This window comes from Aotus nancymaae, unplaced genomic scaffold, assembly GCF_030222135.1.
Source record: "Aotus nancymaae isolate 86718 unplaced genomic scaffold, 86718_ANA_hifiasm-v0.15.2.pri h1tg000020l, whole genome shotgun sequence".
In the NCBI taxonomy this organism is placed as follows: domain Eukaryota; kingdom Metazoa; phylum Chordata; class Mammalia; order Primates; family Aotidae; genus Aotus; species Aotus nancymaae.
Genome location: NW_026988432.1, coordinates 45761010 through 45879217, shown reverse-complemented (window position 1 = coordinate 45879217; position 118208 = coordinate 45761010). Strand labels below are relative to the sequence as shown.

Genomic DNA, 118208 nt, shown 5'->3' with positions numbered 1-118208 from the left:
CTCTGAAAGCCTAAAACTCTAAAATTGCTATCTTCTGGTTGTTTTGACTGTGCTGTGTAATAGAGGATATTGTTAAGCTTACTGACTATATGACAATTGCTGTGAGCTTCCATTTTTAGCTTCTACAAAATAAAAGTTGTAAGAATCTACTTTAGAAATACGTAAGAAAACATATTATGGATATTTTTAACTTGTATTTTAAATTCTAGGCGCAATATGAACATTAATAATTGAATGTAGGATTAGTAATGATTTTGGAATTTCCTGTTTTGTTATAAATGGTACTTGTCCATCATGAGTATATTAATCTAAGTCCTAATAAAAACCAATGCATTTTTATAGTTTAATGAAGAATCTTTACCAATCACAACATAAATATGACTTAAGGATAAATTAAATTGCTTATATTTTTCCCACATAAATTATGATATAAAATAGTTTGTTGAGACTTTTTAAAATATGAGCTTCAGTTCAGATATAGTTAGAAGTGGATACTTTTCTATTGTAAAATTAATTTTAAATCATTATGATATATCATAAAGCATGAAGAGTTTTCTGAACTGTCTTTATCTTAATACCATATCCCTCAAATTTCAAAGTCAGTTGGAAGTCACTGCTAAAAGGGTAATGACCCAAAATGGAATTTTCCCTTGTTATATTCTTAGTTTGAAGGGTAAGAGCAGCGATAACAAAAGATCAAAAATGGGAAGTGATTTTAGACTAAAGAACAAAACTTTAGGAATTCAGGTGAATTGCAACATTTTCAGGAGAAAGCAAACAAGATAATTAAGAAGAGTACTCTTATTCTGTACCCATGAGAAGTCTCTGGCCTGGAACAGCTAACTAATCATAGGAGGTGGGACCTGACCTCTGGCTCAGAAGCCAGGCTGCCTTGCGCAACGCAGCACCAACAGGTGTTAGTCTAGCAAACCTACTCATCTTGGTGGCTTACCTGGACAGTGACATGGTAAGTGTAGGTTTCCTCAAATACTCCTACAAAACACGACCAGGACAACTGTATGATGTTTGAGACAAATTTATGAGAAAAAGTAGAGTAATTTATGAAAAAAAGTTTGGAGTAAAAACAAGTAAAAGATTTGTTTAAATGGACCTTGTGGCACAAAAATGAATTCTGCCATGAGACATGAACTCAGAAGCATGTTTAAAATATTATTTAGGATAAATAGCCACAGTGTGACTAGAGGCTCTGCAGCACTAGTGAGAAAGCCATGACTCGTTGGTCATTTCGAAAGACTGCTGGGGCTTTGAGGATAATAGAAAGTTTAAGTCAAGAGTCAATTACAAATATTGCATTGCTGTCCACTACAAAAGCCATCCTCAAATCTCCATGTGCCTCCTTCTCTCCTATCTACCCATGGCAAGCACCTAATTAGCACTCGGTGCTATTTTCCCATGGGAATGCTCCTCCACACAGCAATGAGAACCTTAACTCTAGACCAAAATGACCCTTGGCCTCCAAGGAAGGAGACATTTGCCCTCCCCCCTATTATCCGGTGGATGTCCTCATGTCCTCACTTCTCATCCTAGAATTCATATCTCCCCAGAATGATTGACAGGAGGACTATCCCTTTCTCTCAGGAGAAAGCTCACTGCCATCCACAGAAGTGTGACCTTTCACTATAACCTTGGCAAGTATCATTCAAAAGTCAAACATTTGTACATTTCTCAAATTCAGCATTATCCAGTCTAAATAACACTATTACAACAGTTCAATCTGGATAGGGCGTGCCAAGCTCAGAAAGATTCTTTTCCAGTCTCTCCATGTTAATTAATGAGTCAAGATCTGTTACAATGGACTTACTCTTCCTCCACTAAAATCTTCAGACTCCTTTACAAATACCCTCTTCTTCAACCAGTCCTTTTAAGGAGGGAGGAGCAATCCTCCAGTAACTTTGCACTGGCTGGAAGGAATGGTAGTTTCCACACAAAAGACAAAACCCTATTGTGTGAGCGATAACTTCTTATAGCAACTAAGCTACTAAAGCTATATTATAAAACCCTGATACAGGGTGAATTTTTGTCCACCTCATCTCAGAATCATCACATAATTCTTCACTTTGATTTCCTCTAGAGTGAAAAATCTCCCAATAGGGAGAGACTGCAGTTTCTCCTGCCTGTTCACATGTCTCCAGGAGCTCATTGTATGCATCTGTCTGTTCAAAGGGCATTGCTCAAGAGTGAAGCTTACAGGTATGAGTGGGCTGACTTTCAGGCTTCATGTGTCATTGATCCCAGCGTCATTCCCTGATTCACTGCCCCATCAGTCTTCTTTTTTCCCAGAAGTTCAGGATGAGCATTCCTCAACATCAGCCTGGAAAAATGGTGTATTCCCTAGCTTAGATGTCTATTAACCAGCTCAGGAGCAGAGAGGCAGCTTTTGCCACCAGCTGCCCATGGGCTAGCAAATTATTTAATTCAACAGTTATTTATTATTTTAATAGTTCATAATTACATATGAATTAATGCTATTTACCTCCAGATTTTTTCATCTTGATTAGTCTTTTCAACCTGCCCAGTTTGCCAAGCCTTTTTGTCGCTAGATGAGGGGTAGCTTTCTACCAATTAGCTATTTAGTGTTCACTGAGCAGGCTCAATCCCACAACAATAACCAGTTCTTTTCCTGCATTACTTTCAAGGTTCATACCTGCATCTGCCCTTCAGTGTTTAAGCTGCACCCCTCCTTAACTGATAAGCACTAGTTTTGACTTGCGCAAATCTATGATGGGTTATACAAGATTTCTGTTTCTCTAAATAACTCAAATACAGAGTTCCTGCCTGAACATTTAAAAAGTGAGGAACTAGCAATATTCCTGGTAGGGGAATAGGTATGTATCAAAAAGATTATTTTGCACCCCCTCCTAGTAAGATTGCAGTGCTCTTGACAAGTTCGTAAAATTGGTTATTTCTCCCTACTTCCAAGTTCTGTTTAGACAATGGCCAGGGAGAGCCCTGAACTTACTATAATCCTTCACTTTTCAAATGAGACTCTCTGACAAAAATTGTCCTGCAATGTCCCTGAAGTAATAATTTTTTGTAAGTCTCAGAATACATATATTGGAGAAAAGACATCTGCCAGAAGAACTTCTTTATTTCCTGTTCAAGACAATATTAAGTAGTGATCAGATTACTATCTAGACCCTCTAATAATGATTTGTCTGCTCAATTGATGTACCGTCCCAAAGATCTAAGCAGAAATTAGAGACCTGCGTCTCCCCCAACTCCTCATATCCTAGGATGGGTGGAAGAAGTTACAAACAGACAGGCACTGTGAATATGATCATGACATTTTTTCCTTGTTATGATGAACTGCCTTCCTGTGATATTCCCAAGATGATTGACACCAACTTTGGCCGGTCTTAATGCCTCCTTTCTCTACACTGAGAGTTGGGCTTTTACTCTTTAGAGAGAGAGATTGGAAAGTGATTAGCACTCACATGCTCTCAAGACATAAGATAAAGAATATCTTATTTTCTACCACATTGCTTATTACAACATATAAATTATTCTTACAGTAAGGTGGTCTGAGCCTTGCTCTGCCAGGATCTCCCAGTGACAGTTTTCCAGACTCATCAATTCACAAAAGTGAGCAGGTATTACGGCCATTGGCCAGAAATAGGCCAGATTTTTTCCCCCAAGATTGTCTAAGGGCTTTTAGCCTATTCCTCCCTTGGACTCCTTGTTTAAATTTTGAACAAATGAGGAAAATGATCTTTAATTCACAATAAATATCTGTATTGGCTATGATCAAGTCAAAAAAATGAAATTATTTCAGCAGCAACATAATACTATTAAAATGGTGAGATTTGTTCCAAAAATCACAAGGACCCAAATTGGCCCAATCTAGGAACTCTAACCCCTCCTGCTTAGAGACTAACTGAAGTTGTGGATTGTTTGTTGACTTGTTTGATGTAGTCACCTTGGGGTAGGTCTATGTATTTTTCAAATCTCTGGCCTCTTAATCTTGTAAAACTGGGTAATTTTGAAAATTATTTTTCCTTCTCCATTTCATCCAATTATGGTGATTCATACACCTATTCTCAGCCAGTTGGCCAAAGAATAGTATTCCTGACCTTTCTTCCTTTCTTGAGTTATAATTTATATACAGTAAAATTCATAGGCCATAAATGTACAGTTCAATGAGTTTTGACAAACATATATTCCTATGTTACCATCATTCAAATTAAAATATAGTACATTTCTTTCACCTCAGTTCGTACTCACTCTCACCTTGGGGTAACCGGTGTTCTGCTTCCTATCACTAAAGAATAGTTTTGGCTTCTCTAGAATTTCACATAAATGGAATCATACATTGCATTAGTTATTTATTGCTGTTTCCGTTTTAATCTGCTAGACAACACTTGTGCATTACTCCAAAATTTAGTGGCTTAGAGAAACGACTTATCTCACAGTTTCTGTGGAATCCAGGCATGACTTAGCTAACCATATCTGGCTCAAAGGCTGTCATACAGGCTGCAATTAATGTGGCTAGCTGGGGCTGCACTCAACTCAAGGCTGGATCTGTTTCTAAGCTCACTATTGCGGCAGTTGGAAGACCTCCAGTTCTTGATGATCATTGACCAGAGACATCAGTTGCTTATCACAAGGGCCTCTCGAGGGGATCAAACAACATGGATACCTGGCTTCCCTCAGAACATTCGAGAATAATAGAGTTCCGTAAATGGAAGTCACAGTCTTTTTGTAACTCAGAATCAAAAGTGACACCTTATCACCTCTGCTGAATTCTATTGGTAGAAGTAAGTCACCAGGAACAGTCCATAGTCAAGGGAAGGGCATTACACAGTGTGTGACAACCAGGAGGCAGAGATCATTGGACATAATCTTCAAGGCTAACTGCCACATGGTATCGATGCTTTTGTGGCTGGTTTCTTTCATTCAACGTATTTTAAATTCATACAATATGTTTGAAAATATCAGTAAGATATCAGTTTTCATTTATTTTGTATTTATATCTACTTATAGAGTCACCTGGTCATAGGGTAGATACATACTCAACTTTATTAGAAACTACCAGACCAATTGCTTACTTCTTCCTTAGTAATATATGTGAATTTCAGTTGTTGTACATACTTGCCAACACATTTTTGTCAGTCTCATAGTTTTAGCCATTGTGGGTATCTCATTGTGGTTTAAATTTGCATTTTCCTGATGATATCTTTCATTGTGTTTTGAATTTTCTCTCTTGGCTCTTGATGTTGAGTAATTTTTTCTATGCTTATTTGCCATTCGTAAGTACAATTGGGTTGTTTTTCTTTATTGTTTTGTAACAATAATATTTGTTAAATGTTAATGAAAATTTATTTATTATGCATAATATACATATTATTTAAATGTTCATTAAAAGAAATTTCAGTCTGGCCAACATGGTGAAACCCCATCTCTATTAAAAATACAAAAAATTAGCAGGGCATGGTGGTGGGTGCCTATAATCCCAGCTACTTTGAAGGCTGAGGCAGGAGAATCGCACATTGGGGGCGGGCAGTGGAGGTTACAGTGAGCCCATTGCACTCCAAGCTGGGCAATAAGAGCAAAATTCCATCTCAACAAAAAATAAAATAAAATACAATCAAATAAAATATAATAAAGAAATTTAAATTTTGTGCATTTTGAATGGAATTATCTTTTATTTGTTAAAAACATAACTTGAATTCTTCATTCTATTCCTCCTTTTCATAAGAGCTGTGAAAGTCTTTATTTCACAGACTGAATTTATAGGTAAAAAGAGGGTGGTAAAATTATCTTCTCTAGAGCATTCATATCTAAACTTTTAAACCAAAGTATTCTTTAAAGTTTTTTTGTGGATGCCAAGGTAAAATTTATTGTCATAAAAGACAAAGGGCCAGCTCTGCAAATGACTCAAAGGTGTGGGAAGTTTCAGCTGCACCTGGGCCAGAACTGACTAAGGTCTGTTACCTCCACAAATGAAGCTACACATTTCGGAGCACTATAATCAAGAGGAATAGTTTTGAACTCTGGCTGTATGTTGGTGTCTCTTGGGGAGCTTTTAATAAACACCAGCCACCAGGCCCCATCTCAGAATCCACCTCAAATCAATTACATCAGAATCTTTGGGGATGGGGGTTCTATATTGTATGTTTTATGTTATTCAAAAGCTTCTCTGGATACTCTAATATGCAGGTCAGGGAGGCAATTCTTGCTCTAGATAAATGATTCTCAAAATGTGCTTGCATAACCATTAGCATGTGCTCCACTGGAAACTTGAAGGTTCTTTACCCCTCTGAAATATGATGACAGAGATATAAAACCAATGAATGATAAAACCTATTTTGGAAGAATTCAAGTCTCTGGGTTTTTGTAAGAAGGAGGTTCTTAAATAACCCTTCTAAAAAAATGTTTTCTTTCAATTTAGAAGTAACATCTCCATTCACTATTTCTTAGCCTTTTTTGTAACACGTAATCTGTCTAATCTGTGTAACAAGAAAGGCATAGATCTACTTTTGCATATTTCATGAGGTCCTTTCATAGTGGGCATGACAAAATGTACTGTATTTCTACCCCTTGTATTGCTTGGATTGTTATTATCTGTACTCCATTATTCTTATTTGCAACATCTCTCCCTTGATTCACGCAAGTGTCAGTAGAAACCTACATTAAGAAAGTATTTCTCCCACATACCCATTTATGTCCAGATGTTTCTTATCTTTGGTGAAATGTTTACGGCTAGCAAGTGTTTAGTGGTTCTCTTTCCCACGTGAAGGCAAAGAGTATTTATTCTAACTCCTGGATCTTAGTGTTTTATATGGCTTCCAGATAGACTATACTTGCCATTAAGATTTTCCCCAGCTTGCAATAGACAAAGCTCTCACAATTTACTTTGACATCCACAGTCATTGGCAAGAAAAAAAATCCCCACATTATGTTGATATTCTTTTCTTACTTGGATAGCCAAAATGATCGTGTAAGGCTTGAGTAAACATGGCACAAAGATAAGTGTTTCGACTGTCTTCATACTAAATGGGGCAACACAGTACCTTATTAGTCAAGGGTTTATGCCAGTCTTGAAATCAAACCCTACTTCTCTTTGAAATAGTTATATTCATCTCTGTTTAGAGGTTATGGGGGTTTTGTTTTTGTTTTGTTTTGTCCTAATCTATTTCTTTAGCTCACATTTCGCTTACTTTTTTGTCTTTCTATCCCACACTCCCAACTGGAACATTAACGATGTTCTCAGGCCACATGTAATTAGCAATGATGACTATATAATGCCTGAAACCACAATTTCCTAACACACCTCTTTTAGGAAGACCAAGCAGCCCTGGCAACTGAACTAGTTTAAATAATCTGAGAAATGCGTATTTTAGAAAGGTTTCCAGAGAAAGATTTACTGAGATGTGAACTTTGGTTGGAGACTTGAATGATAGAAGAGATTGATGATCTGGAGTAAAAGCATTCTAGCCTGAAAGAGCTGCAAGTGAAAAAGCCCTGTCCAAATAGCTGGGTGTGTTCAGATAACATAGAGAAGCCTACAGGTGCTGGAGCAGAGTGAGGGAAGGAGGGGTACCAGAACAGGAAGTCATTAAAAAAAAAAAAAGATAAAAAACAACTCAATGGCCTAGTTAAAGAGGTTAGGTTTTGTTTTCATCTCATCTGTTCTTAAGAAGCCACTAAAGGATTTTGAGGGTGGCATGATCTGATTTATACATTTTACAAAATCACTCTGGTTGTTGCAAGAAAACAGGTTGTAGAGGGAAACAAATGGCAGATGAAGTAGAACTTGAATTTGTAATAAAATGTGAAGTTATACCTCACAGCACTGGCTTATAGATTGGAGATGGATTGTGAGAAAAAGAGAAGACAAAAGAGTGCCTACCAAGGGTTGTGAATAGAATGAATAAATGGGGAATGTTGGGGGAGAAATGATTTGGGCTAAGAATCAAGGGGTTTTATTTGAACATGTGAAATTTAAGATGCCTATTATAGATTCCACTTGGGATGTATTATTTAAAACTTTGGGAGTAGAAGAGAAAAGTTAGGGAGTGAATGCAGATAGGGGCCTTGGGTACTCCAACTCCTAGAGTTGGGAGGAAAAGAGAAACCAGCTTCCCCAGACTAAGAAGGAGCAGCAAATGATTGAGGAGGAGCATCCTGTGAATGTGCTGTCCCATAAGCCAGAGGATGGTTGGTCAACAAGAAGGAAGTAATTAACTCTGGCACAGTGTTTTGAGAAGTCAAGTGAGATTAGGGCTAAACACTGACCATTCGATTTGACATGAATAAAGTCATTGGTGGTAATAAGTAATTAAATTTTACTGGAGTGGTGATGAGGAAAACATGATTGCGGAGAGCCAAAGATAGACTAGGTAAAAGAATGAGGAAACGAGACCAAGGCAGATGTTTCTCAGATCCTTGCTCCCTCACACCTGTCACATCTTGGTTCTCCTGAAAGCAGAACCTGAAACACAGATGTGAGTGATGCTAGTCTATTGGGAGATAAACCCAAAGGCAGAGGCAAATAATGGGAAAATATAAAAATCAATAAAAGGTGTGTTATTGAAGTGATTTATGCAATGGGTACAATCCTGCTGGTTATACCCTCTAAGATATGATGTAGAATGCACCTGAGAGTTGTATTCTGAAATAAAAATGTATTACTAAGTAACAGTAAGCTGCCACAAACTTACGGGTTTAAAACAGCACATATTTATTGTTCACAGTTTTTGTGTATCAGAAGTCTAGGCATGGCAGAGCTAGGTCTCCTGCTTGAGAATATCACTAGTCATTGGCTGCGGTGTGTTTTCATCAAAAGGCTCAACTGGGGAAGGATTCACTTTCAAGCTCAGTCATATTCTTGGTAGATTTCCTCATGCTGTAAAACCAAGGGCCTACTTTTTGCTGGCTGTTGGCTGGAGGCTACTGTTAAGGCCTACAGGCCACCTGGAGTTTCTAGAGGATTTTGCCACATGAACTTCCTTAACATGGCTGTTACTTCCAAGCTGGCAAGGAAAACTTCTTTCTCCAGTCTTCTAAAATAGAGTCTTATAAAACATAGTCACAGGAATGACATCCCATTACCTTTGCCATATTCTATTGATTAGAAGCAACTCATAAGTTCTACTCATATTTCAGAGAAAGAAAATTACACAAAAGCATGGATACTAAAAAACAGGAACCCTCTGAGGGGTCTTCTCAACAAATGGGCACCTAGGACATATAGTCATTGACTCCTCTTCCCTGTTGTTTGAGAGTGGGCCCTGAGGAACCATAACTCTTCTGACTTCCTGGTCCGTACCCACACACAGACTGAGAGACACTTCACAGGTGCTGTGGGTGGGTATTGGCAGCATAAAAGGAACCATCAACCTTACCTATGCCATAACCTGGTGAAGAGGGGTTGTGGTGTGCAACACAAAAGGCATTTGCTACAGTGTCATTAAGGGGACTGGAGAACATGAAAGTACAGCTGAAGGACAACTTAGTCAAGAAGTTTGACTCACAGGAAGAAAGCAATTGCATAGTGGTTAAGAATTCAGACTCAGGAGCCAAACTTCCTAGTTCAAATATTGATTCTGTCACATCAGAGTACTATCACTCTGAGCTAGTTATCTAACCCTCTGTGCCTCAGTCCATAAAATAGTAAGAAAAAGAATGCCTAATTCTAGTAAGAATAAAAATAATGTGAAATTTTACAAAAGGATATGGCACATAATAATTACTATGTACATGATAGCTATTATTTTTATTAGGCATTTCTGTTATCAACAAGAATCATCCTGAAAAAAGTGAATAACTAACAATGTAGGAGACCGAAGTTTCATTTCATGAACAGAGCTCTTAAGGAGGTAAAAGTTTGTAGGAACCCATGTGGTAAGAGTGGCTGCCTAAAATAGGAACAAAGAAAGTTCATCCAATAAGGATGTAAGTCAGTGTATATGGTACAGATATTAGCAGTCTGGTATTGGTGGTGGAAAGTTAAGGGAGTTTTCTTCTGCTCCTATTTTGTATCTGAAATCAGGAGTGAAGTGAGGAAGGCAGGTTAGAGATTTGAAAAAAGGGTAGGTGTAAAATAGAAAACTGACTAGGTCAGTGTTTTGAATTATTGACTCTAATCCACTATAAGAAATATTTCCAATGTTGTGAACTGTTGTGCAATTCATATATACAATATGGAATAAATTTTTTTTGTGTACGATACTTATTATTTTTTGTGTACAATACTTACTATTCATATTCATACAAATATTTTTTGTGTACAATACTTATTACTCATATGTCTAATATACTCTGACAATTTCTGTTCTTGTCTTCTAATTCATTAATAATGCATGTTGTCACCTCTGAAATTAATCTTATGCCCCTCCACTGGGTTGTGTCTCATTGTTTGCAAAATCCCTGAACTTAGGTTAACAGGGCACAATGGCGAGTCAGGACTGAGAGTTCCAGGGCCCCATGTTCCAGGGCTCAAGTAAAAATCACGAAGTAGGTAGAAAATGGTGTTTATTGAGTAATGGGGTCTTGCCAAGTGATTACAAAGGAAGGGAAAGGGGGAAAGGAATTGGGAGTTATGGGACAATGGATGAAAGCAACGAATAAGTAAATTTAAGCTGAGAAAGGAAGAAAATGAGATCAATGAGTCTATGAGGTGGTAGAGCTTTCTGGTTTTACTAAATATGTGGAATAGGAGTGCTAGAGTAAGGGAACTAGAAAGCTAACAGGAAGTTTTTAGAAATTATGATGCTTGAAATTTAAATTTGGGATGTGGTACAGTTAGAGGTTGTTGGAAAATCAAAAATACAGCCATGAGAATAGATAAATGAAGGAAAATGGTACAAAAAAGTCTTTGGAGTTGAACTATCAGAGGATTTGGATGGTTAGATTTTGAAGAAAGAGCAGATTGATGAGTTAAATAAAAAATAGTGTGCTACATGCTGAAATATTTAATAAATGAGGAGGAGTGTCTAAATGTCTATTAATTTCTAGACACCAGTAGGTTCCTGCAAGAAGGATGATGGTGTTGTGGTCTAGCAGCACTCACACCAAAGAATATGAGACTTTATTTTGGAGAGAAGCGAGGAGGAATGGTCCTCATTGCCAGCGACAATGATGAGGGAGAAAGACATCTAGCCATCCCAGGAGTGTGGGAGAAAAAAATTGGCCACCACCTGATAGGTCTCTAGGAAAAGGAATACTCAGAGGGTGGCCTGAGGGATTTTTCACTCAAGAGTAAGAGTAACAAGGTGAAGAATTTGATCAGAAAAGAGATTAAGGGTCTAGGGTGATTTTTTGGGGTTCAGACTATAAATTTCAGAAGGCAGAAGGAAGTGTATGAGGGCAGAGAAATGGACAAAAGATTAGATCATAAATCTCAGCATAGTTGTGGCTTATTAATGTCATTCCAAGGCATCTGTTTTTTTTTTTTTTGAGATGGAATCTCCCTCTATTAGCCAGGCTGGAGCGCAGTGGCACAATCTTGGCTCACTGCAACCTCTGCCTCTTGGGTTCAAGCAGTTCTCCTGCCTTAGCCTCCTATCTGGGACTACAGCCATATCTCACCACGCCTGGCTGGTTTTTTGTGTTTTTAGTAGAGATGGGGTTTCACCATATAGACCTGGTTGCTCTCGAACTCCTGGCCTGGTAATCCACCCGCCTTCAACTCCCAAAGTGCTGGGACTACTTACATCAGCCACCGTGCCCAGCCCAAGGTATCCGTTTCTTAATAGCACCTTATTTCATTCTAAAAAGTGTTCTACCTTGGAAGATAAATTGTATAATCACTCTACCTGAAAGAAGAAGAATTTCAGAGACAATGGATAACCTGAGTTTAGATTTTTGGTGGTACAAGTCATGACATGAGTAATCTTGAAAAGCTCTTAGGAAGTGTGAGGGTAATGTGTTCTAATCCCAGCCCTTTTCCTGGGCTTGGTCTCTTGGGCAGCTGTGAAGTGATGATGGGAGATATGTGCTCCCTTATCCTGGTCTTTGCTCGTTGACTTTAACATAATAAAAGAAAGTAGATAAGCATTTTGTGTATTTAATCAATGTTTATGCCCTGCCTACTTTTGAAAAAGAAGTTTTAGAAAATTTAAAAATATAAAGTAGAGAAAAATGATAAGATATCAGTAAGGCAACTGAGATACATTAATTGCCACCATTGAGTCTTGAATTTTACTTATAATTTCTTGGCTATTCAGGCAAAGTAACATACTGTTAGTTTTAGAGTAACATCACCTTCATTGTTCAATAAAAGAAAATATAAAAGTCCACCTGTAGTGTTAAACTTTATCTTAGCATTGTATTAGCATGCTAAGAGGACAACTAGGTGAAACATAATGAATCTAGTTTTCCAGTCTGCTTTTTCAAAAGCTTTAGAACGTTAATTAAATGTGCTGTTGCAAGATGACACATACTTTAATGCAGAGGGCACAAATGCAGAATCCTTAATCCCTTTCTCTTAAAGAAAATGTTTGGAAATGTTAACGTTTTAATCAAAACAAAATGATTAAAACTGAAAGTATTGCCCCTTTTTTTTTTCTTTTCTGCTTAAACCGAAAATGTACTGTCAGGGTTTAAATTATTAATGTTATTCTTGGAAGAAATAGCATATCTAATTATAATTGTAGAAAATGAAGCTGTATCTGCAAGTTAAATCCTGCTCTGGTCTCCAGGAAAGCATCCAAATTATTTCATTTTCCTAGACCTTATTGTTTACAGCCTTGTGAGACTATGAATCAATCAACCATATAGAGGGTTTCGGGATTATTTTTGTTATATAGAAGTATTTTTATAATGATATTTATCCTCATAAGATTTCTATATGTTAGGCAACAAAGAGGAGTTTGAATTAACTGATGATTGTATAAAATTTTTGTGTGAGGTAAGAATTGCATTAACATGACTGAAAATGACTGGTATTCAGGATTTTGTTTTTTTTATTTTTGCAAAGAAACTTTAATCAGCATAATGAGGACAACTAACATAGGAGAATGTCTGTATTGCCCTCCTTGTAAGATAATATCTATTGTTTCTGCTCCCTATTTCACTGCACACCTATAAAATCTGTAAACTTCTGATATCCTTCCAATATATTCTCTCACACCCCCAAGGTAGCCAAATTTGCCTTCTGTTGCCTTTCAGAAGCTTTGCTATGACATAGGGATATTAACTGTGCTTTCCTGCTAGAAACATGTTACTCACTCTGTTTTTCTGTTAGTTTTCTTACTAGAAGACATCTGGTAACTGCATTGTGTTTTTAAAACTTTTGGGTTTAGATGTGTGTTTCTTTGAGATATCACACCACACTGAGATTGACCTTCAAACTGGAGGAAGTAGGACTTTGAACTCCACTGAACCTGAATCAGCTCTTCTGATAAGAAATTTCTACAGAAAGGGAGAGTTATAGTGGGAAAAAAAAACAAAACAAAACACTGTATTGTCTTTAAAATGCAAATTTCATCTGTTGCAGTATTAATAGTATGGTAAAGATGGTTACTAATGACTAGAAGTATGGCCTGAGGTTCCGTTCCTAAGTACCCACTTGTGTTAATCCTATAATTCAGATTCAAATGAAATAGGCTGAGTCCCATTCCCTGTGTAAAGGGAAAAGAGTGCCCCTGGATTGTCTAGGTATTCTAGTTTTCTGCCTACATCCCCACTGATCTCTTCCTTCCTCTTGATTAGCTCGATTTTATGTTACATATTCCTAGAGACTTCCACCCTGTCCCACACTATGTCACCCTAGCTGTGAAACAGAGCCTCCATTTCTTATTTTCCACACATATGCCATGCACATAAGGCATCTCAGTGAGTAGCAAACTTATTGAAGTTTGAGGAGGTGGAAATGAAAGATTTTCCTCTGAAAACTCAGGAAATTTGGTGGCATCACACCTCAGCAAAGGACTTAGGTTAGCCCTAAAGTCTCCACCAAACCTACCCTAAGAAAACTTAAGAAGCCTCAAAAGGACTCAATTTATTTATTTAATAAGTAACTTAAACTGCCTGCCAGAACAATAGTCGACAAGAAATGAGTTGGATAGACCGGGCGCGGTGGCTCAAGCCTGTAATCCCAGCACTTTGGGAGGCTGAGGCGGGTGAATCACGAGGTCAAGAGATCGAGACCATCCTGGTCAACATGGTGAAACCCCGTCTCTACTAAAAATACAAAAATTAGCTGGGCATGATGGCGCGCGCCTGTAATCCCAGCTACTCAGGAGGCTGAGGCAGGAGAATTGCCTGAACCCAGGAGGCGGATGTTGCGGTGAGCCGAGATCACGCCATTGCACTCCAGCCTGGGTAACAAGAGCCAAACTCCGTCTCAAAAAAAAAAGAAAAAAGAAAAAAAAGAAATGAGTTTGATCTTGTTTATTATAATAAGGTACAATTCCCAATGTCCAGAACCAGCCTGTTTAAAATTTTAAAATGAGCAAGCTTTTAACAGCTTTCTTTCCTGGATGTTAAGAGAAACTCAGAGTATACCTGTCTCCCCACAGGAGGACACTTGCTGTTAATTCCAAAAAAATTCTGTAGTAATCTAAATGTGAAGGGACTGCTCTTGCTAAAAAAGATCACACACACACACACACACACTTGTGTGCACACTTCATATTTGTAAGACAGTTCATTACAGATTTCTTGTGGCATATTCTGTGAAAATTTTATATCCTTTCTGGGACTATGTATTTTTGAGAGCAGAGGCTATAACTTACATATACTAGACACCAAATAAATTTTAACACCTAACATTTACATAGAACTATGTTCTAGCACTTTTTTAAGCAGATGAAAAAAACTGAAGACTAGGGAGGTTCAGGTTACACAGATGGTTTGTGGTAGAGCCCAGTAATGAACCTTGCCTGTTGGCCCCAAGGAATCCAAAGTTCAGGCTCTATTGCAGACTGCTGTGTTACGTTGCATAGAGAATGTGATTCATTGTGCAAAAATGAACTTTGATTGTGTCTACTACAGGAGAAATAGGGAGCAGTTTAGCTTGTCAAAAAGTGAACACATTTGGCCAGGCATGGTGGCTCACGCCTGTAATCCCAACACTTCCAGCACTTTGGAAGGCTGAGGTGGGCAGATCACCTGAGGTCAGGAGTTCAAGACCAGCCTGGCTAACATAGTGAAATACTGTCTCTACTAAAAATATAAAAATTAGCTGGGTGTGGTGGTGTGCACCTGTAATCTCAGCTACCCAGGAAGCTGAGGCAGGAGAATCACTGGAACCCCAGGGGACAGAGGCTACAGTGAGCCAAGATTGCACCACTGCACTCCAGCCTGGGGGACAGCAAGACTCCATCTCAAAAAAAAAAAAAAAAAAAAAAAAAAAAAACCAACACATTTAATTGGTTTAAAGTTGCATTCATTATGCGAACTTTGCTTGAAATATTTCATTTGGCATTTCTAGTAAACTAATACTGATTCTTATTCTTAGTCTAGACGGTGCATAACAGATTACTGATGACAAATCCTAAGTGTGTAAAAGTAAAATTTTAAGACCAGAAGCACATGACTGTACTCAATTATGATAATGTGAGATGATACAGTTTTTTTTTTTGATTTAATAATTTACTGTGAATATAATATGTTGAGTTTACTTTACTTCACTTACTAAAGCTAAGATGAAAACTCTTTTCTTCACAGGTCTGTAAACTCCCTAAATCCTAAAGCCTATGAGTTTTTCTTGCTCTATATTTCATTTATATGAATTTTCCCTCAATTTTATAAATAATAAATGTTCATGGTAAAATGAAAACATGGAAACACACATGAAAAAATATTTCCTTCACCAAGGATGTATCACTCAATATCTTAGTGTATTACAGAGTCTCATATTTATTTAAATGTGAGATTATAATAATTTGGAAACCTATCCTAGTTTTAAAATACTACTCTGTCTTTTCTCATTTAATTAAAGTGTTCAGAATAAAATGATTGAGTGATATTCCATTATCATATCACAATAGTGACAGCTGCTGGTTATTGCTATACTGATGAACCAATCAGTAAGCTAAAATCTTTATGTGAACTATATAATTTATTCCTAATTTGCCTTTATTTTGTATGCTAGAAATTTGAGGCCTCTATGATTTCCCAAGGTTACACAGCAAGCACAAAGCTGAGATTTGGACCCACATCTTTCTGACTACAAAGTCTGTGTGTGATCATTGTTTCCATTGTCCTCAATTATGGTACACTGTATCACAGTAATGTGTTGTACATCATTTAATTACTTCCCTGTAATAGAACATTTAGTTTATTTTCACTTATTCATATATTTAATACCACTGAGACCAACATCCTTGAATGTGAGTAGAATCTTTATACTGTTCTCTTACTCTGTAGAATCTTTATACTATTCTCCTACTTCTTTTGGATAAATCCCTTTTACCTGATTTCACTGGTAAGTTTGCATCGCATCTTGTGTATATTGACACCCTCTGCTCCTTTCACCTCTGGCTTTCTGAGATTCTCATTCCCTATGAGTTTCTGTCATGTCCTTGGTGCCTGGGATTTTTTCAGTTGGCCCCCTTCCCAGGGGAACACTCCTTAAGCTAAAAAATCTTGGCTCTACCCTCATCCCCCATCCCTGATTTATAGGGCCCTCTGAAACTCCTGGTCACCACAGTCAGTGAGCGTTACCTGTTTCCCCACCCAGCATAGCTCCCACACAACAGCACAGGGAGGCCAAATAGCTGCTGCCTTCTGGACAGTCACCTGTTCCACCTGCTGTTGACTTTTCTATTTCTATTTCTCTCTGGAGATTTGGTAATTATGATTTTTAAAAATTTATGCAACTTACTTTTCATACATCTTATTGACTAGCAGCATTTATGAGGCAAAATTTGTTAATTTTTTTTTTTTTTTTTTTTTTGAGACGGAGTCTCGCTCTTGTTACCCAGGCTGGAGTGCAATGGCGCGATCTCGGCTCACCGCAACCTCCGCCTCCTGGGTTCAGGCAATTCTCCTGCCTCAGCCTCCTGAGTAGCTGGGATTACAGGCACGCGCCACCGTGCCCAGCTAATTTTTTTGTATTAATAGAGACGGGGTTTCACAATGTTGACCAGGATGGTCTCGATCTCTCGACCTCGTGATCCACCCGCCTCGGCCTCCCAAAGTGCTGGGATTACAGGCTTGAGCCAAAATTTGTTAATTTTTATTAAATGTTTTCTATGTGGTTTGGTCCTGCATTCTACCTTAAGACTATTTCTCTAGTTCATATCAATGTAGAAAGTAGAAACCATGGGGAACAACGTACATTCTGAAATGCTTAATTTACAGACATTGTGGAATTTTACTAATCAATATATTTCAACTTTTTGGTACATTTCTAGCATTCTGCTTAATATGTTTTATTGAAAAGGCAAACTTAATACTTAAGTTTCATAAACCCCTAAATAATCAATAAACCCAGTTACTAAATTGGGAGGCCAAGGCAGGCATATCACTTGAGGTCAGGAGTTCAAGACCAGCCTGGCCAACATGGTGAAACCCTGTCTCTACTAAAAATACAAAAATTAGCCAGGTGTGCTGATAGGGGCCTGTAATCCCAGCTACTTGGGAAGCTGAGGCAGGAGAATCACTTGAACCTGGGAGATGGAGGTTGCAGTGAACTGAGATAGTGCCACTGCACTCCAGACTGGACGACAGAGTTGAGACTACAACTCAAAAAAAAAAAAAAAAAAATTAATGGCCAGAGTTGTATAGGCCTGCAATTGTGAACACCTTTCTTTGTCCTTAATGTCCTACATGAGAGAAAAGAAACACACACACAAACCTATAGATGAAAACTTTATAGCGATATGCTCTAGACACACAAATGTCTAAAGGTGGTATTTGTACTAGATCCTCAAAAAGTCTTATTTTTACAAAGAAAGAAAGAGATGATGAGTAAAGACGGTGTTAAAAAGAGAACTAATCATGAGCAAGGCACAGATAGAGAAATGTGGGATACAAGAAGACAGGGGAAATTAGTACAGAAGGTCCCCAACTCAAGATGATTTGATCTATGACGTTTCAACTTTGTGATGGTGTCAAAAAAAAATATGCATTCAGTATGTTCCTGCACTTATGAGATTACATCCCAATAAGCTTATTTTAAGCTGAAAATATGGTAAATGGAAAATGCTCTTTCGATTTATAATATTTTCAACTTACCATGGGTTTATCAGGATGAAACTCCATCATAAGTCAAGGAGCATCTGTATTTCAATCTGAATTTATGTTTAGAATTTACCCTTTAAAACCATAGAAAGCTCTTAGGCAGGAGAAGGGCGGGATCATATCTGTTCCTTGATGGCCCTTGAAAGGAAAGAAGAGGGAAGAAATTGGAAACACAAACACCATTGGAGCTGAGAGATACTGAAGGTTTAATCTGGGGTGCTGGTGGGGGTAATATTGGTTGGGGTGAAGTGAAGAGCGAGAACAGCTGACATAGGTTACACCTCAACCTCATAAACATTTGGGTTGGGAGTAGCAGAAGCAGAAGTTCACTTCCTAGTGTCCTGCAGTTCTTTTACGTGATCTGATGCTTTTGTATTTTTTAATATATATTATGCACTTACTATGTGCTAGACATTGTGTGATGGGTTTTACAGGCATTAGCCCACTCTTTACATCCACCATGTCTTGACTTGCATTCAGGTGTGTGGGTGGGGAGAGTAGCTGAATCATCTTGTACTTTCTCATAGAAGCATGGTCCTTCCAGTCCCTGTTTTAAAAGCCTGCATATGACTGTGCTGGGAAGGCATCAAATGACTACAGAACAAACAAAGTATTTAATGAATAAAATTGTGTTTACAATTCTCAAAAGTTTGGCAGTTTTTGGCAACAAACAGAGGATGCTATGCGAAGAAGAGAGGAATCAAGGATTCTGTTTCAAGCTTAAGTAAGCAGAAGTGTACCATTGTATAAGTAACTCAGGAGAACCTGATTTGATGTGGTAGCATGTGTTTGTCTTTTTGCATAATGAGTATAAAGTGCTAGGTTAGCAGGGGCTCACAGAAGAGCTGACATAAGAGCTGTAGGTTTATATGGGTATCAGATAACTTCTTGGGGCTTTGTGTATTTAAGGAGGTGGAAAATATGATGACTCTAGGCACAAAGAAGGGAAAGCATTTTATTCTCAGGATGGTACTGAAGGGGCTGATCAGAGCAAAGCCAGTTGTCAAGACTTTAATCTGGAGTCCAGGAATGGAGACGGAGACAAAAGGGAAGCCTGTAGTCAAAGTCAGAGGGATCCAAGATAAAAACAGTCTTCAGATGAGAATAAAGAAAAAGTAATGATTACCAGGAGCCCCCAAACACACTGCACGGAACAGAAGATCTCGTTGCTTTCTGTTTGCTGAAGAAGCATCCATTTCTCAGGAAACTCTTTAAGATTTTGCCTCCTTGAGAATTTTACCTGCCTTTTCAGTTAGGCATCAAGATTTATCACACTGACTTCTGGCCATGGATGAATAAGATGTAACTTCCTGAATACCACAAATGAGAGACCTGCAAGCTACTATGAGCCATGAAATTCCCAGAGGCCATCACAGGTGAAATGCTGGTTGGACTTCTGGGAAAGATGAGTAAGAGTATCATGGTAAGATGTCAGCAGTAAAGTAGAGTGGAGACTGAAGCTACAATTCCCAACTCAGGCATTCTCTTCTCGTAGAGCAATAGCAGTGGCTAAGGTACATTGATTGAGTGCTAACTCTATGCTAATTCTTCATGAATCAACTCTGACAAAGCCCTGTCACGTAGACTCCTCTACCCTCCTCAGTACAGGTCCTACAAGTAAGGAAACTAAACACAGAAAGATTAAATGATTCTCGAATCTCACAGCTAGTAAGAATAGAGCCGGGATTTGCATCAAGACACTCTTACTCGGAAGTCTTAGCACTTACGGTTACTATAATAACTGCCAAAGAGCCATGACCTCCCAGGCAAGTGACTGCTAATGTCCAGCAGGACAGCTAGCAGAGAAGCCAAGAAGATTGACAGGGAGAATCTAAAATACACATAATTTTCACTGAGTGTTAGAATTAGTGCCCATTTTAAGAAGCAGATGTTCTGCTTTTCACCCAATTGAACCTAATAGTTTCACAGTGTTTCAAACTAGGCAATCCCATACCAATGCCTCAGCAATCTCTGCACTATGTATTCTGAAAAACTGAACAAATAAGAACCAGTCATCAGGTAGTCATTATGAAGAGACATAGTCATCAGGTGATTATTATGAAGAGACTTATCTACAGTGAAAAGAAAAATCTTTTCATTATCTTCTTAATTGACCTTTTGTTAACATGAAATGGGTTATACATGTGACTTGTTTAAAATCATTTATTATTATCAGGAGTGCCTTTTAGGTGGACCACTCTGAATGACTCTCATGCTTCAAAACTATTTTTTATTCAGGTGACTTACAGTGGCCTTAGGAAAGAAGTTCTGTTATTATCCCCCATTTTAAAATAAGGAAAAGAGACAAAAAAAAAAAAAAAAAAAAAGCAGGCAACTTAACCAATACCCCATGGCACTGCGGTCTTTAGAATAGTCATACTATGTAAATATGGCAATAACAATGCAGCGAAATCTCTCCAAAACAAACTCTACATTTTAAAAAATGTATAACAGGAATCTAAAAAAGGGGACTTACTTCTCTAATTTAGAAAATGCAAAAATCCCTTAAACTCTTATTAGACCTATGTTTAACAAACTCACACTAAGTTTTAAAAACTGCTTAATTTACTTAATCATAACTAGTAATATATGAGAATTTTGTACATAGTTTATTAAAAATAACTTTGGGAAACAGTATTTTTGCCAATTTTGTATTTATCAATAATAAAACTACTGAAAAGATAATAAGCTGATTATCAAATAATTACCCAATGTTAATCTTGCAAATAATTGTTATAAGCCAATCTTGTGAATTCAAGACAGGCACATCATAGATAATCACAAACATTAGAAACACATTTAAAATGTCCATATGTTTAGTATACATAAAAAATTCCTTGACTAAAATAAGTCATGAAACCTGGACTGGAATTTTGTGGACTGTTAAGTTTCATTTTGTCTTACTGTCTTAAAATTTAAATAGTTTGGCCCATTTCTACATTTGTTAAAATTGTAATTTTAAAAGATTTTTTTTTTAAATAACTTTACAAACACATAGATATGACTAGTCATTTTGTCTAAGTTATAAAATAGTTATCCCAGGGAGCTTTCAAGATCCCCTTATTTTAAGGCTTATTTCAAAAACCATCACTACTTTGCATTTATAAACTGTACCCTTGAATTAAAGAACTGTAAATGTGTTGTCATACACTAAATATCCACATCCCAATTCTAATTACACCATTCTTGTTGTTAACATAGAGCATTGCTTCTAATAAAAGCATGACATAGCTCTACAGTTTCAATGGCAAAATTAAAGCTTTTTTGTTGAAGAGATAACGAAGCAATCACCAAGGTATTTGAAACAACAAAGTTAACATTACATTGATTTCAAGAAAAACCAAGAATATATACACTTACATAAAACAAAAAAAGGAATAATTCAAAAAGAGAGATTTTTTAAATATTTGGATTCTTTAGCCCATATGAAAATTAAAAAAAAAAAAAAAAAACAGGAGAGAGAAACAGACAGAGAGAGAAAGAAAGAGATGCTATTGGACATTTTAAAAACCAAAAACTTGCAGATGTAAAAATACATTCTGAAAGTATCTTAAAACTTAAATATCACTGGCAAAAGAGGTAACAGAGCAGACACAGATTCAGTGCAGGATTTTATATACAATAAAACCTAAGACTAAACTCAACCAAAATGAAATTGTAATAGTCAATGCCTGGCTAAAAATCTCCCTTTGTGCTACAAAAAAGGTCACATTACAAGAATAAAATAATAGCAAGGATGCAGTCTACACATTTTAGATGTTTAGGAAAACAACAGTTTCCAAGCACCACATAAAACAATTAATTAACTGGAGATAATGTTAAAGCAAGATCTCTACAATGTTCCATTAGGTTGTGCTTCAAGTAGTCTATAATATGGACTTGAATTAATTACATTTTATTGCACTATAAATTGGCTATTGTCATTATACCCAAATGTAACAAATAAGGCAGACTTTCTTAATTTCCCTGTAGATCTCCTTGGATAGAAGGTAAGTAATTTTAAAATACATAAAAATCGAAAAATTTGTGTACTTGTTTATAGTGTCTCTCTATAAATGTACATTTGACCAAAAAGATTCCATCCAAATAATGAGAGAAAAACCCCCACATATAGCATCTTCTGTTTTTAAAAAATTCTTGGTTTGTAATTTTTTAAAAAGTCATAAAGCCACTGGCTTCTGTAGACTGATTAGAACACACACTCATCTCTTCATGCATGCTTCTGCTAGTGTCCTAAATTTAGGCTCCAAATTATTCAAAAATTCAAGCCCATCTTCTTCTTGTTGTTCACTGCAACAACCTACAGACCCAGCCACCGATCCTCTTCCTTCATAGTTATATGTCAGGACGTAGTCTTGGGCATGCTTGTGATTTTCATCTTCATTACACAGATGCACTTTCTGCCAAGGGGAGAAACACAATGCTTTTATTATTATTATTTTAAACACCAAAACTTACTAACATAAAAATAATTGCTTTGATTTACCTTTCATTGTTTAATTTTTAATCAGAGTGTGTCCTCTAATGGATTCCTACACATAAAAAATGCACATGATTGGTCTGTTTCATAAATCACACTATAAATTCAGTATAGGATGTTTCTAAAAGTCACACATGTAGCAGCAAGAATATAGGTGTTCCTTTTACAGAGTCATTACTTTCCCTTTCAAAATTTTAGCTGAAAGTGAAATGCATCCATTAAACTGAAGACAAGTTGATGTGGGCTCAGATCTTCCCAGATAGACATAGTGATGGTACATGCTGGTCTTGCTGGTACCACACTTTTGGTTTCTAAGGCACAAGTTTTCAGATGGGAAATATTAGCACAAAGCCATGAGACAGTAATTTAAATATCATTACACATTATTTAAGTAAGAACATTAAAAAAAATAGGAGGGAAAGTAAATAACCACTTAAATCTGAGCATAACTAAATCAAAATTGAGGAAAAATAATAGCTTTCAATTAGCAGGATTAGTAGATTCATAATTAATTGAAAATCAAGGTCAGCATCAAGTTAGTTATTTATGAAGTTTAAAAGAAATCAAAATAGATTTGTGGGCCACTTAGGGAAACTCACTTCACCGAGACGGGGCTGAGTAAAACTGTGCCACTCCGAGTAAGTGTATCTGCTGTTGTCCACCTCCACACGTCCTCCCCTGCAGGAATCCAGGGTGTGATGGTGCCCAGCCCTCTGGCTGGATTCCAAGGTCTGGTGTCCTCCTTTCACCATTTCGATGGTCTGACCTCCATTGTTGACCCCTGAACCCACTGTGCCACAAATTCCTTGAGCAGAAGCACCCACAGTTTGGGTTGCGAAGCCATTCACAGAATACTGAAATGAAAACAATTTGCATTAGGGATAATACAGGAGAGAGCAAAAAATTATGAAAAAGAACAACATCAAGCAGATAATGTCATAATCGTTTTGTGCTAGAATATAAGCTCTCTGAAAGCAAGAACTAAATCTATCTTATCAATCCTGCGTACCCAGCTATAGAAACCCCATAATTTAATGTAGTGGCCACACAAAAGGCAAACTGCAGATGTCAAGTGTGGTTGGTACCTGGAGATAAGTAAGGAAACTTGACGTATATTCCTTCCTAAAAAAACGCTTAGAATACCTGCCCAATATGGTGGCTCACGCCTCTAATCCCAGCCCTTTAGGAGGACAAGGTGGGCAGACCACTTGAAATCAGGAATTCAAGACCAGCTTGGCCAACATGGTGGAACTCCACCTCTACTAAAAATACAAAAATCAGCTGGGTGTGGTGTTGGGTGCCTGTAATCCTAGCCACTAAGGCACAAGAATTGCTTGAACCTGTGAGATGGAGTTTGCAGTGAGTTGTGATATTGTGCCACTGCACTCTAGCCTTGGTAACAGAGCCAGACCTTGTCTCAAAAAAAAAAGCCTCTTAGAATACTGTACAACTTTAATTTTTCAATCCTTCCTACATCTCACACCTCAAAATAAACACTGTAATCTCAAATATACTTATTCTGCTTAGTTTAAATTAATTCCTTTTTACCTGAATAAAGCAAAAACAGCAGTAATGATCAATATTTCTATTTAGTATCTAATTCAGTTACACTTCAACTAAATCAGAAAGAATAAAACTATAATTGCCATAAAAATCTTAACTGCAATTAACAAATCCTTGCAATCTAAATATATATGAATAAATTAAGCAGGGAAAGTAACAAGGAACACTAAAGCTTTGGCCACCAATTATTTATGTTATGTTTTTGGAAACTTTAATATTATTTCAATTTTATTTTTTCAGTACCTTCTTGGATACTATCATGCTTTTGTTTCTAAATCTTTCTTGCCCTAGTCATCAGTTATACTTCCTATAGGGTATGTACTTGCTCCTCTTCCACATATTGAGCTAGAAAGCAAAGTTGGAGAAATGGCCACTTGCTAGCATTGCTATTTCATATATTTGGCCCCAGGCTCTTTTCTAACCCATATTAGGGCCAGCAAGAATCTATTAAAGTTCTTCCCACGACGATCAAAGCTTGTAGTGATTTTATTACTGCCAGAAAAAAAGTAAAACCATGTTGGTGAACAGTGAATAATTAAAAAGCAGCATTTTTACAGCACAAACAACAGTTGAAATATATACAAAAGACTTAAAATTGAAACCATGAATCATTTGAAGTAAAAATAACAATGACATGCTAAAACATTTTCACTATTAAGTAACACACTATGGCCAAATTTAGATATATCGCCATGTAAATCAGTCATTTTATCTGCTCCACGGGACCCATGACATACTATGGTAAATTGCCTGACACCAAAAGAACTTTTCTGAGAAAAGATCATTTTAGAAGGAATATGCATTATAGGCAAATTCATCCTTTGTATTTATTTAGAAAGAAAGACTACTTACCACTTTGTCATCTCCAGGAGCTTCGGTGTTTGATACAATCAGGTTCTGCTGAGCTAAATCATCAGGAATTACTTTTAGTGGTTTGGATGTCCGAGAAGCCCCACAGACTAGTGTAAATAGGATGCCTGGAAGAAGAAAGAAATATAAGTTTATCATAAAATAATGTGATGTGATAAATGTACAATGGTTAATACACAGATAAATTGTAAATTTAAAAGTGCATATTAAAAGGAGACAGTTTTTATGGGATTGCTTGTATCAAAGCAGTATATAATAGAAAAGTTTAAATAGATATGCTATTTAAACTTTTAAACAGTACACTATGATTATGTTACATGCTCTGTTTCTACGTTGAAATTTATGTCTCTGATAACTGAGAAGACACTAGAACTATATATAAATGCATTTAAAATATATAAATAAAATATATACATTAAATAAAAATACAGCTATATGCAAACAATCAGCTATAGGAAATAGTACTGATTCTTAGATTGTGTCTTGAAAGTTGGCCAGTTATGGTGGCTCATGCTTGTAATCCCAGCACTTTGAGAAGCTGAAGTGGACGGATCACTTGAGCCCAGGAGTTAGAGATTAGCCTGGTCAACACAGTGAAATCTGTCTCTACTAAAAGTGGAAAAAATTAGCTGGGCATGGTGGTGCACACCTGTAATCCCAGATACTCAGGAGACTGAAGCATGGGAATTGCTGGAATCAGGGAGGTGGAGGTTGCAGTGAGCTGAGATCACACCACTGCACTCCAGCCTGGACTCTGTCTCAAAAAAAAAAAAAGTGTCTTGAAAGTTACTTTAAAGGCTATTATCTGAATTCAAGAAAGGACTTACAAAATAGCAACGCTATGCCCAACAATATTGCAAGGATGGCCCACTTTCCAAGTTGGATTCCTCCACCACCAGTCCTTGGATCTACACGAAATGTGCAGTCATTTTCGGTAATGCAGTCACACAGAGTAACATCCAATGAACTGACACTAGACAGGCCAAGTCTATCTCTCACTGTTATAGGTACTACATATTTGTCAAATGCAGGGTCATTCTGATAGGAAAGACGTGCTGCTGTATCTGAAAACATAAGTAAATAAAACCAAGCATTATACAATGTCACTGATTTCTTCTGAGAATAAATAACTAATCAGATAGTTATCATATTTTCCTACAAACAGACATTCCTGATGGAATGACACAACTACTAGAACATTCTAAATGTGAATGGATAGAGTAGTTCTGATCTATACCCATTGCAAATATATTACATACAAAAGTTTGTTTATGCTGTCTCTTAAACTAAATCTTTTGGCTCTTGTTATAATGTATTTTATTTGCCTGTAAACAAATCCTTCTTATCATAACTAATATACTTGTTAATAGATTAGTTTTTACCATATCTTGAAAATATTTAATTAAACCAGTGAATATACATTTTCTTTTACAGATGCTTCATCAACATAATAGTCTGGAATTATGGATGTTTTCCTTTACTTTGTTTTCATAGATTGTGCTGACGTACTGTCAGAGACTGATTCTGACAATTTAGAACACTCTTGACGGTGACTATATTAGCAGGTCATGAGTCACACGTTGGAACTGCATCTCCTGGTCCTAAAGGATGAAGGGACCAACTGCAAATGTCTTAGTTTTGATGTAGTTTTCTTAGATAAAGGCTAGAAAATATCCAGAACCAAAAGCCCATACAGATTCTTTTATGACTTCTATGGTGCATAAATATGACAATAGGGTTTTTACACTCATGTATGAGATGCACCTCCTTCAAACTTTTTTGCAACATCGGTACATTACTCATCTGACACGAACTTAGAAGAAGAAAAAATAATAAAAAATTTAAAAAAATGTTTCAAGCCAATACAATCTTGGTTTCAGAGCCTAGATACACTACTACTCTAAATGTGGACACCACGTGCCATAGAATAATCTCTCCCACATAACTGCCCAACATGACATTCTCATTTTTCTGCATAGTAGTTGAAGCTCTAAATACAAACCTGAATGCTTGGGTAAAAAAACACTGAATTATGTCCATTTTAAGAGAAGCCATGGTTAACCTGTGAAGTCTATTGTGTAAGAAATTATAATGTGACTAACAAAACCAAAACTTGTAATTCCTAATGTGAATGTGCCATGGTGTATTGCATGCATTTTATTTACTCCCCCAAATAAGCCCATTTTACAAGAGTAAATTGATGCTCAAAGAGAATAAATAGCATGTCAGATTTTCGTAACTAACAAACAGCGGAGAGCCAACGTTTGACACTAAGCTTACCTTACTTCAAAGCCTCTTTAGGGTATCTTCTTCTTAAAACTTGGGCGTTTCCCAAGCTTATAAGTGATTACACAGGTAAGTAAATCTTCAACATAACAAGGATTTTGACAAACATACAGCTGCCAAAGGTTTATTTTGCTAAATAAGACTACGGGGGAAGAAAATGTCTACCCGCTATCAACACTATTTAAAAATAAATATCATGACAACAAAAAATAGAAAAGAAAAAAATCTAAGAATAAAGTTAATTCTTCCTCCCAATCTTAAAATAAACTGATAACCCCCCTGATACACACACACACACACACACACACACACACACACCAGAATATTGTTTAAAAAGCTGAAAATCTTGTTAGTTTACAGAGCAGGATCCAAGACATAGTAGCTTAGCTTATTTCTAGAAGTTTTCATTTTTCTTTCCTCATCCCGTTCTCCCTTTGCATTCCCTCATAACCTTTATTTTTTAATTTGTCCTAACAGGAAATTGAGAGATATTTACTGAAAGCATGGGGTGAAAAAATATTCAAGGGCATTTGAAAGGCAAGCTCCATTCAGTGGTTCTAGAGTCACAAAAGCTGGTAGACCATGACACCACGGTCCCTAGGCAGTGTGAGCAGGAGGTGGGAGACATGCTGAAGAGTTAAGGGCTGACTAGGGAGTGAGGCAGTGGTGATAATCTAGACTGGTTGCCTTCATTTTTGCCATACTTATCACTGTAGATCCTTCTGGGCTTAAGTGAAAAGTACAGAAGTGGAACCAAGTTAGGGAAGAACTCCAAGAAGAATATAATAGACATGAAATAGTCAGAAGTCAATACAGTGGCAGAGAGGAGAGAGAATGAGATGGACAATATGGTCTACACCAGATCCCTTTTCAATGAAGGACTTTCGTCCCAGCTGCATGGGAGGCCGTCAGCACCTTCTGTGATTGTGCCTTTTTGCCATGGGCAGCCCACACACACTGATGGAGCGATAAGACTCAGAACCACTCTGAAGGCCCATTTAGCTCAGACTCCCCCTGGGGTTCACCAAGGTTGTCATCTGGCTCGTGCTGCAACTTGACTTCTCTTTTTGCCCAATCCCACTTTTCCTCTTTTCACAGCTACTGATCCAAAGCAAATTCCTTAGTAATCATTCTGCTTGAAATGCCCTGTCTCAGGGTCTGCTTTCTGGAGAGCCAACCTATAACAGGTGAAGATTGCCTCATGACCTAGGAAACTATAAAGAAATTTATGCCAGTGGGAGGTACACAGGTTAGGAAGTGATTACATTAGACCCAGTCTAAGAGAGAGAGAGAGTGAGTGTGTGTGTGTTTGGAGTGGGAGTGAGAATTCACAACACACCTAAGGGAATCTCAATTTAGGATTAGAGACACAACAGAGAGACCTACTCCCTACACACAAAAACTGAGAAACTTTCATTGGTGGTTCCCACATGGTGAATTTTCTTCTATTTCATACCCCAAAAAAAGTATTGCAGACATTCTGATATTGACAAAGACGAAGCAATTGTCAAAAATACATACCATTAATTTTTTCCAGTCTCCACATTCTCTGTACTTCTGAAGTAGAACTTTCCAGACTAAAGTCAAAGGGTGGGCCATTGATAGGCTCATCAGGATCAACCGCAACTATCTCTGCAGATGACATGGTGGGTTTGCAGATGGTCACTTGCTGTTTAGGTATGAACGGGCCGTTATCATTCACATCTTGAAGTATAATGCCGAGTGTCCCCGTACATGTTCTCCCCTCTAGAAAAATGAAAATAAAATACTCTTTTTATGTTTTGAGTTTTCACCACAAAATTATACATTGAAAAATATTTATTAAGCATTACATAAGTTACATTATAGGTAAATGTAATGTAATGCTTAATAAATATTTTTATTTAATGGCAAGCAGCCACAAGCTACATCCTCCAGGAATGTTAAAAGAAAAATATTATTACTTTCATATGTGTTGTTCAAACAATGACTGCTATTAAGATGTGTTTATTCATTTTCTAAATTATTACTGCATTTTATTAGAGGTGAGTTTTGGCTGCTTTGTGAGAGGAGAAAGGAAGAGCATGTGAATGAGGACACTTCTAGTATATTTAAAAGCCCAAGGAAATTCAAGGAGGTGGAAACACATGTTATACACACCCATGATCTGGAGACAGTGACAGGGAAGGTAGACAGGTGGAAACTGACACAGAAGCAGGAGCTAATGGTCTTTGAAAGCCAGACTACAGAGCTTAGAGTTTGATGGAAACATAGGTAGCACTTAGGTTTTAGGTTTTGGAGCAAAGCAATTGAAGTTATATATTTAAATGATTGTAACAAAAATAGTATATGGGAATATTCAAAGAGCAGAAGAATCCAGGAGTAGAAAATTACTTGAAAACTGAAATAATCACTGTGCAGTGTAGCCTAAGTCATTCATCTATCTATATACTCAATAGAAAGTTACAGGATAACTATTTTGCATAAAGCATAGTTGCAAGTAACCACCTTCTAAAAGCTGGAATAATACAATAGAAACAATAATCTAAAGCTCAACTATATAGAGATGATACCTGGGTAAAAGTGCCAACAGAATTTAGATTAAGAAGTAGAGAAGGAAAGATAAATTGAATTTAAAGCTTAAGAAATACATATGTTTATGAGAGGAGAAGGCAGTTAAGACCAGAAAGCATGCAGGAATGTGTGGGTAAGTTTAGACATAGAAGCCTTGAGAAAGAGTTTTAAAAAGAGGAAGCAATTGCTGTGGAGGTGTAGGAGGGCAGGAAGTGAGCATCAACCCAAGACATTAGTATCCATGAGGAGAGGTTTTCATTAGGGAGCGGCAGGGAGGACCCAAATGAAATTAGCCAGTATAGATTTTAGAAAAAAGTTTTTCAAAAAATGACACACTTTTGTATATTCTCAGTTGATTCAATTCACAAAGTAAAAAGATGTGGAATTATTGATTCACAATTCCCTCACACAGAGGCAACACAAATGACTCCCACCCTCTTCAAAAGAAATGAATGGGAACAGCCTCATTAAACATTTATTCTATATCACAATGGTGATTAGCAGTGCCCCATCTCGATTCCATACAAATATTTGATTTCTCAATCATTTGAACTCCTCTGCAACAGAGGAGAATATAAAGTTAAAGCCAGAATCTCTAATTTCGGACAGTAGTTTATAGACAGATAAGTTAAAAATTCCTGTCTGAAATTAGAGATTACTGTTAAAAACATAACGGATTTGAGTTTCATGTTACTTTTTTTTCATTTGCCTTTGACCAAAAAGTATTTATTGGCAAAAAGACATGAGAAGTTGAGGACTTAACAGTCTTTAATTAAAGTCAATTCAATAATGATTACAACTTTACCAGTTTAATAAATTGAGTCATTTCTCATTAATTTATAGAGAACTGGAATACATAAATCATGTTCCAAAATCACATCTAAATTCTAATTTTGCAGGTTATAGCATAATAATGTTTATTATAGTTAGCATATTTATTTTACAAAGACACAAAGTTCAAATTCATGTTATAGAAATTATATTTTATGCAACAAATGGGTCTCATATATAATTGTTATATGCATAGTTCTCTCAATTTTATAGAATGCACAGAACATAATTTTACATTTTATATGATTACATGAATTCATAGTGTTTGTCTCTCTAATTTTATAATATCCTGTTTATTTACCATGATCATAAATACACCATGATTTATTTTTCTAAAATGTCTTTAATCAGAATTCTAGTCCCCAAGTATATTGTTAGCTTCCTGTAAAAAGTTATAGCTGTTTTCCAGGACTGCATTATGTAAGTATCTTCTCCCTTTAATGAATTTTCCTGCCAAAGTGAATACTTTAAGCAAAATAAGTAGATAAATTGAAACAAGTTTTTTTATTTTTTTATTTTTTGAGACAGAGTCTCACTTTGTCACCCAGACTGGAGTGCAGTGGTACAATCTCAGCTCACTGCAACCTCCACCTCCCAGGTTCAAGCAATTCTCCTGCCTCAGCCTCCCAAGTAGCTGGCATTACAGATGCCTGCCACCACACCCATCTAATTTTTAACATTTTGGTAGAGATGGGGCTTTACCATGTTGGCCAGGCTAAGTTCGAACTCCTGACCTCAAGTGATCTGTCTGCCTTGGCCTCCCAAAGTGCTGGGATTACAGGCATGAGCCACTATGCCTGGCTGAAACAAGTTTTACCAAAATAATTCTCTCGATTTTTAATAATTTTACCTTTAATAAATTATGGTTTCAAGTGTTTCTATGAGTAAATTATTTTATAATTACATCGAAAACTGAGAAGGCTATTAGAAAGTAGACATGAGTTAACAAATTATAGTAAACTTCTTACTTTATATTGAGAGATATGAAAACTGAGAGTGTATGTAGCTGGCTTTACAATGTATACTGTTGGCTTAAACACTGAAAATGTATGGAGCCGAGGAAGTATGTGGCTCTCTTAAAAACAAATTCTTACTTTGGTCTGATGCAAGGATTGTAATATTATATATGCCATTTCTGATGGTCTCTGCCTCTCTATCCAGGCTTCTGAAAACTTTGATTGATCCTGTATTTTCATCAACGGTGACCCATCCTGTTGGATCAGTTAATTTCTTATACCTGTTGATAATGATGAATTAAAATAATAAAATTTATCATATGCTAAATTGTAATAACTGGTATCAAAATAAGCTATAAATTTTTAAAACACAGAAAACTTGGAGTTAACGAAAATTGAACAGTAAGTACCTTATGCCACTGCTACTTCTTGTTTCTGGGTCATATGCTTTATATCCATTGCTTGTTGTCCCCACTGCTGCATTTTCTTTCATGTGAACAGTCTGTATTGGAGGGTTACACTCAGGGCCCTCATCCTGATCTTCTACATTAACAGTAACTGTTGCTGTGCTCATGGCTGATCTTGAACTAGCCTCTCTGGAAAATGGAGCTTCATTAACTACACCAATTTGCACGATCACCTGTTGCTTTTCTTCATAATTCAATGGCTATAAAAGCAAATGTTTTGAAAATCAGATGAACCCATTCACTATTTGGCAATGCTAAAGGGTATATATAATGTTAAATTTGGATATATGCAAGTGCTGTGTTGGGAACAGCCATGAGAATATGAAACATATATGCAGTGACATGCCTTGGTTCTGTGTCCCCACCCACATCTTATGTTAAATTGTAATTCCCAGTGTTGGGGAAGGGACCTGGTGGGACGTGACTGGATCATGGGGGTGGATTTCCCCATTGCTGTTCTCATGATAGTGAGTTCTCACAAGGTCTGGTTGTTTAAAAGTGTGTAGCACTTCCCCCTTTGCTCTCTCTCTTGTTGCTATGTGAAGATGTGCTTGCTTCCCCTTCGCCTTCTTCCATGATTGTAAGTTTCCTGAGGCCTACCCAGCCATTCCTCCTGTACAGCCTGTGGAACTGTGAGTCAATTAAACCTCTTTTCTTTATAATCTATCCAGTCTCAGGTAGTTATTTGTAGCAATGTGAGAACAGAGTAATACACCCAGAAACCCAGTGGTGGTAGAGAGAGAAGACTCCGCCCACTGATTCAGTACTTGGATAAAGCTGGCAAAAAGGGACAGAAAATTGTTCTTCAACTGTAAATTTAAGACGAGTAGTATAACAGGTATTGATAGAGATTTCAGAAACTATTTAATGAGGGTCCCTGAATGTTAATACATGAGATACTCCTTTAGGTGGTTCATACTATAACCAATAGTTATTTATTACATCATTTATTTTAGGACGGCTTGTCTTACCCTCCTAACGTGAATACAATTATTTGTACCTGGTTTGAGGTAGAGAAAAAAAACGGGTAAATTTTTTAAAAAATGCTTTTAAGAGGAGAAAGACAAGAAAATACAAAGCTTAGGGACATCATATTTTCTTTTGGTTTATGTCTTCCATTCCATTTCTTATCTTAAAGACAAGAACACATTTAATAAAAGATTTTATTTTATCTTCCCTGATATGTAGTTGTAATGAGAATTAGTGAAACCATATCCTAGAAGACAGAAATTTTTTTCAGGTCTTGGACTTCACACAGATAAATTTCCTTCTCAGAATATCAAGGATTAGGGGAGGGGTTAGGTGAAGAAAGATTTAAAGGTTGTTTCTTTGCTATCTTAAAATAAAGAAAATAATCTAAAAACAGCTGATTTTCATCATTGTAAGGAAAAAGGATTCATTATTTCTTAATCCATGTTCCTTATGAATATGTACAAAAGGAAATGCATAGATCCACAGCAGAACCATGCTCTAGTTAAAGATACAGCAGAAATAAATCTATAAATTTGTCCAAGACCAAAGGAGCTTAGATTGCTTTATGCACTAACTCTGGCTCCTGAATTAGCAGTGAGTTCTTCTCAGATGCTGTAGAATAGTATTAGAAAGAAGTTTTAGAAGTGTTTACATCTTTGAATGAGGATTTTCAATCTGAACCTGGATGCTAAGGATGTAACATATACTGAAAATGATGAACAAACCTATGAATAACTTCTCCATGGGGCTGACCAAGAGTAGCCCTTTATTTGGTAAATTCACTAAGTAAGTGAAGACTCCTTGACCCAAACACAGAAAAACTGGGCTAGGAAAAGTCCAGCACTGTCCCATGGGCTAGTTTTTGAACCATTTAGAGACATTGGTTACAAAATAGATATGTATTATATTAATTTTTTTAAAAAAATCATGCCTTAATAAAAGATTATCAAAAACTAATACATTCTTTCCATTATATATGAAGAACAGAGCATTTTCATTCTGTATGCAAATTATTTATCTATTTTCTATATATATATATTTATTCCTACATTTATATATCTATTTTATTCCTATATTTATCAGAATTCTTTTCTTTCCATTAAACTCTAGCATGCTATTCTATGATATTATAAACTACAAATAATGTTCTAATTTATTCTTACCTTAACCACACATAGAATTCCTTCATTGGTTTTGGGATCTGTTACAATTTTAAAATTCCCATTTTCATTGCCCTTTAAAATGGTGTAATTAGCTCTCCAATTAGCAGTATTCACTAAGTCCTTATCCTCAACAGTAACTCGTAAGATTTCCACGTCAACTGTATTTTCTTTCACTGATGTCACATACTAAATAATAAAAGCATACAAAAAATTTCATTAGTAACTTTCACAAAAATAGAACACCATGTGAAGTAAATCCTATTTTTCTAACTTCCAAAGCACTATGTTTACATGATTTTTAAACCCTAACACTATACAATGTTTAATGGCATTGAGGAACTTCATTTGAAATCATGAGGGATGGATGGAGATGTGCATTTTTTTTTTTTTTTTTTTTGAGGTGGAGTCTCACTCTGTTGCTCAGGCTGGAGTGCAATGGCACAATCTTGGCTCACTGCAACCTCTGCCTTCTGGGTTCAGGTGATTCTCCTGCCTCAGCCTCCTGAGTAGCTGGGATTACAGGCACCCGCCACCACATCAAGCTATTTTTTGTATTTTTAGTAGAGATGGGATTTCACCATGTTGGCCATGCTAGTCTCAAACTCCTGATCTCGGGTGATCTACCGCCTCAGCCTCCCAAAGTGCTAGGATTTCAGGCATGAGTCACCTCACCTGGCCGGAGATGTGCACAATAAACAATTAACACTGGTCCATACATTTTTCTTTAATTAATATCATACACTTACAGAAGTACGAGTAAATGTTGGCAAGTGGTCATTTACATCACCAATATTAATGATACAAGTTGAAGTTGTCTGCAGACCAAAATATTGACCATCCATATCTTGTACTTTTATTTTTAACTGGTATTTATCAATTAACTGAAAACAAAAAAAGAATTTAATTATTGGGTGAAAGCACCAACATTATAATTGAAATCTTACTTTATCACTCCATTTTTTTTTTGCACTAAGAATTTAAGAAGTATATTATTACAATTTGCAGCATTCATGTATTAAAAGAACTTTCTCACATTAGTAATTTTTCTTTTCTTCTCTTTTCTTTTTTTTTTTTTTTTTTTCCTGAGATGAAGTCTCACTCTGTCACCCAGACTGGAGTTCAGTGACACAATCTTGGCTCACTGCAACCTCTGCCTCCTGGGTTCAAGCGAGGCAGGAGAATCACACTAGGAATTTTTAATTAATTTATGAAAATTGAACAGTTTCTCAAATTTAAAGTGCTATTAACTTACAGAATACAGAATCAATTGGTTTTGTCTTTATTCAACAGAAAAAGAAGAGCTATTGCCACAGGTGCATTTAAATTTCCTGGTAATTCATCAAACCCTTTATCTTCTAGCCAAAGTATATCCTTATGTTCAAAAAAAAAAACAGCAAAATTATATTGGTCTTCTAATAAAACAATAAAATGAAATTTCTTCTTGCAAAAAATGTAGATTTTAAGGGTTTATGTTAGATTTATTAAGAGATAATTTAAGTTGATATGAAGATAAAGGTCTGAGGCTATGTAGTTCTTTTTTTCTTTCTGTAGAAAATAAAATCTGGATCTTAAGGCTTCCATTCATGAGATATTGTTGAAAACTCATCACTACCTTAAAAAATGTTTTTAAACATCTAAAGCATTTAAATATTTTAAAGTGTTTCTCCTTGTAACTTTCATGTATCATAAGTGATTGAGGTATGGAAGTATTAAAAACAACACAGTAATAATGCCTTCTGGACTGAGCATTAGGAGACTTGGGTTCTACTTCCAACTCCAAAAATAACAGACATAATCTTGGGCAACTGGAAAATTCACTTTGCCTAGGTTTTGTCTTTTATAAAATGGTGATGCTTACCTTTCCTATCTAATTTATCTCTTTTCATAAGACAAAATAATCTGTCAAAATCTATCTTCACCTTCTACCTAGAACATTCACCCTTCTCTTACAAAGATTCTTCCTTTAATTCCATCTCCTCTGAAACTTTCTTTTCCTCATGCATTGTCTAAACTGAAAAAATTTCTCATGATCCTGCTTTTCACAGGTTAATTTTCCAGATTTACTCCTCCTTCATAACCCATCACATGTGTAGACTTGAAAAATAATGGCCTTATTTCAACTGAAAATTTTTAAAACTTCATGCTACTGTAATTTCAAGAATGAATACATATTTTGTTTATAGTAAACTAAAATTTATCGGAAATAATCAACTGGTTAATAAAACTAATAACACAAGGAAATGAAGTTTGATACCCTATTAATTTGTGATATCTTCAGAAGGAAGAGAATTTCTGGTGTTTAAAGGGAATAAAAGGTTGTAGGTAACTGAAGAAAACCAGAATCCTGAGGTTAAAAAGTTACTAGAGAGAACCACTGGATAAACTCCTTCACTGGACAAGTGTTTTCAACTGACTCTTTCAGAAGAATCTGTTCGAAGAAAAGCACTTCTGTGATTGTCTGACCTGGGAGCTGAACAAGTTGTTGAGTTTTCCTCTCCCCCGCCACCCCCACCCCCCGCCCAGAGAGCACTATTTTCACATAGACATCTATGGCTATTCAGACTACAGTTTTATGAAGATATTTTGTCAAACATAAAGTTAACCTGTCACTTCAAGGAAAACAACTATTTATTGCCAATGATAAATTGGAGTTTTCAAACAAACATGATAATTTTGTAAAACCTTTATCAACCAATGTGATATCAATGGAATTAAATAGGTGATCTTTTTGATATTATTTAATGAAATGTGTAAATATTTAGAAGCTCTGCATTACTTAGTGAACCAATATTTTCCAAATGACCAATGCACACTGTAGAATCATATATTGCTAAAATGATCACTTACAGTGTAAGATAGAGCAATGGGTTTAAATGTAATAAAGTACAAAAGGTCATTGGTGAGGCTTCATAGTCCACATTACTAAAAACATTTAGGCAACTAGCTACTCCTTGCCAAGTTTCCATGCAGTACAAAGAAGAATACCCACAATGATCTGTAATTACAATCAAAATACTCCTCTCTTTTCTAACTTTATATCATGTCAGACTGCCTTTATATGTTCCAGCTAAAACTACATGTTGTAACAGACTAAATGCAGAAGGAGATATGCAAATCCACCTGTCTTAAGGAAAATATTAAAAAGATGTGGGAAAAATGCATGACAATGCCATTCTTCCTGCTAAATTGTACTGTTTTGGAAAATGTATTTATTTTCCAAGTATAAAAAGCAAAAAAAGTAACAATTTTTACTGTTATTTTATAAGAATTTTAACTGTTAAAATGTAATACATTTATTATTTTTAATATTTTAAATAATATAAATTTCAAACTTTCCTTAGTGTTAAACATTAATGAGGTAATATAGATAAATACAACCCACATAAATAAAAGATCTTTGGGATTTTCAACAATATTTAACATTGTTAAGGGATCTTGAGACCAAAATGTTTGAGAACCACTACTCTAATCCATGAAGGATAGAGAAAGGAAGAGAAAATTAATCTGAAGATTTAAGAATCAAATAAAACACCTGATAATCATCTATTACTATATTTTAAGATTAAGGATTATACATATAGTAAATAATGACACAGAAATTGCTATAAGAATTTAGATGAATAATGCTTAGGAGGAAATAGTTAAATAACTAAGTGAATGAATTACTAAGCAAGGGTATTACAGTAGAAAGAGGCAGAATATAGATATAAAATAATCTCAGAGGTAATAACATGCCTTGAGAAGTGATGTGATTCAGTGGGCCAAGAGACATCAAATACAATTTGGAGACAATGACTCCAAGGTGACAATAGAAAATGATTAATAGAGAAAGAATGTATTAATATCTTTTTAACTAGAAAACATGGAAAGGAAAATATGTTTAGAAGAAAAGACAAGTTAAATTTTAGATGTATTACATCTTAGGTACCTCTGAAACATCCAAATTAAGATTTCTAGCAGTCGATTGAAAATGGGAAACCAGAGATTAGAGAGACATAGACTGTCTTTTCATCTATGTAAGAGGTAGAATGTCGATGAGATTGCTGAAGAGATGATAACAAATTTCTGCATATATTTAAAAGGTTCACTTTCATATTTGACATTTTCTGTTTTAATACCTTAAATATGTTTATATTAGGAAATTTGATTGCATAAAACATACAATTCAGAAAAGAATGAATTAGCAGTTCAAAATCAGCGTACTCCAAGGTTATTTAGTGATCTCTATTAACATACATAAAATAACGTTTCTAAAATGAGATTCAGAACATGCTTTTCCAAAACACATCTACAGGAGTTACACAGGTACCACTGAATAGCCACGTTATAGTCAGGTTTTATTAATGTTTACGTTACCTCTCTGTCTAGCTGAGATGATGTCGTGGTGATCACACCTGTAGATGGATGCATAGAAAATAGGGTGGGTGATGGTGGCACCTGCCCTATGATGGAGTACTTCAGGCGTGTGTGCATTGTGTCAGGCTCATCTTTGTCAGTTGCACACACTTGTCCCACAGTAGAGCCTACCGAAAAGAAGGTCCTTTTTAGTCTCCAAAATGTTCACATGTTCTACGTTCCCTTTATCTCACTCCTCTTCACCCACCTCAAAGAAGTTCTGAACCACATTATTATATAGCAAAGTCGTGGCTTTATAAATTTGCAGACCTCTCCATAAAGTATCACTTTCTTTCTGGTGTTCTAGCATTTTGGAATTGGGTGATCATATTAATATTTACTGTATTTAATGTATGATTTTATGATACTATCCCTCCATGACCTATGTATTTTCAGACTAAATAATTCTGATTATTCTCTAATCTTACTCTATTTGTAAGCCTGTGCTTAGATTGATCATAGAAGTCAGTTTTCTCTAAAACTTCACAGTTCACTTAGGCCTTTCTAGAGGAGGTCTTCAAAAATGCATTCTTACTTTTAGCTAAAACAGAGCATTTCACAGGACTGAAAAAACGCTTGTATTATTCTCAGTGACTTTAATAATCATGCCCAGAATACTGGGATTCATTGAATCCTAGAGAACACCAGCACGTATTTTTAAGACTACATCTCCAATTAGTGAAAGATTTATTCTTTTTGGACTGTGTTCTCTTACATACATACAGCATAATATTTATTAACTCCTATTTGCCAGGCACTGTGCTTGGCATTTGCTGTGTATTGTGCTTCATTTAATCTTCGTAACAATCTGGCATATTGATAACCCATTTTACAGCTGAAGAAATTAGGCTTGCCAAGATTAGAAAACTCGCACAGGGTCACACAGCTAGTGAAAAGCAGAGTAAAAGTCTACTCAGAGTCCTTTGTTCTTTCCACTGGAATGTGCTGCTTCCCAATGGTCATAGTGAAACTAAATGTATGAACTGAAACACAGTTAATTTTCCATCTGTTGTCTAAGGAGGTACTCACCTACTCTGCTATTTTCCAAAATTGTAAAAGTATAAGTTTCTTCTGTAAAAATTGGGTAGTTATCATTTTCATCCTCTATTTTGATTAATAAGGACAGTGGAAGTTCTGGAGTATATCCATCTGGAGTTGTTGCAAAGGCAATTAGCTGTGAAGAGAGCAAAACAAAAAGAAAAGTGAAAAAAATCTTTTAAAATAAGGTATGGTTCAAATTCACTTTGGCTTTAATCTGGAGACTGTTCAGCACTGCAGCATGAGTCATTTCACCATTTGTTATTGTTTTGGGATACACATATAATTTTAATGATAAAGAGGTACCTAATTTCATGATTCAATATAGCATTTGATGTTTAAATTTATCATAGACAATTTTAGCTTCTTCATTCTTGTTATACCGTTGTTCATGAGTATAAAAATTTTGACTGTTATTTTCCCAGTCTTAAAGACTTTTTTTTTGTTTTGCTTTGTTTGAAAAGTTCAGGTGCATGGATTTTAAATACAACTTTCTAGATCTTTCTGAACTTGGGATTCTGTAGGATTACAAATTCTTCAAGTACCATTAACTGGGATATTATCCTATTTTCTACTAATGAGGATTTTAGGCGTATCAATGGTTACATTTGGGTCTTTTCAAAAGAATTTTTAGTTTAAAAGGGGTGAATTAGAAGAAACAAATGAATAGTGGTAAATTGTGTGTGAAATGTAGTTTAATTTTTTTTGTTTTGTAATAGGAATTTCAATACCAATTTTCTCATAACAGCTATCATAGAAAGAGCAGAACATCCTAGACACTTAGAAGGCCAGTACATGGCAATTCTAAACCTAAATACCTTATTCAAAGCTTGCCTGTCTTATTTGATTAATTTGGTCTTCTAATGAATAATTAATTCATCCAAAATAGACATAAAATAATTAAAACACTTAAGCAAAATGACCAAGTCCTGTTGGGAAATCAAACCAGCATTAGGTTAAATCATTTCATATTAACCCACTTTCCAGCATAGGAAGTTAACCAGATGATTAAAGGACTGAGTAAGCTTTGGTAAGCACTGTCACATTCCCTACCTGGTCCCCATAAACTTTCTCCCATTGCCAATGTACTTCAGCTTACTGAATGACCAAACCTCATTTACCTCCTATGGTGTCTCCGTATCATAAAGAGGTTTACAGATCTTTTCGTGCCAACTAAATAACTGTTCTTGGTCAGGCACAGTGGCTTAGGCCTGTAATCCCAGCACTTTGGGAGGTCAAGGTGGGCAGATCACCTAAGGTCAAGGCAGGTAGATAACGAGGTCAGGAGTTCGAGACCAGCCTGGCCAACACGGTGAAACCCCATCTCTACCAAAAATACAAAAAAATTAGCAGGGCATCATGGTGCGTGCCTATGATCTCAGCTACTCAGGAGGCTAAGGTGGGAGGATTACTTGAACCCAGGAGCCAGAGACTGCAGTGAGCCGAGATCGTGCCACTGCGCTTTAGCCTGGGCGACAAAGTGAGACTCCATCTCAAAAAAAAAAAAAAAAAAAACAACTGCTCTTCAAAGTGGTTATTTTATGGGGAAAAAAATAAATACATAGTAAAACCATAATACCAGGAACCAGCTAGTGGAATCCAATATTATTTGTTCTATGAAAATACTTTTTGTTTCAAGTCAATTCTGTGCTATCAGAGAGTAGCCAGAATGTTGGTGACAAACTCAGAAAACAGAAAAGGTTAAATGAATTGCAAATGAGAGACAAAATAGCCAAGCATCATCATTACTAACACAGTACACACACTTTAGACCTTACCTCAAAAGATTCATACTGCTCACGATCTACCGAACGAGTACAATACAAGTTTCCGGTGTCTCTTTCCACGTAAAATAAATTCCGAGGTTCTTGGTCAACTCCGGGACCTCTTATGGAATAGTATATTGTATAGTTTTGTGCTGTGTCAGATTGAACCTAAAAAGTAGGTATTATACACCTGAGACAAATCTTTATTTCAGCAGAACTTCCATCTATATATTTAAGAAATTTCATTGCCACTTTATTAGTTTAAATAATTGCCCTCATTAATTTATCAAGTATAGATTAAAAAGAGCAATAGAATAAGAAAGTCCAATTGAGAAATTTTAAGAGCAAGCATGATTAAATAATGTAGTGCTTCTTGGTTCTCCAGAATAACTATGGGACTATTTTGCTGGCTAGATGGTATCTATACATGGAAAAAACACTTAAGAACTTTTCCTGTCTTAGAAAACAAAATATTCTGAGCATGGAAAATTATTTTGTTGTCAATGTTTTAAAAAAATTGAGTTTTTATTATATGTGACATAATATTTAAGACATGGACTTTAAAGTGTACTGTCTGCAGGACAAAAATGGTGACAATAATTTCCTTAATGAGTTTTTGTTCTTTCCCAACATCTTCCTTATTATAGGAACTGAGTGAAAAAAAAAACATGAGTGAGAATAGAAATGGAATAATATTCTGGAATGTGTGATATTCTGATCTTTGATTGAAAAAGCAAACTTCTTCCAAGCTCTGTTCATTCTGTCAGTAACACTGTGACTACCTGCATGTCAGGTTGACTGACTCAGCTGTTTCCTGACAATTTCTTTCTCAACTTTAATATGCTCTTCTCCCAGTTGTAGTAAATTTGTTGGTGGGGTATAAAAAAAAGGTTCTCCCTTGCTATGTCAAAAACTGAGGGGAAATAAACCCAAGTCATAGACTGAATGTAGTAGCAACTACTAGTAGAAGAAGGCAAGAAGACTTGCTGGAGTTTCTACTGAAAGTCAAAAAAAGACAGAGAAAAAGAGCCAGGCATGGCTGTTTCATGCCTGTAATCCCAGCATTCTGGGAGGTCGGGATGGGACGGGAGAATCATTTCAGCCTAGGAGTTCAAAACCAGCCTAAGCAATATAGTGAGACCTCTTCACTACAAAAAAGAGAGAGAGAGAGAGAGATGTGGATACAGTATGATTTCAGATGTGGATTCAAAATTAAGAAACAGAAAGAGAGAAGGGCCTATGTGTCTTCCTCCTTCGTGGCATTTGGCCTTTCATCTAATTTTATCCTGTAATATAAAAGAGTTTTGAGTTTTCTAGGCTATTCCCAGACTTGGTGATACCCTTGCTGATATGATAATTCATTAAGGAACCACATGTTTGAGAGTGCTACAGTTTTATGATGGCCTTTGCATGACTGACTCTGAACAAAAGTATATGCAAGTATAACGAGATATATTTATACCCTTATATGAAAACATTATACACATACTCATTCACTCATATACTTATATACAACTATTATAAATAACTTCATACTCAGTGTCATAATGTTAAGAGATTGAAACTATAGACTTCCACAGCAGGAAGAAAGAAAACTGTACCTGTTGAAGGAAAAGTGGAAAAGGACCCAAGGAGTTCTCTAGCATTGAACAAGGAATGGGAGCCCATCTTCTCTTGCCACGTCTGAGAACTTTTTCTTTATTATGTCTTTTCTTTAGAACCTCAATTTATAAGACAGGAAAAAATAACAAAGTCAATTACTACTTTATTCTCAAACATGAAACAATGACACATTTTTCTCCTGTCATGACGATTAACTGGGGAAGGGTAAGACCACGGGAGTGCTTGAAAACCAAACTACACATCGACACTGCAAAAAAATAACGAAGAAATAACTGTCCTAACGGTTATCACAACAATCCTCTTGGGGAAATGATTTGGTGGAAATATGGAAGAAAGAGAGATGGAACTGGAAGCCTAGAAGCAAAACTGAAAAAAAAAAATTACTTTTGCCACATTGCCATGCAAAAACATGGGAGAGAGAGATATGCAAAGAAAATAAGTGTTTATGTGCCCTTCTAAATTTAGCACAGCAACTTCCACTCACCAGCAATTAGGCAGAGCCAGGGGACCAACAGAGAGATCTGTGTCAGAATGAGGAGAGAAACACGATGACAACTCTCAAACTACTGCAGTGAGGAATGGCTAATGGTTGAATACAAGTTATTTTGATCTTGGGTGTCACAACACAATAGCATGCATGTGGTCCAGACCTCCTCCTAAAATAGTCTTCTACTTTTAAGACCACGAATTATGCTAAAGTGAATGCAAAAAAAAAAGTTTTTCTTTCTTTATCCAGAGATAGAGTTTCAAAACTTGTTGTTAGAAATCCATTCTACGGTAAAGCTCAAAAAAATGCTGCTTTGTGTCTAATCTCAGGTTCCCATGCTGTACCTTATCCCAATTTCTCCTTTTATGTCCTAAACGAAAAGGAATAACAACTGGAACGAGCTATGTTGCATAGCCCTTTTCCTTTGAAACACTGTGAATTCGCCTCATGGGTTTCATTCTTCTTTAAGCCAAACTATACCATATCCTTTCTGATTTCCTATCTTCCCTGGTAATGTTGGTAACGTCTGAAGAAAGGACATCATTTCTTCATTTATGTAGCCTTGTATACCTTTGTTTGATGCTCCAAAAAGACAAATATTTTCTTCTCTTCTTGGTTCTCAGTGTTGGAAAGTAATATGGTAAAACTTCTTTTCTCCAAGGACAATAGAATAGTATTTGTTGTATAGACTGAGCCATCTTCCAAAATGTGGAAGTCAGGATCACTTGAACGAATTAGATTTGCAGATTTAAAGCACTCTTTCAGGTTAACTGTAGAAAATATGCACAGCAATCATTTGTAAAGGAAAATATAGGATATAGTTTTAACAGTAATGCAATCATGTGGGGAGAGCCAAAAACTTCCAATTAATTATACTGACATTTGTAAATTTTTGAAGGAAGATATGAAACTATATGGTGAATTAAGTTGTGTTTAAACACATAAATCACTTCTAATACCTACTTGACATTCTCTTAAAGAAGAGATATTTGCTCTGAAGCAAACGCATGTGAACTTCAGTGTTTGACTATTTAAACCAAAACCAAAACAAATTTTCTCTTCATTAACAGAAATAAACTATAGAGTAACACCTAAGAATACCTGAAGTTATACAGAATCTAGCAGACTAAAATTGGCATTTACTAAATGGAAATATTATGAAATTCATTACATCTATTGCTAAACAGTCATTTTATGTGTGCATTTAATTTTTTATTTTATTTTATTTTAAGTTCCAGAGTACATGTGCAGGATGTGCAGGTTTGTTACATAGGTAAATAAGTGCCATGATAGTTTGCTGCACCTATCAACCCATTGCCTAGGTATTAAGCACAGCATGCATTAACTATTTTTCCTAATGCTCTACCTCCCCCAATCCCACCCCCTGACAGGCCTCAGTGTGTATTGTTCCCCTCCCTGTGTCTATATATTCACATTTTTCAGCTCCCACTTATAATTGAGAACATCCAGTGTTTGATGTTTCTGTTCCTGTGTTAGTTTGCTCAGGATAATGGTTTCCATCTCCATCCACGTCCCTGCAAAGGACATGATCTCATTCTTTTTTATGGCTGCATAGTATTCCATGGTGTACATGTACCACAGTAAATCAGGACTTATTACAAATTTTAGGACTTCCTTACCTCTACCAACAAGTTTCTTGGCATCTAGTTTGGAGGGAACATGTAATGTTACATTTTTGCAGGCTTCACTGGCAATTATTAAGATCTAAAAAATGAAGAAAAATCAAATCAATATTATGCAGAGAAAGAAACCTTTAATATGTATATAGTTTATATAAATTATAAAATTATGTATTATATATTATTAAAAGGCATGTAATATATATAAATATTAATATTATATATTGATTGACTATACTAATTAAATATTGATTTTAAAATATTTTATTAAATAGAAGTATATGAATTGATATTTATAATTAGATATGATTTATATAATTATCAAAATAAAAACATATTGGAGAAAGAAATCAGGACAAAAGTATATCAAGGGGAAGAATAAAACAATGTACCAAGTTCTAGCTCCCTCTTGCAGAAAGCACGTAAACACAAAGAATTATGTATGCTCTTCAGCTTTGTTTCCTATGCTATAAAACAGATGTAATAAAAACTTTGCTGATTATCCTCAGTACAGTGAGGATCTAACAACGACCTATATGAGAGAGTGCTGAAAACTGTCAGGAAGGCAGCACAGGTGGATACATAGGAGAAAGAAAACCAAATTTACTGAGGCAGCAAACTGTTTCAATACATTTTTCATCACCTATGAGATACGATACCAAATCAATAATATCTTAAACAAAAAGTCAATGCTGAGCCAGGCATAGTGGCTCACATTTGTAATCCCAGCACTTTGGGAGGCCTAGGAGGGTGGATCACCTGAGGTCAGGAGTTCGAGACCAGGTTAGCCGACATGGTGAAACCCCATCTCTACTAAAAATACAAAAATTAGCTGCGCGTGGTGGTGTGCACCTGTAATCCCAGCTACTTGGGAGGCTGAGGCAGGAGAATTGCTTGAACCCGAGAGGCGGAGGCTGCAGTGAGCCGAGATCGTGACATTGCACTCCAGCCTGAATGACAAGAGCAAAACGCCATCTCAAAAAAAAAAAAAAAGTCAATGTTTTTAAAGACAAACATTAACTTATTGCCATGAAGTGATTTGGAGAGTATTTATGTGTTACTCCACACAACAGGCACATAACTTTGAAATATGAATTTATTTTGAAGGTGTATCTTCTCATAAATAAAAGTTAAGTTCATTTTAGAAAATAATTTACTTAAAATTTTTTAATGGTTTAGTGATTCATGGTGAAACGAGTCCAATGCAACATATACGTAAACACACTTAAACTTAGTTCTGTTCTGTCTAAAACTTTACAATGAATGTAATATTAGCCCAAGTAACCATTATTATGGTAATAACGGTGGAGAAGATGAAAAATGGTTGGATTAAGACAATTCTTTCAATAACAGTATCCTGGACATCCATCCATTAGTGCATGCATTCAACAAATATTTACTGAATGTGTACTATGTGCCAGACACAGAGCAGTAAACATGATCCTCATGAAACATTCAATCTAAGGGTAAGACATATTTGTAATTTCAATAAAGTGAGAGAAATGTAATGATAGGGAAGTACAGGGAGCTACAGGAGAGCAGAGGGAACTAGCAATGTCTACAAGCCAGGTGAGATCACATGAAGAGCAGCTACAAGTAAGCCAGGCTAAGAGGAGGCAGAGCTTAAATGTTGCTATCAACAGAATGGCATATGTGAAGGTCTAGAGATGACACAGACCTGAAGAAGAAAGTTGGAAGGGTTGATGTGTATATCAGAACAGAGGCAGAAGTTTAAAATGGGCTCAGAGAACTGGGTGTGGGCCAGATTTTGAATGGCAATAGCAAAGTGCATGGATCTTTTTTCCTAACAATAAAAAGAAACTAAAGATTTCAAGCAAATAAATTAAATAAGCAGCTTTATATTTGAATATGATAGATCTGTCCAATGTGGAGAATGAAAATAAATGTCATTTCCAATAATGACAAGCTAGGTAATTAAGAAAGCCCTATGGCAAAACTAATTAAAAATGATGTATAACATTTTTTAAACATTCTAAAGCATCTAAACAACCCAAAGCATCTTAAAGCCATCTAAAGAGCTAACAAAATAGCAAGAAATTGCTAGGCCAAAACTGAAGAGAAAGCTGGAACACAGAGTGGTAGGAGGAACCCAGGAACGACTTCTGACCTGCAAAGATTTGACTCTGCTTTGTTGGAGTCCGTAGAGAAGGAGAATGAAAGCAAAGCACAGCGCCCACCTGAGTTCTAAGAAGATCCACTCCACATTAATCTGGGCCCCAAATGCTAAATCCTCATTACAAATTTAAGCCAGAAGTAAACTGGCCCTTGCTTGGAACTATGATCCACACTCAAATATTTGGCTTGGTCCAGAAACCTCAAGCCATGAATTTAAAGAAGGCTTGACATGTGATCACCATCGTAGATGCTGAAAGGCACTTGACTAAATTCAATAACCATTCTTATTGTTTCTAGCCTCAAAAAATAAGAATTGATAAACACTTTTGCAATGTGATCTTTAAAAATTACAACACAATACCAATGGGATAGCACTAGAAGCAATACAATTAAACTCAGAAACAAAATAGGTGTCATCACCAAATTTAGTTTATATTACATTAAAGGTATATTTGCAAGAAGATATTAGATAGCATATGAACTGAAAAAGAAGATGTAAAAAATCTCTGCACTAGATATGACTGTTAACCTGGAAAACCCAAGCAAATCAACCAATACATTACTATAAAACAAGAAGAGACTTAAGTAAGGAAGCAGAAATAACCATGGAAATATGGAAATTATTAGTCTTCATATCCATAACCAAAACCAGTCAGATAATATAAGAAATCATTTTCAAAAGCAATTAAAAGTTGAAATGCCAAGGAGTAAATTTAACAAGAAACATGCAAAGCCTATTTGAAGGAAACCTGAAAACATCTCTGCAGGACAGAAAAGTACGCTTGCAAAAGAAAGAAAGAAAAAAAATCAACAACGTATCTATATCAATTCTTACTAAGTTAAATTACAAATGTTTTGATGCCATTAAAAACCTCAATAAAATTTTCTCCAGAACTAAATAAGCTGATTTAAAAGGTCATAAGGAAAAAATAAAAAATTAAGATAGAAAAATTATTTTTAGAAAAGCAATGAAAGGCTATCAACCCTAGCAGATATTAAAAACTGTATAAAGTCTCAACAACTAAATTCATGTGGTACTGGCCTATGAACAGAATGATATTTGATGCACAGGTGTTGGAAAGGAAGAAGCAAAACAATTTCTGTTTGCATTAGATATAACTGCATAAAGTCCATAAAGGTTGTAACTTTGAATTATACACACCAATAATTTATGAGTTTCTATTTATATCTACATTCTTGCCTACACAGCATGATGTCGAACTTTTGGGTGTTTGCCAAGTGTGGAATCACATTTTAATGTAATTTTTTATTCATATTTTGAGTGAGGTTGAGATATTTTTTATATTTTGAGAGCCATTTTACTACTTTGTGGATATTTTTACATACATGTTCATGTTGCACTTTTTCTTCTTCACTTACAAGAGGTCTTTATGTATTAGATTAGCCTTTTAAAATATGACCTGTGATTATTTTTTTTGAGTTTATCAATTACCTTTTGACTTTGCTTGTGGTGTTTTTGTTTGGTTAGAGTTGCTTTTTTGCAATAAAGAAGTATATATATATATGTACTTTTATATCATTGATTTTCTCAATTTTTTTTAATTTTTTTTAATTTTTTTTTTTTTTTTTTTTTTTTAAGAGACAGGGTTTCACCATGTTGGTCAGACTGGTCTCGAACTCCTGACCTCAGGTGATCTACCTGTCTCAGCCTCCCAAAGTGCTGGGATTACAAGCATGAGCCACCACACCCAGCCAGATTTTCTCAATTTTAATCAATTGGCTTTTGAACTCTAAGTCATAACTAGGCCTCGTGGAATCCAAATTTATATAGGAATTTATCATATTTTCTTCTATTATCTGTAAGGTATCATATTTTACACTAAAACTTTCATCTCTGGAATTTTCTGTGGTGTTCTGAATGAAGAATAGATTCAATTTATCTTTACACTAATATATATATCCTCAATCATGTGATATCTATCACAAAAGAGCTTTCTGTCTAGTCATATACAACCATTATAAAGTGAAAAACAAAATCTACCAAAATTATACACCTTTTTTGTTTAAAACAGTCCTGCTCTGTTGTCCAGGCCAGAGTGCAGGGGTATGATCTCAGGTCACTGCAACTTCCACCTGCTGAGTTCAAGTGATGCTCCCACTTCAGCCTCCCAAGTAGATGGGATTATAAGTGTACACCACCATATCTGGCTAATTTTTGTATTTTTTTGTAGAAAGGGGCTTTGCCATGTTGCCCAGGCTGGTCTTGAACTCCTGAGCTCAAGTGGCCTCCCAAAGTGCTGGGATTCACAGGTGTGACCCACTGCGCTTAGCCTAATTTACAAGTTTCTTTGTCAATGGCATTATTGGTAATTTGTCTTACTGATACACCTGCCCATATATGAAATGACATACATTCAACTTTATTCACTGTCACATTATTTGTAATAGCAGAAGTGACAGATACACGTGAATAGATCCATGAACTGTCTTTGAATGCAGATTTAATGGAACTTGATGGATTAAGGAAGGGGAGCAGTGAGAAAGAAAAAACAAAAAGGCTTCAGACTTCCTACTTGAGGAACAGGCGTATGGTACTGGCACATATTGAAACACAAGACACTAAAAGAAAAACAACATTGTTTGGGAAGATAATAAATGCTGTGTTACACATCACAGTCAGTAGAGAGATACAAAGGCCCATTGTTCAATGAAGATATCTGAACTAGTAATATTAATTTAGTATATGTTGGCAACTGTGTGATATTTTAAGCTATAAAAGTGAATGAAATGCCCTAGGGAAAGAGTGTAGATTCCAAAGGACAGGACCTAGAGCAGAGCACCAAGAGACACCAGCATTTAAGAGTGGAGGAAAAAGTAGTCAAACTCATAGAAGCAGTAATGGGAAGGGCGGTTGCCAGGTGACCAGGGTAGGGGAAACAGTGGTTTGCTGTTTATGGATATGAAAGTTTGGTTATGGAAAATGAAAAAGTTCTAGAGATCTGCTATATAACATTGTGTTTATAATTAACAATACGATACACTTATAAGTTTGTTAGGAGGGTAGATCTCATGTTATGTCATTTTTACCAGGCCAAAAAAAAAAGACAAGAGAAAGAAGAAAAAGATAAGACGTTAGGTAGGGAGTCAGACCCTGATTGGTCAGAAAGATTAAAAAAAAAAAAGGAGTGAATCTCAAGAATAAGGGCAAAAGCTACAAGGCAGAATTATATAAAGAATGAGTCATTTGGATTTAGCACGGGAGAGCCCCAGTGATCTTAGAGAGAGAAGCTTTATTAGGTGTTTAGCAGGAAGACAGAGTTCAAGTGGCTGAGCCAGGTGTGGCTTGGAAAAACATTAGGAAGAGAGGAGAAGCTGATTTGCGGAATGGTGAAGGATTACTTGGGTATGTGGGAAGGAGGTAATGTAAAGGAGATCCCACTCCCCTACCAAAGTCATTTCCCCCCCTCCACTTTTGATATACGATTTCACTCTGTCACTAAGGCTGAGATGCAGTGCATGACCAGGGCTCACTGCAGCCTGGACCTCCCAAGCTCAAGCGATCCTCCATTCTTAGCCTCTCTCCAGTGGCTTAGACCACAGGCGCGCACCCCATGCCCAGATAAAATCATTCTTACTAATTTCTTGGCCGGGCACGGTGGCTCACGCCTGTAATCCCAGCACTTTGGGAGGCCAAGGCAGGCGGATCACGAAATAAGGAGTTGGAGACCAACCTGACCAACACGGTGAAACCACATCTCTTCTAAAACTACAAAAATTAGGCAGGCGTGGTGGCCCGTGCCTGCATTCCCAGCTACTCAGGAGGCTGAGGCAGAATTGCTTGAACCTGGGAGGCGGAGGTTACAGTTACCTGAGATCGCGCCACTGCACTCCAGCCTGGGTGACAGAGTGAGACTCCATCACCAAAAAAAAAAAAATCTTACACTTAGTATTTACATATTTCTCACACTTGAGACTCATAACCACAACCACCACGTGAGGTTAGTAGGGCTTTGCACAGATGTGCACTAAAGCATCAGAGCAAAAAGCAGCAGAATGAGAGTGTGGCCAGCTCCAGCACACTTCCTACCCCAGACCCCGCCTATTAAACTCCAAAGCTAAGGAAGACCAAGGAATGGAAATTCAATTTGACGTATCCACTGATACCCCGCCCTCTTCTAAACGGAATCTGAGATGACACACAAAAAGCTCTGTCTGCAGGTATATGCAGAGCAATGCTACGCATTGTAAGTGCCTATGCATGCCTTTTCCTTTAAAGAATAATGGCTAGTGGTCTTAAAAGAAATTGCAATTTTATTAGGAGTCTAATGAAAATTCTTACTCATCAACGTATGTTCTGACCGTTATTTATTCCATTCTTAGTTTCCTCATCTGTAAAATGTTAGCTGCTGTGTATTTGGCCCTTTCTATGTTATTAATATGCCCTGGGAATTCAGTTAAGGGTTTAAAGTCCAGTTCCTCCAGAAAGACATTCTAATAATAGCAACAATTCTAGTAATAGTAACAACATTCTAATAATAGTAACAATTCACGATTTGAAAATGTGGGACTCTACTGTGAAATGAGAGCAGAAGAGAGGGGGAGATTATCCGAATATTTCGTCCCCCAGTTCACTTCTCCCAGAAGGAATGAGCCTTCCGGGTTCCTCCCTTTGTCCTTCATGGTTGACTCTCGCCCAACGCCTTCTGCTCAAGGCAAAGAGCACTTTTCCGCACCTGTAGAATTTCTGTCTCTTCTAGGGAGCCAGGGAAAGTCCAGTCGGGGGTATGTTATATCCCACATTCCCCAGATGCTGGTTCGCCGGCATTGGCTTTCTGTGTTTTCTGGCTCCCCAACGAGATCCTAACAGACCTGCCTAGGAGTGGGGCTGTTCCGCTCCAAATAAGGCCAACCCCTTAGGCTCCCAGCTCTGGGAAGGGATAGGGTCCTTGCAGTAGTGCTCTTTAAAGACGGAAAGCTGGGACAAGGAGCGGTGGCGTGGGGGGCGAAAATTCTAGTCACCTCAGGAAACAAAAATCAGAATGACCCTTCCTTCCTCCAAAAATGTAGGGAACTGAAGCCTCAGGGGTTAAGAAACCACTGAAACTGTGCAAATGGTCACGTAGGGCCCGCCCATTGACTGTCTTTAGGAGCAGAGGGTCAAGATCCCCTCCCCCGATCCCGCCACTTCCCCCTGCCCTTCCCCCAGAATAAGCATTTCCCAGAAAGGCAAGCATTTCCCTTTTTCACCCACGGACAATCGCGTTCCGACCCCGCCGCCCAGCAGTTCACCTTTGCGTGGCCCGGGCCGGCGCTGAGGCAGAGGGGGGCGCACATTCCCGGGGAAGGTGCCAGAGGAGCAACGGGACGGCCAGGCGCACTCCCTCCCCGGCGCACTCCGCTCCCCTGCGCGTACCCAGAGGCCACGGTTTTGGCAGGGCCCAGGCGGCCGGCTCCCGCCTCTCTGACTGCGCTGATTACATCTGCACGAGACACCTTCCCTCCCCTTGGGGATCCCAACTCCCAGGTCGCGATCCTCTTCCTGTCTGCCCTCCCCACCCCCGCCAACTCCATTTTCTGGCCACCCAGAGGTCTGTTCGCCCCAGCTTTTCCCGCCACCCCCACCCACCCCTGTTCCCCGAGTTTTCCTCCGCACCCCAGGCGATCACTCCCTTCCCCGGAGCTGTGATCGCGGCTGCACTCACCGCCAGGGTCACCAGGAGCTGCGGGCAGAGGGCTCCGCTCCAGAAGCCGGAGGGGCGGGCTGCAGCCATGGACAGGGCTCGGGGCAGGTCGCGGGCCGAGCGCCGGGTCGGTGTAGGAGGGCTCCGCGGGGCGACGGCCTCGGCCCGGGCGCAGGCTGGGCCCGCTGCGCTGGAGCTGCGCTGGAGGAGGTGGCGCGCGCGGAGAGGCGCTTTTCTTCGGCTTCTCTGAAGCGCCTGCCTCTCACCCAAGGGGCTTTTCCTCTGGCGGAGGGTGGGGCTCCAGGCGAGTCCAAAAGACACCGATCGGCCCCACCTTCTTGTCTATATAAGACTTAAGACTTCATTTCTCTAAGAAAGCAACGGGTGGGAACTCCCTCTGGCTGCCACCCTTTTACCTGCGCAAGGTGTTTCTCACCAGCGGACGCCACCTATAAGGCCCATCTCCCCCGCCTCCCCCCACGCCCGAGTGTCCGCCAAGCAAGCTTAACAGCCGGCCCTGCCCAGCAGAAGCCCTGACTGTACAAAGACTCACTCCTGAGCGCGCGCTCGGCCCCGGCCCCGCCCGGCCCCTGCCCTCCGCGCCGGCCGTGGTCCCTGCCTTGGGGTCAATTACAGAGCGAGGTCTGAGCCGCAGAGGCTGTGTTTTAGGTCATAGCTGCCTGAGGCCCACCTGACAGGAAGTTGACGCCAAGGAGAGGGTTACACACTCCATTGGAGTGAATTTCCTACACAGACCCAAAAGCAGTTCAGACAGGATAGTCATCTGTGGCACCATTCTTTGGGGTCTTGTGTTTTTAGGAATTTGCTGGCATGACAATGATACATGACAATCTCCCTAATTTAGGGACAAAAATACATATATACATACATACGTACATAAAGTTGGAGAATCAAGGATACTGCAAAATAATAAAGTCGAATGTGAATTACTATGGGAAACGCATCCATCGAGGTTCTAGGCGTGGGCTACGTGTGGGTTACTGATTTTCTCCAAGAACAAACATCCTTTGTCACAAATAAAGTTATAACGTATTTCCTATAATGGACTCCTGAACATCTAGTGGAGTTCTCACCTTCTTTACTATCATCAAAACCAGAGTTCATGGTGAGGAATGAATAAGAATGGGATAATTTGCATTTTTATTTTAAGTGCACTTGAACTAAATGAATTCTGGCAGCACATAATCCGGAAGATTAAGATATAAATGCTGTGTGCTTTTAGCTCTTCAGAAAGCAATGACAGGGCACCTGACTCATCCTTCTGCACCTCTTCTCAATTACTGACTTAAACCAGGTAAGTCTGACCACAAAAGAGAAACTCGTCTGTTCCCTTTTGTTTGGTTTAAGGCTCTTCACGGGTGTCCTAAGAATCCTATTTGAAAAGCCAACTGTGACACTCACACCATTTCAATTCTTGAAAACGTTCACCATCGTAATACCTTTATACGCCGAGCCAGAATTATTGCAATACTGAGCGTGTATTTAAATTAAAAATTCATGTCAAACAGTGCATGCCTTACATTCTCTGTGTCTGTCCCATGCTCTATTTTATAAGTGAATGCCACTAATGAGCTGTTCTGTCTCCATATCTATAAAATTGTCATTGACCCTTTGCTAGTAAAATAAGCCTGAGTCATCGGCATGAGACTAGTTGACATCCTTCCGTTTCCATATTTTTTAACACTCGTGTTTTTCCATCAATGATACCATAAGTACATCTCATCCTATTAATGATGACATCATCATCTCTAGCATGAAGCTTTTCAGAGGACAAAAGGAAAGCTAGCTTCAGGTTCCAGAGAACTACTCAGACTATCATCATAGCCTTTGACTATAGGGCATTTCCAAACTCTTGCCTACTCTTTAACCTCTGATGCTTTAAGGGTGGCTCATGTTCTTCCTCATTCCAGTAAAGGGCAGAAGAGCAATTTGACCAGAATTCATCTTAGATATTTATTTTCCTCTTTTGCATTAATTAATAGAGGCTATTAAAATGGTGATTTGTTTGTTGCATCACACAAAAAAAACTGTAAACAAAAGAATGTAATATAAAGTACTTTCTCTGAACAAGTGTCCACTTTATTTAACGTATTTAGGTTAGGCTATATAGTCACTGAAATACACTCCTCTAAAACATAAGTTTGAAACAAAGGGCATACATTTAAAGATACAATGGAATGTGAGTAGATGTGATTTCTTTTAAAGAATAACTTTTGCTTATAAATATGATTCTGCTATAAGAACTAGTTTTCCAATGCTATATAGTAAAAAGAACACCAGACCAAATGTAACAAGCAACTTCTTTTATGTTGCTTGAGTAACCTCTCAGGTCTCAACACTCCATTTGTCCATCTGTTAAGTAAGATAATCAATAATAATAAGGTAATACTGGAGATTATAGTACTTTCTACATCTAAAATTAAATTATTTAGACTGCTTATGACAGATGTTTGAGAAGGTTGATTGGAAATGGGTATTCATTTCAGAGATAACAGAAACTCAGGGCTAGAGCAATCCTTAAAGAAGTGAACAATTTGCAATCCAAAGCCCACAGGCCAGATCTATCCAGCTTAGTTTCACAATTTTCTGATTTCAGAGACCAGAAACTAAAGATATTAAGGTCAGCAACAACAACAAAAAATCCCACATACTCACTGATGAGCAAATAGAGACAGCTCTCCATGAGCTTTGTCAACCCTGCCAGTTCCTCCCCTGCCAGCACCAGAGGATGAGTGATTCTCAGGGACAGATGTCATCTTCAGGGCGAAACCATCTCCCCATGGCATATGACAAAGAATAGAATTCAAAAACAAGGGAAACACAGACTTAACAGGGGAAAAAAGCAAGATTAAAGGACATTGTCTAGTTGCTTCATAGGTTGGAGTCGAAAGGGAAACATCTCCTAATCACAATAAAATGAGCACAGTTTTTCACTTCTCAGAGTTGTCGCAAGGATTAAGTGATATCCAGGCACTCAGAACAAAGCCTGGCACATTCTAAGTGCTTTCTCAATGTCAGTTATTATGGACTTCCGTCTTCCCCACCATTGTACTACCACATCTCTCTGATCCATTCACTTCTTCCTCATGACACTCCCTGTTTCCTGTCCTTCCAGTACCTCTTCTCAGAGTGATCTGTCTTGGTCTAAGGCTGAATGCTAATGCTAATTCATTCACCTTCAACCCCCTCTCTTCAACATTAGCTCCAGAGCTTGTCTGGCACAAATGAGCGAACAACATAACACTACGATGAGATGAGATGTGAAGTTTGTGTCAATTGCGTAGTTTCTGAAAATTTGAACCAATTCTTAAAAAAAAAAATCCTTCTCAATTTGAGAAAAAATTTTAAAATTGTGTGTTTTCCAACAAATGCAATGTTTACTTTTTAATGCTTTGTATATTTCTTTGAACTTCACTTTTCGAAATTGATCTCAGTGAAACATAGTGTACTAATCAAGTTCAATTTCTATTACATTTCAAAGTAGTTTATAAAAATTCAAGGTAGAATATGAAATAAATTATAAATCAGTTCTTATGACTAGTTTTCATTTAGCAGACACTCAATTAAAACAAGCCAATGAATGAATTCTGAGGCAATTTCATTGAACATGACTGGACATAGTTCAAGATGTCTGGTCCGCCTTTAATAGACGCAGTTGACATGAACCTCCCTCTTCCCCAGTGGGGAAATGAAATAATGTATCCTTAAAACTACTGAATTTTCATTTGTTTGCTTTACTAATTAATTCAGCAAGTATTTATTGAGCATCTACTATGTCTAAGGCATTGTTCTGGGCACAGGGAATGCAGTAATGAACAAGACAGAAAGGATACTTCCTGAAGGGAAACACCTAGAGAATTATAGAATAACTAGGTTGGATAAATAATACTCTTCATTTGAGATTTATATCATGTTGACTTCTTTGGGAAAAAAAAAGAAGATTAATCTCAAATTAATTTCAAAATAAAATACAGAGTGCTCTATAAGGATAAAAAATTACCAATATAAAACTTGCTAATATCATTTCATGCATTATGAAATGTAACTTTCCTTAATTGGACCTAAAGATAAGAAACTCACTATTTTGTGAGATAACCTAATCTAGAACATATATCCTCTTGGCTGCCTTGCCAGTGCAAGGGTTTGAAACAATGATGTATTTGTATACAGCAATATTTAGAGGCAGGCCAGGCGCAGTGGCTCATGCCTGTAATCCCAGCAGTTTGGGAGCCGAGGCAGGCAGATCAGCTGAGGTCAGAAGTTTGAGACCAGCCTGGCCAACATGGTGAAAACCCATCTCTACTAAAAATACAAAAAAAAAAAAAAATTAATCAGTTGTAGTGGCAGGTGCCTGTAGTCTCAGTTACTCAGGAGGCTGAGGCAGAAAAATCACTTGAACCAGGGAGGCAGAGGTTGCAGTGAGCCGAGATCGTGCCACTGCATTCCAGCCTGGGTGAAAGAGTGAGACTCCATCTCAAGCAAAAAAAAAAGTATTTAGAGGCACGATAATATTTAGAGGTCAGAGCAGAAGGAACCAGCCAAGGAGAATGCGTAAATACAGCCAGAAAGGGAAGAAGAAAACTAAGAGTTACTGTAGTTCAGCTAACCAACAGGACATATATTCTGCCACCATGCTTGGCTAATATGTTTCGTGTGTGTACTTTTAGTAGAGATGGGGTTTCACCATATTGACCAGGCTAGTCTCAAACTTCTGACCTCAGGTGATCTGCCTGCCTTGGCTCCCAAACTGCTGGGATTACAGGTATGAGCCACTGCACCTGGCCTGCCTCCAAATATCGCTGTATACAAATGCATCTACATTGTTTCAAACCCTTGTACTCCCAAACCTCTTTCTGCTATAAGTGCTTTGTACATGTTGTTTCCTCTTTTCTAGAACCTTCTTCTGTCTCTCTGAACTCCTGTCCATCCTACAAATCTCAACTTTTATTTTCTTCCCCACCTGGTCAAATCTTCCACATTAAACCACTGCCTCTCACTTAGAGCACTTGACATAATTACGATGTTAAATTTGCTCAAATAATTATTTGATTAATATTTGTTTCTCAACAAAGACTACATTTCTGTGATTGTAGTAACCTTTTTCTGTTCACCCTCGTATTCCCTGCACTGCCGTGATTCCTGATTCATAGTAGACACTTAATAAATATTTGCCGAATGAGTGAGCAAATGAATAATGACTACTGAGCATTTCTGACAAGCAATTCTTTGCTTTTCTTTTTCTATTCTAGTATTTATTGGTATATTAAAGTGATGTCTTAGATCACATTTGATAGGGTGGGAGTTCCTAGTCTAATCTCAAATATGCTGGACATGTGTTATAGTAGCATATTAATAAAATATGAGATGGGCCTGCCAAAAATTTCTAGTATGGTTTTTGCACAAAAACAGACAAATATGCTTATAATTTTTAACTTAGAACTCCAGAGAGACCAGTGTATAAATGGATACTTAATATCTGATTAAAGTGGCACCAGACACCATGAAGAGAATAAGGAATTATTTAGTGGTGGCATTGTGAAAACAGATTCACTATTGGAGAAAAATAAAATTGGTCCCCTGCTTAACATCACGTACAACCAATTATATATTTATATGTATACTGTGGTGGCAAACACATAAAGTTAATGAAAAATAATACAGGAGAACATTAATGTTACATATAGGTAGGAAAAGATTTTTGAAATAAAACCTAGAAAGCATGTACCAGATAGGAATAAAAAAACAGATACACTTGATTTGTTATGACTGAAACAGATGAGGCAAAAATATCTAGAAAATACATGTCAACCAGAATGTGGCATGTAGGACCGCAACAGAAAAAGACGAGGAAAGAGTATAACTAGACATACTCTTACAACAGAGGAATCTGAAGCCTACCAACCATATTTTAAGAAATCAGAAAAAAAGGCACATTAAAGTCATAAAATATCCTTCTATGCCTGTTTGGCAAAAATCAGGAAGCTAATAGCAAATGTTGTTAGGACTATGGGTGTCTAGGAACCCTGGTACGTTCTTGGTAGTATTGTAAATTTGATAAAATGTTCAGGAGAGTAACCTAACAGTGATTGTTCAAGGTAATATATGAATACCCTATAGCCTAGCAATTTATCTCTTGGCTATATAACCCAGAGAAATTGAGAAATTCTCATTGGAATCTATGAAGGGATGGTTTGTTGTAGAGGGAGTTGGAAGCAATCTGGGTTACGATCCTTGGAGAGCAGATAAATTATGGTGGCAGATCCACCCCTTGGATCACTGTGCAAAGTTAGAACCCATAGGCTGCCTACATATGGCAATATAAATGGATCTTAAAAACGTAGAACCCAGTGAAATAACTAAAAATAGAATATTTCTACATTCAATATAAATTTAAAAAAAATCATTACACTGGATAGCAGCACTTTAATAGAAAGTATATAAACAGAAACACATATTCTAAACACATTCAACTAATTTTTTATGGAGGTAAAGAGAAATGAGTATGAGAAGCAAAGGTTGTGAGGGGTTAATAAGGAGAAAATAATTAATATGTCACAAGATGTTTAAATCTCATTTATTTTAGTAAGTAGAAGAGGAAAAAAATTGATGCTATATTGTTTTTTCATATTAATTATATGTTTGTTTATAAAGTATTAGTATATATAATACCTGTTTCTATCATAATCAGAAAGCAATAATGCAAGGAATTATTAATAGACCAAATGGGTAGAGAAATTAACATTGTTCCAAAAACAGGAAGGACTATGAAACCTGATGGTCACATATAGCCAGATAATAACCAATAGTAAACATCTATTGCTATTATTCAGTTTGTCACACACAATCATCAAATAAAAGACGAGTTTGGAGTGTATTCCAAGATGATAAATGAACCAAATAGTCTCAGGAGGAGTGGTAACTACACAGATTCAGTCCCTCATCATCTATTAACAGGAGATGACTATTTTTGGTAGCCTATAATTATAATGGAAACTAATGAGAAAGCAAGCTTTAAGTTATGTTACCAACCAAATCTATAGATTTGTAATGATGAGAGAATGGGTTTTGTCACACATCAACTTGAGGTACGTGAAGAACAATATTATGGGGATGACATCTGGTTGCAAACAATAAATACTATGCCACTAAGTGTTATCATAATTTGTTACAGTAGCAACAGAAAACTCGCACACTCTAGTCCCTCAGTTCCTTGAGTTCCTCCCATTCAATGTCATCCTCCATTACTGCCTTAGCTATTCCCTCCATGATCCTACTCTAGATCTTACTATTGCTAAGCACTGTAACTAATTCCACAAATCTCAATTTCAAGCATTCCACCCCATGACTACCACCTTCTACTTTCACAGCTCCCTCCTCCTATTATCTCAATTTCAACAAATCTTAGACTGCTCTAGTAACTACATTTATAGACTCTATCATTTTACTTTCTCTCACCCCTTTTATGGCCCCCTTTCACTCTTCATCCAGCTTAAGTTTCCTGATAACCATTATAGCATGTCTAGTAATCACTCTTTGCATATACCTCTACTCCATTACTGTCCTTTTTAGCTTCATTGTTCTCCCTTGTCAGTTACTCCCTGATCAATCTAACTCTCCACGTAGCTCGCTGCTACACATGGCTGAATGTGGCTAGAGATAAATTCATATCTAGGCCGAGTAGTTTCATGTTAAGGTCATCTTTAGTACCTCAAATAGGCCTTCACACTGCCCTGCAGTCTTACTCTACTTGTCTAGTCCATTCACTTCCCCTTTCTTCTTGGCGGTATTTTCATACCATCTTCTCTCTACTCAAACTGCTTATTTATCCTCTTCTGTCCTCAATTTCCATTACCAATGTCACTTTCTATTTCACAGAGAAAATGGAAATGATCAAGGAGAACTTCTATAAGCTTCTCCACATCTACCCACTTGCCTGCCTCTGTGCTGTCTATATGGCTTTTTCCTCTATATTATGGAAGAACTGCCCTGTTCATAGCTAAGGTCAACTTCTTCACTTGAGCATTCATTCTCACCTGCTTCCACCTGCTTAAGCACATTGCTTGGCAATTCCACTCCTCCTCTCCTAAATCACGAGTTGAATCCATCTCTGTCTTTCCAGCAGCATGTGAACCAAACCAGCATAAATATCTGCCTTTCTGTATCTCATTTATTCCTCTAGCTAACACCCATTCCTCTACCCAGTTTTACAGAAGAAAATTCTGGGGAAAGCTGCTTTATATGTACTGTCTTCAATTATTTTCCTCTCATCTTCTGAAACACTTCCAATCAGGTTTTCACCCCTATCTCTTACCAAAATTGTTCTTACAAAGATGACAGAGACTTTCATATTGTTAAATCTAATGGTCATTTTTCAGCTTTATCTTATTGTCCTAACTGCAGAAAGTTGGTACACCCATCATTAAAACTCACTCACTCTTCACGTGGCTTCTGTTTTTCCTTCTCTACCTTATTTATTCTGTTTTCTCTCCTTAATCTCTTAATATTACAGTTCCCCAGGAATCAGTGGTTGGACTTTTGTTATGTTTTTATCTACATTCACTTTTTGTAGATCTCATTCAGTTTCTGATTTTAAAAACTGTCTCTAGGCTGATGCCAGAAATTCTAAAATCCTCTCTCAGATTTCTCCCTTGAACTTTCTACTTCTCACAAAATTTCTTAACTTAGATGCCTTGTAGGAATTGTAAAATTTATGTTTCCGGTTCTGAGCTCCTGATCTTCTCCACCTCAGAATCTTTTTCTTTTCCAATTAATGGCAACTCCATTCTTCATGTTGTTTAGGACAAAATCTCTGCAGATTTCTTTGGCCCCTCTTATATTCTAAATCAAATCTGTCAGTAAGTCTTAGCAAATTTACCTTTAAAATATACCTGGAATCTACCCAATCCTCACCATCTCCATCAGTACTATCCTGGTCCAAACCACTGTTTCTCTCACCTGGATTATTCAAAAGAATCTCCTCAGTGGTCTTTCTGCTGCCAATACTCCTCACTTGAGTCTATTTTCAAACTGGCAGCCAGATTATCCCTGTTAATAAATAAGTTGGATCAAGACATTTCTCTACTCAAACTCTTCTGGAATTATTCCAAAATAAAAATATTTTTAAACATCTGCCCAGAGGCTTCTCATTTCTTTTAGGTGAAATCCAAAGTATTTCCAGTGGTCTACAGGACCAGACAATCCATCACGGGTCTCTCCTACCCTCCCATCATGCACCATGCTCCAGTCACCTTGGGCTGTTTGCTGATTGGTGAAGACACTGTCATGCTGCTGCTTGGGCCTTTCATTTCCACGTGGGATGATCTTCCTTCAGATAGCCACACTGCTTTTTCCCTCACCTCCTTCAGGTTTTGACTCTTATGTCTCCTTCTCAGTGAGATCTTCTCTGAGCACCGTAATTGAAATTGCAGACCTCTGATTACTTTCCAGAGCTTCTAGCCAAGAGCCTGGTGACTTTATCGTGATCCCTTCCCCTAGTAGGTCTTTATTTCCTTCATAGACCGGAAACTCTTTTCTGCTTATCACAGTGATTTGGCTTAGTTTGTCAGCTTCCTACCTCATAAACCTTTAGAACACAATACATGCCTTGAAGGGAAAACCAGAAGTACACGAAATCCCTCAAGCCCCACACAATTGCTAAAAATTCTGCTACTTTCTCTCTTCCCAAGCAGTGGCCTTCCGCCTTGGCTGAGCCTGAATTCTCAGCTTTCAGCCCGTGTTCAGTAGCTTCAAGTGCTCCCTCAGAAAAATGGGGCTAGAGTTGGTGTTCTCCTCTGTGGATTTTAGTTTCTCTATTTCTTCTTGATTCTGAAACTCTCTGAGAGCTCTGAACAGATAAATTTTGTATTTTATCCAGAGCTTCTTCTTGGCCTTGGTGAGAACATTTGTCATCCTACCATCCTTCCCTCATATTTTATTAATTTTTCTTCTTTGGTCTGTCTCTTTGCATTAGTATGTAATTTTCACAATGTCTTATATTGGTCCCTGTTTTTAGTTTTTACAGTTGTGTCTGTTACAGTGTGGGCTTTTGGTAAATATTTGTTGGATAACTATATATATGCACATATAGTTTATGCTATCTAACTACTTGTAATCCATAGACTAATTATTAACAAATTATTATGTTACTTTGAGATAATAATATGTAAAATACTGGCTATAAACCGGAAATTTACACTAGATCATCTGAAAAGGAATCCCATATAAAGGTCATTAGCCTTCAGAATAACTGGGAAAGGAAGCATGAGAGTTTTATATAATTTCCAGTTGCACGAAGTATATGAAAAACATTAATAAAACAGTGGTCATAAATGTGAGACTCTAAAAATAACAAATCCTGTTGTTTCTAATTTTAGACATTGATTTGGCAATTAATCTGTATTTTATACAAAAGCTACAGTTCTATATTGCTTGTCCCTGAGAAAGCAACAGCAGTGATTAATTTATTTAACTATGGGTTAATATTTTAGTAATCAGTTTTGGGAAAGCCAGATAATAAATATGAGTAGCTACAGAGATGGATGGATATGTAGATACATATATACATAAAGAGAGAGAGAGAGAGAGAGAGAGAGAGAGATGTACAGATACAGATATATATCTTGATGGTGATTAAAATATGACCTTTTGTTTATTTTATTTAGCCAAAAAGGTGCTAGGAAGTCATTTTACAAAAGGCATGGATTTGCACAGACAGAAGGAGACAGATGTTCTAGATCAGCAAGGAACAATCTTTCATGGTACTGTTAAAAGTAGATTTTTTTTTTAGAATAGCTGCTTAGAAATCTGAAGAATTTGAGCACTGCAGGCTGCCACCCTGGGGTCATGAGCTGAAGATACTTATCCTCAAATGGGGAAAGAGGGGATTTAGGTGGAAAGATCAAGAGCATCGTTTTGGATATGCTGAGTTTAAGGTGTCTAGTGACATGATGAGTAGGCAGTTATGTAAGTGGATAGAAGGGAAATCTGAACCAAAAACATAATTTTTTAGTTCAGTCCAGATTTTGCCACCAATTAATTTCTGTGCATGTCTGCTTTTCTTGCCAAATAAGTTACAGAGTGAGGAAAAAACAGCTTTGGGTTTCTAAAGTTCTATCGTTTTTAGAAATTTGCACTCAGGTCTGGGCTCAGTGGCTCACGTCTGTAATCCCAGCACTTTGGGAAACCGAGGTGGGCAGATCATCTGAGGTCAGGAGTTTAAGACCAGCCTGAACAACATGGTGAAAACTGATCTCTACTAAAAATACAAAAATTAGCCAGGTGTGGTGGTGCACACCTGTAATCCCAGCTACTTAGGAGGCTGAGGCAGGAGAATTTCTTGAACCCAGGAGACAGAGGTTGCAGTGAGCGGAGATTGTGCCATTGCACTCCTGGGCAACAGAGCGAGACTCCATCTCGAAAAAAAAAAAAGGAAATTTGCACTCAGAATGGTGAATTTATTACTCAATTTAGGAGAGGTGATACTTCATACTTATAATCTGAATCTACCTTTCTAAAGTAGAAAGTAAGTTTTCTGTTCAATGAGGAAGGCATGTAGGATTGGGTGAGACAGGCTTAAAATGGGTGACAAAAAATTAGAATAGCTTTGAATCAGTTACAGACATAGCCAAAAGACCTTGAACAGATTGCTAAGGAGAGCTGAGGGCACAGATAATGTTTTACATCATTTTTATTTATTTGTGGTGGCTTAAATATGTGTGATGTTACACAGATTTACCTTTGCCCACCTATAGGAAGTATGTCTCCTTCAACACCAAAACTTCTGAGATAAGGATTGGCTCTGTCCAAATTAAATAGACTTGAACCCTTACTTTTTCCTTTCTTTTCCTTTTCTTTTCTTTTCTTTTTTTTTTTTTTTTTCTTTTAGTTGCATTTATTTTAAGACTGAATTTACTCCCGTGCCATAAGTTTCTGTTTCTTCAGTTTCTTCTGGGATATCTTCTTCTTCTGGGCAACCTCCTCTTCTGGTTTAGGAACAATCTGTTCCTTTTCAGTATGGATCATCTCAATGTGACAGGGAGAACTCATGTATGGGTTAATTCGACCATGAGCTCTGTAGGTCCGGCGGTGCATCTCTTTTCCTTTTCTTTCTTTTCTTTACCTTTTCTCTTTCTTTCTATTTCTTTCCACTTTTGTTTCTTTATCTTTTCTTTCATTCCTATTTTCTTACCTTTCGCCTCCCTTCCTCTTTGTTCTTCCTTCCTTCCTTCCTCCTTCCTTCCTTCCTTCCTTCATGCCAGAAAATTACTAGTTGAAATGTCTTTAGGAGTGCATGCACCAACTAAGAGTAATCACATTAGAAAGAAAATTATAAACACAATAAAACTGCCTATAGGCTAGATTAACCAAAAGATGGCCAGTCTTAACCACTGCCATATGTATACATGAAGAACTACCGAAATATTTTAAACAATGTCATGAGGAAGGTCAAACTTGGGACACTTCTTTAGATTGGAGAGGGACTGGAGGACAGGATCTCAGTTAGGAAACAACTGCAGATGTTTAACCAAGAATCCTGGGGCCTAGAGCAAGGCTGTGAGCAGACGGTTTAGGTGCAAGAAATAGAGTCAGTGGTCTTTAATGAACAAAATCAATAGGGCCTGGAGATTCATCAGATCCAATCACTTCTCAAACATTAACTGAGCCACATACTTGTTTGTGTTGCTAGCCTCCCCCTACCCTGAGCCCAGTATCAGCAGATGTGCTTTCTCCAAAACAAAGTCAGTCAAACAAACTCAGTTCAAATACGTTACAGCAATGCAACCATCTTTTTAAAAAAAATTTTATTATTTTATTTTTCCATAAGTTATTGGGGTACAAGTGATATTTGGTTATATGAGTAAGTTCTTTAGTGGTGATCTGTGGGATTTTGGTGCACCCACTTAAGCAGAATACACTGCACCATATTTGTAGTCTTTTATCCCTTGCCCCCTCCCATTCTTCCCCCTCGAGTCTCCAAAGTCCATTGTATTATTCTTTTTTTTTTTTTTTTTTTTTGATTTGGAGTCTCACTCTGTCACTCAGGCTGGACTGTAATGACGTGATCTCGGTTCCTTGCAACCTCCGCCTCCCAGTTCAAGCAATTCTTGTGCCTCAGCCTCCCGAGTAGCTGGGATTACAGGTGCTCACCACCACGCCCAGCTAATTTTTTGTATTTTGAGTAGAGACGGGGTTTCACCATGTTGGACAGGCTGGTCTCAAACTCCTGACCTCAGGTGATCTTCCCGCCTCGGCCTCCCAAAGTTCTGGGATTACAGGCGTGAGGCACTTCACCCAGCCCATTGTATCATCCTTATGCCTTAACACAACCATCTTTGAAAGCCTTTCTTCAGTGGCTGACCTTCTCAATAGCCTTTATACAGTGTGCTGCTGCTTCCTGAAAATTTAAATGTGCCTCTTTGTGACTTCTCACTCTCTTCATTCTCAAGTCTCTTCACTTTTTTTTCCTCACTTCTTTCTTTCTTTCTTTCTTTCTTTAATATAAAGCTAAATAAAAAGCAGTCCTGCCCTAAAGGAGCTTTTAGTATTTGGGGAAGGATTAAATGGATATTTGGTAATTACAAGGTGGGAGGCATTTGGTATGTCTCTTATTTCCAACTTAGAGACAGAAAGTACCTGCCTGAAACTCTCACAAATACTTCAAGGTCAAAATATCCCAAACTGGAGCCATTCTTTTTCCATAACAAAAACTTGTACTGTAGTTAATGATTTCATGATTCTCCCACTTACTCAGGAAGGGAACTAGGGAGTCATCCTAGACACTCTCTCTGCCTCCACTTCACAACCCTCAGTCTCCAGGTTACTGCTGTCTGCAGTCCCTCACCTCTCATCTGCACCACCTTAATCGGTCTCCCTGCTCTACAAAAGATGCTACCTCCTCCAATGCTACCTCTAAAATACTGGTTTTCCACCTGTAGTTTTTGGACTCTCAGGGTCCTTGTATGTTGGCTCATTTTGTTTCTCTTTGCTTTATTTTTTGTTTCTGTTTGATCCGAGAGTCCTTTCCTCTACTTCAACTCAAATGCCCCCTTCCACCTTGCTCAGGGAGCTGTCCCCGACTTTCCAATGTAGGAAAAAGCAACTGAACCTCTAGTGTGCACAGTCTTTGCTATGTGCCTCTGTTATTGAAAACAACCAAAGCGTTTTCATTCATTAATTGATAAAGCTGTCTATTCTAGAGCGCATTAATTTCTTATTCTTCATATGTGCAGAGAATTGCAGAATTCTGGAATGGATACATGGTTGGAGAGTTCACGGATGATATTGTTAGTAACAAAGATAGGGATAACAGGAAAGTGCTAGTTTGTGAGGTAGTTAAATAAATTGATTTTGAAAATACTGAGTTTGATATTTCTGTGGGCAATCCAACTGGAAATAATAAGTAAGCAATATGAGCATGGAATTCGAAAGAGGCATTGGTCTGCACAAACAAACCTGATTATTATTAGTATGTGGATAGAGCAGTTCCAAATGAAAGCAATCCATCTATTTAACCCATTGATTCTTTTTTAAAACTTTTATTTTATTTTTAGTTGACAAATAATGATTGTATATATTTGTGGGGTGCAATGTGATATATGATACATGTATGCATTGTGGAATGATCAAACCAGACTAACATATCCATCATCTCAGATAGTTATAATTTATTTGTAGTGTTAATCTATTAATTATTTTGTTTGTTTATTGTATGTAATTAAGGTATACAACATGATGCTTTGACATACATAGAGAAATGATTACTACAGTCAAGTAAATTAACTTATTCATCACTTTCCATAGTTCCTGTGTGTGTGTGTGTATGTTAAGAGCACCTAAAACCTACTCTCTTTGCAAAGTTTTAACAATACTATATCATTAACTAAAATCCTTGTGCTGCATACCAGATCTCTAGACTTCTAAATCCCACCTAGCTGCGAATCTGTACCATTTAGTCTACTTCTTCCCATTTCCTCCTCCTCCTCGACCCGTAACCACTGCTCTGCTCTCTGTTTCAATGTGTTTGACTTTTGTTTTAGGTTCCACATGGAAGTGAGCTCCTACACTATTTTTCTGTCTGCATCTGGCTAATTTCATTTAGCATAATGTACTCTGGGTTCACTGATGTTGCAGCAAATGGCAGTATTTCCTTCTCTTTAAAGGCTGAATGATATTCCACTCTGAGTGTGTATATACACCATGATTAGTTTATCCATTCATTCATCAGTGGCCACTTAGCTTGTTTTCGTATCTTGGCTATTGTGAATCATGCTGCAGTGAACATGGGAGTGCAGTTATCTCTACAAGGTGCTGATCTAATTTCTTTTGTATGTACATCCAGCATAGGAATTGCTGGGTTGTGTAATAGTTCTATTTCTAATTTTTTGGAGAAACATCACACTGTATTCTATAATAGCTGTACCAATTTACATTCTTAGAGTTTTGAGATTGGGTAGAAGACTGTTGTATTTTCCTTCTCAAAGAAATTTTATCAGCTAATGATCAAAATGAGTATTGTAGAAGAATGTGAATATGTGAAATACTTAACACAAATTTATAGGAAACATTTTTTAATGATTAAGTAGCTACAAACATCTTCTTTTATTGTATTGTGGAAATGAGAAGGTCATTCAAAGGAATGGTTTGGTGGTAATCATAGGTTAGATTTGCATTTAACTTTGTATGAAAACCTGGAAGTCTGATCTTGTTTGAGTATGTCTTGCCCTCAATTTTCTTATTGTTAAATAGAAATAATAACAGCTAACCTTGGAAGTATGTTACTAATTTTTTTTTTGAAACGGAGTCTCACTCTGTTGCCAGGCTGGAGTGTAGAGACGTGATCTCAACTCGTTGCAACCTCTGCCTCCCAGGCTTAAGTGATTTTTCCGCCTCAGCCTCCCAGGTAGTTGGGATTACAGGCACCTGCCACCACACTCAGCATTTTTTTTTTTTCTTTGTAATTTTAGTAGAGACGGGATTTCATGATGTTGGCCAAGCTGGTTTCAAACTCCTAATCTCAAGTGATCCACCTTCCTTGGCCTCCCAAAGTGCTGGAATTACAGGCATGAGCCACAGCACTTGGCTTGTTATTAATATTTTAAAAGAGATGACATTTGTGAAAGCATTACACACTGCTTGCACATAGTAGGTGTTCAATAAATTTTATTAACAAGCATTTTCGAGTTCCCTCCATGTGGCATTTACAGTTCCAGGCACAAAGATCCCCATTCACATGGATCTAATACTCTGATGCAGGGAAGGAGTGAAAACCATAAACAATGAACACAAAAAGAAGCAAATTATATCCCAAATGGTAGCATAATTCATTTTACACTGAAAATTCACATAGTTCATGTAATCACAAACTTCAATGCCCTCAGGGGCAGAAAGGTAATCAAAATATACGTCAGGTTGATTGAAAAGAGCAGCCCTTTTTTATTATTCCACTTTTCAAAAAAGACAATAATAGTACTGAAAATATGTCTCTTTTTTCCTTCTTAAATCTACCTTCAGAAAACCATTATACAAGTGTCATGATAAAACAGCAATTGACAGCCTTGCTGTCTGTGACACGAATGGCAAGCTGAAGAGGTCACTAAGGGAAAGCCTCCTGTCACCTCTAGCCAACTGGTGGCCTTCAAAAATATGGATTCAGTGTCACTAGACTTTTCAGTTTTTCAAGATAAGTCACAAATTTGCATTTGGGATGAAATGTCCTGATTTTTAATGTAGCAATGTATTCATAAATTCTTTCAATTGTAAAAGCCATCACCTTCCCCATATCATCCCCACCCCTCACCACTACAAATTTAGGATATATCTGGCCTGGTAATCAGGTTTTAATTTCTGAAAAAACTGAGGTTTAATTTATGTGACTTTTTGTTTTGTTTTGTTTTGTTTTTTGAGACAGAGGCTTGCTCTGTCGCTCAGGCTTGAGTGCAGTGGTGCAATCTCAGCTCACTGCAACTTCTGCCTCCTGGGTTCAAGCGATTCTCCTGCCTCAGCCTCCCAAGTAGCTGGGATTACAAGTGCCCGCCACAACGCCCTGCTGATTTTTGTATTTTTAGTAGAGACGGGGTTTCACTTTGTTGGCTAGGCTGGTCTCGAACTCCTAATCTCGTGATTCACCTGCCTCGGCCTCCCAGAGTGCTGAGATTACTGGCATGAGCCACCCTCACCTGGCCTATGTGATTGTTAAAATAAAGTTTTGTTCTATTATATTTAATAAAACTTGATAATTAAAAAAAGTGTTTATCCACTCTAAGCACATAGTCTTTAACTATTATATAAGGAATAAATATTTGGCTACAAATAACATTGACCTGGGGCAGGGTTACACGAGTTAAGAATATTTACAGAATTTAGCCTAGATTACCTGACATCATTATTAAATATCTTCCATAGTTATAATACCTTTGATTTTGTATAATTTTGTAAAATCAAAGTTATAATACTTTGATTTTATAATCAAGTTATTGTAACTATGCTGTAACCATGCTGTGTTATAACTATGCTGTAACTCAGCTGTAAAACTGCATTTCTCACTCTCCCTTGCAGATAGGAATGGATGAGTTACTCAGCGCTCCCAAAGGTATATACTGGGCAGAAGTTGTTGACAGGAGTTTTTGGAACAGTGTTTTAAAAATAAGCGTTCCCCCTTTCTCTCTCTGATTATTTTTATTTATTTTTATATTTATTTATTTATTTATTTTTGAGATGGGGTTTCACTCTTGCTGCCCAGACTGGAGTGTAATGATGTGATCTCAACTCACTGCAACCTCTGCCTCCCGGGTTCAAGCGATTCTCCTGACTTAGCCTCCTGAGTAAAGCTGGGATTACAGGCACCTGCCACCATGCCCAGCTAATTTTTTGTATTTTTATTACAGATGGGGTTTCACCATGTTGGCCAGGCTGGTCTTGGACTCCCAACCTCAGGTGATCCACCCACCTCAGCCTCCCAAAGTCCTGGGATTAAGGTGTGAGCCACCATACCTGGCCTCTTTCTGTTTTAGATACAGATACAATGGTTGGACTTGCATTAGCCATCTTGAGACTATGAAACAATTTGTACAAAAGGTAGTTGGACAGAGCCAGGCTCAGTGGCTCACGCCTGTAATCACAGCACTTTGGGAGGCCAAGGTGGATCACAAGGTCAAGAGATCGAGACCATCCTGGCCAACATGGTGAAACCCCGTCTCTACTAAAATACAAAAATTAGCTGGGCGTGGTGGTGCACGCCTGTAGTCCCAGCTACTTGGGAGGCTGAGGTAAGAGAATTGCTTGAACCGAGGAGGTGGAAGTTGCTGTGAGCTGAGATCACGCCATTGCACTCTAGCCTGGCACCTAGAGACAGAGCAAGACTCCATCTCAAAATAAATAAATAAATAAATAAAATAAAAATCAAATTAAAAAAGATAGTTGGGCAGAAAAAGAGAAGCCTCCTGAGATATTGTTGCCATGAATAAGCCTTAATAACAATCAAAGACTCTGAACTTGTTTAACATTAAATAAAAATGAACTTTTACCGTAAGCCACCCATTTATGTTATCAGCAGACTAATGCAAGTCCTGGCTGATTCATTGAGATCACTAAGAACAAACAAGCAAACAAAAAATCAACTTTTTATATAGCCTACAACATGGAACAGCAGAATTTCACCTCAATCAATTTGAATATGGAATCACCATTTGTCATATACAGCAAAACCATAAAATTATCTTTGTTCATACTGAACGCTCCATGATTTTCCGTTTAAACTCACCTTTACTCATTCTGAAGTCTATTGAAGTAGGCATTAAGACAGTTTTGAATTGTGATGAACATTCATTGAATTAATTCATGGGAAAAAAAGTTTTATTTATTTTTATTTGCCTTTATTTTCATTAGCTGTAAAATGAGAACATACCTCAGGACAGAAGAATACAACCAAATATGAACTCTCTCAGACTTAAAGAATCACATCTATTAGATCATTTTTGTGTAGAAACACAAAAGTGACAAAAATGGTGTGCTTAATTTAAACATGTGTATATTTAGGGAAGGTATTTTATTTAAAAATTTAATTAGTGCAACAATTAAATATTAAATGCCATAATAAACAAAACACCTGTCTAGCACGGTTATAAGGGAGAATACAATGATGAATACAATATTATTTCTACCTTAAAGAACACCATAGTTTGGTTTATAAAATAACAAATTCTTTTTAGAGTTGAAGAATTGAGGTAAATGAGGTTCAATGACTTAATAAAGATCACACAGCAAGTTAATAGAAGAATCCCGGTCTCCTCACTCCTAATAATGGCTTTCTACAAAGTCAGGCTTCTGACTTTAATGTTTTTAATTTTTAGTTGAGATAGGGTCTCATTTTGTCACCCAGGCTGGAGTGCAGTGGTACAATCATAGCTCACTGCTATGCCTGTGCCAAGTGCAGTGGTAATTCCTATCCCTACAAGAAAGGGGACCAATGAAATGACCTGTTTGTGTCATGTCGGGGCCACAGGAGAACAGAGGCTTGTGTCCCTGTTGGCAAACTGAATTTTGGGAGTAAGCAAACTAGACTACAAGTGCCTGTCCAGTTGGAAAGAAGGCAGATGTAAGAAGAACCATAGAGGAAAAACGGTCCTTGGCTTAGACAGAACTGGAAGTGTAAACTGAAAAGTTGAGAAAGTGTTCTGAGGGGGCTGGGGCTTTGGACCCAAATGCCAAGGGAACCAGCAAGGGCTGCGGCTATTAACGTTGTAGCGGGGTTTGGCAGGGTAACTGTGTGGAGAGAGAGCTCTTGTTTTCATGGTGTATGAGGAAGCGGGTGGTATCTATAAATATCCACTCACTTTCATTAACAAGATTTGGTATGAGCAGACAGGCTGAGGGGTCTGGAGGAGAGTTTGAGGAGCAAGGTTTGGGGGTGGCCAAGGGTAAATTGAGAGACAGAGTAAATGCCTATCTAGGTAAAACCTGCTGTTGACATTTTTTAAGGCTGCTAGTAATAAGGGAGGGCTTTAGAAAAAAGCATTTTTGAGGTCAAGAACAGAATAGTGAGTTGTGGAAGGGAGTATGGAAGATAGGAAGGTATAGGGGTTTGGTACAACCAGCTGGCTGGGAAGTACAATCTGATTGATGAGGCGGAGGTCTTTGGACTAATCTGTAGAATTTGGTTTTTTGGACAGGTAAGATAGGGGAACTGTAAGAAGAGCTTGTAGGAATTAAAAGGCCGCGTTGCAACAGATGAGTGATGACAGGCTTTAGGGCTTTTAAAGCCTGTTGTGGGATGGGGAACTGGCGCCAGGTGTGGTAAGGGTGGTCAGGTTTTAAGGGGATGATGAGGGGTCAGTGACTTGTAGCAACGGATGGTGAGGTGGTGTCCTGCACCCTAGGGTTAAGATAGGGGGGCATAAGGGGAGCTATTGAGGGAGGTACGGGTTTGGGGAGGAGGGCGGCAGTGAGGTGTGGCTGTAGCCCAGGAATAGTTAAGGAGGTAGACAATTTTGTTAGGATATCTTGGCCTAACAGGGGAACTGGACAAGTGCAGATGATTAGGAAAGAATGTGAAAAGGAGTTGGCCTAATTGACACCAGACTTGGGGAGTTTGAAGAGGCCTGGACACCTTGCCGTCAATTCCCACAACAGTTATGGAGGCCAAGGAGACAGGTCATTGAAAAGAAGGCAGCGTGGGGTGGGTGGCCCCCACGTTGATTAAGAAGGGGATTACTTACCCTCCACTGTAAGAGTTACCCGAAGCTCAGCATCCGTGACAGTCCATGGGGCCTCCGAGATGTTCGGGCAGTGTTAGTCTTCAGCCACCAAGCTGAGGAGCCACGACGTGAGTCAGACAGGCCAACTTTCCGTGGGGGCCCTTACAGATGGATCAGGGCTTAGGAGGAATCCGGGCTGTGGGCATTCCTTGGCCCAGTAGCCAGGTTTTTGGCATCTGAAGCAAGGCTTTCGGGGAGGAGGTCCTGAAAAGAAGGCTGGATGCTGTGGGTTTGGCGGTCTGAAACTTCTGTGAGCCGAAGGAGAGGTTGGGCTCTGTCTTACAGCTGGAGGCAAGCATTTGTAATTCTGAAATTTGTTACAGCTTGGCAGCTTCTTCTTGGTTATTAAATATCTTACAGATGAGGTTGATTAGTTCCTGTTGTGGGGTTTGAGGGCCAGATTCTAGTTTTTGAAGTTTTTCCCTAATATAGGGGGCAGATTGGATAATGAAGTGCATATTAAGTGTTCTCAGGGGTGAGAGTAGAAGTAAAGATGACATTTAAGTAAGTCACTCCAGGCGAGACTACAGGACTAGGTTAAATGTTGGAGGATCTGATAAAAAGGAGCCTAGCCGTTGGCTGATTGGGAAAGGTTGGATAAAGAGAAAGGAAAGTGTACCCTAATTGTGCCTTTGGCTCCAGCCACCTCTTGAAGGGGGAATTGTTGGGCTGGGACAGAGGAGGTAGTCACAGGACTAAACTGTAAGCCTGATTGCCTTTGAGGTGGGGAGGTGACAGGAGGGGCATAAGGAGGTGGGTTGTGGGCAGAGGAAGAGGAAGAAGGCAGAGGGGGTGGGTTAGATCCTGGATTAGGGCCTGGTTTGGACAGACGGGGAGGAGAAAGGTTGGAAGGGTCAATGGACATGAAGGATTCTGAGTCACCAGCAGAGGCAGGAGGGGCAGACAAAAGGGAGAGAAGGAGCAGAGATTAGGGAGGGATTGGAGTGTAAAAAAAATGCCTGGACTGGGGAATCTGAGACCATTTGCCCATTTTACCACATAAGTTGTCTAGATCCTGCAGGACAGAAAAATCGAAGGTATTGTTTTCTGGCCATTTAGAGCCATTGTCCAATTTATATTGTAGCCAACCAGTATTGCAAAAGAAAATAAGATGCTTATGTTTTAGTTCAGGTGATAGGTAGAGAGGTTTGAGGTTTTTCAGAATACAGGTTAAGGGAGAGGAGGGAGGAGTGGAGGGCGGGAGATTACCCATAGTGTAAGAAAAGTGGAGGAGACAAAGAAAGTGACTGCATGACTAAGCAGCTTAGCAGGTGTCCCAGACTAAACTTTGGTCTGAACCTGGGGTGAATCAGTCAAAGGGGGATACCTATGATATCATAGATCATCACCTATGAGTGCCAGTGACCAGGGTAGATGTCTCCACAATGATCAGCCTGTCTTCCCAGTTCTGTGACCTACATAGGATTTTTTCCAATTATGAACTTCACGGAAAGTCCTGTCTTTCTTGTCTCGGTTGAAAGGAAGAGAAAAATGAAACTGATAGGAGAAGGAAGCTGACAGGTAACGAGAAGGGCTAAAGAGAAGGGTTGAGGCAAACTGCTTACCTGATTTGAGGATGGTGAGTGGGTCTGTGGGCTGATCTGATGAACCCAGGTCATAGGTAGTTCTCTTCATGGAGGCAGCACAAGGAGAACAGGGCCAGGGAGGTTGGTCTCCCGTAGGAGTCCCCCTGTCCTGGATTTCAGCACCAAATGTTAAAACATGTGCTGAATGAAGAGACCCCTCCAAACATGCTTCGTGTGAGCAACATGGCTGTTTATTCACCCGGGTGTGGGCAAGCTGAGTCTGAAAAGAGAGTCAGTGGAGGGCAGAGGGATAGGTGTTGGTTTTATAGGTTTGGGGTAAACAATGGAAAGTTACAGAAGTAACTTTAGGGTGGTGTTTTGCAAGCTGGGAGGGAGGGGGTCATATGGTGTGGAGTCATGAGGTTGACCAAGGTCGGTTACAAAGTCCAATGGCCTTATCAGTTGGGGCAGGAATAAGGAACGATAGAGAATGTCTTAAAGTTAAGTAGACACAGGGACTGATCATTTCTTCCTCTTTTCATGGTCTTCCAGTTACTCTAGATTTTCCAGGAACTCATCTGGAGTGTCCATGCAGGTCACAGAGGTTAACATGGTGTCCATGGGGCCGTCAGTTGGTCTAAAAGACCTTACAGCTGAGCCAGCTAGTTCAGGAATTATACTTCAAGAACAGTAACCTTGAATTTTAGTATGGATCTCAAAGAGGTGGGAAATATCTTGGGTATAGGACAGTAGCACATCCCTTTTGCAGGATAGCTACTATGGATGGAAGATCTTTAGGAACTTGGATTTTAAGAGAGATTTTGAACTATGCAAATATCATTAACCACTCAGTGCCAAATATTCTATATCTTTTAGGGGAGGCAAAGACAAATAAGGAAATCCTTTCATTTCCACTTTTGATTAGAGGGCTTCTTTTAGTTTTTCTTGAACTTTACCTGGTAGAAAATACATTAATTTTAGATAAATTAAAACTTCACATATCTCAAATGAAGCCTTGAGTTTTTTTTTTTTAGTATTAATAATTCCAGAGTTTATCATTTAAAAGTCTCTAGACATAGACAAATAGAATTCCACAGTTACAGGTATCAAAGTGTTGCACACTGACAATCAAATTTTTTAAATTTTGAAATCCTATGTATTCTCAGGCAAATGCAGACCACAGGAAAACCACACGTGTCTTTCATTGATTTTTTTCTCTGAAGTTAGGGAATAAACAACTGCTAACTCAGTAGATTGATTTATTAAAGGATATTTTATTTCTATACATCAAAAAATTTACTTTAAGAAGTGAATATCTTAAAATAATAAAAGACTTAGCTTCATAAAATCTATTTTATAAAGGTACTTCACACATTTGTTTTAATAATGCTTCGAATACACTTAAATTTGTCTATTTAAAAGTAGTTATTTTGACTTTGGTAGTAAGGATTTGAGGTAATATATATGTGATTTTTATTTTTTATGTAAACATTATTCTTTCAAAAAGTTTTGAAAAAGGTATGCTAACTTAATTTTATTGGACCCTATAAAATATGCAAGAATCTATCCATTCTTAGTAATGTTTTCTCCTGCTAGACTTCATTTTCTTTTTTCCTACAAACATAGAAAGACAAATGCAGTGTCTAGTCAAATGCAACACTCCTTCTGATTTATTAGAAAAGCAAATAAAAGAGAGTAGAAAAATGCAGCAATATACATTGTTTGTTTCATTACTCTAATTTCATTTAGGTTTTTCAACTTGTACAGAACGTTCGTAACTAGCATACAATAAAAAAGGAGTTAGCTTTTTTGCGATAATAAAAATATTTGGCTCTAAAACATCTATTTTGAGCATTTTCTCAATAACAGAGCATGTGACATTTTCTGACAGTAAACATATGCATAGATGTCAAGTTTTATGAAGTATTTTTAATAAATGCAGGAGGAAGCAGAAGTTCAGTAAGATTAGGAAATGCCTAATGAAGCTCACTTGTAAAATTACATTGATTTTCACCTATCTTGGGTGTTCTCATGAGACTTTTTCACATGATACATTTGAGATCTGAAACAAGATATCAAAAATTTAACTGTATATCTTCCTCAATACCAATTTAATTCTAGAAAAACCATTCATAACTATTAACTTATTGACAATTAACTGAAAATTAAGTTATATAAAATAAATCCATGAAATAAATCTTTTATTAACAAATGAAATTTGTAAGCAGTCTGATAGGGTTTCACACATTTTATCAATCGTACAATTAACATTTAATTTTGGGAGTAAACAGAGAATGATTCGAATTGCCTAAGTAAATCAAAAGACAGTCAAAGTTTCTCTGAGATAAACGTCAATGATATTCTGAAAATATTTTACATAGCCAAAACTGTTTAATACATATTTATTTCCCATACTTTCTAATATTTTTTCTAATGTTTTTAGAGTATCTTCTCTTGCTGACTGAGGTATCTACCTCTGGACATTAATTGTTACATTTTTGAATGTAGGTACAAATTGTTCTTGGAGCAATTTCAAATCATTAGCTGAAATTTAACTTAGATATGTTTGTTTGTCTTCATATTTCTTTTATACTTGCTTAATTATAGAAAAGAAAATTTATATCTGAACATAAAAGTACAATTAAAGTTAAGCTTCAGTTAATGATTTTTAATTGCTCCAAGAATATTATGTACTTACATTCAAGAATGTAACTTATTATGATAAATGTCCAAATTTATATTTTAAAATTTTAGAATTGATATTATTATCAGAGCAACCTGTACATTAGAGAATAAAAATTGCATGACCACAGAAATATTTTATAATGGCTATAAAAATTGCATATTATGGACACCTTATAAAATAAAATCTGACTTATTAAAATTACTTCTTTCTTCTGATCCCATATTCAATTTCATATCAAGAAATGCCTCTAATTTGGAACTGAGAATAAGAAGGCTAGTCACACCATTTTTTTTTTTAAAGCCACCCATTTTTAAAAATAGTTAACTAGTTAATAGATGTTGTTGTGGGGTTTTTTTTTTTTTTTCTGGATGAGAAATTTCCATACTCTTGTTTATAGATTTATAGAGTTTGCCATAAATGACTATGAAAATACTATTTAAATATACAGTTTCTTTTTAGATTAATAAAATATGCTATCCTATTAAAATGTTATACCTTCAAAATGATTTATGAGTGTGTGTATTCATTTATTCAGCATTCCACAGATCTTTGGTAAGTGTTGCTGTAATAGATTTCAATTTTGTAACATATACATTCTAGTCCCTATTTCTGACTATTTTCTTAAAGTAACTATAAATTTAGACTGAGTCTTAAGTTTTAATACAGATGGTAATTCAACTTTGGGCATATTCAAGGTGCTAACCTCTGTATATCAGAGTTGCAGCCTAATGCCATCAGGGCTAGTTGTCCAGATGCTTGGAAATGGCAGGTGACAGCCACAGATATGGCAGGCCTATTTCAAATTCAAGAATGAATGTTTTTGCCAAGGTATTTATATCTTTTAAATGTTACTAGTAAACCATACTGAGCAAACAAAATATATCTGTGAGCCTAACCCATGGACCTCAGGGTTGCAATTCTTTCATGGAAATCTTCTCATGTAATCTTTGTAAAATCTCTGACCCTCACGTTTGCTGTGAGCTTGTTCTGGTCCTTATCTTTCCAATAATCCCAGAAGTTGGAGGAACTTCATAACAAATCCACATGGGCAGAGGTCCAAGGACTGAGCTCTGAAGGATCTTGAAAGGAAACAATGCTGGGAGCACTGCTCCGAGGAGTACAATAGTGTAGAAGAGAAATGAGCTTATTCACCAAACTGACGACCGCACTGAAGAATACTTAAAAGTCCTTTTCAAACTACGCAGGTGGAGAGAATGCAATTATCTGACACCAAAGGAAATATTTTCTAAGAACATAATTCTTCCCAAGATTTTCAAGAAAATATTTAATTCGTACATCTACAATGCAAATTCATCTTTCACTGGCCTCTGTAGCACCCAGCTCTCCCAAATGCTCTTCCACAGCACAAAAAGTAACATCAGTTTTCAAATACAAGGTGCAAGAAAGTGTACAGTACAGTCCTGAAAGGGGCAATTTACACATGTATATAAAAGATAATTAGCAAACACAACCTTGATTTCTAGAGAACACAGACATTATACCAGACAAGGAGAATTTAGAGAAGTCTCATATTTATAGTACCTTTACCTATACACGATGAAGTTTACCTCCATAAACAAAAACATTAGCAGATGCTGCTATCATTCTGCATGCAATAAACTCCTACTTACTCAGCTGTGGATGTTATGCTACTAAAAGGCATATTTATTTCTTGACACATGTCTTTGCTAATGTCCTAAATTTGGGTTCCAGGTGATCTAGAAACTCCAGTCCCTCTTCTTCCTGACGATCGCTGCAGCAGCCTACTGAGCCGGCCAGAGAACCTTTGCCTTCATAGTTATACGAACGAACGTAGTCTTCACAATGTTTATGTTCCTCATCTTGTCCACACAAATACACCTTCTGTATCAAAAAAGAGCACATTTTATTATTTTTTTAAAAACACCTAAATATATTAGCAGAAAAATGATGTCTTTGATTTACCTTTTACTGTTTAATTTTTAATCAGAGTGTGTCCTCTAATGGATTCCTATATATAAAAAATGCACAGGATTGGTCTGTATTATATTCACTCTTAAAATATAGCAAATAAATAAATGCTTCTAGTGAGTACATTTATAAAAATTAAGACTACACATATATCACACAACTAATTTATTATTTCCCATTTGAACATAAGACATGTATATCTGAAATTTTCCTTTGTAGCTTCTTCATATATTTGAGGAAAACCAATATAGGCTATGATTCTTATGTTTATACACTACTATATAACTGTAATCGTGTAATATATTAAACTGGCTAATATCAAACCTATACTGATTAATTTGAACATAAAACAAAACAAGGAACTAAAACCCAAAAGCTCAACAATGTATCTGGTTGATTTTGATAGCCAGGACTTCATAACCACACAAAGAACTCAAGCACACTGAGAAATGTTTATAATTTATGATCCATTCATTCATCAAATAAATATTTCATTCCAGGTGGTTTTTCTGTTAATTTTTAGGGAAGAGGCTATCAACTTTCTATCCTTTGTAAACACATCTACATATGACACTCCTAGATAAAGTTTTGTGAACTGTATTTTAAAAGGTGAATTTTCAAAGATAATTTTTCTCTTTCGGTTTAAACCAGACATTCACATCTGTGATAATTCAACATTTAAAAGATGTTGAATTTCAGGCATATGAGGAGTAAAAGTTTTGGGAAATTCTGATTTATAACTAGCATTTAACTTATATTTAATAAGACCTCGAAGACAGTGGAACTTACTTCACCAAGTCGAGGTTGGGTGAAACTCTGCCAGTCCGTGTACGTGTATCTGCCGGTATCTCCCTGCCCCACTCCCTTTATGGACTCCAAAGTCTGATGTCCGCCTCCTTTGTTGGAATCCAAAGTGTAACCTCCTTTGACCATCTCAAAACTTTGCTGTGTTTTGATTCCCTGGCCACCAACAGTACCAACAGACATGCTTGTGTCACAAATGTTGGAGGTCTGCATGGGGAGTCTAATACTTGCTTCCTAAAAGAAAAGTTAAAGTGATAAAGTGAATTTGAAAAACGGAAACTAACAATTCATTTTCATTTTTTTTCCACCATAGGCAAATCACTTGCCTGCTGTGCCTCTCTGTTTCTCATACATAAAATCAGAAGAAGAGTATCATAGGTGTGATGGGTTGAATTGAGTCCCCTAAAAATTCCTATGTCCTAACCCTCAGTAACTCAGAATGTGAACTTATTCGGAAATAGGGTCATTGTAGATATAATTAGTTAAGATTAGGTTATATGGGATTAGGGTGCGCCCCTAAGCTAATATGACCAATATCCTTATAAAAAGGGGAAATTTGGACACAGACATGCACACAGGGAGAATGCCATGTGAAGATTTGATTTCCACTGCTGTAAGCCAGGGAATTGCCAGAAGCTAGGAGACAATCCCGGAACAGATCCCTCCGCAGTTCCTTCAGAGGGAGCATGGACCTTTCAACACCTTGATCTCTGATTTCTAGTCTCCAGATCTGTGAAACAATACTTTTATATTGTTTAAGTCACTCAGTTTGTTGTGACAGCCCTAGCCCTGTAGAACTGGGAGGTTTCAATGATTTAAAACATTGAGGCCACTTGAAATTCTGCTTAGCTTAGTAAGTGCTCACTAAACATGAGTGATATTATCATTGACATTGTTGTGTTATAATCTATCATTATTGATTCACTGTACAATTCAAAGGACTGAAATCTGATTTACCGTTACTTCTTCTCCAGGTCCTTCAGTATTTGATACAATTAAATTTTGCTGGGCTATGTCTTCTGGAAAACATTTCTTGACTGTTCTCTTAGCAGTGACACAGAAACATGTAAACAGAATACCTAAAAAAAAAAAAAAATCAAAGTAAAACACAGACATTAAATCATTTGATTACATGATTTTTTAAAGTTTTCTTACATATGTTTTAAAAAATTAATTCCACAAATTGAGCTCTTTGGGTCACAAGATTTAAAAACAGAATATTTTAAAATGTATTTATACTACTTGTAGCTTAGAAAGATGAATAACAGCTCTCTTCTCATGTCCAAAATTAACTTATATGTATCTTTTACTTCCTCAACATTAAAATGGTAACTTTATCTAACTGAAATTTAAGATAGCATCATTAGTAGTTAAAATCATACAGAACACACTCAGAATAATAAAACAAAGAACATGAGGCATAAATACAAACAAGAAAGGCAATTACATAAAATTGATGTCCAGTTTTGAAAGTGTGTGCCAACTAATACAGTGCTAAGGGGAATATCCAGTTTAATCTGAAACTCAAATCAATGAATTAGGATACAATAAAGATTATAGATTATTTGTATATGCAAATAGGTTCTTTGGAGTCAGAGAGAGACAGAGAAAGAAAAGGAAAAGGAAAGAAAGAAAGAGAGAGAGAAAGAAAGGAAGAAAGAGAAAGAAAGAAGGAAAGAAAGAGAAAGAAAATGAACGAACGAATGAGAGAGTGAAAAAGGCAGGCTTAATTAAATGTGGACAATGTTTCTATTACTTTTGCACCTAACTTTTGCAAATAACAGTTTGCAGAATGCAAAATCTTAGCATCTTTGCATGTATTACATTACCTCAGTGCCTCATATGACCATTTTCCACTCATGGAAGTCTTATGATGATGCCAAATCACTTTATTATGGAATAAAAATATCTGAGCAAATTTTGGAATACCTCTGTTTTCACAAATTCTTTTTGTATGTATGTATTCCCTAAATAAACTTGGCTGGTTGAAAGACTATATTATTTTGTATGGAGAGAATCTTAATACTTTTATCCAGCCTCTTCATTTTACATACAGAAAAATGAGTTCAAGAAAGAGGAAATAATTTACCCAATGTCTCACAGATAATTATTGAAGAACTAAGGCTACCATCTCTGAAACTTACTTTAAATTTAATCTGCTGTTACTGATGTGTTTCTTCTATCACTCAGAGCCCCAAGACATAAAATAGATACAATATTTTTAAAAGAACACATTTGCCAAAGTCTATTTATTAATTTAAAAAACTGCCATGTTTAAAAAATATTAAATAAAATTTCAGCTAACACATTCTAGATAATGATACTTAGTATACTTACATAATAACAATACAGATCCCAACACCATAGCAAGGATAGCCCATTTTCCAAGTATTACATTTGGTCTAACGTCTCTTAGATTTTTAGCAGGCAGGTTACATTCAGATGAAACTGAACAGTCACATACTCTCACTGATAACACATGTGTTGCAACTAAACCATGTCTGTCTTTTATCTTGATAGGCACAAAATAATTGTTATAATCTAGATTTTGTCGTTGACGAAGAATGGCAGTTTTACCTAGGGGGAAAAAATAGAGAAAATATATACAGACAGGATGTTTAGATAGCAATATTATTCCTACTTGATATTCTCAGTGGGAAGGAATCAATTTAGAATAAAAACTCTAATTTTTCATTTTTTAAAAAAAGTTTTGATTTCCCAGAAGAGCCAGAAAAATAATTGATGTAGCTTTATGCTGATATTAGACTAATCTACACTTACTATATTACTCAAATGTTAATTTAAGTGGGACTTATATGGTTTCTTAAAGATATTCAGAACAAGAGTCTAAGCTTACCATAAAGACATTAATTTGTTTTTTTAAAAAAACAAACAAGGTATTGTTGTTTTTAGGATCAATAAAATAATTTCCTAAAATGAATATGTATTTATTATGATTAACTAAGGTGAAAGGACCATTACCCATCTGAAGTCCCTATTGATTATAAAATTTAGCATAATTACATACCATCCTTTTCTTCTAGAACCCAGTTTTTGCTGGCAGAATTATCCAGAAGGAATTGAAAAGGTGGTCCATTTTCAGGTCCATCTGGATCTACAGGTGCCAGAACAGCAAAATCCTCATTATTCTGACAAATGGTCACTTCTTTATTAATTTGTGGTGGATGATCATTTTTATCAGTCAAAGAAACTACTAATGTTCCAGTGCAAGATCGGCCAACTAAGACAAATTAAAAATAGGTTATTTCTTCACATGAAAATGCATTTATATTAAACAATTTATAAAATACACAGTTGACATCTGTTTTCTACTAGCTGTCTGAGCTTGAGTTCGCACACTTCCTTCCCGGATTTCAGACACCAAGACTACAAAATAGGGACATGTCACTGTTCCTTGAAGACCGGGGCTGGATCAGATAATTTCTTCAGGTGCTTTTCAAAACTAAATGGTATGAGATTATGAGGAAGGTCACCCAAAAATAACCTGTTGAAAATAAAATTGATGTCTTACATCCTTCTTTGTGAGGAGCATCTATTCATCCTTAGAATACACACACTTTACATTTGGTTATCAATCACTTTCTCAGCTTCTCCGTCACATCTATACTTTTTGCCCAAACCTTGAAAACTTCTCTAGAAATGCACTAGGTGTTCTCCTTCCTGTCTGCTTTGTAGCATTCGGTTGCCACTCCTAGGAATACTTTTCTCCTCTTCTTTGCCAGGTAAAACACTATTTTCTTCAAGAATCTACCCAAATGTCACATTCTCATGAAATCTGTGACTTCCACAGACAATGGCAGCCATATTCTGGCATTTTCTCAGAACTCTTTGCTAATACCTTGGCTCACACACTAAACTGCAAACATGTTAATAACATAGAAAGTTGTATTCACCTCAAGAGCCTAGGGATTTGCCCAGTATTTACCAGTTCACTATATCTTTATCCTAACACGCTGAACATAATGCAGTTCCTAGTTTTATACTTGAAAACATTTAATTGAATACACCAGAAAAGTAAGTTTTCATCTCCGCCCTAATGCAATTCATATGTTCTTGACAGTAGGAACTGTCTTGTACTCAACTGTTGACTGCCACTAAGACTTCACACATAGTATTTTTAGTGAAAATAGTGCCCATTATTTGTGCTTAAGAGATAATGAAGTCCAGAAATATGTCAAATTCCACCATTTGCAAAAGAATAATAAACTACAATAAATGATAAGATATCAAAATTGAAATAAACAGAAAGATAATTGATGCAGTTTTTCATGTTTTTGTTTTAAATACTGGTCCACACTTTGAAACATGTATGTTGAATTTCTCATGAAGACTACTATAACTCCTATGCAAAGATAATTCATTTTGCTTTTTACTTTTAAATAACCCTAAGTCATATCATGTAGTCTATTTCAGGAAAACTGTTTTCTGTTGAATAACTACATAATTAATTTATTCAGTGACTTTTAAACTAATTGTTTATATAAAGTAATTACTATGCCTATTTTAAAACTATCTGCACATGTTTAAAAATATTTAGAAATAAAAAAGAGATGTAGCTATTAGAAGAATAAATGTGCAATAGCATATAAATACTTTAAGACTGCCAGAAAATAGCAAATAAAGTTGAATATAAGTAACAACTTTAAAATCAGCAAACTAGCAAAGAAATGAATAATGTGGAAAAGAGGTCTTTATAAAGTAAAAAATTTAGTTACATACACTACACGTGAGTTGACGTATGTAGTATAATTTCACCTTTTAAAATTTAAGCAGAAAACCTTTCTTTTTATGGAAAAATGGTGAGAAACCACACTTTAAAAATCAGTAAAAATGTGGTAATTATAGGAATGAAAATTAAGCATCATTTAATCACATATTCAACCAACATTTATCCCATAACTTATTATTTTCTATTCCAGTCTCTGTTTTAAGCATGTTGACAAAAACAGAATGAAAGATGTCTGAAATTATTTACATGGAAGGTAATCAAAGCCAAAGCTGAGAAGTTCTTAGAACAGGGGTGTCCAATCTTTTGGCTTCCCTGGGCCACACTGAAAAAAGAATTGTCTTGGGCCATATATAAAATACACGACCACCAATGATAACTGATGAGCTAAAAAAACATACATTGCAAGCAAATCTCATAATGTTTTAAGAATGTTTATGAATTTTTGTTGGGTCTTATTCAAAGCCCTGCTGCGCTGCATGCTGCCTGCAGGCCACAGGTTGGACAATCTTGTCTTAGAAGATATCAAAAATTATAAGAGGTTGATGGTAAGCTTTTATTTTACCCCTGGGAAGAGGTAAACAGCCAAAAATAAGCAAATACGGATAATATCTGAGCATGGTGAAAGATCACTGGGTATGTTTATCTACTTCTAAACCTTACTTTAAATTAAGCACATAAGCAAACGTCGAGTGTAAATGAGTAAGAAACATCGCAATCACAGAGCTAGAAAGTACACGTTGGATTAACTAAAAATCTTCATAACACGTCAACAGCAATTCTGAAAAGCAGTAGTTTTTTACTGCTACTCGAATGTTTCAATCACTAGAATCACTGCATTATAAATCAGCCTACTCCATAAAAAATTAAAATTAATGACTAAAATATTTAAATTTTTTCTTATTAAGCTACAGTATGCCTCCTAATAATTTCCTACAATTTGTTCATGTTCTTTTTGGACAATTTGTTCATGTTTTTACATGCAAAATGTTTACCACTTCTACATGACAACTTAATATATTTGTTCTCTTAAGAAAATCCTTTTTACAGAAGCAAAAAATAAAGGAGCATTTAGTAAATGTTTGATCTCAATTTTCTACATTAAAACCAGTTTTTCCAAGTGCTAATTATGCCCCTAGAATTGCAAAGTTCTTCGTAGTGAAATTTATAACCTGGAGATTCATAGGACTCTCAAACAACAAAGGAATGAAAATATCAGCACCTGCATTGTGCATATGTGTACCAAATTTTCTGTCAGATACTTGAAAACAGATGGTTTACCAAAGAAAAAAGGTCCTTATGCAAAATTGAACTCATAATTAATCTAGTTAGGGGAACAGAATATACATGAGAAACAATGAAAGCAGCCTTTTCTACAGAAGTCACACCATATGTGATAATTGTTATTCTCAGTTCAAAAGGTATGTAGAGAAGAACTGAATCAAGACTAATGGAAACAATCACAAAAGTTGCCATTGCCATTTATTTGAAGAAATTAAGGGACCTGAATTTCAGACAGGAGGAGCAATGCTACTCTAGATGGAAGGTATGTAAAACAGTGCTGTCTAGACTGACAGCAGGGACATCAGCCTGACTGACAGAGGAGTCTAAGAAAGCTAGAAGAACACTCAGATCATCATCCAGAAATATTCATGAGCATCAGAGCAAAATGTGTGTGTTCATGTGTGTGTGTGTGTGTGTGTGTGTGCATGTGTGTCTTAAAGTTTGAAGAAACAAAATCCTTCGTATCACTATACAGTTTTTCATTAAAGTTTGTAACGGCCCTATCTTTACTCTTTCTTAAGCACACCCCGGTTGCCTATGGCTCTGGAACATAGATTTGTTCAAGTTTGCCTTTTATTTTCTTACACTATGATCACTGTGCTTACAGACACAGTCTTTTAGCACCAAAAGTCAAAGTTAATTTTTAAATATTTCATTCTCCATAATTTTCTCCCCTCTAAATAGTATTTTATTTTTAAAAAATTAGGCCTCTGCATTTCTGTAATCTCTTCTCTTTCATCTTTTAACCTGAACAGCTCTTAACTGATCTCCACTTCTGACAATATCTATACATTCTTTATAAGTAAAGTTCTTACATAGAATCTCTTGTGAAAATATAATACTTCTGTAATTGGTATCATGTAAGAATTTGGTCTTATCTTAGCATTCTTAATTTCCATGGCAACATGTCTAATACTCTGAACTTAACAGACAAACCAACAGTTGGGAAATAAATGAGTAAATATAAGCTCTCCTTTGCCATCAAAGAAAAAAGTAGGGGTATAATATCTGAGAACACATTGTTCGCACTTTGTTACAAAAAATCAAAAGAACAAATAAACAGGCATGAACATTTTCATACTGCCAACTTGTATTTATTGCCGTGAAATTGGATATGTATTTATTAATACATTCACCCATTCCTTCTAAAGAAATGCAATAGACACAGAAAAAAAACCTATAGCATTATTGTATCAGCTAGTGTGTTTCAAACATCCAGCATACGCAGATAAAAAGAGTGGAAACTTTCTTGGATTAGGCAGGTACTCAAAAGAATAGGCTATGTTATACAAGCCCAAGTTCATTTATCTTTATTATTTATGGCAATTTGCCAACATTTATGGTAAATTTGCCAACATTTATGGTAAATTTGTCATCAATGTGATAAAATGAAATAGTGTAACTTATACTTACATTCTTATCCTCTTTTAATATCTTTTGTGTATTTTTATGATGTATACATTAGCATAGTAGTACATGTATATAAATACATATGATAGCAAACATTTAAAAACATTTATAAATATATACTTAAACATACTAACAAGTGGTTTACTGACAGAAATTTGGATGTTCAAAAGAATTTCCAGGTCACGACTTCACTATATTTGGAGGACATTCTTTACAGAATTGATTCCAAAATTGACCTTGGTGAAAGATTGCAAATCACCACAGAAGACTTAAGTCATTATTTGACTATTCCTTCATAAAATAGGATAAGTGATGTGTTCTTCATTAAGAGAAGCTCAGAAGAAATTTAGTTTGAGCCCAACTATTTGAGGCGTGTTGAACCCTATCAGCAAATTCAAATCATAATGTATCTAAACTTGTACTTCTGAAAAAAAAAAGATGATCCTAGTATGCCACCACTACCTTAGCAGAAATTAATAATATAGATTGTCTTTGAAACCTTAGACTTTAATTTTAATTGTGATGTAATTACATTTAAATTTACTATGATATAATTAAGCCTTAGACTTTGACCATTCTCTACCTCATAGCTTTGCATTATAGATGCACGGGAGTTTAAACTGGGTGTTTTCCAATAACATCAACAATAATAATGCAAACATTGTTTGAATTATATTTTGTCTAGAAATAAACAGATTCCACTCCAAGGTTTCCTTAAAAATGTATCCTATATTTATATTTTATTTGCAGAAAATGGTACTCACCTGCATCCACTGCAACAACTGAAATATTGTATTGGTTGTTTTTTACAAATTTGGATTCTCTGTCTAGTACTTTTACAGTTCTCAAGTCGCCAGTTTGTTCATTAATTTCAAACCAGTGATCTTCATCCCCTAACTTCTTGTACCTAATTTTTAGAAATCAAATATAAATGGTCAAATCAAAGAAGGGACATCATCTTAAAATCTGTCATTTTGAAAAACACATAAAACATTCCGAACTTTATTTATTTATTTATTTATTTTGAGACAGAGTTTCGCTCTTGTTACCCAGGCTGGAGTGCAATGGCGCAATCTCGGCTCACCGCAACCTCCGCCTCCTGGGTTCAGGCAATTCTCCTGCCTCAGCCTACTGAGTAGCTGGGATTACAGGCACGCGCCACCATGCCCAGCTAATTTTTTGTATTTTTAGTAGAGACGGGGTTTCACCATGTTGACCAGGATGGTCTCGATCTCTTGACCTCGTGAGCCACCCGCCTCGGCCTCCCAAAGTGCTGGGATTACAGGCGTGAGCCACCGCGCCCGGCCATTCCGAACTTTAAAATCAATTTACATCACAATTAAAATTAAGGAGCTTCTTGAAAAGTACATCACCTTAAGCCTTCACCACTGCGTGTTTCTGGGTCTATTGCTTTGTATCCAAGGAGTTCTTGGCCAGCTGGGAAGCCATCTTCACTCTGGATAACTTTCACTGGAGGGTGGCATTCCGGGCCCTCATCGCTGTCTTTAATTTTGACAGTGACAGTTGTGGTGCACATTGTAGGAGTTTGTGAGTTTGCTGCTTTAGAGAATTGTGCTTCGTTAACTACACCAACTTGCAAAATGACTTGCCGATTGACTTCATAGTTCAATGGCTGTTAAATAAGCATACTTTAATAAGTCAACATATAGCACTATATATAAGACTTCTAATTTTTCTACAAAGAAATATCATTTTTACATTTAAAATGTAACCTAAAGTTAGGGCTAACACAGTTAAAGACTAATAATTAGCTTCCTAAAATGACAAACATTGCCAAATGCAAAATTGTTGATTCTCAGATTCAACCCATTTTTCTTCTCGTTTTTCTTTTGGAAGATCTTGCGTTCAGCCTTTTTCATTTTAAGTTTAAATATTAATAGAAATGCAAGATAAGTGTATGAAAAAAATCAAATTATTTCATTGCTTATTATATGGGATAACAGTGACAACTAAGTGCCTACAAACTAAGTATATAAAATAATTAGATAGAAATTTGGCTATAATAGAGCAGTTACTCTGTGCCTGAGTCAAAAGATAGAATGATATTTAACAGCACCTTTTCAAAGCACATTAGATTTCAGGCTGTTTAGTTCCTGCTCAAAGTATTTGACCCTTGATATGGTTTAGCTGTGTTCTCCACCTGAATCTCAACTTGATTTTTATCTCCCAGAATTCCCACCTGTTGTGGGAGGGACCCAGAGAAAGCTAAATGAATCATGGTGGCTGGTCTTTACTGTGCTATTCTCGTGATAGTGAATTAGTCTCGTGAGATCTAATGGGTTTATCAGGGGTTTCCACTTTTGCTTCTGCCTCATTTTTCTCTTGCCACTGCCATGTAAGAAGTGCCTTTCACCTCCTGCCGTGATTCTCAGGCCTCTCAGCCATGTGGAACTGTGAGTCCAATTAAACCTCTTTTGTTCCCAGTTTTGGGCACGTCTTTATCAGCCATGGGAAAACAAACTAATACAGTACTAAACTGAATAATTAGAAAGAATTCTAAAACAACATTTAAATGGTGAAGAAAAATCAAGGGGGAAAAAACCTAGGAACAAGAAAAGAAAAAAGAAAGAATAGACAGTACAAAAATTAAAGAATATTTTCTAAAAATCTTATCAGGAGGACACGATGTCTGCATAAACCTTCTGAAGACTTACGTTGTCTCCAAGAAATCCAAGAAGGACGCTATGTAAGAAGTTAGAGAGAACTATGGAGAGATGGACTAAAAAGCAAAAATTAAAGTAATCATGATAAAAACCAGTAATTATATTTACATTTAAAAAAATCCAAAGCAATGGCTACCTGGCATATAGGGGGATTAATGGGAAAAGCTGCTGAGTATTTAGTGAAATCGTTTCTCTTACAAAATACATCATAGAGAGGTAAAAATATAATATGAACATGAAAGGAGTTGAAAAGTTGAGGTTTGATTTCAAATAGTGCTTCTTCCATTTTCGTCTTTTCTGTGTTCTTATAAAATAGGAATTTGGACAAGTGAGAGTCTAAGACCCCTTCTAAAGCAACTATCTGGTTCAATGTTCAATATTTCTTTGTCTTGGTTTTCTTCATATAGAGAACAATGAGTTTTGTACCTGACATGACTTTCCCCTAAGAGAGAAATTAGGGTAAGAGAATAAGAAAAAAAAGTTTATATAAACAAATATAAATCATTTGGCCTTTCATAGCCGTATTCTAGTCATATACATATAAAAACGATCTCTTAAAATCAGTGCATGAGTTAGGATGTTTTAAAGCATAGCCTGATTATTTTTATTTGTTTACCTTGACAACACACAATACTCCTTCATTTGTATTTGGATCTGTGCTAATTTTGAAGTTTCCATTTTCATTTCCTTGTAGGATTGTGTATACAGCTCTTGAGTGAGGAGTGTTTGGCAAATCCTGATCCTGTACCTTCATTCGTAAAATCTCGACGTCAATTCTGTTTTCTTCTACTTCTGTAACATACTGAAAGAGCTTCCTCTTATTATTACCAATTTACAACTTTAACAATGTGGTTTTATATTCTAAAACACGTATTTAAAGAAAAAATAAATAAGGTGACGTGAAAAGGTGCACTCAATATATCGGGAAACATTTTACAAATTTAATGCGTAGCTTAGCTCTTTCCTCCTAAATTGCCTTTCCATATCGTTTCCATTCTTCAAAGGTTACCAAAATTCTTACCTTCTGAACTTCTCTAATTTTCCTAATCATTCTAGACTTCAGAATGTGAAATATGAAATATGAGGTCAAATATATCCTCATACATTGTAGGGATTAATGTAAAATACTATATGAATATGCCTATCACTGTACTTGCAAATTTTTCCTTCTTTGACTTGTACTCTGGTATAGATTAATGAAAAAAATGAAAGGTTATTTTTCAAAAGTTCAGGAAAGGAGAACTTTTTCCTGAAACTATCATCATAAAAATATAAATAAACATATGTACACACACACACATTTCATAATATTTACTAAGGAAATTTCTTAATATTTACTAAGGAAAAGCTTGCTGATGGCACAGGAATAGTTTGTTTGGAGTTGTGAGCCAGCCTGTACTACTGTCTCCATAGGCTAGTTCCTTATTCATCTTAAGAAGCTGAAATGTAAAGGACACCAGAGAGAGTGCCTCTTCTCCTTCACCCGTAAAAACAATTTAATGACAAGGAATCTGATACTAGAGCTTAACATCAAAAAAAAAAATGTTGAACACATGAGCTACATCTAAGGCTAAGAAGCTCTTCGGTAGCCAAGAGCATGATTATTTTCCTAGCATCCAGAAATAACCAGTAATTCAATGATTTTTATAGAAATCATATTTTTCTCCCTATGTTATTTGTAAGTAGTAGCCATTTATATTAAACTGTGTGATCTCACAGAGCTACTAAATTCTAGATACGTTTTTTGAAAAAGTAGATGAATCCAGATGAATGAATAGAGAGGGATACTCACAGAAGTTTCTGTGAAAGATGGTGGATTGTCATTCTCATCCTCAAGTGAAATAGTAATTGTTCCTGTATTAAATAAACCAAAAGGTTGACCACCCATATCTCGCACTTCCATTATTAACTGGTAAGTATCACATTTCTGAAAAAAAGGAATAAGAACATTAATGAACACTTTTATTTCCTATAACTTGCAATTCTCACAACTACTGTTTAGTCATGATTATTGTACAAATATTCTTTTTGTATAAAGTTTTATTTTAAAAAATCATAAATACAAGCACAGAGTAAGACATGAGCTGATCAGTACAATGGGAAGATGATGTATTTAATATAACATTTTAAAATTTAAAGCTGCTTTATTTTTAATTGCCAAAACTTGAAAGCAACCAATATGGCCTTCAGTAGGTAAATGGATAAATAAATTGGTACATCCAGACAATGGAATATTACTCAGTGCTAAAAAGAAATGAGCTATCATGACTTAAAAAGACACGAAAAAAATTTAAATGCATATTACTAAATGAAAGAAGCCAATCTGTAAAGGCTACATACTATATGATTCTAACTAACATTCCTAAAAGGACAAAACTATAGAGACAGTAAAAATACCAGTGGTTGCCAGGAGTTAAGAGGGAAGAAGGCATCAATAGGAGAAGCACAATAATCCTCAACAGGAGGATTTTTAGGGTAGTGAAACCACTCTGGATGATACTATAATGGTGGATGCATGTCTTTATACATTTGTTCAAACTCATAAACTATATAGCATCAAGAGTGAACCGCAACGTGAAAACGATGGAACTTGGGTAATGACGATGTGTGAACATAAGTTTATCGATTGCATCAAACATACCACTGTGTGGCTGGATGTTGATAGCAGGAAAAGTTAAGTGTGTGGGGGTCGGGGGTAGGGAGTAGATGGGAACCATCTATACTTTCTACTAAATTTTGCTGTGAACCCAAAGCTGTTATAATGAAGTTTATTAATTTAAAAAGTTAAGCATATTGGAGTCAGATAAAAATATTTTTAAAAACAAAAATAAATGTAAAACAATTTAATCATCAACAGATGAAATCAGGTTAATGATCTCAAATGAGACCCTGTCTAATGTGTGGTACTTTCCTAACATCTCTGTAAAGGACAGAGGACGTCTCCAGAGAAGCCCTAACCACAGCCTACAGAAGCATGCTGAGAAAGGAGGCCAGAGCGACCATATTGCAACTTCTCTTGGGAGTTCTCAGTTTAAATGTAGTTTAATGACTGGAAAGTTAATTAATCATCATTACTTCTCTATCCAGTAAAGGTGTAGTTGTGGTGATGATACCGGTGTCTGGATGTATGGAGAAATGCTTTGGATGATCTGGGATTTGTTGTAAGATTTTATATTTCAGACGAGTATGGAGCGTGTCAGGTTCGTCAGCGTCTATGGCGGTCACTTTTCCCACTGAAGTTCCTGTTTAGATAAATTCAAAACTGTCAAAAATTTCTACTTATATAATTGAAATATAAACAAAATAAAATCAAGGCATTGCTGTAGCAAATTCTCCCCAAGTTGAGAAATGTGAAACTGTTCTCGAAATGTCTTCAAGTCTCCTTTACTCGGGAATTTCAATTAGGAGGCTCCTGTGAATAACCTGATTTGTATTCTACGTATGTGAAAATAGGTCCCACACTTCCTTTAGAAACAGTAGTTCTGAAGTTCTTTCTCTCTACGTTCATGGACTATTTTTTAATTTAACTTCATTTAATTTTAGATTTGAGGGTACACATGCAGGTTTGTCTGTTAAAAAATATTCCTTGGCACCATAAAATAGACATTCCTGTGTATTTTGTTACATCATTCTTTTTGGAGTATTTTCCTTGCTTAGAAGAAAAAGTTGAATTTTTCCTACATTTAGGCTTCTCCATTTCCATAGATAAATGACAATTTAAAAAAACACTGAATGAATGATGAAAAAAATAGCATCTTATTTTTCTGGAAAAAAAAGTGATCCCTGGTTCACTCATAACTCCCCTGTAATATTCTGTATGAATTTCTGGGTATAGTCCGGTTTACACTAAACAATGACTTTTCCCAATGACAAAACTGAGCAACAGTTCTTTCACTCCAGACTTTCTAAGCATGCATTCGTAAACCAAACACCAACTTCAGCAACAACTCCACCTTGGGGAGAACTGAGTCAAATAAATGCTGCCGAATTATAAAATCATGATATAAAAGGGAAAAATGTATAATATTTTATCTTATGAATATGCTTACATTTAAGAAAATTAGCTCAGTCATTTACGACCCTTGACAGCAATGTCATATAACATCAATTCCTAATGGGAAAAAGTGTGTAATCAGAAATACCAGAAAAAGGATAAAATGCAATGATAAAAGGTAAACATCTTTAATACTTATGAAGTGTCAAATAATCTTCTTTATCATACTACTATAAAATGTGAACTTACCGGTTCGGCAATTTTCAGGTACAGTAAAGATAGTCAGTTTGTTTTCAAAATATGGGGCATTATCATTATCATCTTCAATTTTGATGATCAAGGGGAGTGGATATTCTGGTGCATAGCCATCTGCAGTTGTTGCATAGCCATATAGCTGAAAGAAAGAAAAGTACCATCAATGTATTCTCAAATGACAAATTATGCACAAAAGTAAGCCTAGCAGTGGGGGGAAATGTAATATTAAAAAAAGTCATCCCCAAAGATCTGTAACTAAGAAGTGAAGCAATGGAGAGATAACACACAGATGCAGTTTCTCTGCCTGCCATGTGGTTTCAATCCCCTCTTGGCGCTATTTCTCATTATTCCCACAATCTAAGCACCATGTACTCCAGGTGTTCTCTGAATTAACTGTACACGGTTTCACTTGTTAGAATGCATGTAGATTTCCCCCAGATATGTTATTAACAAGTATTTTTAAAGTTCCTAAAAATACAATTCTATTTATGTCTAGATTTATATATATACATATGTGTGTGTGTATATATATATTATATATACACGTGTGTGTGTGTGTGTGTGTATATATATATGCAAATAAAAGGACATCACAACTCTTTCAGGATAATTCAGTTCTAAGTACTTTACCCATGTTTTCTCATTTTTCTATTGTAAGCATGTATTTCTTCACAATAAAAATGTTAATATAAACATATATATATGAGAAACTCCATTTCAAAATGAACACCTTGTTCCCAACAGCCAGTATTTAATCTCCTTTCCCTTTAAACTCCAAATTATTCCTGCACCCTCCTCATGTGGTTTGTGCATAGTAAGTGTTCAGTAAATAGTTGTTGAATGGATTTTCATCACTCATGGGACCAACTAAATCTACTCAAAGTAAATTCTGTATTAACACGTTTCTCACCACAACTCTTCTAATTTTCTCTACTGTAACCATTTCTAAATGAAATAGGATTAAAATTCCAGGCATTAAACTCCTCTCTCTCTCTCTCATGAGCCTTAGTAGTCTGTTGCTGAGTTCTAGAGATTATGGCATTTGTGTGTCTCTCATGCATGTTCTCTTTTCTATTCCCACTGCTATCATCTTCATGTGACTCCAAATGCATTCTACGTGTTGACTCGCCAACTTTGCTGCAGTTGTTCTGACATTCCCTGTTCTTATCTATGTAGCCTCAGAAGTCTAATTTTATTTTCATAAAGCACAACTTTAACTCTGATACTCTTTAATCAGGCTCATCTATGATTTACCCACTAGCTGCTAAAGTAACCAAAAAATCCTAATTATTGTGTTAAAAGGCAACATTTCATGTTCACTGATCATGCTAACCTGGAAAGGAAAGAATTTACACTCCAAACTCTGGCATAGAATGTATTAAAATAATCATCTGTGTTCTCTCTGCCCTCTCACTTTTCCCCAAATAACTTCCAGGTGGTATTTTTCAATAATAAAACTTATATTATGACTTCCATCAGTCTGATTTCTATATCTTTTTATCATTAATTCTAAATTCAGGGGAGGAATACAGTAATATATCATTACCACCTCACCATATCACCGCCACCACCACCATCATCATCACCACTACCACCAGCATCACCACCACCACCACTACTACCACCACCACAAGCACTACCATCATCACCACACTACCATCACCACCATTATCATCATGATCACCACTACCACTGCCACCACCACCACCACCACCATCATCATCATCAATACTATTACCATCACCACCACCACCACTACCATCATTACTACCACCATCAGAAGCAGCAATAGCATCACCACACTACCATCACGACCCCACCACCATCATCATCATTATCACCACTACCACTACCACCACCATCACCACCATCATCGCCATACTACCATCACCACCATCACCACCATCATCATCACCACACTACCATCACCACCGTCCCCACCATTATCATGATCATCACCACTACCACCACCACCATCATCATTACTACTATTACCATCACCACCACCATCACCATCACCACCATCATTGTCACTGTTATTACCATCACCACCACCACCACAACCATCATTACCATCAGCAGCAGCAACACCATCACCACAGTATCATCACTACCATCACTACCATCATCATTATCACTACTACCACTACCACCACCACCACCACCATCATCATCACCACTACCATCATCATCACCACTACCACTACCATCACCATCATCACCACCATCATCATCACCACACTACCATCACCACCATCACCACCATTATCATCATTATCATCGCCCCTACCATTACCACCACCATCATCACCACCAACATCATCATCACCATGCTACCATCACTACCATCACCACCATCGTCATCATTATCACCACTACCACTACCACCACCATCACCACCACCACCATCATCACTACCACTATCACCATTACCACCACCACAATCACCATTACCACCACATCAACATAACCACCACCGCCATCATCATCACCACCACCACCATCACCACTACCATCATCAGCACTACTACCACTATCACTATTATCACCAACGTCATCTTCACAACCAGCACATCCAGACGTCAACACTGCTCACCCTTCCTAACAATCCTTCCCTTTCTCTTCATATAGATGATGTGAATTTTCATTCCTTAAAATGCCGCCATTTTGAGATTTTGGCTGGATAAAACTATAAAGTTGTAACTTATTTTTAATTATAAACTATTCTGTCTTTTTTCCTCCAGCAATGATCACAGTAAGAAGCAAAGAAAGAAAGCAGGTTGGCAAACAGAACCCTATCAAATAATTCCTCAGCAAAATTGAAAATAAAGTGGACATTGCAACATACGGAGTAAGCAGCTTTTTATTTCTCCTCAAGAGTGACTTCTAGTGTTAGATCTTTTCTCTAGTAAGAAACTGTAAAAATGGCAGAGAACTTAGATACTTTCTATCAATTATTTATTTGTTAATGAGTAGAAAGTTCAAAATGATTGCAATGGTGCTTAGCTTACTGCTCTTGTAAGAACTCGCATACACTATTTTTTAAAGTAAAAATGTGTTATATTATTATAAGTAAAGTATGTTTATTCTAGAGAAATTGGAAGGTAACATAAAATTATAAAGAAAATATGCCATTATAATCCCACCATTAATTTTGTATTTAATAATGAAACATCTAAAGTGGAACATTTATATATATATATATATATATATATATATATATGTATATGTATACACACATGTGTATATATATACAATATGTACATATGTATGTGTGTGTGTGCGTATATATATATACAGAGAGAGAGAGAGAGCTTCAAAATTTTCACTATCTTATAGAGTGCTTGGAGAATATCCTTAGAATAGAATCTAATCTCTTTAGGATGAATTCTAAGGTCTTTCCCTCTCTGGTTTTTATTTACATCCCTAGCTTCATATTTTACATTCTTCCTTAGCTTCAAACTAAACTACACTCCAGCCAGGGTTTGTTGTTGTTAATTTCTTTTTAACGAGTAAATATTTCCATTGCTGATGAATCTGCTTGGAACACGCATCTACCACTCCCCCTCCCCACAATTGTTAACTTCTTTCATAGCTGCCTTGAGGTGGCCACCAGCTACTACTCATTCTCCAGATGTCTGCTAAGATATTACTCTCTGAACCGCACAGGTATGAGATTAGTTTTTTTTATATGCTCCTTTAGCAAAGAACTTTATTATATTCTTTTATAATTCAAGACAATAAGTGTTTAATTAATTTTATTCACCACCATTCCAAAAGCCTACTATAAATTTCATGTTTCATCAGATGAAACATGAGAACACCAAAGAATTATATAAAATTAACAGAAACAAAATGATTTAATTATCAGAAGAATTAGAATTGTCTTGTCTTTGGGTAGGATAAGAGAGAATCAAATGAATTGGTAAATTTGTTCTGGGTTACCAACAAAGTAAAGTGGCACTAAGGGATCTTAATGCTGAAGAATAGTGAGAGAAAAGAATAAAACACACACACACACATACACACACACACACACACACAAAGCTATGTAAGGGGCTAAGGAAGTGGATCCAACATTTACACATTTAAGATCACCTTGGATGACTGGGTCCCATCCAAGACCAATTAAATCAGAATATCTGGGCATGCAACCAAGCATCAGTATTTTTTCTCAAGTTCTCACATGACTTATAATGTACAGCCAGGCTTGAGAATAATTGAGCTATTTTATTATAGATAACTTTAAACTCAGTGAAACGCTTTGTCATTTCTCTGGGATTACAGACCAAAATAAGTCCTTTAAAATTCTATCATTATATTTTCTATACCTTCTCTTGCTCTACTTCTCTTATTATATCTACTGTTTTTCCTCATCAATGATAGACAGAAATTTAAAATTTATATTGCATATTAATATCTTAAATATTAAATCAAATAACTTATTATAATATGTAAACAAGCATAATTGAAAATATTAATAAGCCAGTAATAAAGATTAATTCTGAAGAAATATTTTAATAATCCTACCGCGAACTGTTGATATTGCTCACGGTCAATGCTTCTTGTACAAAAGATATCCCCAGTGTCTCTCTCTATGTAAAACAAGTTGTATGGTTCTTTGTCCACACCTGGTCCACTTATGGAATAAAAGATGGTGTAATTCTGTGCAGTGTCAGATTGGATCTGCAATAATAATTCAGGAATAGAACAAATATGTCATGATAAATATTGTCAACCTAACCTCTTGTGATGGTTCATTTTTGATCACTAGCCCTCTTTCTTACTCTCCTATTCTTTCTTTCTTCTGCCTATGTGTCCATTATCTCCCATGTTTTCCAAATTTTTATTTGCATTTTGCATTGTGCAAAGTCACAAATTCTGTCACTTACCTGATCTCAAGGTTTTTGTCATTTGTATATCTATGAAATTTGTAGAGTAATACACCTTTTCAATTCTTATTTACTTATTCTTATCTTCAGTAACAGTTTCAGTGATTTTGAATTCTTTGGAAATAAATATTATGTGATTGATAAAACTAGAAGTAATGCAACTTTTCTTCCACAATTAATTCCTCAAAAATTACAAAATTTTGGCTGGGCACAGTGGCTCACTCTTGTAATCCCAACACTTTGGGAGGCCTAGGCGGGCAAATCACCTGAGGTCAGGAGTTCAAGACCAGTCTGGCCAACATGATGCAACCCTGTCTCTACCAAAAATGCAGAAATTAGCCGGGCATGGTGGTGGGTGCCTGTAATCCCAGCTACTTGGGAGGGTGAGCAAGAGAATTGCTTGAACCCAGGAGGTGAAGGTTTTAGTGAGCCGAGTTCGTGCCACTGCACTCCAAAATTTCAAAACTGTTCTATGTTTGCATTCCAGCTATGTGGCAGTGAGGCTTACTTAGTAAGCAGAAATACAGGCCATATTTATAAAAAACAAGTGTTAGTTTAAGTGAGAGTTGAACTATGCAAAACATGTAGGTGTGCTTTCTGTACATTAGTGTTAACAAGTCTAGCATAATATTTGGGTGAATTTAGATGTAGACTTAAGAGATCAGAAATTCCAAATACAAAACTTATTTCTAAATTTCTAAATATATCTGTAAGAGAGTAATAAGATATACTGGGTCACTTCTATGGGATCCTAGTTCTGGTGAATGGATGATCATGATTTTTACCATTAGTTTAAAGCTCTGATTCAATATGCTGTGCAATTCAAATGAAAAGTTTAACAACAAAAAACTCTGAAGTATATAAAAATCAAATAAGGTGAAATGCACCTGCTGAATGTGTTGTGGAAATGGACCCAATGAGTTCTCCATCAAAGAACATGGAATAGGACCCCATCGTCTCTTGCTGCGCTTGAGGGCTGTGTCTTTGGCATGTCTCTTCTTAGGAGCCTACATTTGACAAGAAACAAAAGAATGTAGTATTGCTTATCAATTTTTAGAACTGTGATTTTTGACACATACATCAACAAGCAGATGTAAGGATTATACATTAGAGTGTCATGGATAGTCGCCAAGGCATTTCTATTGATAACAGGCACACACACCTCAGACTGTGTTATGTTCCCCTGTTCTACCTATTTCTCTATTTACTCAGTTAACCACCAGGAACTGTATAGAGCATTTGGAAAGATGTCACTTCGAGAAGGTATAGACGCCCCCGAAAGTAGATAATTAATAAATATTTAAGAATCACTTTATTCCACTAGGAGTGGTACAACCAAAATCTGTTAAAACCTTTGCTACAGTACAATCATTTATACATCTCTATAAAGGCACAGGTCAGCATTTGCTCAAGTATATTTGATTTTATACAATGTGGGGACTCTACAATATGGATATATAATAACATTTTGTAAGCCTTCAGCATATTAAGAGGAGTTCTTGTAATCAAATGGAATTTAGTTGGGAAATCTGCTCATAAATGGAATCAGTTATTAACAAATGATTTTGTAAAATGAAATTCATTATGGTGAGTTTGCTGAAAATGCGATGGGAGTTCCAGCAACTTTTTCCTTCCTGCTTTCTGAACTGAGCTCTACCACTCACTGCAAGAAAATGAGCCTAGAGTCAAACGTTCAAACCCATCCTGTGGACTGGCCACACCTCCACTCTCTGAAGAGAGGGGCTCCCTAACAGAATTTTTGAGTAAATGGGAGTAAGCTTTAGACAATCTCTTCTCCTCTTTAAAGAGAGACTCAAACCTGCAATCAGTGGGAAGAGAGCAGCGCAGGGTGGAGCCCACATCTCCAGCCTGAATCACATTTCGCTGAGTTTTAGACCCGCCCCTGTCTTGCCCTTGCTCCTCAGGTTGATTTGTTCTTATTGCCAAACCTGAAATTACTATCAGAAAACTTTGATATTCTTACTTTACTCCCTGTCTATGGAGTCATTTATCTTCATACAAGTTTGTAAATAATTCTGCCACTCCTTAAAAGTCTAGTTTTTATTTACATTAACTGTAAGTGGAAAAGACAAATTTAACATTCAGTAGCACAGATTCTAATGTGAAAGGAGTATATAATATGAAGGATGCCCATAAGCAAATTACTGTGCAAAGTTGCTTATGCCCTTGCCTTATACCTTGTTTTCTCTTGCTGACAGTACAACTTCTATTGTTTTTTGTTCCTGTTTCTGACGGTCTGAAAGGAAAATGGAAAAACTTTTCCTTTCAGAAGACAAAATGAGGTCATGTGTTGTGTAAATGGAGCCATCTTCTAGAATTCTGAAGGTAGGGTCACTCGACAGGATTAGGCTGGCCGACTTGAGACACTCTTCCAGATTCACTGCAGGGAAGAAATGTCACAGCAATTTGTCAGATGAAAAAGGAGTAGAACAAGTTTTACAGGAATGACAACCATGAGTTAGTGCATGAGAAGCAGAGAAAGGGAGGTTACATTTGGAATGTGCTCAGCACCTGCTATTCTAAAGTGTGGGGGCCATGAAGATTGAATAATTAAATTAATGGAGTCACATTTTCCACTACTTTCGCCATACATTAATTTAAGAAGTAAAATATTTTCCTAGTGTCACTGGTTTTATTCTCTTTTCTTTGAACTCTTAATCATCTTGTGTGTGTGTGTAAATTTATATCTCTGTATACAAACTTGACTTTTTATGAAATAATTGATATAACTGTATGAATTCAGTAGATTTGAACTTTTTGAAATAGTTTGATAGTTAAAACTACCTTACCAAAAATAAGAAAACTAGGTGGCTCACACCTGTAATCCCAGCACTTTGGGAGGCTGAGGGAGGCGGGTCACAAGGTCAGGCATTCTAGACCAGCCTGGCGAACATTGTGAAACCCCATCTCTACTAAATACAGGTGGCTCATGCCTGTATTCCCAGCACTTTGGGAGGCTGAGGCAGGTGGATCACCTGAGGTCAGGAGTTCAAGGCTAGCCTGGCCAACATGGCGAAACTCCGTCTCTACTAAAAATACAAAAATTAGCTGAGCATGGTGGTGGGCACCTGTAATCTCAGCTACTTGGGAGACTGAGTCAGGAGAATTGCTCGAACGTGGGCGGTGGAGGTTGCAGTGAGCAGAGATAGCATCACTGCATTCCAGCCTGGACAACAGAGCAAGACTTTGTCTTAAAAAAATAAATATATAAGTAAGAAGAAAACTAGTCTATTCTTAAGTAATATTTCCTAGTAATATTGCAAATAATCTTTCTGTAATACCTTTTGAGGTTTAGTAAGCCCAATGCATTGTGGTCATTATCAAATTACTTCCTTTACAGATTCGTATTTAACACATTCAATGTATTTAATAATTTAAAACATTAAAGCACTGAGAAAAACAGCATCTGGCTTGGAAAGGATACCATTTCTCTATTCAGTTTGTGATTTTTTACATGTGAACTCAAAGCCAGTGAAAAACCTTGATGAAAAAAATATTGCCTTTGAACTCAAGAACAACCAACTTATACTTCAGAGATGCCTATGGTACCAAGACCCACCAAAACTTTAATTTTCACAAGCTATTCTGTGAAATATGTCACATTTATTCTTGGTGGATACTTGTTTATTGTAATCAGCCTTGAGTACAAATTTATTGGAGGCATTTAAATTTTGAGACATCTGTTTCATGCCTAATCAATTAAAGAATCTTGGCTTTGAAATTTTGGCAGCAGATTAGTTTATACAAATTAGAATATGCTTCTAGTTTTGATGCCTTGCTTTGTTTAACGTAATCCAAGATAATTTAGCCTTCTGATGTTTGCTAATTTTTTTGGCAAGAGAAGTATACAACTAACTTTGATATTTTAATTATTTCTAACCACTACCAAAAAACAAGTAGCCTATCATTTATTGTACGTCCAATTTTAACATCCAGTAGCTACTACGTGGCTTTAATCCCAAACTTTACAAGGGCAGCCTGAAGCTAAATGTGGCAAGTTACAACTACGAAATTGTTACTAGAGTTTCTCACCTTTGCCTACAAGTGTTTCAGCCTGAAGATGAGAAGGAACTCGGAGAGAAATTTTCTGACAAGCATCGCAAAGTAATATTAAAACCTCAAAAAAAAAAGAAAAAAAATATCAGGAATTACATTTGATCACAAATTTTCACGTTACAGCTTTTTCTTATTAATAAAAATAATGCCAATTTTGGAAATAAATTAATCATTTAATTCTTTAAATTTTTAATATTCACTTTAAAAGGAACCAGCAAAGAGAATAGTTTTAGGGATGACACTGTCATTTAGTATCAATGAAAAAATTAAGAGAATAGTAGTTCTTAGAACCTAACTTGTATCAATGCAAGAAAATATTTCACAAACCATTGACTTTATATAGAAGTTATACGTCTCTAAGACCATTCATAAATGCCTGCCTGACTTTTAGCGTGAAGAACATACTTAACTCTGAAATGCATAATTACGTATCTGTACTAATCTTCCAATCATTTTTTTTACTGTTTGAAGGTAGAGTTGATGAAGTCTAGCAAATAGTTAAGACTTTTTTAACCTCACAAAAAAATGCCACCCCCACTAAAATTATTGTTCTCAAATCAATTTTCAGACAGACTTGGCCAAAACTTCAAAGTCTAAGATCTCAGATCACATGACTAGTCTAAAAACAAATATAGGTCAAAATATGGAGAGTATCTTTCAAACAGGTAAAGATTTTTAATGAAATTCAAGACCCAGCTATTGTTTTTAAAAGCTAGGCAGTTCAAAGACAAAGATACTATCTGAAAAACAAAAGAAACGCTATCATTTCAAAAATGTCTACAAGTTCACAACGTATTTTGTTTCCTTTTCTTGGCCTTTTCCATTTGTTTCTCATTATCAAAATAACTGCTTTTTTATTATTTAAATAGAAGATAGAGTAGAGCTAGATTTCCCAGAAACATGTAGGTCAATTTTATGAGCAGCTTTTCTCTGAAGATATATTTCTAGAATGATGGAACCCATTATTTGTGAGGAGGAAAGAGAATGGATTAACATCTATATTCAGGATGTGTACTTTTTTCCCAGCTCAAATCAAGTCTATCAGATAGATTGTAGCAGTCTAATTAAATAGTTTGTAATTTTATGAATCTCTGTTAGGCAGAAATCTAGAATTTAAAAGATCACATTTTATTTAGTTCTAATTTAAAAACTACTTTTTAAAACATGAGACATTCATATGTATTTAATTTTTTAAATATGTTCATCCCTAATGCCAAGGAACATACTAAATTATACTCAAATAACTTTCTGAGCATAGACCATGCTATTAGTAGTGGTCTAAATATATAATGTTGAAAGAGCACTTTGTAATTAGGATATACATGTGTACATACATATACACACATACACATATATATACACACATACCTGTACATATACCTATACCTATATATGTATGTGTGTGTACATGTGTAAATATACACACAGTCACATATTGCTTACATTCTAAGAAATGCAACATTAGGTGATTTCATCATTGTGCAGACATCATAGAGTATATTTACATACACCTAGAATATATAGTCTACTACACACCTAGGCTATACCTACATGGTATACACCATGGTATATATATGTATACCCCATGGTATACATCATGGTACAGCCTAGGTGTATAGTATATAGCATAGCCTGTTGTTCCTAAGCTACAAACCTGTACAGCATGTTCCTCTACCGAATACTGTAGGCAATTATAAGTATTTGTGTAACTAAACATTTTTATATATAGAAAAAGAATATTAAAATATAATATAAAAGGTAAGAAATGGTTCACCTATACAGGGCAGCTCCAGTATAATCTATGGGACCAGTCATATATGTAGTCCATCATTGACTGAAGTATCGTTATGCAGCGTCTGACTGTATATGTGTGTGTGCGTATATACGCAGGTGTGCATGCAGATATATAAATATATGAGACATTCTCAAAGGTTATATCCACACTTCTACTCCCACCGCCATCTTCTTTTCTTCCTGTCCTAGGAGTCCATGCTGATGGTCCTCCCTCTGCAGGCAGAGCCACTGAAGGTTTCCATTCATTAAATACTATTCCAGTCTTCAGGTTAAATCAATGACTAAGTGTCTTAGTGACACCGTTTTAGTCAGTTTCAGGGTCAGAAATAAATGAACAGGAGATGAATTATCCAAGAGACATCAAATAGTACAGGAATCAGAAGCAAAAGAAATGTGGGTAGAATCCTTCGGAAAATTTTTACCACATTTTACCAAACTCGTACTAACTCAAGATGGTATCTGAGTTACCTTCTCCTCAAGCAGTTCCAGAATGAAAAGGTGACCAACAATCCTACATTGTATATTATTTACATGGAGAAAATGTTTGTCCCCATACGTGCCATTTCTAAAAATATAATTTGAAACTAAAATATTTTGCTAAAATGAACAAAAAGGAAATTCACAGCTCAGAAATGATGGATGGATGTGTGAAATAAGCCCCCTCTCTTCCCTCACCACCAAAAAAGAAATAGCACCTTATACACAATTACAAAGCTATTAAAAACCAAGTGGAAGCCAAGTTAAGGATATTTTCAATGACTGTCACATTTTTGTTATTTTTCTTAAACTATTCTTTGCTTAAACTGCTTCATGGGTAAAATTCAAAAAGTCCTGGATAATTTCCATGTTCACCAGAATCCTTTCTCCTTTTTTGTAGCTCAGTAGAACTCAGCATGTTAAATAACATGAGTTTATGTAATCACTGGTAGCAAAAATAAACCTCAGAACCTTCTGAGCCAAGTGCCTAAGGAATGAATTCATTTCTCTACTCCTTAGAAAACACCACAGCAGGATGGAAGAGGGATTCCCTTGAAAAATTTTAACACCCTGGCAGTGGGTGCTTGAGAAGTAAGAGAAACACTTTTCGCCCTGGATCCCAAGTCTGTCAACTCTTCCCTGAATCTTCCTCAGATCTGCTTTTGTTTTCTCCAATCTCTCTTCTCTGCCTCCCATCCCCACTCCTAGTCTCTTTCAAGCCCAAATTGCAGAGAGGAAGCAGGTAGTAACGTGTTTGAATTCCCTAATCCTTTGGTTGTTACTCACCAGGAGAGAGAAAAGGAGCTGCTTACAGAAGATGCTCCCTGGGGCAGCGGAGGCCACAGCCATCAGAAGCAGTCCCAATGGCCAGGGACAATGGCCAGATAACGAGGCAGCCTGGGATGCACAGGGCAGCTAAGCAGACGCTGGCACTTGGGCAAGATATTCTGCCACCACCTTGATGCAGCTGAGCTTGGTTTGAAAGAGAGTCAGGAGGTAAGTGATAAACAGGAGGAGGAGCAACAAGAGAATTGCTTTCTCCCTATTCCCTGGCCAGTCTCCTTCCCTCCAGTTCAATTACCTCTAAATGCAAAGAGGTTTTCCCACAAGTGAGGAGGGTGGGGTACAAAACACCCCAAAACCCAGTCAGTAGCTCCTCCTCACAGCAGCTTTCAAAATTTCTCTTGCCACTTAACACATAGACAGAAGCAGGAGGGAACACCCTTCGTCCTCAGCCCTCCTCCCTTTCCCCCAGGTTGATGCTGTGAAGTCCTCCCCAGTTATTACCCACTCCCACAGCCTCCCCTCCTTCTTGGCCTTATTAACCTGTCTTGCCCCTGGGTACAAACATAAATTGTGCACAAATGCCATGCAAGGAAGTGATGCCTCCTTGACTGCCATTGGCAAATCAGAGGACCTAAGCATGTGTAATCACACTCATCAGAAGTTATCTCCCATCTAAGCATTTAGGTGTTGTCCGTAGAGCATTGTAGTTCTGCCAGAGAGCTGGCATTCCAGTTTAAAGCAGCAACTTCATAAAGGCATTGTGTGTACTTCCTGTTATCGACTATTCACTGTGGTTGGTCCTCCAGATGTCACAAGGAACTTATCAGAGTGTAATGACTTCATGAAAGTAAGAGAATAAAGAAATAGCTAGCATATAATCTTTCTTCTGGCTTTCCTTTTGTTATACATGAAGCCATTGCTTTTTACCCTTATAATTTTTCAAGGACAACTACCATCTTTGAGACCAAGTCTCTCTAAAATCACTCCAGTCACCCTAATTACTTGTACATTACATATAGGATATCCTAGCCTAATGGTACAATAAGGCTATCAAATGTAGGTGTTTTTAAACCCTAATGATTATTCTAATAAGAGCTTTAGCATCATTATTCCTATCCCAACTTAGTGAGCTCAGTGACATCAATTGCGCTCAATGGCAGTGATGGAAGTTAGAAGAGGAACATACATATTTTCAAATGTTGAGGTAGAGCCCAACACCCAGGCTGCTGAGAAGGGAGGAATGACAGATTTTCTTCGGCTTATTTGACAATGGGAACAATTGCTTCTTCATGTAGAGACAAATAATAATGTAACTGCTTCATTAGAATTAGAAGCTAGGAAGATTTGGAAAATGAATGACCCACGAGAAAAAAACCTAAAAGATATCTTGTAGTATTTTATTGCTAGTGGTCTACCCACTAATAAACATATTTTGTGACTGCATTGGAATTTGATTTCTCAATCAGAAAATACATTCACTTTATTGGAATATTTTTACATCTAGTGCTTTGGGAGAAAAGAGTGGGAATATAGAAATAGAAAAATTACTTAGATGTGTATGTATAGAGCCAAGTGTAATTCTGTGCATGTTTAAGCATAATCATCTAAGTATATATTTAGATAGATAGATACACAGATAAATAGATAGTCATACAGATAAATAGATAGATAGTCATATAGCTTAAATGATTCAAAGACAAATTATCTGACCCTACAAAGTAGAAAGACATTTTTCAGCTAATGAAGTTATCATTACCTCTTTCTATAATATAATATTCTCCACCGAACTAGGAAAATGTAGAAAAGCAAAATTAAATTGGCATTACTGAAAAAAAATGGCATATATTTGTTGGATGAAGAGATTCCAGGCACTGCTAAATTCAAGTGAATCCAGAATACTCTCCACAGTTCTGCAAAATTGATGTTCTGATCCTGGTTCTTTTAGCCTACCTTCTGCATGCTCTTTTCCCATTATTTATCGTTCTCAAAGATAATAGAAAAGCTTGTGTAAAAGCTAACCCTAAATCATTTGTGTGCAAATCTATTACATTAATATTTCTCCCGTATTTTGTATTTGCACACAAACGTTTCCTAAAAATAAAATATAGGCACCTTATAGGGAAAAAATAATTCATTATTACAAATTATTGACTTACTTAAAATTGACTCTGCCTTAAAATTAAATGAAAACAAGATTTATTTCCTCTAATTTTCTGCCATCAGATTATTCAGTAAGAACTCTTAATCTGTTTTCTGTTGCCATCAAGAAATACCGCAGACTGGGTAATTTATTTAAAACACACACACACACAAACAGAAGTTTGTTTGGCTCATGGTTCAGGGCACTGCAAAGTCCAAGAGCATGGCATGGGCATCTGATGAGGGTAGTCCCATGACAGAAGGCAGAAGACAGAGCCAGTGCACAAGAGAGACAGGGAAGTGGCCTAACTTACCAGTTATCAGAAGTCCACTCTCATGATAATTAACCCATTCCCAAGGGTGGAGACTTCATGGCATAATCAACTTTTAAAGATCCCACCTCTTAACATCATTATAATGGCAGCCAAATTTCAATATGAGTTTTGGCAGGAACATTCAAACCACTACAAGCTCTATTTTATTTTTAGTTCTATCTGTATGTTTGTTTGTTTTAATCTATGTCTAAATTAATAGGCTTAAGTAAAAGATCGATAACGTTGTGTGGTTCAGAACTTGGACTTAGAAGCTAGAATGCTGGGTTCAAATCCTGGCTTTACTACTTATTAGCAATAAAGTCCCTGGGCAAGTTAGTTAACTCTTCTGTGCCTCAGTCTCTTTATCTGTAACACAGAGACACTAATAGCTGCTAATTCATAGGTTATTATGAAGATTAAATGTGATATTATAAAGAAAATACTTCCAACAATGTCTGGCTCAGAGCAAGTACTAATATTTTACACCATATAATTGCCTAGGCATGCAATAAAAAATTGAAGAGACTGAACTTCAAATGAAACAAACACAAAATTATTGCAAATCCAAGGTTTCTTATGAAAAGGCTAACTAAAGATACATGAATAGGTTTACGCATTGAACAAATAGCTAAGGGTTTATATATTGGGGTCTGGCCTTTGCTAGAGAGAAGCATCATATAGAGAGAAAAAAAGAAGACAGAAATATGATGACATTAAACTAAAGGGACACCTTATGGTGAAGAACATACAGTTATCTTTCCAGTTCAAAAGACCGGATGAAAAGAGGCACTGTAGAAGAGAAATTAAGAACAATGATTAAATGTCAAGAAACCCCTATACAAAAAAAATTTTATTTTAAATATGTAAATACTGCTTAATCTGTTTTCTGCCACACATTTATGGTCATACAGAGAAAGATCTAAATATAAATCTTTCATGACTCTTGTCTTTATTTAGTTTTTTCTCTTTTTGGCTTAAGGCACATCAAGGAAATATACCTTTTTATAAATTTAAATAATGTATTTTATAGAATCACAGTGACAAGTTTTATTAGAGATGTTTATGTATGACCAACTTTCAGAAAGGGGCTCATTATGAATAAACTCAGGGCCTCAAGAAAAACATTTACAGATAGACTCATTATCTCTGTAAGACGATCCAATTTATTCTAAAAGACTCCTAGACTGGTAGGAATGCTGTACACACGGAAGAAGCCATAACAAGTCACTTTGGGTTAAATACAAATGAGTAAATAAACCAGAAACCAGGTGTAAAACCAGGTGTAAAAACAGGGTTTGTGAGTTTCATATGGGCAAAGTGTATGACAAAGAAAAAGAAGCATTAGCTATTAAAAAATAAAAACTTGGCTCCCATGAGTTCAGTGTACTGCAGTGGAAACTCCCTCAATCTCACTAGACTCACAGTCTTTTACCTGGGTAAAGGACTATTAAAAATTAGAAATAACTCACGTGCACTGATAATTACTAATGATGATTTCTCAAGGCTGTTTGCATAGAATAGTGATTAATTTTATATAAAATGATCACTCCCCATTATTAGCAAAACTGTTGACAAACCTATGAAAAGAAATGTTAGCACACATCTCTGGGTAGTTCAGATCTCTTTCTATTCAGCCCACACACCTAACTCAAACTGGCTTAAGAGAAAACAAAACAAAATTGTTGAGCACAAAAGGCTTTGCTAGGTCATGTAAATGGAAGGCTAAGGATAGCCTAAGGTTTAGGCGTAAATTCCCTCCATCTCTCAGCTCTGCCTTTCTTTATGTTGATTTCATTATTTCAGTTTTCCCAGTGTGGAGGCAAAGATGACCACCAGAAGCTCCAGGATTTCAACAATGACTGGTTTAGCAAGTTGTTGTTGAAAGAACATGTCTTTCCCCCAATAGTTTGAACAAAAACACAATCCTTCTGGCCTGAATCTTACATATAAACCTAAAGTCAAGGGGTGAGCCTGACCACATGGGCAAAAAATGGTGGAGAAGTAATTGCCCAAAGATAATGTGAGGCTAGACAGAAAAAATGTAACTAGACAAGCGTATCAACAGATGTCCACTAAACTTACTGTTTCAAATTGTTATTTCAATAATGCTAGTTACTTATTCAGCATTTATTAACACCGTCTCTATGCTGAGTACTACCAGTGTTGCTGATGATACAAAGCTGAAGAACACATGATATCTGCCCTCATGGAGCTTACACTTCATGTTTTAACAACTAGTTAAAGTAGTTTCTATGATGGTCAGGATTAAAATCCTGGAGAAATGAATATAACACATATTTTATACTTTTATTTACTTCTTGCTGTATTCTCCAATTATTTTTTTGGTGGCCTTCAAACTTATATTTGAAAACTATTTTTTAATGTGGATGGAATCTTACTATCAATTATTTATATATTAAGAATAACATTATTAAATGTTGATTTTAAGTATGGTAATATGTACTCACTAAAGATAATCTTTTTATATACATGTTTCCAATCTAGTTTCTGTGTATAGAATTTTTAACATTGTTATACTTGCAATGTGAATGTAAGGTTGTAGGATGCTTTCTCCTAGTTATAATATAAAATCTGTCCCATGTCATGGCAACTCTATATAGATACCATGTTAATGACTGTAATCAATTCCTTCAAATAACTATATCACAATTGATTTAACCAATTCATAATACTGAGCATTTAAGTTATTTCTAATTTTTCATTACTATGAAGACTAGCCTAATACATAAAGCTTTTTTTCTGAACTCAGGATTATTTATTGAGATGGAGTCCCACAAAATACAAGAAATGTAATGGTTTTTGGTATATAAATCAAACGAATCACAAAAGCAGAGTACCAATATACCTTCTTACTGTCAATGAATACAACAATAAATGTCTTAGTAAGAACTGAATATTATCATTTCATTTTTTAAAATCCTGCTGTGTTAATGAGAAAGAAATCATAGACATGATTTGGATTTGAATTATTTGCCTATTCATAATGTTGAGTACTTTTCCATGACTCCAAGCAGTTTCATTTTCTCTTATGATGCCTATGTACTTTTTTTTTTTTTTTTGACAGAGTATCTCTCTTTCACCCAGGCTGGAGTGAAGTGGTGGGATCTCAGTTCACTGTAAACTCCGACCACCCCTACCCTTTAAGCGTTTCTCATGCCTCAAACTCCTGAGTAGCTGAGATTACAGGCACCCTCCACCGTGTCCAGCTAATTTTTGTATTTTTAGTAGAGACGGGGTTTTACCATGTTGGCCAGGCTGGTTTCAAGCTCCTGACCTCAAGGTGATCCACTCGCTTCAGCATCCCAGAGTGCTAGGATTACAGGCGTGAGCCACTGCACCCGGCCGATATACACTTTTAATATCTCAGCAGGTATTTGAAACTGTGAGAAAATTATCACATTTAAAATAAACTAAAGAAGTTAATAAGTAAATCTCTCTCTTAAATGGGGTTTTCTTTGCGATGAGAAAGTTGTTACTCCTTTTAATACTTAGCCTTTTATTATATGTTTGTGATTGAGTCTAATGACAGTGAAATAGCATTTATGTTTTATAAGTTGGTTGAAAATCTAATCTTCCTTGAGAAAGTATTGGCATTTTTGGAACGAATAACCACAAAACGCACCCAGAGCATTATAAATTGATTTTTTGGCTAGATTGAAATGCAGGTGGTGTTACTTCTATAGCAAATGTGATGCATACTCAAAGAAACCATTTCTATTTCTTTGCTATTGAACTAAATATAAAACTCATTCCTCAAGGTTTCTACACCTTGTTTTGGACATAACAAAAATAAATGTCTATTGATTGGTTTCTGAATAGTGTTTCATAAAGTGCTCCTAGGAATTTATCTTACATAAGGTTAATCAAACAAACAAACAAACCATAAACTCAATGGCTCAGATGCTGCTTTGTGGGTCTCAGGGTGAAGATGAAGGATTAAATTGCTGGTCTTTCCAATGGTCACTATAAACTGCTGCTATTTCTATGTACTGGAAAATTATTAGAAAGATGAAAATGAAAGACTGAAGCTATTTTATATGATCAGACAAAACACTTTCTCCCGTATGGATGTGGATAGAGAAGACGACAAATTGTGTTGTCTTTTGGTAAAAGTTTCCTTTTCCCCATAGTAATTTGAACTAGAATATTTCTAAGAATTATTTCCCGGACCTTGGAGATGTTTGTGAGTGCCTGCAAGCTTGTCTTTCTCCTAAGATAGATCAAAGGTCTCAGTTACAATGAAAAAGCTGAGCATAACCTATACTACTATGTTGAATCTCTTGCTATTTTGCCACTAATTTGGAAGGTGTATACTATAGTACATTTCGTCAAAGCTCTGGTGGTGTTATCTTAGATGAAATAATTTAATTTTTAAAGAATGTATTGTTATGTCCTATAGATTTTTCTAATGAAAGGGAGAGATGGTGGAGATTAGGTTGTCCTCATTACTTGTGATTAGGAGATGAAGATTTCCTAGTGAGGCAGAAGCATGTACAGACTCACACCATGAACAACTTAAGACAGGATATTGGGCTAAGCTAGAAAGTAAAAAGAGGCTGAGCGTGGTGGCTCAACACTTTGAGAGTCCGGGGTGGGTGGATCACCAGAGTTCAGCATTTTGATACCAGTCTGCTCAACATAGAGAAACCCTGTCTCTACCAAACGTAGGGAAACCCTGTCTCTACCAAAAATAAAAAATAAAAAATTAGCCAGGCATGGTGGTGCATGCCTGTAATTCCAGCTATACAGGAGGCTGAGGTTAGAGGATTGATTGAGCCCGGAGGTCAAGGCCACAGTGAGCAGTGATTATGCCCTGCATGTCAGCCTAGGCAACAGAGCGACACCCTGCGTTAAAAGAAAAGAGAAAGTAGAAAGGAATTATAAGGTGTTTCTTATGACTTTTTATTTTATTTTGCTTGGAATTGAGAGTAATTTTCATGCTTTGAGTTGTTTTTATTTTTCCCTATGTTGCAAAAAAAAAAAAAAAGGAAAGCATTTGTATGTGTATATGGAGAGAGAGAGAGAGAGAGAAGAACACCAACCCAAGGCTAGAGAGAGAATTACAGGAGGAAGGAACCAAGTCACAGAAAAGAGGCATCTACAACTTATGTTGGTCCTTGAGTAGCCTATAAAACACTCTGTTTACTAGGGTGTACTAGAAAATGGAGATATGTGATATAGTTTGAAGGAATAGTTGGGTGGTACCACTAAAAAAAAATGTAAAGTATTTTATAATTATATTCTATTTTTTAAGATAAATAGTTGTACACATGTCACTGAACAAATAGAACAGTTAAAATCACAATACTCAAGATTTTTTAATGTTATGGTACAAAATTAAAGAATGCAGTGATGATAAACTAGTTAATGGAAAACACTCAAGGTTATACATTTTAAATATTATGCTTGATTAAAATATAATGAATAAAAGGGAAGACTTGGGCAAGAAAAAGAGAGAAGGCATGAGAAAAAAATGGAGAAGATGGAGAAGAGGAGGAAAGAAGAATGAATTAATTCAACTGGTTGTATTGAACGGTTATTATGTGTTATGCACTGCATCAGGATCTGCTCAAATAAAGGTGAAAAGTGACATTATCACAGTAAGTTCAGGGTATGATGGCAGCAAATTGGAGTGACAATTAAGCAACTCAGAGCAGACAGGACAGGGAGATTTTCCCAGAAATTTGATATCTGAAGTGATGTGCAGGAATTCATCAAGCAAGAAGGAAAGAGAAAAGGGCATCCCGTGTTGACAGAGCAACAAACACTTCACAAAGAAGGAGGAGAGCAAGATTTACATGATTAAAGCAGCTCTGCGTGGCTAGAAACAGGAAAACACAATTAAAATGATGTTATTTTTAGAGCTGATGAAAAACGCCGTAAATCAACTTCAAATAATCTGTCTGAGCTATGCAACTTAACAGGTGTCTTGACCTACATGAGAAAGCCTAGACAAACACAAAATTTCCTTTAACTAGAAGTACCAGAAACAGTGTTAAATTGATTTTCTAGGTCCCTGAAGCAAAAGACCCTAAAGAATGGTGTCCCTAAGGTTATTAGTTATTCTGGTTTTACTCCTTTTTTCAAATCTTTAAATTTGAAATAAATTTGATCTTAAAAACAATAAAATAATGTACTATAGTCTCATATGTATGTCTTATTTAATCTTCTGTTTTCCAAATGAGAAAACTCAGAAAGAAAAAGGATTTTCCCCAGGTCATACCATTAATCTTGCATAGAGCCTGAATTTAGGTCCTTGCTGGTAAGTCTGTGACCTAGGTTACTGGTTTGAGCAGATCATTGGAGAAAAATAAAAAATCAAAGCGATAAGAGTCATTGGAATTGGATGCTGGGGCACTTTATGTTCTCAGCACATTATTTAGATTTCTAAATTCTGCCTCTGTAAATTTCAGCTAACAGAAATGGCAAATCCTGGGAAAATCTTTAATATTGTCAGTTGTATCATACAACAAATAGACAAAACCCACATTAGAAAGAAATGTTTTCTCAGACATCTGTATTTCTATTTTATTAATAAAGTATATAAGAACTTTTTCAGTTATAGTGTATAATGGATACAATGAATATAGAATGGAAAAAGAAAGGGGAGATGAATATTTTTAGGTTAAACTACAATAAAATTACACTTAACCGCTTTTCATTTGTGTTAACTGTGGTTTTCTTTATGTAAATGGGTTAGGAGCAATTAACATTAAACAAAAGAAACTACACCCTTTAAAGCATACTCCCTTTATGAAATAGTCTCAATTAATCACTGAGCTCAAATTATCATTGTGTTAATAGTGCGTCTGTAATCAATTAGTAACAGACAATATATTTACAGCGGGATAATTCAAAGAAAATGAATCTAGAAAATGCTGAGTTTAGGAACTTCCTAATTTCACTCTTAGAGTTAGAATTCAGAATATTGGGATGGGCCCAATACTTTGCCAGACCTTCAGATAATGCTAGTCCAGAGTAAGTTCACATGAGGATAAGGATGAGATGTTCTCACAGCAAAGATTGAAGGAAACAAAAAAATATGCTTGATTATCTGGCATTCTGTATCCAGTGTTGTCAGACTCTAAGAATGTCCATTAAGAATCCCAAATTCATTTGAATAAAAGATGGTACTTTCAAATTTAGTGAGGAAAGTAGCATCTAATTATAATGAAAGAGCTGCTTCCCCAAAGAAAAATATCATTTGAAAAGGACTTTTTAGTATTTACAGTGGTTAAATATATACAAGTATTTTATCACTATTTAGTTTATTGTTTTTATATTTTATGTATGTATTTTGCATACACATACATGCACACACATATATACATGTATGTGTATATATATTTATATATATATATATAATCTCAAATTGGTTCTTGAATGCTGTGACAGGGGTTACTGGAGAAACCAAATACATAAACAAATATAAACAACCACAGACAGGAAAAGTAGAAAATGTTAAAAGAAAATGTTTCAACAAGTAGCAGTAAGGTGAGTTTGAGGAAATTTTGTCACGAAGCACAAAACAGACCGGTCTAGCATGTCTTGCATTTTTAGTGGATGTCCAAACCAGTATTTCCTAACCTTGGCTAATTATCAGAAGCCCCAAGGGTGCTTGTTAAAAGTAAAAATTCCCTTGGTCACCATAGACCTTACTGAATCAGAGTCTTGAGGGAGTGACCTACAAATCCATGTTTTTAACAAGTACCCCAGGTGATTTTGATAAATAGCCCAGGATGAGAAATATTGCCTAGGTCAGGGATGCTCAGCCTTGGCTGCACATTGTAATTGGTTGTACAGGTTTTTTTAAATATTAATGTCTGGGCCCCACCCTAGACCAATTAAGTCAGAAGCTTTGGGATTGGAGTTCAAGCACAAGTGTTAAAAATGATTACAGGTGGCTGAGCATGGTGGCTCACACCTGTAATCCCAGCACTTTTGAAGGCCAAAGATGGCAGATCACCTGAGATCGGAAGTTCAAGATTAGCCTGACCAACATGGAGAAACCTCATCTCTACTAAAAATGCAAAATTAGCTGGGCATAGTGGTGCATGCCTGTAATTCCAGTTACTTGGGAGGCTGAGGCAGGAGAATAGCTTGAACCTGGGAGGCAGAAGTTGCAGTGAGCCGAGATTGTGCCATTGCACTCCAGCCTGGGCAACAAGAGCAAACCTCCGTCTCAAAAAAAAAAAGAAAAAGAAAAAAAGATTACAGGTGATTTTATTGTGCTACCAAGATTGAGATCTACTGGTTTAGATAAATAATATGCTAATAGAATACCACTCTAAAACAGGAACTGATGTCATAATGAGTGCATCTTCAATCTGTGAATAACTAGAAATTTGGAAGAAAAATAGAAAATTTGAGATATTTTTAGATATTTTCATGACTACAGATTGGTGAATCTATTCCTGCTGCTTGCCATTTCATGTATTTATTTTGAAATAGATAAGGAAGTAGAAGGAATGGAGGAAACAAAATGGAAGAAGTCCCAAGCATATTCTGAGTAATTAAAACCTCTAAAGACATTTCACCCATTCCCTTAACAATTATAATTGAGCTTATTCTGTGTA

At 36.5% G+C, this 118208-nt stretch overlaps 2 protein-coding genes and 1 non-coding gene across 5 annotated transcripts; 1 reads left to right on the top strand and 2 right to left on the bottom strand.

The window, feature by feature from the left end:
- Window positions 1-20298: 20298 nt before the first annotated feature.
- Window positions 20299-75534, bottom strand: DSC2 (desmocollin 2). Of its 3 annotated transcripts, XM_021670012.2 has the most exons (17): window positions 53043-53138; window positions 45244-45328; window positions 44174-44373; window positions 43095-43214; window positions 41506-41661; window positions 39719-39863; window positions 38651-38817; window positions 35041-35175; window positions 34295-34480; window positions 32103-32359; window positions 31831-31973; window positions 28874-29098; window positions 25894-26130; window positions 25049-25173; window positions 23233-23487; window positions 22640-22685; window positions 22467-22553 (listed from the first exon to the last, which is right to left on the bottom strand). In XM_021670012.2, exons 1-16 carry the CDS (start codon window positions 53109-53111, stop codon window positions 22650-22652), a joined length of 2541 nt encoding a protein of 846 aa, XP_021525687.2. In that variant the 5' UTR covers window positions 53112-53138; the 3' UTR covers window positions 22467-22553; window positions 22640-22649. The 3 variants fall into 3 exon arrangements, with proteins under 3 accessions (XP_021525685.2, XP_021525684.2, XP_021525687.2); XM_021670010.2 differs by lacking the exons at window positions 22640-22685; window positions 53043-53138 and adding an exon at window positions 75358-75534 and having other exon boundaries at window positions 20299-22553; XM_021670009.2 differs by lacking the exon at window positions 22640-22685 and having other exon boundaries at window positions 20299-22553.
- LOC135276162 (small nucleolar RNA U13) lies at window positions 26774-26875 on the top strand. Its single transcript, XR_010343725.1, has one exon. It is a non-coding gene; the product is annotated as a small nucleolar RNA U13 (small nucleolar RNA).
- A 4135-nt stretch (window positions 75535-79669) lies between the features above and the next one.
- On the bottom strand, window positions 79670-107221 carry DSC1 (desmocollin 1). The gene is made up of 16 exons (XM_012447210.2): window positions 107159-107221; window positions 104078-104162; window positions 102223-102425; window positions 100912-101031; window positions 99663-99818; window positions 95127-95271; window positions 93959-94125; window positions 92676-92810; window positions 91500-91685; window positions 89573-89832; window positions 88964-89106; window positions 83787-83999; window positions 83096-83335; window positions 81716-81837; window positions 80744-80992; window positions 79670-79867 (listed from the first exon to the last, which is right to left on the bottom strand). Exons 1-16 carry the CDS (start codon window positions 107219-107221, stop codon window positions 79670-79672), a joined length of 2685 nt encoding a protein of 894 aa, XP_012302633.1.
- Between the last annotated feature and the right edge of the window lie 10987 nt (window positions 107222-118208).

What these genes read in the sequence shown, in the direction of transcription:
- DSC2 (XM_021670009.2), bottom strand. Translation starts at nt 53,111, where the DNA reads ATGGCTGCAGCCCGCCCCTCCGGCTTCTGGAGCGGAGCCCTCTGCCCG. An exon ending in GAATTCTATGTGTGGTTAAG is followed by an intron (nt 32,360 to 34,294) that starts GTAAGAATAAAT and finishes TTGCTTTTATAG; the next exon opens with CCATTGAATTATGAAGAAAA. An exon ending in CTCCTGGAGATGACAAAGTG is followed by an intron (nt 23,488 to 25,048) that starts GTAAGTAGTCTT and finishes TTTTCATTTCAG; the next exon opens with TATTCTGTGAATGGCTTCGC.
- DSC1 (XM_012447210.2), bottom strand. Translation starts at nt 107,221, where the DNA reads ATGGCTGTGGCCTCCGCTGCCCCAGGGAGCATCTTCTGTAAGCAGCTC. An exon ending in AGCAATATCAACAGTTCGCG is followed by an intron (nt 95,272 to 99,662) that starts GTAGGATTATTA and finishes TCTTTCTTTCAG; the next exon opens with CTATATGGCTATGCAACAAC. An exon ending in ACCTGAAAATTGCCGAACCG is followed by an intron (nt 94,126 to 95,126) that starts GTAAGTTCACAT and finishes TTATCTAAACAG; the next exon opens with GAACTTCAGTGGGAAAAGTG.